The sequence below is a fragment of the Arachis stenosperma genome, chromosome 2, assembly GCF_014773155.1.
Source record: "Arachis stenosperma cultivar V10309 chromosome 2, arast.V10309.gnm1.PFL2, whole genome shotgun sequence".
In the NCBI taxonomy this organism is placed as follows: Eukaryota; Viridiplantae; Streptophyta; class Magnoliopsida; order Fabales; family Fabaceae; genus Arachis; species Arachis stenosperma.
This window is the reverse complement of record NC_080378.1, coordinates 118,199,049-118,343,227: the sequence shown is the minus strand read 5'-3', so window position 1 is coordinate 118,343,227 and position 144,179 is coordinate 118,199,049. Positions and strand designations below refer to the sequence as shown.

The 144,179-nt window shown below is 31.5% G+C and overlaps 12 protein-coding genes and 2 long non-coding RNA genes across 20 annotated transcripts; 8 read left to right on the top strand and 6 right to left on the bottom strand.

Moving 5' to 3' along the window:
* Window positions 1-10,160: 10,160 nt before the first annotated feature.
* Window positions 10,161-11,969, top strand: LOC130963596 (putative disease resistance RPP13-like protein 1; the record flags this gene model as incomplete). Its single annotated transcript, XM_057889698.1, has 1 exon — window positions 10,161-11,969. A coding segment is annotated over exon 1 (1,608 nt), but the record flags the coding sequence as incomplete, so codon positions are not given.
* Window positions 11,970-11,982: 13 nt separating this feature from the next.
* Window positions 11,983-15,550, top strand: LOC130961353 (putative disease resistance protein RGA3). The gene is made up of 2 exons (XM_057887186.1): window positions 11,983-14,007; window positions 14,867-15,550. Exon 1 carries the CDS (start codon window positions 12,029-12,031, stop codon window positions 13,988-13,990), a length of 1,962 nt encoding a protein of 653 aa, XP_057743169.1. The 5' UTR covers window positions 11,983-12,028; the 3' UTR covers window positions 13,991-14,007; window positions 14,867-15,550.
* Window positions 15,551-30,951: 15,401 nt separating this feature from the next.
* On the top strand, window positions 30,952-35,409 carry LOC130960526 (putative disease resistance RPP13-like protein 1). The gene is made up of 2 exons (XM_057885943.1): window positions 30,952-34,875; window positions 35,080-35,409. Exon 1 carries the CDS (start codon window positions 31,229-31,231, stop codon window positions 34,856-34,858), a length of 3,630 nt encoding a protein of 1,209 aa, XP_057741926.1. The 5' UTR covers window positions 30,952-31,228; the 3' UTR covers window positions 34,859-34,875; window positions 35,080-35,409.
* Window positions 35,410-38,712: 3,303 nt separating this feature from the next.
* On the top strand, window positions 38,713-40,599 carry LOC130962198 (galacturonokinase-like). Of its 4 annotated transcripts, XM_057888327.1 has the most exons (5): window positions 38,761-38,809; window positions 38,930-38,999; window positions 39,440-39,553; window positions 39,764-39,791; window positions 40,253-40,599. In XM_057888327.1, the coding sequence occupies exons 1-5, from the start codon at window positions 38,763-38,765 to the stop codon at window positions 40,282-40,284; spliced, it is 291 nt and encodes a 96-aa protein (XP_057744310.1). In that variant the 5' UTR covers window positions 38,761-38,762; the 3' UTR covers window positions 40,285-40,599. The 4 variants fall into 4 exon arrangements, 3 of the variants coding, with proteins under 3 accessions (XP_057744310.1, XP_057744311.1, XP_057744309.1); XR_009079742.1 differs by lacking the exons at window positions 38,761-38,809; window positions 39,764-39,791 and adding an exon at window positions 38,713-38,747 and having other exon boundaries at window positions 40,253-40,584; XM_057888328.1 differs by lacking the exon at window positions 39,764-39,791 and having other exon boundaries at window positions 40,253-40,582.
* Window positions 40,600-43,777: 3,178 nt separating this feature from the next.
* Window positions 43,778-45,178, bottom strand: LOC130963595 (uncharacterized). The gene has a single exon (XM_057889697.1). The coding sequence runs from the start codon at window positions 45,176-45,178 to the stop codon at window positions 43,778-43,780; it is 1,401 nt and encodes a 466-aa protein (XP_057745680.1).
* Window positions 45,179-59,524: 14,346 nt separating this feature from the next.
* LOC130960162 (uncharacterized) lies at window positions 59,525-60,882 on the top strand. Of its 2 annotated transcripts, XR_009079022.1 has the most exons (4): window positions 59,525-59,891; window positions 59,974-60,107; window positions 60,204-60,270; window positions 60,418-60,882. It is a non-coding gene; the product is annotated as an uncharacterized LOC130960162 (long non-coding RNA). The 2 variants fall into 2 exon arrangements; XR_009079021.1 differs by having other exon boundaries at window positions 60,204-60,882.
* A 2,530-nt stretch (window positions 60,883-63,412) lies between these two features.
* LOC130961149 (putative disease resistance protein At3g14460) lies at window positions 63,413-68,462 on the top strand. 2 transcript variants are annotated; one of them, XM_057886872.1, is made up of 2 exons: window positions 63,413-67,138; window positions 67,343-68,462. In XM_057886872.1, the coding sequence occupies exon 1, from the start codon at window positions 63,508-63,510 to the stop codon at window positions 67,120-67,122; it is 3,615 nt and encodes a 1,204-aa protein (XP_057742855.1). In that variant the 5' UTR covers window positions 63,413-63,507; the 3' UTR covers window positions 67,123-67,138; window positions 67,343-68,462. The 2 variants fall into 2 exon arrangements, with proteins under 2 accessions (XP_057742855.1, XP_057742853.1); XM_057886870.1 differs by having other exon boundaries at window positions 67,421-68,459.
* Window positions 68,206-80,060, bottom strand: LOC130961150 (ABC transporter G family member 22-like). Its single transcript, XM_057886873.1, has 10 exons — window positions 79,917-80,060; window positions 78,791-79,193; window positions 73,129-73,199; window positions 71,589-71,980; window positions 70,868-71,051; window positions 70,451-70,759; window positions 70,036-70,323; window positions 69,522-69,806; window positions 69,249-69,356; window positions 68,206-68,926 (listed from the first exon to the last, which is right to left on the bottom strand). Exons 2-10 carry the CDS (start codon window positions 79,185-79,187, stop codon window positions 68,705-68,707), a joined length of 2,256 nt encoding a protein of 751 aa, XP_057742856.1. The 5' UTR covers window positions 79,188-79,193; window positions 79,917-80,060; the 3' UTR covers window positions 68,206-68,704.
* Window positions 80,061-92,584: 12,524 nt separating this feature from the next.
* Window positions 92,585-97,223, bottom strand: LOC130961354 (calcium-dependent protein kinase 20-like). Of its 2 annotated transcripts, XM_057887187.1 has the most exons (8): window positions 96,901-97,223; window positions 96,230-96,783; window positions 95,120-95,263; window positions 94,857-95,009; window positions 94,553-94,668; window positions 93,967-94,134; window positions 93,290-93,514; window positions 92,585-93,153 (listed from the first exon to the last, which is right to left on the bottom strand). In XM_057887187.1, the coding sequence occupies exons 1-8, from the start codon at window positions 97,221-97,223 to the stop codon at window positions 93,073-93,075; spliced, it is 1,764 nt and encodes a 587-aa protein (XP_057743170.1). In that variant the 3' UTR covers window positions 92,585-93,072. The 2 variants fall into 2 exon arrangements, with proteins under 2 accessions (XP_057743170.1, XP_057743172.1); XM_057887189.1 differs by lacking the exon at window positions 96,901-97,223 and having other exon boundaries at window positions 94,857-94,928; window positions 96,230-96,563.
* Window positions 97,224-106,049: 8,826 nt separating this feature from the next.
* On the top strand, window positions 106,050-106,714 carry LOC130960799 (uncharacterized). Its single transcript, XR_009079243.1, has 3 exons — window positions 106,050-106,143; window positions 106,524-106,591; window positions 106,669-106,714. It is a non-coding gene; the product is annotated as an uncharacterized LOC130960799 (long non-coding RNA).
* A 28-nt stretch (window positions 106,715-106,742) lies between these two features.
* LOC130963594 (uncharacterized) lies at window positions 106,743-110,381 on the top strand. The gene is made up of 12 exons (XM_057889696.1): window positions 106,743-106,844; window positions 106,947-107,041; window positions 107,122-107,275; window positions 107,348-107,550; window positions 107,678-107,856; window positions 107,956-108,051; window positions 108,296-108,417; window positions 108,661-108,762; window positions 109,110-109,219; window positions 109,351-109,438; window positions 109,691-109,890; window positions 110,098-110,381. The coding sequence occupies exons 1-12, from the start codon at window positions 106,743-106,745 to the stop codon at window positions 110,312-110,314; spliced, it is 1,668 nt and encodes a 555-aa protein (XP_057745679.1). The 3' UTR covers window positions 110,315-110,381.
* A 1,030-nt stretch (window positions 110,382-111,411) lies between these two features.
* Window positions 111,412-115,621, bottom strand: LOC130961284 (myosin-binding protein 7-like). The gene is made up of 4 exons (XM_057887063.1): window positions 115,200-115,621; window positions 113,483-114,927; window positions 112,979-113,025; window positions 111,412-112,020 (listed from the first exon to the last, which is right to left on the bottom strand). The coding sequence occupies exons 2-4, from the start codon at window positions 114,773-114,775 to the stop codon at window positions 111,909-111,911; spliced, it is 1,452 nt and encodes a 483-aa protein (XP_057743046.1). The 5' UTR covers window positions 114,776-114,927; window positions 115,200-115,621; the 3' UTR covers window positions 111,412-111,908.
* A 9,904-nt stretch (window positions 115,622-125,525) lies between these two features.
* LOC130960179 (probable carboxylesterase 15) lies at window positions 125,526-129,352 on the bottom strand. The gene is made up of 2 exons (XM_057885499.1): window positions 128,602-129,352; window positions 125,526-126,118 (listed from the first exon to the last, which is right to left on the bottom strand). Exons 1-2 carry the CDS (start codon window positions 129,276-129,278, stop codon window positions 125,806-125,808), a joined length of 990 nt encoding a protein of 329 aa, XP_057741482.1. The 5' UTR covers window positions 129,279-129,352; the 3' UTR covers window positions 125,526-125,805.
* Window positions 129,353-137,289: 7,937 nt separating this feature from the next.
* On the bottom strand, window positions 137,290-138,471 carry LOC130963593 (uncharacterized). Its single transcript, XM_057889695.1, has one exon. It carries the CDS (start codon window positions 138,469-138,471, stop codon window positions 137,290-137,292), a length of 1,182 nt encoding a protein of 393 aa, XP_057745678.1.
* Window positions 138,472-144,179: the final 5,708 nt, after the last annotated feature.

The window sequence follows — 144,179 nt, the reverse complement described above, 5'->3', positions numbered from 1 at the left end:
GAGATAAAACAAAAATGTCTCTTAACTTGTTATGAGACAAAAGTGAAAATATCTCCTGAAGTTCCTTTAAAGGTCAGAAAGTAATTTTCAACAAAAAGGGAGACTAAGATTCAACTCCCCCTTCTCTTAGCTACTGATTACCATCAATTGGTATCAAAACTTGGTCTCAAAGAGATCAAGCTTTGCAACTTGGAAAAAAGATCCTGATGGCAGTTAACAGTGGCCCGAATCTGGTAGTCTATACTCTGACAGAAGGGCAGTGAAGTAACAGACCCCCATTCTTCAATGGGAAAAACTACAGCTACTGGAAAGAAAGAATGAAGATCTTTATTCAGTCTGTAGATTATAGGCTTTGGAAGATAATCCTGGAAGGTCCACAATTTCCAACCACCACTGGAGCTGATGGAGTGGTTGTTCCTAAGGTTGAGGCCGACTGGAATGAAGATGACAGAAAGAAAATAGAACTCAACGCTAAAGCTGTCAACTTGCTCAACTGTGCAGTCAGCTTCGAGGAATACCGACAGGTATCAAGATGCCCAACAGCAAAGAAAATCTTGGACAAACTTTAAGTCACTCATGAAGGCACAACCCAAGTCAAAAGATCCAGAATAGACATGATGAACAGAGATTACGAAATATGCTCAATGAAGGAAGGAAAAACAATGGATGAAATGTTTGAAAGATTCAACATTATCATCACTGGCTTGGATGCTATGGGAATCAGACATCCAAAATCTGTGCTTGTGAGGAGAATATTGAGATGTCCCACTAAAGAGTGGGAAACCAATGCTATAATAATAGCTGAGAGTAGTGGTATTGATGAAATGACCTATGATGATCTGAGAGAAAACTTACTTGCTTTTGAAAACACTTATATAAAGAGAAATACAAAAAAGAAAGGAGTTACTCTCAAATCAGTCATTGAATCTCTGGATGATGAATCTAGCAATAATTTATTTGACAATGACTTTATTTTGTTTGCTAAGAAATTCAGGAAAATGATGAAGTTGAAGGAACAAAACAAAGGTGGAAGTTCAAGAAAAACCAAAGAGGGATCTGAACAAGGTGATCTGCTACAACTGTAAAGAAACTGGACACTTCAAGTTTGATTGTCCAAAACTGAAGAAGGAGGACAAACCGAAAAGAGAAAAGAGGAAAGGACTCATGGTATCATGGGAAGACTTGGAGAATGATTTGGATGACCAAAGGCGCGGTGGCGCAGCTTGCAACAATGGCGGAGGCGTACCAGCTCCCCTCCTCGTGAGACTCTCCTCTCTCTGGCCATTGCGTTTCTCTCTCCTTTGCGAGCTCCTTTCTCTCTCTCTCTCTCTCTTCAAACCCCCATACCCGCAACCGTGACTGCAACGACAAAGCTCCCCGTCAAGCGGCAACGACAAGGTGCGGCAGCGACGAGATGTCGTCCCCTTCCTCTGTTCTATGTGTCGGGTCTTTCTCTTTCACATGCGGTGGCTTCTTGTGGTGGCGATGGAGTCCTCGACGATGGCAGTAGAAGCTCTGGCTGCGGCAGGGACGGTCTCCAGGGGCGACCGCGAGGACCCGGGACATCAACTCCTCTTTTGCGCTTCTTCCTTTCTCCTTCCCCCATTCCCTGTTTCGATCTCCTTCTCCCTCTCTCTTCCTGATTCGCGACAACGACGGCGACGGCGACTGTGAGCCCCGCCAGCGCCGTCCTTTCCTCCCCTCTCTTCTTCTTCCCGATCCTCAGCCTCTCTGTTTTTCCTATGTGTGTGTAGCGTGTGAGATGAGAGATGAGAGTGTTTGAGTTAATTTTGAAATTAGGGTTAGGGTTGGGAAAAGGAAATAAGGGTAGTGTAGACATTTTGATAAAATTGGAGGGTTGAATAGTAATAAAAGGAATTAAATGTAAAATGTTTCAAGAAAATTTAGGACATTACAGCATCCCTTGAAGGACACAGGCACGCAGCTCATATGGGGATCTCAACTAAATATTTGCTTATCCAAAGGCAGAACTGTAGACTAAGGCTGCTGACAAGCAAAGAAGGGAGTGATCGGATATAATGCGAAGTTCTTTATGAAGTTCAAGGTCCTTGAGAATGCAAAATGGAAACTCTCATGGAGAATAGGAGTCTCGTTGTGTCTGCTTCTAAAGAAGTGGTTAAGAAGCCTGATATTATGGTCACTGAGATATTTGATCCGAGTTTGAATTACAAATGTTCTTCACTCACTTATTGTGGTGTATAATTTGTGCTCTATCCTTTCGTTTGAGTACTTCATATGTCAGCAAGTAATGTGTGATCAAGTGTAAGATGGAAAGGGCTAACTTAGTTATACTGGACATAGTATCCAAATTTCAATAATAGATGTTTTAGGCCCCAGTCTTATTCCTTGATGGCAATGCCGAAGGGGGATAGAGGCTGGTCCTTGACCAAGGCCTTGATGGCCATGTCGGAGAGACCTTGGTTGAGGGGTGGGATGTAAAAGATGGAAAGATGTATATTTTCAACTTAAGTTGTTCTTGTAACACAGCATGAGTAAACTCTATTTATTGTGTATTTCTATCAAAATGAAGCAAGTAATGTAAATGGTTAACAAGAATGAACAATCACTTCTTATGGTGGTTTAATTACAGCATATTTGCTCATGTTCTCTGTTCTCTTTTATGCACTGGAACACTAGTAGGAAATAAGTATGTCATAGTTTGATCCACAAGGCACCACCATTAGGCTTAATTGTACATATAAGTAAATATGATGAGGCCTGCCTGATTATATAATCAAAGTCAACAAACTTGACATTTGATGCATAATTGTATTGACAACCTAATACTATATACTATATATTGTAAATCTATTATCTCACCAAATGCTTGCTTTTGCAAGGTATAATTGAAAAACAGTGATATTATTCTTTATTAAAAAAATCAGTCAATTAAACATCAGAGAGATATTAGCAATGAGTTTTATATAATTAGTTTCTTCTTTTTATCCATCAATGTAGAAGGAGCGAAGAAAGAAAGAGAAAAGACTCAATTAGTAAACCTTCCAAGTTAAATTCTATAAAGATAATCCATGTACATAAATTCTATCCAAATTTATTGTGAAAGGACCTAAACTTCTGACCAAATTATAGCTATGCTTTTGGTTTGAAACTTTGACTAAGTTAACACTCCTAACTCCACTAGATTAGTCACAAGTTTCAGTCAATTAAACATTTTCAGAGACTTGAAAAAGTTTCCAAAAAACAAAATTCTGAATACTACAAAGACATTGATGTGCCTATGATAAAATCTAGCATGCAATTTGGTGTTTTGTACGTGCTAAATTTATAATCAATATACAAGTTTGGACAGTAACCCATCAATGTAGTCCTCTTTACAAAGGGAAGCATTACCTTTGAAGCAAGCTAAAGCATCACCTTTGAAGCAAGCTAAGCATGTTTGAAACTCAAATTTGGCTGTATTTTCTTTTCCCTCTACTTGGGACCTCATACACAATGGCTTCGTCGCAAGGGATGCGGGGGAAATGAAGGGCATCAGACCACTGATTGACGCCCTCATTCACGCTGTACATGTGAACGCTAAGGACCATCCATTCCAAGAACTCACACTCCGTTGGGAACCTCGGAGATCTACGGAGAACTCGGGAAGGACAGTTGACAACCTTCTTTGGGATGACCTGAAGAACCAACATGCAGAGGACTGGGTCCACTTTTTCTTGGTTTGCAAAGCCAGGTAACATAACAAGAAACATGCCATTGCCATCAAGATCAAAAAGAATAGGCGGATTCTCATGAATGAAGGATGGAATTCTATCTAAGCAGCCTTCAAGCCTTTGAAAGATAATGCCAGGTATTTGCCAGGATCAACCAAATCTGTAACAAACCAATACCAATATGAATAACAAAACTGAAGAGTAAAAACAACATGAAGATGCTTGAAATTAGCTGATACCTGGAATATGCACCCTTGGAGGAAAGAATTGACGCTGGCCATCGTCAGACACTATGACATAGAAAGAACGCGTAAAACTGTTGTCACCCTCACAAGTTCGCCAATCATCGAGTGGGTTGTGTGTGTCATAAGAGTGGATACAAACTCTTTCATCTTCCAAACAGGGTCGGAGGTATAGCTTACCATAGAAGTCGAACCGCGAAGTGTCAACTACCTTCCCACTACAAGGTTCACTAGGAGCAGCAGGCAAGTATTCCCAAACCTTGGTCCCGGAGCGTAGAACCGAAAAATTACGACCACTAGGACTCCACATGGGAACGTAACCACCCATCAATATGAAATAATAATCACTTCCAATTCTCTGAAGAGCATGACTCATGGAATCAAGAAACCATGGAGCATCACCGATTGATTTCAACTCCTCCAACTTCTTGTCAAGGTTTAGTTCGTAGATTCTTTTGGACAGCATAAAAGGACCACGACCGTCAGGAAATTCGCTTAAATATTGCCGACCTCCAACGAGATGAATCTTGGAATCCAACTCTACAGCATGCATCCAGGCCAGTGGAAGATCCACACTGAAATCAAACGGAATCGGAGGTAGATTTTTACAATCCACATCCTTCTCCTCCTCGGGTGTTATCAGTTTCATGGGGTCGATCCCGCAGATCCTTTTATGCATTACCACCAAAAAATATCGTTGATTCTTCTCCGCCGCCATCCCTTCCTTCTCGCAATGCAATTACGTGCGCCAGAAAAGGAGACAACCCCTAGCTGTAACTCAATTAACAAGGTCCTACAGAATCAGAAAACAAGATATCAAAATGTACGTCGCAACTGGAATTACAATCTCTTTGTCAAAATAAATCAGACAAAAACTGGCAGAAAATTCCAGTCCAAAAAATCAGAAATGTAGCCCCAACAGCGGATTTGAATATTGGTAACTGATGAAAACTTTTATAATAATTATTATTATTATTATTATTTATTAGAGAAAGTATAGGGAGCCGATGAAATATTTGTACAATATAAACAATTGAGGTTTAGAGAATATTAAAGATATAACCATTAGTGTTACATTTTTTCATTAGTTGAAGCTTTTGGGATGAGTGGTATCATGACATGGTATTAGAGCTTTAGTTTCAAAAGGTCATGAGTTCGATTCTTGGTGAATCCCAAAATCAGTTTAAGTTTTTGGGATGAGTGGTCTCATACGTGGAAGTCCTTTTGATGGTTTCAGTAGCTATGTTTTTTTTGTCTCGTCCCTAGCCACGAGACTTTTTATTTTTGTCTCGTCACTTGGCACGAGATATTTTTTGTTTTAGCTCCTGTGCAGTAGAAACAGAAATGAAGTGGTAGAGAAAGAAGATTACACCTAGATATATCCTGGTTCAGCTGCTAAGTGCAACATCCAGTCTCCATCACAACTATGATGGAATTTCACTATAATCATCCTGATTACAAACTGTAAAGTGCTAACCCAACTTACAAGGGGATTCCCACAGAATCATAAAACACAACATAGATGAACAAAGGAACTCTAAGTACATCTATGGCTTTTTCTTTTAATTTTGCACTCTCTGCCTTTTTTCGCTCTATGGCTTAGCTTTTTCATACAAACCTCACTGTTTGCCTTTTTTCATGAGACTCAAGACATGACAAAATTAAACAGAAAAATACTAAACAGAATACTTTGAAGGAAAAGAAAATATGTAAGCTTAGGTAGATATGAGACTTCTGTGCCTTGTACTCTCAAACTTTCTCCTTGAATCAAACCGTGACTGTTCATATCTTTTATAGAGAAGAGAAACCTTCACAGTTGAAAAAAAAAAAAGCTTAACTTCTTTTCCTTCAAAACAGAACCGGTTCGGCCACAGAGAAAGAAGAGGTAACTCATGCAAAACCCAACATGCAAATACCTCTGGTTCTTCCTTGGTCATCACTCTTCATCAATCCGAGCGCTCCATCCTTGGCTTGCTCTCCAAAATGGATTTCTAGCCCTTGATGCTTCATGATGATGATGGCTTCATCTGCTCCAATCTCTGCCTCTTCCATCACTTCGCCACTCTAGCTACTTCCTGTGGTGGTTGAGCAGAATCAAAGACAAGCTATGCCTCCAAGGATCTACTACTTGCTGGCCGAATCTTTTTCTTTCTTTTTGAGTATGAAGAGCTCGAGATTACCTCACCAAATCTTACCATTTTTTGTGATAATCTCAGCCACAGCATACTTTTATTTTGTTATGTTTTCTTGCCATCATCATGATGGTTTTGAGACGTGATTTTCTTTCCTTTTGGTAGCTTGAAGTAGCTTCCATGGCTTCCTGGATATTGACCGAAGGAAAGAGAGAGATGAGAGAATAGAAAGTGTAGAAAGAGAAGCAATCAAGTATTTTTGAACAATTAAACTAAAGTGAATTAATTTATCTCCCTTTCTTTGCTATTGATAGCGTGCAGCACTATGGCAATCAATCAACTCAACTGCAAATTTCTCTCTCATATTTCCCATGCAATAAATAATAATTGAATGTATTTTGGAATCCATCACATGGTAAAATTATTGGATCCGTTGGAAGCAATGAAGCTTTGTTTTCTTTGCTTCAAGGTTTCGGACCAAACATGCTTGCCTTCAAGCAATTCTAGTTTGGGCTTGTAACAATGATAATCAAAACTGGCCCAAAAATATTTCAGCCATGTGATCCGATGGAAGGCATAGAGCAAATGATAACATTAGCAAATGATAACATTTGCTTTTCTGATGAATTATTTTCGGATCATGCATTGGCTCATTAGCAAAGATATGAAATTGGGCTTATGATAATCATTCAATCTGGCCCAATAAGTATCACAACAATTCAGCCACACTTATTATATTCTTGCATCAAACCAAAGCTGAATATAATTGGGCTTGCACCAGAATTTTATTTTTGGCCCAATATTAAAATCTGCAACAAAATTATTAATCAATATATGTTAGTTAAAAATTCAATTAATAATTTTGTAATTAATTATCTTAATAATGTTTAGTCATCACAAATATTAATTTAGAGTTTTCAAACTCATCACCTTTGTTGGCTAAACGGTGTGAGATGAAGGACTGGCATTTCCATAAAATCAATGGCTGATTTAAGACCTGGAAACAATTTTTTCTCTAATCTGCATATGATTTCATCTGCTACAAACTGAGGAGACTGGATGAGCTTAGCTGTAAAATCATGTAAATTTTGTTTTAGATAAATCAATGATCTTGCGTGAACTTTCCCTGGGTGGAAAATCATCATTAGAGGCTGAAAGAAATAGCTTACTTCAACCAATATAAAAGATTTAAAGCTTTTGCAATTATCACTAGTGTCATTTTCTTTTCGAGGAATCCGTCAACAATAAAACAAAAGAAAAGAGAACAAAATATTAAATTGAAATAATATATGATATTTTGCAACATATGAAGCACTGGAAGATACCTCTGAACAGCATTGTAGCTGAATATTCAAAAGGAATTTCCGAATCAAGCTTGGAAGAAGCACCCAATTTCATCATCTCCCAACTCCATGCAATGATTAAATAGTCTTGATGCATCAAAAGCAAAACTTTAACTGCAGATTTTTATCTTGTTGGCTCCATGGATAAGCTGTATGAGAATGCATAAAACGTTAGCTGTGTTGGTGAGGAATGATACAAGACATTAATAAGAATGAAGCGTACGAATATTGTAACGCAGACGAAGAACGGAAAACTAGTGAGTCACTTTATATGCAGCGTGAAGTTTTTGGATTACCAAATCCATCTGTTATCTGTTATCAACTTGTATGAGTTATATATTTGACCTTCGAATTGCATAATAGTTGTGCTGCAACTTCATACGTTGTAAGTAAACAATAAAAACAAGAAAGCTTTATCCCACTAGCCTTATTTCTATGCATGTGAGGGGTAACAGCACTATCATTAAAAAAGTAAAACTGAATAGTTTTGAATACTGGAGCTAGTTGCTGACATAAGCATGGGTGCTATTATGTATTAATGTTTGAATTATCTGTTTATATGGAGAAAACACTCTCTTAATAATGCATATAACATTTCTTTTTTAGTGTATGATTCCAAGTTATGTAATATTATTGTGTGTATGTTCTTTTTGAAATTGTAAGGCCCCATTGTAGGTAGGGACACCAAAGACACACCGGCGGTACCTAGCTCATGTTGATGGAACTTATGGACCAATGCCTCGCAAAACTCCAAAGGGATTACTGGGAATGCCATTCAATACCACAGTAAGTTTTTACTTACTTCTGAAAGTTAGTAATAGGTTCGATTCTAGAACAATCCATTATACTCGTAGAACAGAGTGATTAAAGTAAGTTGTATGTTAATTAAACCTTCAGGGCGTAAATGGTCTTTACTGTGTGGGTGATAGCTGCTTCCCTGGACAAGGTGTTATTGCAGTTGCTTTCTCAGGAGTCATGTGTGCTCATCGAGTTGCTGCAGATATTGGTAAGCTAGAACTTCCCTTTGAAATTGAATATACAATGACTCAGTGAGTTTCACATTTTCTACTATGCTTTTCGAATTACTACCAATAGAATTTATAGTTGCATCTTGGCTCATGTTAATTTTAGACTTTTAGTACACATCGTGAGAAAGAGATAACAGAATCAGGATATAATTTACTGATTTTGATATTATGTGTTTTTTTGGTGTGAAGGAAGAAAAATTAGGGAACAAAGGCTAACAGTAATATGCAGTCTACTTTTACATTGAAGTTAAACTCTTGAAATGTAAGAAAATGGGAAGACAAGATACCGTGTCTTTGTTATATATATATATATATATATATATATATATATATATATATAGGGATAATATGAAACATTTTCATATATTCTAAACAGTTTTTTTTTTAAATTTAAATTTTGTTCTTTTTTTTCTCACGAAATTTTATAAAAGCATAAAACACTAGAAATAAAAATAGAAAATGGAAATAGACATTGGAATGTGGCTTTTCTGTTGCTTGGATTTTCGTACCTTCATCTTGAATCTGTTTTTCAAGCAGGGTTGGAGAAGAAGTCACCAGTTATGGATACCATGCTGCTTAGGTTGCTTGGTTGGTTAAGAACACTTGCATGAGGCATAATATAGTTAACATCTTAGATTATCATAACTTCTGCATCAGCTCAATTTTCATTATAGGATTGCTTCACTGAAGAACAAGACAATAAAAAAGTGTATATTTGTTGTTGTATTATATTGGGGATGGAGGGATTTGCTGTGAAGTGTAAAATGTAAATGATCAATGTATGATTGATAAAGTCTTCTTCATAAAGGTTATATGAAGTGCTTTGTCAAGGTAGTTCAATGCTAAGAAGAAAAAGGAAAACATAATGTTGGAAGAGCTTGCCTCTATAGTGGATTAACCCAACTTAACTAAGATCAATCAGATTTCAGTGTAATAATCAAATTTATGCAGATAATAATAACACAAGTTGTTGAAAGAAAGAGACCACCTGATGAGACAATATGATTAACCTTTTAATGCATTAATAGGATCAAATAACATCAATTTCGACGAACAATTTAACTGTCTCAACTTAGTTTAGTATGAAGAATAAACTTCAAGCAATCAAAGTTGCATTGCACTATTTATTTATTTTTTTATTTTTTAAGTTTGAGATGAATAAATGGCCACAGTTATTGGAGGGTGAAGTTGTTAAAAAATTCCATTACTTGTTTTGAAAATTCTTGGACAGAGTGAATGAGACATAATATGTAGTCCAATTGCAGTCACATACACAACATTGATATATATGATCATGAATGTTTTTGAAGTAATATATATTTTTTCCTTTGATTTAAGGTAATGGAGGTCAATTATTGAGATACAAAATGAATAATGGAAAAGGAAGATGGGACCTAAGTGCTTTGTCCTATATATCCAAATATTCGTTTTCTTTCTTGTTCATGGATTACCAAAGGAAAAGGAAGAGATAAAGATCACAATGGAAAGGAAATTTAGTCCATTAATCATTTAATTGTTGCGTTAAACATGCTCTTATAAGCTAAGGTGTAATTGAATTACAAAAGTGTCCAACTGCCAAAAGGGACATGCAACTCCCTCCAATGACTAGACTCTTATCTGATGGCCGATGAATTGCAATTTATTTTTTTGTTTTTTGTCTTTTTTTTATAACAATCAAATAAACAAACTTCGCGGAAAGAAATAATATGTCGAAATAAGATTAGTGAGAATAAAAAATTCTCAGCTACGGATAATAATTGTCCTCTGAAATCAGTAAATTATTGAAAAGGAAACATCATTTAGTACCTACCCCATGTGATTTTCTCCGAAGACCATAAACCTCATCAAGTCAATATTGCGAACCCTTTCCTCACCCATCACCTTTCTTTTATCCCATCTGATCTGCTTCACTTGAGATTCAACCATGGCTGAAAAACTTTATGGTGGAGCTTACCTCTCTCCCTTTGTTGATACTGTTTTGGACAACATGTCTTCAATACTTGAAGAAGACGACTCTTTCCTCGAAAGCAACAACTTGCTTGGAAGGTTACAGAATTGTCTGTATGATGTTGCACCTGTTCTTGATGATGCTGAGCTGAAGCAGTTCACTGACAAGAAAGTGAAGAAGTGGCTTGTTGATCTTCAAGATGCTCTCTTTATGGCGGATGACTTACTCGACGAACTCTCCACTAAAGCCGCTATTGCTGCCACTCAAATGGATCCAGGTAACTCTTCCTCCTGGTCTCGCCTTGTTGATTCATATATTGAGGATACTGGTGACATCGAATACATAGTTCGAAGACTAGAATCTGCTGTAGCACGCAAAAATTATCTTCGTTTGAAGGAGACCGCAAAGGTGGACATGTCATGGAGAATTCCATCCACATGTCTTGTTGAACCATCGGAGATATGTGGCAGGAAAGAAGACAAGGAGGCCATACTGAAGCTGTTGTTGGATGATGATGATGATGCTCATGGTGATTTATCTGTCATTCCCATTGTGGGCATGGGCGGAATAGGAAAGACTACTTTGGCCCAATTGCTTTACAATGACGATAAAATGAAGGGGAATTTTGATTTTCGAGGTTGGGTTTGTGTGTCCGAAGAGTTTGATGTCACTAAGGTCACCAAGACTATAATTGAGGCAATAACAAAGAGTCCTTGTAACTTGAATGATTTGAATTTACTTCAACAGGAATTAAAAGAAAAATTGTCAACGCGGAAATTCTTTGTTGTCTTTGATGACGCATGGAATGAGGATTATGAAGATTGGAATAGGCTTCTAAAACCTTTTCAGAATGGGGTTAAGGGGAGTAAAATTCTCATAACCACTAGAAGTAAAAAAGTGGCTTCTGCCGCGCAAACGGTTTCACCACATGAACTAAGTTTATTGTCGGATGAAGATTGTTGGCTAGTATTTTCAAAACATGCACGCCTTTCCACTGACTCTATGGAAAATCCAATTCTGAGAAAAGTCGGCAAAGATATTGTAAAGAAGTGTGATGGATTGCCCTTGGCAGCTCAAGCCCTCGGAGGCCTATTGCGTGGAAATTCTGATGTCGAGTATTGGAAGCATATATTGAAGAGTGAGGTATGGAAATTCTCCAATGACAAGATAAAAGTTGTTCCGGCTTTAAGAATCAGTTATTATTATCTTCCTTCATGTCTGAAAGAGTGCTTTGTTTATTGCTCGTTGTATCCGAAGGATTATGAATTTGATAAAGATGAGCTCATCTTGTTATGGATGGCTCAGAATTTTTTACAACCAACTGGGAGAAACACTTTAGAAGAAGTTGGTGATGAATATTTCAATGAATTAGTTGCGCGATCATTTTTGCAACCTCATAGTACTCTGACAAATATATTTGTGATGCATGATCTCGTACATGATTTGGCACTGATGTTTGGTGGAGAATTCTATTTTAGAGCGGAAGAGCTTCAGAATGCAGTTGAGGTTGATATTAAAACTCGTCATTTGTCCCATAATGCTAAAGGCAATTATCCAATCTCAAAACTGTTGGGAGTTTGTGACAGAATAAACATACAAGAACATTTCTTGAAATCAATCTGGAATGGGGGATTCCATTCAACATGGAAAACGCACCTTTCATGTTGTTGTCACAGTTGAAGTACCTGAGAGCCTTGTCGTTCAATAGCTTTCCTCTAGAGTCTGTACCTGATTCAATAGGTGAGTTGATTCATTTGCGTTACTTGGATCTGTCCGAGACCTACATTGTTACATTGCCGGAGTCATTGGGTAACCTGTATAACTTGCAGACCTTGAAGTTGTATAGGTGTAGAAATCTGAAAATGCTACCTGTTTGCATGAAAGACCTTGTCAATTTGCGCCATCTTGATATTAGAGTGACTCAGTCATTGCATGAGATGCCGAAAGGCATGAGCCAGTTGAAAAATTTGCAGTTTTTAAGCGACTATGTTGTTGGGAAGCGTGAAGAGAACAAGATCACAGAATTGGGAGTACTTGCAGATCTACAGCAATCAATTTCCATTGCCGGTTTGGAGAATGTGGTGAACAGCAGTGAAGCTTCGATGGCAAGAATGTTTGATAAGGATGGCATTTGCTCTTTGGAGTTGAGTTGGTCGCCAGATGAAGATGAGAATGAAGTTGATTCCCAAATAGAAAGAGATATACTGAACGAGTTACAACCTCATTGTAATTTGAAAAAACTAGAAATCGAGGGTTATAGGGGTACAACCTTTCCAGATTGGTTGGGACATTCTTCCTACCACAACATCACCAGAGTAAAACTGGATGGTTGCAGGAATTGTTGTATGCTTCCTTCACTTGGACAATTGCCCTCTTTGAAGCACCTTGAAATTGGATTTTTTGAAAGTCTGGGGATTGTGGGTGCTGAGTTTTACTTTTACGAGAACGATGAATCTTGTGTGGAGACACCACCATTTCAAAAGCTTGAAACTCTTTTGTTTAAGTCAATGCCTTGCTGGAAGGAGTGGCGTTCATTGGTGTTCAATGCATTTCCTCGACTTAGGGAGCTTACCATATGGAAGTGTCCGTCGTTGAGAGGAGATTTGCCCATTCATCTATCATCTTTGCAATCACTTAAGATTGAGAAGTGCGATGAGCTGAGTTGTTGTGTTCCAAGGGCTCCTGCGATTACCACTCTTTCAATTTCAGGAAAGCATCTAGTGGGGTCCGTGGTGGAGGCCATTACCAACACGCAACTCACTTGCCTCACTTCTCTACGCATCTCAGATTGTTCCTCCCACATATGGTTTCCAGTGAGTGCTATTCCCCCATCACTACAAGAGTTGTGGATACGGGATTGCAGAAAATTAGAATTCGAAATGGATGGCCAACACCACTCACTTCAGGAACTATACATACGTAGCAGCTGTGATTCACTTGCGTCCTTCTCCTTGTTGGATTCCTTTCCGAATCTCGTGCGTATTCATATCAATTACTGTGGAAACATGGAGTCTATTGTGGTGTCACGCTCTCTTTCATGTCTCCGTTATTTATGGATCAACCATTGTGGGAGTATGAAATCCGTGTCGACGATATGGATGGCAGCACCTCAGCTAGAGCATCTCGAATTAGTGGGTTGCCCAGAGATCGATTTGTCTGCTCCAGGGGTTCCACACCGTAGCCTCAGATATCTTGGAATCAGCTACTGCGAGAAACTAGTGAGCACTGCAGTTTTCATGAATTCACAATTTCAAGGGCTTATTCATCTTTCGATTGAAGGTGAATATAAGGAGAGTGTGAAGTGCCTCCCAAAGGAAGGTTGGTTGCCTGCCTCACTTGAGTCTCTGGAACTCAAACGCATTAAAAGTGTGGAGACGTTGGAATGCAAGGGACTTGCCCACCTCACCTCCCTCCAACATTTAACTATTAATGAATGTCCCAAGTTGGAGAATATGGAGGGTGAAAAGCTGCCTGCCTCTCTAACACAACTCAACATCTGGGGAAGCCCTTTGCTGGGCAAACGGTGTGAGATGAAGGATCCACAGCTTTGGCCCAAAATCTCCCACATCCCTGCCATTCAAGTTGATGGCAGATGGATTTGGTAATCCAACAACTTCAACAGGTACATACACAACATTGTTTTCTGCACTAACATTTATACTCTGCATATAAAGTGACTCACTAGCTTTTCATTCTTCATCTGCTTTACAACGTTCTTACTCCACATTGTTCATCAAGAGTATTCATTCATTGCAGTACTCTTACATCCTTTGATACTTCTTCAGACCCTTAGGCATTGGAGTTGGGACATGATGAAATTAGGTTCTTCTTCCACCCTTGATTTAATATTCCTTTTGAATACTCAGAAAGAATGCTGTATCTTACAGTGCTTCATATGTTGCATACCATCAACTATGCCGCAAAGTATCGTATATTATTTTGATTTAATATTTGTTCTCTTTTCTTTCGTTTTATTGTTGATGGTTGATGGATTCCTCAATAAGAGAATGACGTTAGTGGTAATTGAAAAAACTTAGAATCCTATATGATTGGCTCTAAATTCTTTTATATTTCGTTGAATTGTGCTATTTTTTTGAGCCTTTTTTACCAAAAGAAAGTTCATGCAAGATAATTGATTTATCTAAACAAAATTTACCATAGTTTATGGTTGAAAAATGAATTGTGCTTTTGTTTTTCTGATATGTAGATAAAGTGTGGGTATAATCTAACTCTTCATTGCACCATTCGTTACATGAACGGTTTCTATTCTCATATAGTTTTTGTTTGGAGCTAGAGAGTACTTCTTGTGTGCCAGATGTAAGGGTGGTATTTTCAGTGGTGTTATGAACTAATAAACACCTGCATTGCATTACTTCTTTCATGTATCTTCTTTTTTTTTTTTCCCAACTTTTGCTGCTGACAACTTATACATTGAAGTTTATTACAACAATGACTGCTTTTTCTTTTGTTCTGTTGATAAGATGATGAAATCTACCGCGAGGAAAGTGTACAGTATACCCTTGAAGTATACCAGCTCATATGGGAAACAATTCAATATTCGCTTATCCAAAGGCAGAACTGAGATTGAGGCTGCTGATAAGCAAAGAAGGGAGTGCTCTGATATAGGCATCACAATTGGTGCAACAATTTGAAGTTCTTTATGAGGTTCAAGATCCTTGAGAATGCCAAACGGACACTCTCAAGGATAATAGAAGTCGCGCTGCGACTCCTTCTAAAGAAGTGGCTAGGAATCAGTAAAGAAACTTGATATCATGGTCACTGAGATCTCCATTGATCTGAGTTTGAATTACAAATATTGTTCACTCACTGTTTGTGGTGTATGCTTTCCTTTCCTTTAAGTACTTCATAGTTCTTATGTTAGTAAGTAATGTGTGATTAGTTGTAACATGGAAAGGGATAACTTAGTTGTACTTGAAGAAGAGAGTATTCAATAAATAGTAGATGTTTTTGGCCCCAGTCCTATTCCTTGATGGCAATGCCGAAGGGGGATAGAGGCTGGTCCTTAACCAGGCACTTGATGGCTATGCTGGAGAGTCTTTGGTTGGGGGGTTATTTTTCAAAAAAGAATAAAAGGTGTAAGATGGAAAGATGTTTATGGTTAACAAGAAGTCAAGAATGAAGAATTACTTCTTCCAGTGGCTTAATTGTGGTTTATTTGGCCATGTTCTTTGTTTTCTTTTATGCACTGGAAATAAGTAAGATTGCCTACTTTTCCTTAAAATTATTATACTTGATCAACTGAATGTGTGGTGAGACACCAAAAAGAGAAAAAAAACCGAATGTGTGGTGAAAACCTGCAAATCTTATTTGGGTTATGATTATAATAAATTCTCTTATTCTAACATAAAAAAACCATTTAGTTTCTAAATTTAAAAAGAATGGTTAGAAAAGATCTTGTTTACATGATGAAGTTACGGGTGCTGAAAACCACGACATAAAAACAAAAGGAAGAGTTAAGAGAATGAAGTGGGAAAATCTTATTGAAGATAAAATATTAGGAGGCTACTCAAATAAAGATGCTAAAAACGTCTTTTTTTAAAGATGTTTTTATGTTGTATTTTAATTAGTTTCTGTATAAGTTATTCGGTGTTCCTCATCACATATTATTAAATTCCTCAAAAGATTTTCTTTCCAAAAATAATAAAAAATATTTAATTTGGACTAAAACAAAAAAGGTAATAAATTAACTATTAATTTTTTTTAAAAAATTATTTACATAAAAAAATATATCACACTCATCAATATATATATATATATATATAAAACAAGTTCAAACCTCTTAAAATTTTTATAAATAAAAAAATAATTAATTTATATTCGTACAATATATAAAATAATTACTATATTATTATTATATTATAGATTAAAATTTACTAATTTAATTTTTTTTATTTTTAATATAAGCATTAGAAATAAATAAAATTTTTATAACTAAATATAGTGTAACAAACTATATATAATATTAATTAGTTCTTAAAAAATTCTAAGAAAATAATTTCTTTCATTTTAGTAAAATAACTATTTATTAAAATAGATAAATTAATTATTTTCTTCTCATATACAGTTTTTTTAAGACATAAAAATAATTAATTAGGACATTGATTAAGATAATTAAAGTCACTATTTCATTAAATTTTTAATTTAAAGAAAAATTCTAGTTAATTTTGGTATAGAAATTTCGAATTTGAAAACATTGATAAAAATTATGTTGAATTTTGATTTATTTGATTCTCATTTAAATTAATCACTACATAAGTTAAAGTTCTATTTTGAAGTTATATTCGAGCTTTAATATGATTTTTAAAGTTTCAATTTACTTAGTTTAATTTTTTAACTTAGGTATCTGTGACTCATATTAGGATTTTAAGTGTTTAGTTGAAAAAAAAATAAGATAAAAAATTTTAATTGTCACATCAAATAGTCGCTAGAATGTATAATGTAGCAGTCGTTAGTCCATCTCAGCATGTCGTTAACGATTTTTGTGAGACAATGACCAAAATAAGATTAAGAACCAATGTGAGTCATAACTATTAAGTTGGGAGACTAAATTGAGTAAATCGAAATTTTTGAAATTAGATTGAAACATAGTTGTTAGAACCGAACCAGTAATCGAACGGACCAAACTACTGGTTTATTGGTTTATTGGTTCAACCGATAAATCACTAGTTGAACCGATAAAACCGGTCACACGTAAATATAAATTATAAAATAGTTAAAAATTTAAAATTAAAATTTGAAATACATATCTTCACTAAAATTTTATGAAGAATCAAGTCTCAACTTCTAAAAATAACTAATATAATAAAACCATAAAATTTTAATACTACAATAGTATCTTATTTTGACATAATAAAAAAATAATTAATTCACAAAGCCTATCATCTAACTATAATATCAGTAAATTTTAACACTAATATCAAAACAAATAACCTTAATCACAATACTAGCAATAAAATAGATAAAGTAAATTAATAAATTTTTAGTGAAATTTATATTTATATTAATAATGGCATATAATTAAAATATAATTAATTTTAAAAATAGAAAAAATAAAAATTAAATTAAATTAGATATTTATGTATACTATATAATTAGTATTTGTCAAATATAATACTGGCCCAGTTTGGGTAACCAACTTAATTAAGCTCCTTTTGATAAGATAACTTAAACAATAAATGACTCTGTTAAAAGTAACTTATAAATAAGTTATTTTGTGTTTGGATTTTTAAATCTAAAAGTGTTTATTTTATAGAAATGTGATGAAAAGTATAAGTATTATGAGAGAAGTCATTTTTTTAACTTCTCTATAAGCTCCTAAATAGCTTCTTAGAAACTTGCAATTTGGTTTTGAAAATTGCACCAGACATTAATACTACTACTTTTCATAAGTCAAAAGTAAAAAAAAAAGTTACTTCTAAAGTTTTTCAAACGGCCCTTGGAAGTGCAATGGCTAAGTGGCAAGTAGAGGTTGCTTTTGCTCCAAGGTTCTTGGTTCGAGACCTTGTGGAGACATTTTAAAAAAAAATTCAAGTTGACCAGTTTGGTTAGACCGGTTTGCACCGATTTTACCAGTTCACACCGGTTTTATTTCTTAAACGGTCCAAGGAGTAAACCGAACCAGACTAGGGTCCAATTCTAGTCCGGTTCACTAGTTTTCCAGTCGAACTAGCCAATCCAGTTGAGTTTTTACAACTACGAATTGAAATACAAATATAATTTCAGAGACCACTAAGTATTATCTCTTTGTTGACAATTGAGTTGTTTTAATGGTAATTAAGATCTAATAATGGTTTATAATAAAAGAAGCATTCTTTTGCAACAATGAACCTATAGTATTAGTTAGGGGTGTTCATAGATTAGATCATATCCATATAAATTCACAGTATTTATCCGTATCAGATCTGTAATTTGAGGATATGATCTGATCTATAAGATGGATCGGATTGGATCGAATCGGATCCACACTCTAATCAGATAGAAGTAAATATGTTTAAAAAAGTAAACAAAAAAAGTTATTGACTTTTTTTTTATAAAAATAAAATTTTTAATATTTTTTATTTATGGATATATTTGATATCTGATCCAAACATAAAAAGTGTGAATATCGAATTTGATCTAATGAGTTTAGTGCGGATTGGATCGAAATTTCAGCCATATCCCATATGTAAACACCCCTAGCAATAATAACTAAAAAATTATAATGATTATATTTTTAACTAAGAGGAAGTGCCAAAAAAAAAGTACTAAATACAAGAACATTTAATCAAATATTAAAAAAAAATTTTACTTTAAAACAGTTGGACTTTTTTGCTCATATATATATATATAATGTAATAATAATAATATGATAATTGTTTTATATATCACACAAATATAAACGTTTCTTTTCTATGATCTTAAGAAAGGTTTTGTAAGTCCCTAATTTTGTTATCGATTTTTTTAGTGCTAGCCCTCATATTATCAATTTGATTCATATATAATTCAGATGATAAATTATTTAGTGGCATGCTTCCTTTTTTAATGTGATATACTTGTTTATTATTATTATTATTATTATTATTATTATTATTATTATTATTATTATTATTATTATTATTATTATGTACATTAAAAAATAACAGGTCAAATTATTGCCATAACATAATAGAAGTATGAAAGTTTATCATTCTTCTCTAATGGAGGAAACAAAATTCTTTTCAATAGTTTATTTAATGTTTAGTAGAATAAAAATAAATTTTATTAGAATAAATTTTAGTACGAGTTTAATATTTTTATTCATCATAAAATATTTATAGAATTACTCGTAGATAAATTTTGGAAAAAAGAAAAAAAACCATGATTTTTAATTTTATTTTTTAATAATATTAATTTTTTACCGTATATAATTATTCAATTATTTTTTAATCATATATAAATAAATTACTCTTAATAAGACTTTTTTGTGTTATTCAATTATTTTTTTTTAAATAATTAATTATTAAAATAATTAAACTTTTCACAACAAAAATAATAAAAAAATTATGAACGAAAACCATCCTGATAATTTTTTGTATTTTTATTCATATTTTAATTATAAATATAAATATAATTTAATTATATTATTTATAAAATGTGACTATAGATGTAGATAAACTTTAGTTATATTACTTATATATAGTTTCATTGTATTGTATTACTTATAAAGTTAGATTATAATTATGACAATAAAATTGTTCTTGTATTTTTATATGTGTGACTAATTGGTGGTGTTAAAACATTACTCTTAATTATAAATAAGGTTTATAATTTAAAAAATCAAAGACTCAATTAAAAAGATACGAAAAAATGATGTTAAAATATTCTAACTCTTTAAAATAAAAATATTTGAAATTTAATTAAAAATTATTTAAAATTTAAACTCAATAAAAATTTATATTCAATGTGTTTTGTATTAAATATATTTAATAACCTATTATATCATATTGGTTGAAATTAGTTTTTATAATGTTAATTTTTTAATAACACTTTATTAGAAAAAAACCATCTTTTCAGAATTTTTTAAAAACTAATTAATATTATATATATTTTGTTACATTACATCTTGTTATAAAAAATTTATTTATTTCTAATGCTTATATTAAAAATAAAAACAAAATTTAAATTAGTAAATTTTAATCTATAATATAATAATAATATAATAATTATTTTATATATTATACGAATAAAAATTGATTATTTTTTTATTTATAAAATTTTTAAGAACATGTTATATATATATATATATATATATATATATATATATATATATATATATTGATGAATGTGATATATTTTTAAATCTAATAGTTAATCTATTACTTTTTTGTTTTAGTCCAAATTAAATGTTTTTTATTGTTTTTGGAAAGAAAATCTTTTGAGGAATTTAATAATATGTGATGAGTAACACCGAATAAATTATACAGAAACTATGTCAATGGTTTTATACATTTCGATACAAGAGATTTTGTTAAGTGCTCTACAAGTATTTGAATATGTCAAAAAGGTATATCATTTTTCTTTTATGGGAAATATTTAGTAAATGATACTTTGTGCTAATTTTGACCTGATATTTTTCCCATTCACATAACTATTCTGAAGTTATGGAAGGATGATTCAGATTAACTGTGGCACCTTTGGAAATCTTATGAATACGGTTGATACATACTGTTTCAAAGAAAATTGTGATCAAAATGTAAAAAATTAAGACACTACTATGTGCTATCAAGTATAGTGGCTGATTGCATGTTTTAAACTCTGCCTCTATTGGTCTTCATTTCTTGCTGTGCTATTTGATTTTGTATTCTCTCTTGCTTAAATGCATAATGTTTATGTTAAAGCTCCTTCTTTTCTGCCAATTCGCATGGAAGGTATGGAATAGTGGGTTAGTGAGTACCACTAATAACAGAGTTGAAAACTTTTTCTTATGTGCTTCTATAATTTGTAAACCACCTAATCTTCTTTAATGGCCTCATTTTATTCTCTTGCTAATTAGGATCCTTAAAATATTAAAATATGTACTCTATCAGTGTTTCTTTTTTTTAGGGATTTGGAAGAGAAGAATGAGGCAAAGAAGCAGTTTGTAGCAGATCAAATCATTTGCAGATTAAAGAAGAAATTATACTGTTTCCAGGTATTAGATCATCCATTGATTTTATGGAGGTATGAGTTATGTCATTTCCCTCATATTGCATAACACTTATACTGTAACTTCTTCAGTCACCAAAAGAAAACAACAATAACAAAGTCTTAGCCAACTAGCCTTATTTCTATTATGCTTTTATAATTACCTCCAATCAAATTTATAGTTGCATCTTCGCTCATGTTAATTTTAGACTTTTAGTACACAATATGAGGAAGAGATAACAGAAACAGGAATAATTATGCATTTTCTCTTTTGGCAAGAAAGAAGAAAAAGGAGAAAACAAAGGCTCAGTAATATGCACTTGTGTAAATTGATATGAAATGTGTAATATAAAGATATAAAACCAGAACAATCTGCTTTTACAATGAAGTTAAACTCATGAAATGTAAGAAAATGTAAAGATAAGATATTGTCTCTCTTATAAAAAAAATAGTAAAAGATATTATGCCTTATTTTTATATATGATTAAGATAATATGAAACATTTTCACATATTCTAAACAATTTTTTTTTCTATTATTTTTCCCACGAAATTTTAGAAAATAAAAAACAGTGGAAATAAAAGTAGAAAATGGAAATACATGATTGGAATTTGGCCTTTCTTTTGCTTGGATTTTCCTACATCTTGAATGTGTTTCTCAAGCAGGGTTGGAGAAGAAGTCACAAGTTATGGATACCATGCTGCTTAGCTTGCTTGCTTGGTATAGAACACTTGCACGAGGCATAATACACAGTTAACTAAGATTAAGTTGGTCATAATACCCTATCCAATGGCTTTCTTACTTTAAGTGTAAGATGGAATGATGCTTTTGTTATACTTACTATCTTGTTGATCTTGATACACAACATGCAAGATTAAGCACTATTTATTGATTATTTCTATCAAGATTAGGAAGTTACAGTTTATGTTTAACTAGGATGAAGAATCATATATATTATACTTCACTTGATGAATATTTAGTGTAGAAAACCATGGCAGAGGATCCGAGAGACTCAAGGGCGAGAATTTGAGTCATGGTGAGAAGTACATACTTCAAGTTATATAACAGCCATGTGAAATATGCATCATGCATGAAGAAGCATAAAAGCTTCTTACTGAGTGCACCAAGAAACTTAAACATTTTCCTCTCTTGAGTCATTGTTTATTCTTTGCCAGTCTTTTTCCATATTAATAACTTGATCAACATAAAAAAGCAACAATTCTTGTACGGTGTATTACATTCCTTTTTCAATGGCATTAATAAGTTGCTATTTATCAAGCACTTCACATGAGATTGTTGTCTGGAGGTACAAATTATCTTGACTTGGAAACCAGCCAATAGACATGGATGGAAATTATGAAATTTTGACAACAACTGTGACACCAAATTATAGCTACTAGAATGAGACCCACGAAATGCGCGAATAGTAAATTAATAATAGTATATAATAAATATTAAAACTGGCTATGTTTTGTAGAATTAAATTAAATATGTGTAAACTAAAGTTAAATTTGAAAGGTACTTTGTTTAAAATAATTTGTAGTACAAAAGATTTAGATGTTGGAACTGTACAAAGTGACATTTTTATTTGGTGATTTGATTTTTGAATTTGTTTTAGTTGATTCCATTGAGTAAGTTTGAGATGTTGCGTAGTTCGGAAATAAATTTTTCGTGCTAAATTTGATGTTATTTGAAGGAATAGTGATTATAAACTTATATAAGTAGTCGAAATAATATGGAATTTAAATATTTGTAATGTAAAATTTATTATGATTATTAATATTATTATTACATTTGTAATATGAATGTTTATTATATTGAATGAGTTATTTATAGAAATTAACAAATTAATTATTGGAGTTATAAATTTATTGTGTTGTTTATAACGGTGAGATATAATAAATATAGGTGACCACTCAGATAAAGACGTCTATTTCATATTTTGCTAAAGATATTTTTATGTTGTGTTTTAATTGGTTTATGTATAATTTATTCGGTGTTTCTCATTACATATTATTAAATTCCTCAAAATATTTTCTTTCCAAAAACAATAAAAAACGTTTAATTTGGACTAAAACCAAAAAGGTAATAAATTAACTATTAGATTTTTTTTAAAATTATTTATATAAAAAAATATATTACATTCATCAATATATATATATATATATATATATATATATATATATATAAAATTTATATTCGTACAATATATAAAACAATTACTATATTATTATTATATTATAGATTAAAATTTACTAATTTAAATTTTGTTTTTATTTTTAATATAAGCATTAGAAATAAATAATTTTTTTATGACAAGATGTAGTGTAACAAAATATATATAATATTAATTAGTTTTTAAAAAATTCTGAAAAATGGTTTTTTTCTAATAAAGTGTTATTAGAAAATTAACATTATAAAAGCTAATTTCAACTAATATGATATAATAGGTTATTAAATATATTTAATACAAAATACATTGAATATAAATTTTTATTGAGTTTAAATTTTAAATAATTTTTAATTGAATTTTGAATATTTTTATTTTAAAGAGTTAGAATATTTTAAGTTTTAACATCATTTTTTCGTATCTTTTTAATTGAGTCTTTGATTTTTTAAATTATAAACCTTATTTATAATTAAGAGTAACATTTTAACACCACCAATTAGTCACACATATAAAAATACAAGAACAATTCTATTGTCATAATTATAATCTAACTGTATAAGTAATACAATACAATGAAACTATATAAGTAATATAACTAAATTTTATTTACATCTATAGTCACATTCCATAAAAAATATAATCAAATTATATTTATGTTTATAATTAAAATATGAATAAAAATACAAAAAATTATTGCTAGTATTGTGATTAAGGTTATTTGTTTTGATATTAGTGTTAAAATCTACTGATATTATAGTTAGATAATAGAATTTGTGAATTAATTTTTTTTATTGTGTCAAATTAAGATACTATTGTAGTATTAAAATTTTATGGTTTTTTTATAATGGTTATTTTTAGAAGTTGAGACTTGATTTTTCATAAAATGTTAGTGAATATATGTATTTCAAATTTTAATTTTAAGTTTCTAACTATTTTATATTTTATATTTACGTGAGACCGGTTTATCGGTTCAATAATTTATCGGTTGAACCAATAAACAAGTGAACCAGTAGCTTGACCGGTTCGATCATCGGTTCAGTTCTGACAACTATGTTTCAATCTAATTTCAAAAATTTTGATTTACTCAATTTAGTCTCCCAACTTAATAGTTATGACTCACATTGGTTCCTGATCTTATTTTTGTCACTGTCTCACAAAATCGTTAACGACATGCTGAGATGGACTAACGACTGCTACATTATACATTCTAGCGACTATTTGATGTGACAATTGAAATTTTTTTTACTTTAATTTTATTTTTCAACTAAACACTTAAAACCCTAATATGAGTCACAGATACCTAAGTTAAAAAATCAAACTAAGTAAATTGAAACTTTAAAAATCATATTAAAGCTTGAATATAACTTCAAAACAGAACTTTAACTTATGTAGTGATTAATTTAAATGAGAATCAAATAAATCAAAATTCAACATGATTTTTATCAATGTTTTCAAATTCGAAATTTCTATACCAAAATTAACTAGGATTTTTCTTTAAATTAAAAATTTAATGAAATAGTGACTTTAATTATCTTGACAAATGTCCTAATTAATTATTTTTATATCTTAAAAAAAACTGTATATGAGAAGAAAATAATTAATTTGTCTACTTTAATAAATAGTTACTTTACTAAAATGAAAGAAACTATTTTTTTAGAATTTTTTAAAAACTAATTAATATTATATATATTTTGTTACACTACATTTAGTTATAACAATTTTATTTATTTCTAATGCTTATATTAAAAAAAATTTAAATTAGTGAATCTTAATCTATAATATAATAATAATATAGTAATTATTTTATATATTGTACGAATATAAATTAATTATTTTTTTATTTATAAAAATTTTAAGAAGTTTGAGCTTGTTATATATATATATATATATATATATATATATATATATATATATATTTATTGATGAATGTGATATATTTTTTTATATAAATAATTTAAAAAAATCTAATAGTTAATCTATTACCTTTTTTGTTTTAATCTAAATTAAATATTTTTTATTGTTTTTGTAAAGAAAATCTTTTAAGGAATTTAATAATATGTGATGAGGAACACCGAATAACTAAATTATACAGAAAACCAATTAAAATACAACATAAAAACATTTTTAACAAAAGATGAAATATGCATCTTTATCTAAGTGGTCACCATAAATATATGGATATGGATTGAATGTGTTTGTAGGTTAAAATTTTTTGTATATTTTATTATTTTTTTTTTTTTTTGCTTATTTGAAAATAATAGTTGATTTGGCAAAAATTGAGTGGTTGATTCTAATATTTTGCCAAGTAAGCAATGTTACTCACATGGCATTAGTAGAAAGAAAAAGATGTTTTGAAAGTAATTATATACCTACTTTTATATATTAAGAATATATGCTTTTGGTTTGAAATTTTGACTAAGTGTAGCTACAAACAGTTTAACACCCCTCTAATTCCATCATTCAATTAAACATTTTCAGAGACTTTAAAAACAGATTCCGAAGAAAAAAGAAAAAAGAAAAGCAATCTCTGAATTCTAAAAAAGACATTGAAGTGCCTATGATAAAATTTAGCATGCATTTTGGTGTTTTGAACATGCTAAATTAGAATCAATATATACAAGTTTGGACAACACATCAACGCAATTGTCTTTATAATTTGAGCATTCATCCAATATCACTCTTCATGCAAAATCTAAGCACTTTCTTCCAATCCAGCCTGCTGCTTGCTATGCTTGGATCAATGATCTGATGCTCTGGATGGAAGCTTCGCAACGAAAGATACGCCAAGAAACGATAGCCAAAACCATGGCTATAAGAGCAGCTATATCTCTAAAGTCACTGTCAATTTGATCCCATTTTCAACAATTTGTAGGTGTGGTTGTTGAAAGACATGTACCGGATCCAAGAAATGAACATGGGAACTCTCTGCTAAAAGTTTAGGATCAAGTGTTAATTTCTTCTGCCCAAAACATGGTAGTTGAAGGACTTTCTGCTGCTGTATGCAAGGAAGTCTTTCTTGTATCTTTTGACAACTTTTGCTCCTGACCCGATGTACATTGAAGTTTAATTACTATACTGACTGTTTTTTCTCTCGTTCTGTTAATAAGATGATAAAATCTTCCCTTGAAAGATACAGCTCATATGAGAAACTCAATTCAATATTGGCTTATCCGAAGGCAGAATTGAGACTGAGTCTGCCGATAAACAAAGAAGGGAGAGCTTACAGGCGTCACAATTGGTGCAATAGTTGGAAGTTCTTTTGAGTTTCAAGCTCCTTGATAATGGCAAATTCTTCCATAGAAGTGGTTAGGTGTGTTTAAGTGTAAGATGAAAACATGATGTCATACTTGTTCTTGTAAAATATGATGACTAAACACTATATATTGCTTATTTCTATCAGAATAAAGAAGTAACGTTTTTGGTTAACTAGAATGAGCAATCACTTGATTAAGAATGCTGATTTTTTGTTACAATTATTGTACTTGATCAACTTAACCTGCCTTGGGAAAAATTGTCAACTTTTTTGGGTTATAATTATAATATATTTTGATTTGTCTAACATTAAAAAATTACTTTAAAATTTTAAAAAATGATTTGAAAACATCTTATTTTAAAATTTAAAATTTTCTTGTTGGAAACTAAAGAAGAGTTAACATAATGGAGTGTCCAGAGTATTTTGAAAATATCAAAAAGGACTTAAGTTTCATCTTTTAATTCCTTATTTTGCAAGAACAGTATGCAACATGCAAGATAGAAGAGTAACTCACTACTAATTGTCTCAATTCATCACTAACAAGCAGATATATGTCTCTAGATCAAGTTTAGTGCACAGATGAATAAAATGGGAACAACTATTGGTGGTTAACATTGATGGAAGTTTCCAACACTTATTTTCGAAATCTTTAAATTGATCCAAAAAAAAAAACTAAAGGAAATGTGAAGAAAAACTTATTGGATATGGACCATATTTTATAGGAGTAGGTGTAGTTTAGTTCTTACGTTTAATAAGATAAATAAGATATCAGCCTACCTCATATATTCTTCTTTCCAATAACAAAAATTCGTTGAACGAGCACAACTCCCTCGCTATGCTGGTGGTGCGCATAAAACCGCTGATGCAAATGCACAGAAACCTCAACCTAATGCTTCTGCTCCAGGCAACGTGGATGAGGTTGCAAAACCAGTGTCAACTGTAGTTAAGTCTGATGATGGTCAGACAAATCGAATTGGTCAGGTTGTGCCTGGGGCAAAAGGAAGTGAAGAACCAACTTCCGGGCGGTCAAGAGTTGGTACTGTAAATGCTGGTCAAGGATATACGATTACGAGGTATAAATCTGTTTTGGAAGTCACACTAATCCTTCATAATGAATTTGGATCTTTTAAATTTTGAAATTTACAAAATATGATCTATCACAATTTATTTTATAGGTGGGATCAAGAGAAAATGAGAGAGAAAACATTCAATGGTGAGAGATTTAACTTTATCCTCTAAGGTAAAAATCTAAAATTTAGAGAATCTAAATCCATTCTTAATACTAAGGATATTTTCTTGTCAATGAATTATAACTCAAATAGCATATGATACCACATATATATATATATATATATATATATATATATATATATATATATATATATATATATATATAATGTCATTTTTATTTATTATTTCAACAACCATGTCATATAAATAATATGTCCTATCGTCAATTATATTTTATTTTATATAATCAATTTGTTTATAAAAAATATTTTTTTATTTTTTTATTTGTTTACATTCTATTTATATGTTTGCATAATTGCATATATTAATGTTATTTTCCTTCTTTAGATGTTTGTGACATAAATTAATATTTTTTAATTTTTGCTTAAAATATTTTTTTAATTTCCTACCATTTTTTTACAGGAATGTATTATGCATTCATTAACTCTTGGAATTCTAATTTTCTACCTCTTGCGTTTTTTGGTAAATAATTAAAAAAATGAATGAATGAGAATGAAAAACATATAAAAATATTATATTAAATTTAAAAAATTTTTGACAATTAATATAAGAGATTAAGAAATAAAGAGTAGTAAGAGTTAATATGTATAAGTTGTAAAATTTGAATATTTGTAACTAAAATTTTTAATGTATATTTATTATATTTAATTAGTACTCGATGTTTCAATTGAATAATACTAGATAAGAGTTTTTTGTTTTAATTTTTTAAAAATATTTTACTAAATAGTAATTGGTTGATTTTAATCTTTTGCTAAATCATTAGAATTACTAGAATTGCTGATGTGACATCATTAGCAAAGAAAAGATGGCTTAAATTCATTGTGGAGAAAGCTAGTATCAACTTTTATATATTACTAGAATGAGACCCGCGCAATGTGCGGAGAGGTAGATTATTTATACTATATAGTATATTTTAATAAATGTTATATTAAAAATATTTTAGAGAACATATTATAAATAGATTTTGAATTTATTTATTTTTAAAAAAGACATAGACTATTTATATTAGAGTTATACAAAATTGTATTTTTTTTTCATTTTTCGATTTGCATTAATGGCTACATTTTGTCTTTTCTTGTGGTTTTTTTGTTTGTAAATAATGAAAAAAATAAATGAATGAGAATGAAAAAAATATAAAAATGTTATATTAAATTTAAGAAATTTTTGACAATTAGTATAAAAGATTAAGAAATAAAGAATAGTAAGAGTCTTAATATGTATAAGTCAGTAGAATTTGAATATTTGTAACTGAAATTTTTTATAATAATTATTATTATGACACTTTTAATGTATGTTTATTGCATTTAATTAGTACTGATGTTTCAATTGAATAATAATAGATAAGAGTTTTTTGTTTTAATTTTTTTAAAACATTTTACTAAATAGTGATTGGTTGATTTTCATCTAACAATTTTGGGTATTAACTCTTTCGGTCTGTCATTACCACTGCAAATCCATCTAAAACAAAGAGAATAAGACATGGTCAATGAATGATAATCCATTCCAAGTAAATTGTGGAAGCAATACTGCACATGTGGAATAACAATTTGAAAAAGAGGAACACGTAAATGTAAATTGTGGAAGAAGTACTCCACATATAAAATAACAATTTATAATTTGATGATAAAATATTACAATCGGGAGCAATAATTTTAAATGCACATTAATTTGGTTATGATTGTTGGACAGAACCGTTTACAAAAAGAGGAATACATAAACTTGTGCTGCTTGCAATGAGTTCACAATTAAAATGTTATTATTTATAACAAATAAATAGGGCTATTGAAAATGATATTGAACAATGAGAAGAGTAAATGGCAAAGTTGAAAATCTTTAGGAAGATACCTGGGACCAATTTTCTACATTGGCGGCGCCGAATAAACCACAAGAGTAATGGAGTTTGCCCTGATTTCTGCAATTTATGCAATGCGGCTCTGCCGGAGATGGACATCGCGATGTACAATTTGGTTTGAGGAAAAAATAATGGCTCATGGGACCGGAAGAGGATGAAGGAAATAGGATGGGACCGGAAGAAGATGGAGGAAATAGGATCTTGGTAGGGAGAGGTGCTAAGAGGGTGATGGTTTGAGAAAGGTAATAAGCTTTTTGGTTTTGAGAGCTTTTTGTTAGGGTAAATGTTAATTTGTATTTTTGTTGTTTTAGAAATAAGGATTGATTTGGAAAAAGTTATTTTGTTGATTTTTATTGTGTTTTTTAGTTGTTTTTTGTGTTTTTTTATGTGAAAATAAAAGTTGATTTGGCAAGATTATTTTAAAATTTTGCCAAGTAAGCATTGGTGTTGACATGGCGTTAGTAGAAAAAGAGAAATAACTTAAAAGTAATGTGGGTAAACCTATGTACCTACTTTTATATATTAAGAATAGATAGATAGATAAACAGATTGTTTTATTTTATTTTATCGAAAACAGACAAAGAATCATTAAGAAAATAAGTAGCTCTGTGAAAAATGCATCATACCCTAGATTTCATCCTCTATTTCATATTATAGTTTGCCAGTGCACCAATGCACTTGTACATTTTCCTCTTCTAAGTCACTTATTATTTATACTTTATAGTCATTCTTTTTTATTTTGTTAGGCATGAATGTCAACATTTTTGTTCATGAGACACAACATGAGTACGCACTATATTTGAATACTCTTTTTTACTTTGTCTGACATACTTAACAGTACTTGCATTGTTTCGTATCTTTTGTCCTAGCTTGACCTTCTTGTCATTGGTGTTTGTTCTCTACTATTAAAAAAAGGGTTAAATTTAATAATAAGAAGCAATTTTGAGATAAATTAGCAAGAAGTAGAACTAAAGAATATGAGAAACTAAGGAAGTTGAAAGAATGAAGATTGAAGAGTGAAAGTTTTCCTAATGATTAAAAAACCATATAAATTTTGCTGCCCATTTACTGGTATCAAATAACAAATTGCAACACACTATTAATTGTCTCAACTTGTTACTAACACAGATATATCTCTTTTATCTAACATCAAGTTTAGTATAAACTTAAGCAATTAAACTTGCATTGCACTGTTTAAATAAAGGTCCGAGATAGATAAATAGGCACACTTATTGGTGAGTAAAGTTGTTCAAAAGTTTCCACTGCTTGTTTTTCTTGGACAGAGTACTGAAAAATAAAAAGAAATGAGAAGGAAACACCCTCTCAGAATAAAATTAGATTAGATTAAGATATTGTAGTGGACTTGGAACATTGTGACTTCGGAGTAGGTGAAGTCAAGCTCTTATATTAAAAAATAATCATCGGCAACATCCTTTGTCCAACAAGAGGGAAATTTCTATGAATTATTTTATAAACACTTGCCTTGAAGACCAATGATCTTTAGGTTAATATCAGCATACCACAATATACTTCACTAACTACCTGCAAATGTTTCCTTACTCTTGTTGACATTGACCGAGTTTATTGCAAACTAAATCCGTTTCCTTTTGCCTTTCTCAGTTTTTTTTCTCATCTTATCACTTGATCTTGAGAAACATGGCTGCAGCAGTTGTTGGTGGAGCTGTTCTGTCTTCCACTTTTAGTGTTATTTTTAACAGGATGTCCTCACCTGAAATTGCCAAATGGATCAAAGGGAAGAAGCTCACCCAGAATCTGCTTGAAAGGTTGAAGACCAATCTTTATGCTGTTCAAGCCTTTCTCATTGATGCTGAGCAGAAGCAGATCAAGGAGAGAGCTGTCAAGGACTGGCTCGATAGTCTCAAAGATGCCATGTATGTTGCTGATGACTTGCTTGATGAAGTCTTCACCAAAGCTGCCACTCAGAAGGATCCAGGTACCTTCTTCTCTCGTTTTCTCAATTTGCAAGATAGGGAGATAGCAAACAGGATGGAAGAAATAATTGAGAGGATAGAGTCTATTGTGAAGCAAAAAGACACTCTTGGTCTTAGAGAGATTCCTAAGGAGAACATGCCATGGAGGATCACAACATCTCTAGTTGAAAGATCTAATATATATGGCAGGGAAGAAGACAAGGAGGCCATAGTGAAGTTGTTGTTGGATGATGATGACACTGCTGATGGTGATATATCTATTATTCCCATTGTGGGTATGGGCGGAATAGGAAAGACTACTTTGGCCCAATTAATTTACAATGACAATAAAGTGAAGGAGAATTTCGACTTTCAAGGTTGGGTTTGTGTGTCCGAAGAATTTGATGTTATTAAGGTCACCAAAACTGTAATTGAGGCAATAACTTCTAGTGCTTGTTACTTGAAAGATTTGAATTTACTTCAACATGAACTAAAGGAAAGATTGTCAAGACGAAAATTCTTTGTTGTCTTGGATGACGCATGGAATGAGGATTATGAAGATTGGAATAGGCTTCTAAAACCTTTTCAGAATGGGGTTAAAGGGAGTAAAATTCTCATAACCACTAGAAGTAAAAAAGTGGCTTCTGTGGTGCAAACTGTTTCACCTCATGAACTAAGTTTATTGTCTGATGAAGACTGTTGGTTAGTGTTTTCAAAACATGCACGCCTTTCCACTGACTCTATGAAAAATCTAACTTTGAAAAAAGTTGGCAAAGATATTGTAAAGAAGTGTGATGGATTGCCCTTGGCAGCCCAAGCCCTTGGAGGCTTATTGCGTGGAAATTCTGATGCCAAGTATTGGAATCATATATTGAAAAGTGAAGTATGGAAATTTTCCAATGACAAGATAAAAGTCATTCCGGCTTTAAGAATCAGTTATTACTATCTTCCTTCATGTTTGAAAGAGTGCTTTGTTTATTGCTCGTTGTATCCAAAAGATTATGAATTTGATAAAGATGAGCTCATCTTGTTATGGATGGCTGAGAACTTTTTACAACCAGTTGGGAAAAACACTTTAGAAGAAGTTGGTGATGAATATTTCAATGAATTGGTTGCGAGATCATTTTTGCAACCTCATAGTACTGAGAATAATAAATTTGTGATGCATGATCTCGTGCATGATTTGGCAATGATGTTTGCTGGAGATTTCTATTTTAGAGCTGAAGAGCTTGAGAATGCAGTTGAGGCTGATATTAAAACTCGTCATTTGTCCTATAATGCAAAAGGCAATTATCCAATCTCAAAACTGTTGGGAGTTTGTGACAAAATAAAACATACAAGGACATTTCTAGCAATCAATTTGTCACCATGGATCCCATTTAACATGGAAAACACACCTTGTATCTTGTTGTCACAGTTGAAGTACTTGAGAGCTTTGTCGTTGAAATGCTTTCCTCTTGAGTCAGTGCCTGATTCAATAGGTGAGCTGATTCATTTGCGTTACTTGGATCTCTCTTGGACCTACATTGTGACATTGCCAGACTCATTAGGTAACCTGTACAACTTGCAGACCTTGAAGGTGTATTTCTGTAGAAATCTGCAAATGCTACCTGTTGGCATGAAAGATCTTGTAAATTTGCGGCATCTTGATATTAGATATACTCCTTTGCATGAGATGCCGAAAGGCATGAGCAAGTTGAAAAATTTGCAGTTTTTAAGCGACTATGCTGTTGGGAGGCGTGAAGAGAACAAGATCACAGAATTGGGAGCACTTGCAAATCTACAGCAATCTATTTCCATTACCAAATTGGAGAATGTGGTGAATGGCAGTGAAGCTTCGATGGCAAGAATGTTTGATAAGGATGGCATTAGCTCTTTGATCTTGAGGTGGTCATCAGATAAAGATGAGAATACAGCTGATTCCCAAGTGGAAAGAGACATACTCGACAAGATTCAACCTCATTGTAATTTGAAAGAACTAGTAATCGTGGGTTACAGGGGTACAAGATTTCCAGATTGGGTGGGACATTCTTCCTACCACAACATCACCGAAATAACACTGGGTGATTTCTTTCTGGGTGGTTGTCGGAATTGTTGTATGCTTCCTTCACTTGGACAAATGCCCTCTTTGAAGCACCTAAGAATTATAGGCTTCGAAAGTGTTGAGATTGTGGGTGCTGAGTTATACTTTAACCAGAATGGTGAATGTTGTTTGGAGACACCACCATTCCCAATGCTTGAAACTCTTTGGTTTGGGTCAATGCCTTGCTGGAAGATGTGGCGTTCATTGGGGTACAGTGCATTTCCTCGACTTAGGGAGCTTACCATAAGTTCGTGTCCGATGTTGAGAGGAGATTTGCCCATTCATCTATCATCTTTGCAATCACTTCAGATTGAGAAGTGCGATGAGCTCAGTTCTTGTCTTCCAAGGGCTCCTGCGATTACGACGCTTTCAATTGAAGGAAAGCATCTAGTGGAGTCCGTGGTCGACGCCATAACGCACACGCAACTGACTTGCCTGACGTCTTTGCGCATCTCAGGTTGTTCCTCCCACATATGGTTTCCTGTGAATGCTATTCCCGCATCGCTACAAAAGTTGGGGATATTGGATTGCAGAGAATTAGAATTCCAAATGGATGGCCAACACCATTCACTTCAGGAACTATACATACGTAGCAGCTGTGATTCAGTATCATCCTTCTCGTTGTTGGATTCCTTTCCAAGTCTCGTGCGTGTTGAAATAAGCAGGTGCGAAAAGATGGAATCTATTGTGGCGTCACGCTCTCTTTCATGTCTCCGTTATTTATTTATCTACAATTGTGGGAGTATGAAATCCGTGTCGACAATATGGATGGCAGCACCTCAGCTAGAGCGTCTCTCATTAGTGGGTTGCCCGGAGATCGATTTGTCTGCTCCAGGGGTTCCACACCGTAGCCTCAGATATCTTGACATCGGCTACTACGAGAAACTAGTAAGCACTGCAGCATTCATGAATTCGCAATTTCACGGGCTTATTGACCTTTGGATTAAACGTGAATGTGAGTGTGTGAAGTGTTTCCCAAAAGAAGGTTGGTTGCCTGCCTCACTTGAGTCTCTCACACTGGAAGGCATGAAAAGTGTGGAGACGTTGGAATGCAAGGGACTTGCCCACCTCACCTCCCTCCAGAAACTAAGTATTTATCATTGTCCCAAGTTAGAGAATATGGAGGGTGAAAAGCTGCCTGCCTCTCTAAAACAGCTCAGCATCAGTGACAGCCCTTTGCTGGGTAAACGGTGCGAGATGAAGGATCCACAGGTTTGGCCCAAAATCTCCCATATCCCCGTCATTCAAGTTGATGGCAGATGGATTTCGTAATCCAACAACTTCCACAGGTAATTGTTTCTCTCTCTCACAACGTTATTCTGTATTTCCCGAAATACATTTGTTTTCTGCACTAACATTTGTACTCTGCATATAAAGTGACTCACTAGTTTTTTATTCTTCATCTGCTTTACAATGTTCTTACTCTACGTTCTTGTTAATGTCTTATATCATTCCTTACCGACACAGTTAACATTTTGTACATTCTCATACAGCTTATCCATGGAGCCAAGAAGATAAAGTCTACACCTAAAGTTTTGCTTTGGATGCATCAAGACCATTCACTCATTGCAGTACTCATACTTGCTTCAGACCCTTTGGCGTGGGAGTTGGAACATGATGAAATTAGGTTCTTCTTCCAAGCTTCATTCAGAAATTTCTTTTGAATATTCAGCTACAATGCTGTTCACACATGTATCTTCCGGTGCTTCATATGTTGCATACCATCAACTATGCACCAAAGTATCATATATTATTTCGATTTAATATTTTGTTGTCTTTATTTTTGTTTTATTGTTGACGGATTCTTCAATAAGAAAATGACATTAGTGGTAATTTAGAAGTCTTAGAATCTTATATGATTGTCTCTAAATTCTTTTATACTAGGCTAAAACAACAAAATTAGTATATAGTATAGATTTAAAAGTGTTATATAATTTATAAATTGATTAAATAAATATAAATTAATCTTAAACTTGAAAATATTGTACAAAATATTAATTCTGCTATTTGTATATAATTCAATATAATTATTCAAGTAGAAGGGAATATGAAGTAAAATATTATGTATTTTAAAAAAATACAGGTATTTGATACTAAAATCGTATAAAGTTACATATTCATTTATTGTTTTTATTTTGGTTTAATTACTCTGTTGGTCCCTATAATTTCGCGAAATTTTCAATTAGGTCCCTATACTTTTTTTCTTTTTAATTGGGTCCCCATACGTTATTTTTTTTTTCAATTAAATCTCTACCGTGACAAAAACGTCTAAAATAACAGAATATTCTCTTAAAAAAACGAATATTCTCTCTTTTAAAATAATAAATCACTCTTATATTTTTAAAATTCCAAAACAACCCTTCTCACTTAAACACTCACATATAACTCTCTCTGAATTCCGTTATACGCAATTTATATATAAACCCCAACAATAAGGGCGCGTGAGCTCCACCTCCTCAACGGTCTCACTCTGACACAATCTCCCTCCCTTCGCTTCCTTCTGCAACCTCTCTATGCGGTTCTTCCCTCACCACACCACTACTCTCTCCTCTTTCTTCTTCTTCTTCTTTTTTCTGTTTCTGTTTCACAGTAATAGGGTTTTAGGGTTCATCTTCTTCCCGCACATTTCAATGCCGGAGAAGTCCAGGAAGGTACCTTTCACGGTCTCCTCCGGCAACGTCTCCTCCAGCGGCGTCTCCTCCAGCAGCGACCTCCTTCTGCGACGTCTTCTCTAGTGACGGTCGGCGACGTCTCCTCCTGTGACTTCTCCTCCAGCGACGTCTCTTCCAGCGGCTTCTCTTCCAGCGACGATCTCCTCCTGCGGCATTCTCCTACGCTGGCAATCTCGTCAATCGAGCTATTGAGCTGCGAGTTTCTCTTTCGGCAGACTCACGAGTAGGTTCTTCTCTCTCTTTGCCTTTGTTCTCTTGAAAATATTTTATTCTAATCGATGGTCTTAGGCTTGCCTTAGATTAGATGAACAAATTTAATTAAAATTGGTTTAAATCTCAGTATAGTAGTCAAAATGTTTCTCGGTTTTTATTCTCAGCATGTATGTGCTCTATTTTGTTGTTCAATTTCCATAAAAGAAAAGAGAAAAACACTCTTTGTAATTATTATATTCTTGTGATTTGCTATAAAATTATATCATTACTTTGCTTTTCTGGATGAGTTATGATTTGAGTACGATAGAATACTCTTAAAATTAACTTTTTAAGAGATTATATTTAGTTTATTGAACTATAGCAATTCTCATGTTAGTATACTCATCTTTGTCAGGGCTTTGTCCTGTCTGATCCAAATAATAGGATGTTCCTTTGCAGTACTTAAGTAACTATGATTTTTGCAAGTTACTTGAGCCTGTCTTCTGTATAATTGCACAAGACCATACCACTCCTTTACTCTAGTTTGCTGAGCACAAGACACCAATTTTAATTTCTGTTCGTTACAAAATTTGGCTCAAGAGTTTGAAGATCAAATTTTTAATCATGGGAGTTGAATGTTCATGAAATGATTAAGTAGTATATTTTAGTTTTTGATTGTTACCATGGGAGTTGATTGTTCATGAAATGTGTGGTATCATCTGTAGGTTTTCTTTCCATTGTTTCTTTCCTTAAGTCACTGGAGAAAGGGGCTGCCTTTTGTCTTCTTTTTTTTTACTATCCATAATTTTCTAAATTTAGATTTAAGACTAAGCACCCAGATTGTATACTTATGTATAGATGTAAAATATTGAAGGTTACTGCTTAATGGTTCACTTTGTCTAGAGTGTTATCCCATATCTTTAGATATGTAAACTCAATGATGATGAATGCATGTCTTGGGTTTGCTAAATTATCTCTTTTCTGATGTTTGATGCAGCGGCCGCTATAAGGATTTTATTTCAATCTATGATCTCACCTTCACAGCTAGGTTGGCAAGTGAGTGGTGATGATCTGTGTGGACAATATTGGAAAGGCATAACATGCTCAAACAACCGAATAGATATAAAACTCTAGACTAACAAGTAAACTTCAACGGCAAAGGCTTTTCTTTTTTCTGGCCAGGGATGCTATTTATAATTTAACTGTGCTATTTTATATATATATTGTTGAGCTTCAATTTTGTTCATGTAATAACTAATACTATGGGAAAGTAAATATATAAAGCAGATATATTGGTTCATATCATGGCATGGAAAGAAATTGAAGGCGATTTTATTATCTTTGTGCACTGCACTAAATTACAATACATCTCCACAACAGTTTTATGTTTGCCACCTACCTGGAAAGAATGATGATTGATGACCACTCCAAACAATGTTTTTATGATGCCATTTTTCATTAGATCTTGAGGCAGAGTTCTAATGGTTTTTCATATGCTATTCTGTTTTTCAATTAAGTCCCTATATGTTTTTTCTTTTCAATTAGGTCCCTAAGGGTATAAAAGTAATTTCACAATTCACTAACATTTTTTTGACGTTTAACGTTAATAGGGACTAAATTGAAAAAAAAATAACGTATAGGGACCCAATTCAAAGGAAAAAAAGTATAGGAACCTAATTGAAAATTTCGCAAAACTATAGGGACCAATAGAGTAATTAAACCTTTTATTTTTTGTAGTTGACAGATTTATTAATCTTGTTATGTGAGGTTTGTTTTACTTTTTTGTTTTTTCTTCCTATTGAAGTTGTTTGTTTGTTCTTCCTCTCATGTTTTTATAGAGATGAATCTTTCTAAAATATTAACTTGTTTGAGTTTTGTACGATCATTTTTATTCACTTTTGTATATAAATTTTTCATTTGAAGATATTTCTTGGATTTTTTTTATATTTTTACTTTTGTAGTTTCTTGATTGATATGTGATCTTTGTCTGAAAAAATTAATATTCGTGGTAATTTTTATAAGTTTTTTTTTAAAAAATAGGAACTTCATTTAAATAAACAATATTTATTTTTTGAATAAGATTTTTTTTTATATTATCTATTTTATTTATCGAAATAGAGGGATTGAATGTGCCGGTGTTTTATTTTTTTTTTCTAAAATTTGCAAATCATATTTTTTGGCATAATTATATGAAATTTATTTTATTTTAGAAAAAATTCCTAAAAGTAGAACTTTATTTTAATACATATGAATATACTTTTCTGACTAAAAGACATTTTTCAAGAGTGTTTCCTATGGTAAGTATGCGCTTAATGAAAATTTTTCAGTTACTGAACTTACCCGCCATTCGAATTCAGAGGTTTACTTCTTCACCTCCCTTCGTCTCTCGCCGTCGCCGCCACTCACTAGATAATCATTCTCTGATTCACTCTCTATCTTCTCTTTCTTGCTCATTACCTCACTTCTTCTCTCGTTTCAGTGTCGAAGAAGGTGCGTGTGGCTATGATGATGATGATGATGAACAACAATGGCCAAACGAGGCAGAAATGGTATGTTTCGTTTTTCCTAAATTTGGTTCTGTGAATTTGGGAGGTTCTGAGATTATAGGGTTTTTAAGTTTGGGGGTTTAGCTTCTGAATGTGTATTGTTTCTGGTTGTTGGGGTTCTAGGTTCTGATTGTTAGAGAAGGTATGTTTCTGATTGTTAGGGTTCTAGGTTCTGATTGTTAGAGAAGGTATATTTAACTTCATTTTATATATAATTTAAGTGCTGGATTTGAGATTTTTGTGGTATAAATAAGTGAATGCCCTGGTTTAGATGGTCAAACTTGTAAGGAATTGTATATTTCAGTGGAGGTGGAATAATTGGGGGAAAAACATATATATAATGAGAATATAGAATGAAAAGTGAAAAGTGCCTTTTTGATTAAACATTCAGTCCGATTCAATACTCTTTCAAATGTCGTGATTCATTCTTGTGCAACCTGCAGGTAGCTGAAGTGAGACAGAGAGTTTCTAACATGGCAGGGGTTACGAACGAGGAAGTTCGAATTGTGGCATCTTCCTATCGAATTTGTCCTTTAGGGGCTCATATTGATCAGCAGGTACTTAAGTATATGTCTTTCTATTATGACAGTACAATTTTAACTCGATGATTGATCTTGAACACAAGTTTTATCAGAAACCAGAGCTGTTTACTTATTCCATTTCCTGGCAGCTTTCTCATGTAATTTCCCCTGAAATTCGAATGAGTTCTATTCCACTGTTTGATAAATGGTCCTTGGGATTTTATCTTGTATGTGTTGCTTTTTCAGGAGATTTTGAAGAGCAAGTTCGGTGCAGGTTTATCAGTGATCATAAAGTCTTGTTGTTTTCTCTTAAGTATTTTGTTGAAGTTTTCACCCCATCACTTGTAAAATTATCCTGTCAGCTGCATTCACTCGGATGTGTGCCACTTCTGTGGAAATAATTAGTCTTACAACTTGGGCCTAGTGTCAATTGTGATACTAACTAGCTCGTTGGCATTTCAACTGTCAGTTATGATCTTGTGTTATTCTCATTTTCATTGTTGTATCTTTTCTTACCTTCTCTTCCACTTTATATTAAAAACCTTGTTTGGCTAGGGATTTCTATGTATATCCTTGCTGCCTACTCCAATTATGCATTTTTTTATTAATAATATGCTGAGTTACTGGATCACCAAATCATAATTTTCTTGCATGAGTGATTGTTATTTTTTTTTTCTTTAGTCATAAACTTTGATATTTGAATTTTTATGAACTTGTTATGTATTATTTTTTCAGAAATGCCTTCCTCAATGCTTATTGGTCACTGATTGAGAAGACTAGAAGACTAGAACAAACACATTTGTGCCTGGAAGTCAAGGCACTGCAATCATTGCACCTAAACCAATTCGTGCGACTCCTGACCTTGTTACCGGATTGGAGGATTTGTCTCAGCCATGGACTCGGTCCCTCAACTGATCAAATGGCTATTTGCTCGCAAAACCTATGTTAAATTGTCTTTGTAAAGTTCTAGTCCAAACACAGTAAGGGGGGGGGGAGAGGAGAGTTAGCGAGAAGAGCTTGTTTGTAACCCGCATTTTGTATTATACATTTATTTTTATTTTATAATATTTGATTAATTTAATTAAAAATACAGAATTATATATATGAAATTAAAAAAGCGTAGCCGCAATGTCCGAGTAGACATTTTCCACTAAAGCGTCTCCAAAACAAAAAACGTAGTAACAAATCCTAATTGAATATAAAAACATGTGCATAAAAATAAAATTATTTTAAGATTTATTTATTTTCTTACTTTTTTTTACTTATTTAAACTTAACAAAATTAGTTAATAAGGGGAAGGGGAGGAGGAGAGTTAGCGAGAAGAGCTTGTTTGTAACCCGCATTCTATATTATACATTTATTTTTATTTTATAATATTTGATTAATTTAATTAAAAATACAGAATTATATATATAAAATTAAAAAAGCGTAGCCGCAATGTCTGAGTAGACATTTTCCACTAAAGCGTCTCCAAAACAAAAAACGTAGTAACAAATCCTAATTGAATATAAAAACATGTTGATGGTTTCAGTGGCTAAGAGAAGGGGGGTTGAATCTTAGCCCCCTTTTTTGAAGCTAACACTTGCTGAACTTCAGAAGAAACTTTTCTGTTTTTGCTCGTCACTGGACACGAGCAACTCAGTTTTGTCTCGTCCCTTGCCACGAGATTTTTTGTTTTGTCTCGTCACTGGACCCGAGATAATTCTGGCTTTTGCTCCTGATTAGTAGAAAACAGAAATGGAGTAGAAAGAGAAGAAGATTGCACCAAGATATATCCTGGTTCGGCTGCTAAGTGCAGTGCAGCCTACATCCAGTCTCCATCACAAAAATGATGGAATTTCACTATGATCAATCTGTTACAACTTTGTAAAGTGCTAACCCAACTTACAAGGGGATTCCCACAGAATCATGATACACAACATAGATGAACAAAGGAACTCTAAGACATCTATGGCTTTTTTCTTTTAATCTTGCACTCTCTGCCTTTTTCCGCTCTATGGCTTTTTCATTACAAACCTCACTGTTTGCCTTTTTCCATGAGACTCAAGACATGACAAAATTAAACAGAAAATTACAAAACAGAGAACATTGAAGGAGAAGAGAAAACTGTTAGCTCAGGTAGCTCTGAGAACTCTGTGCCTTGCACTCTCAAATTTTCTCCTTGCTTCAAACAGTGGTTGTTCCCCCTTTTTAAAGAAGAGGAAAGCCTCCACACTTGAAGCCAAAACCGAACCAACTTCTTCCTCCTTCAACAAACACAGAACCGGTTCGGCCACACAGAGAGAGAAGAGATAACCATGCATTAACCAACATGCAATTACCTCTAGTCCTTTCTTGATCATCAACCTTCATCAATCCGGGCTCTCCATCCTTGGCTTCCTCTCCAAGATGGATTTCTGGCCCTTGATGTCTCATGATGATGATGACCTCATCTGCTTCAAACTCTGCCTTCAACCATCACTTCGCCACTCTAGCTACTCCCTGTGGTGGTTGATCAGAATCGAAGACAGGCCATGCTACAAGAATCTCCCTCTTGGCCGAATCTTCATCTTCCATTTTTGAGCATGAGAGGCTCAAGATAGCTTCACCAATTCTAACCACATTTGGTAAGCATCTTAGCCACAGCTCATCTTTCTTTTGGTATGTTTTCTTGCCATCATTAGCTTGATGGTCTTGATGCATGCTTCTCTTTCCTTTTCTTCGTTGAAGAACACGGCATCCATTGTTTCCTGGACAAGGACCGAATTAGAGAAGAAGAAAGAGATGAGAGAGAATGAAAAGAATCTGAATAAAAGCAAAGTGGTTAAGCAAATTAATTTGAATAGCTTGCTTTTACTCCCCTAACATAGAGTGGCGTGTTTGACATAATAGCCATCAATCACTTCAGCTGAATTTTTCTCTCTCATGTTCCCCATGCATTAATTAACAATGTAATAGATTTTGAAATCCATCACTTTGTTAGAGCTTGGTTCCGTTGGAATCACTATGCTTTCATTTTCCTTTTGATTCGGACCAAACATGGAAGCTATTCTCTTTAGTATAATTTTGGGCTTGTGACAATATGATCAAAGCTGGCCCATTTGATAAGCATTTGCTTTCCTGATAAATTTGTGTAACGGATCAAGCATAGGAAGCAAATAACAAAGCATTTGGTTGGGCTTGCAACATTCATATTTACTCTGGCCCATTAATATAAAGTTTCAGCCTCATAGTATAAAGCATGCAACAAGGCTGCTTATTGGGCTTAAGTCAGAAACTTATTTCCCGGCCCAGCATAAAACCTGTAACAAAATTATTAATCAAAATATGTTAAATGAAAATCAGAATAATAATTTTGTAATTAATAATGTTTAGTCATCACAAATATTAATTTAGAGTTTTCCAAACTCATCAATCTCCCCCTTGATGACAAACATTATTAAAATTGAAATGGAAAGAAATTAAAAGATTGAGTAAGTAATACTCCCTTTGTTTTGAATTTCTCCCCCTTTCAAAATGTCACATGGCTCCCCCTTAATATATGCTATTTTACCAAGGGAAGCATAAACCTGTAACATTTAAATCAAGCTTCAAGTAACAATGTTATTTAGCAGATTTTACAATGCTAAATTGCTTGATTTATGAGCAGTTTTAATTGATAATCAAAACTCATTTGATATCATAACTGATTTACTGCTCAAACTAATTCATACAACACAGAGCTATCCAAATATTTTTCAAACAATTTCCTGTTTGGAATATCAGATCAAAACAATATGATGAAAAATATTTGAAGAAATAAAACAAGGCAGTTTTAATATGTTGCACAATTAAAGGAACTGCCAAAAATACATTTTTAAACCATCAAGTTTATCAATGAAAAGACAAACAGCCAGGCATCAAATTAAATCAATCATTATAAACCAAATGCCAAATAAACTAATCATGATAAACTACAACATGCAGTTCAAACAGCAATGATCATAGTAAAACCAATGCAGCATGCATTTCTTTGAACAAGGGTAATCATGAATTTTCAAAACTGAAAATTTCAACCCCTGTTTCGTTCCAATTTCAATTTTTTTGGAACCTAAATTTCCTCCCCCTTTTGTCATCAAAGGGGCACCTGCACAAATCATAACAAACAAAAAAAACAATATAAAATAGCAAAAGTGTTATCAAAGCATCCTAAAGATTATCCTAAAGCAGTGAGTATCAAGTCATGCTTATACAAAAAGAGATTGAGCCTAATGGAGCCAATATCAAACAGAAAAGAAATCACTAATCATCAGAGAATTGCATGTCCTCTTCTTCAGCGCCTCCTTCACTTTCTTCTCCCAAATCCTTGTTAAGATGTTCCAGCATCAAGTTGACCCTTTCTTTGCAGTTTTTCCAAGCTTTCTCATTCTCATAAGCCTGCTTCCGGGATTCTTTATGAGATCGAAACATCATGTCAGCCATGTTTGAGAATTCTCCCAAGATCTGTTGAAAGGACCTGATTGTTTTGGAAGATTCTGGCGTTCCTTCATGTTCACTGTCCGATTTTCTCCCTTTGGTTTCTTTAGTCATGCCTCCACCACGGATTGTAGACACATCGTTTTCTACTTTCTCATTCAACAAATCAACTTTAAAGTACTCAAATATTCCAGTTAAAAACATACCATAAGGCAGATTAGCCTTTCTGGTGCTTTTAACGGAATCCCACATGTGTCTAATCATAATATAACCAAAAGAGATAGGAGTAGAGGTAACCAAAGCAAACAGTATGAGACAGTCAGAAAATGTTACTCGGTTGTGTGAGCCGCTTTGGGGAGTCAGAATATGAGTGATGATGCGGTGAAGCAAGGAATTGACCGGTCCAAGAGCTTTGTGAGTTGGAGTGGTTCCATGCAATCCGGAAAGGTTTGTGCAAATGTGCTGAAGAACAGTTTTGTGAGAAATGCCGACTTGTGTGTCCCATTTCTCCACCATGTATGCTCGCGGTCCTTCATCCTTGAAGCCCAGGGCCGCTCCAATTGTCTCAGCATCAAGGGCTATTTGAACCCTTTTGACATAGGAATGAAGGGTGCCATCGATGAGCCGCATGTTAGCATAAAATTCTCGAACAAGACCTGGGTACACTGGCTTTTTGATAAGGAGCAGAGGTTTCCAGTTGAGAAGTTCAAATAGAGAGGGAATGTTGGTGTTCTTGAGATTGTCGAGACTGACAAGATATGTAGTGCACAGATGGCGTTTCTCCACAACCTCTTTGTGGAACTCATATGAGGTGCATGAGTTAAACCTGCTTGGATCAAAGTGAGAGTGAGACTTGCGAAACTTGTCTCGGAATTCCATGGATTCCAAGTTCGCAGGTTCGGTTGTGTCATTTAGTGCAAACCCTTGATCTTTCTTTGAGCCTTTTCCGGGGGTTGTCTTCTTCGGTGATGAGGGAGGAGGAGAAGGAGTAGGAGAGGTATGAGATTCTTGCTCTTCTTCTTCAACTGCAGGTTGTTTGTTCTTTCCTCGGCCTGAGCTCTTGTGAGCAATAACCTTCTTTCTCATGGTGGTGGTTCGTTTTGATGGTGGGGAGAGAGACGATGATGAGGTTGAATGAATATGGATATGAGTGTGGGTTTGAGGTGTTGATGGTTTCTGAGAAAGAAGGATTCTCTCACTCTTTCTAGGCGCGGTTTTCTTTTTCATAGTAATGGAGGAATGAGAATATGAAGGGGTGTGGTTGATAACCGAGTGGAGTGGGAGAGAAGCAAGGTGATGAAGCATTAAATGTGGCTTGGAGAGAGAGAATGATGGAAATAATGATCATTAGAGGGCGGTTAATGACCATTATGGGCGGTTATTACACAAAAAGTGATTTCCCTTTTTAACTTTTGAAATCAAAAACTAAATAGTGGTTGCCTCAAATCAAGGGATTAGATGGAGAGTAGGATTTGATTTGACACTAACTACTTCCAAGAAGATATGGTGACACAAGGAAAAAGATTTTTATTTGTATGGAGAGATAAAACTGTTATTGTGGGGTCATGGAATTTTGGCGGGGCCCATTAAATTTTGAATTCTGCGTTGCCTCCCCCTAGACCACAGCTCTTCCATTGTGCCATTTATTTTCATCTCGTCCAAACCTACGAGCAAAAACTGAACATAGTCACAAATTCACAGATTTTCGATGAAATTCAAATCAAACATTCCCAAACTTTTTCTCAAGGTACAGAATCTGTCTTCACAGAGAGGTTTTGTAAAAATATCAGCAATTTGGTCTTCAGATTTTACAAATTGAATATCAATAGTACCCTTTTGCACATGTTCCCTAATAAAATGATACTTTATCTCAATGTGCTTAGTTCTTGAGTGCAGAACAGGATTTTTTGAAATGTTTATAGCACTCATATTATCACAAAATAAGGGTATACTATTGATTTTTAATTTGTAATCTTCCAATTGTGTTTTTAACCAAATTAATTGTGAACAACAAGCAGATGCGGAAACATATTCGGCTTCAGCAGTGGATAGAGCCACTGTGGCTTGTTTCTTGCTTGACCACATGTTGAGTGAGCTTCCAAGGAAGCAACACATGCCGGAGGTGCTCCTCCTATCCACCCGATCTCCCGCATAATCTGCATCACAAAACCCTACTGCACAAAAGTCATCAGATTTAGGATACCATAATCCATAATTACAAGTTCCCTTAATGTATCTAATGATGCGTTTAACAGCCGTAAGATGGGATTCTTTTGGATGTGATTGAAACCTTGAACATACACCCACACTTTGGACTATATCCGGTCTAGAGGAGGTAAGGTACATGAGTGAACCTATCATTCCTCTATACCTTGTTTCATCCACATCTTGGCCATCATCATCCTTTTCAAGTTTAGTATTGGGATGCATAGGAGTGCCCATTGATTTGGAGTTTTCTAGACCAAACTTTTTGATAAGTTCTTTTGCATACTTTCCTTGGTGAATAAAAGTACCACTAGGAGTTTGCTTAATTTGGAGGCCAAGAAAGAAAGTAAGCTCTCCCATTAAACTCATCTCAAACTCACTAGTCATGAGTTTTCCAAACTCTTCACACAAGGAGACATTGGCCGAACCAAATACAATGTCATCAACATAAACTTGAACAAGAAGAATATCATCATTAGATGCTTTAATGAATAAGGTAGTGTCGGTGGTTCCCCTTTGAAAATGATTTTCCAACAAGAAGGCACTAAGCCTTTCATACCAAGCTCTTGGAGCTTGTCTAAGACCATAAAGAGCCTTAGTTAACTTAAAAACATGATTTGGAAATTCTTTATGTTCAAAACCGGGGGGTTGAGCCACATACACTTCCCTATCAATAAAACCATTAAGGAATGCACACTTAACATCCATTTGAAACATTTTGAAACCCTTATGGGCAGCGTAGGCAAGAAGCAACCTAATTGCTTCCATTCTAGCCACCGGAGCAAAAGACTCATCAAAATCAATACCCTCTTCTTGATCGTAACCTTGGGCCACTAATCTAGCCTTGTTACGAACAACTTGTCCATCCTCACCAAGTTTGTTCTTAAAAACCCACTTAGTACCCGTTACCTTCTTACCATCCGGTTGAGGTACTAATGTCCAAACCTTATTCTTATCAAATTGAGCAAGCTCCTCTTGCATTGCTTTGACCCATGATGGATCCTCAAGAGCTTGTTTGACATTGTTAGGCTCTATTTGTGATAAGAGAGCAAGATTGCTAGGTTCGGTTGGCCTTTTGGTGGATGATCGTGTTGTTACTCCTTGAGAGGGATCACCAATGATGAAATCATGAGGGTAACCCTTCATAGACTTCCATTCTCTAGGCTTTCGGACAGGTGTTGAGCTTTGATGAACTTCTGGTGGTCTCACTGTTTCAGTTTCTCGTCCCTGCTCAGGAGACAAATTGGAAGTTTCTCCTTCAATCTGACGAGATAAAACTGGACTGGCAGATTCTTCATTCTGGACAGATTTGGGATTTTCTTTGCTTGTTCCAGCTTCTTCTCCATCTGAATCATTATCTATCACAGTACTGGGAATTAAGTTAGAATCACAAAAAGTAACATGTATGGATTCCTCTATTGTCCTATGTTCCTTGAGATAAACTCTATAAGCCTTGCTTGTGGTGGAATATCCAACAAACATTCCTTCATAGGATTTTGGATCAAATTTTCCAAGATTTTCTTTATTATTAAGTACAAAGCATTTGCATCCAAAAACATGAAAGTACTTAAGATTTGGAGGGGTTCCTTTCCATAGCTCATAAGGAGTTTTCTTTAATCCTTTCCTAATGATTGTTCTATTCAAAATATAACATGCTGTATTCACAGCTTCAGCCCACAAAAATTTAGGAATTTCATTCTCACATAGCATGGCCCTAGTCATTTCTTGAAGGCTTCGATTCCTTCTTTCAACCACCCCATTTTGTTGGGGTGTTCTAGGGCATGAGAAATTATGAGAAATCCCTAAGTCATCACAGAATTTTTCAAAGTCTTGATTTTCAAATTCTCTTCCATGATCACTTCTCAAATGAGCAATTTTCAAATCTTTTTCATTTTGAATTTTCTTACAAAGGGTGGAAAAAGCATAAAATGCATCATTCTTATGAGCAAGGAAAAGTACCCAACCAAATCTAGAGTAATCATCAACCACAACAAGACCATAATGTTTACCTCCCAAACTTTGAGTTCTAGTGGGACCAAAAAGATCAATATGTAACATTTTCAAAGGCCTTTTTGTTGAAATTCCATCCTTTAATTTAAAGGAGGATTTTACTTGTTTGCCCAATTGGCAAGCATCACAAGTAAGGTCCTTATCAAACTTGATGTTTGGAATTCCTCTAACCAAATTCTTTTTGACTAGCTTAGAAATTTGGTACATGCTAGCATGTCCCAGCTTTCTATGCCAAAGCCATTTTTCAGATTCAAGAGAGGTGAAGCATGTTACATTTTGTTCCTTTAAATCCTCAAGAGTTAATCCATATACATTATTGCATCTTTTAGCTTCAAATAAAACATCCCCAGTTTTCTCACAAACAACCAAACAAATAAACTTCTTAAAGATAACATCAAAACCTAAATCACACAATTGACTAACACTAAGTAAGTTATGTTTCAAACCATTTACAAGAAGCACATCATTTATACAAGAAGAAAAGTTTTTACCAACTTTTTCAACAGCCACTATTTTTCCTTTTGCATCATCACCAAAGGTAACAAGTCCTCCATCATATTCATCAAGCTTTATGAAGAAGGTTGTCTTTCCGGTCATATGCCTAGAGCATCCGCTATCCCTGTACCACATATTTTCCTTTTTCTTGGATGCTAGACAGACCTACAAAATACACTCAAGTGACCTTAGGTATCCAAATTTTCTTGGATCCTTTCACGTCAAACCATCTCTTATGTCCCAAATCATTGTAATCAAAAACAACTTTGTAAACTTTGTCACCAATCATTCTTTCACCAAAGAAGCATTGAACTGGGAAATGACCACTTCGGTTGCACATTCTACAAAATCTTGGAGTTGTATTTTTGTTAAAGTGAGTTGGGTCTTGATATGTTACATCATTTGAAGATGAGGCAATATTTTCAAAATGTGATTTTTCAGATTTATAAAATCCCAACCCAGCTTTATCATAAAGAGGTTTTTGACTAGCCAAGATTTGGTTCAAATTTTCAGAACTTTGGGTGAACTTGGCTAAGTCATCTTTAAGTCTTTTAACCTCTTTGAGCAACTCTTCATTTTGCTTAAAACAGTTCACATATGCAAGAACAGAATGATCACTTTCACAGCTTCTAACTTGGGCTTTTAACAACTTGTTTTCTTCCACAAGATCACAAGCAGTTTCGGCCTCTCTTAGTTTTTCTTTGAGAAAATCATTTTCAGCTTTAAGAATGAAATTTTGCTGTTCAAGATCTTGGTTCTCAGTTAGAAAACATCTTATTTTTTCAGAAAGGTGATCTATCATGAGATGAAGGTCTTCCGTGTTAGAGTTTTGAAAAGATACCTGATCTATCTCATTTGCCATGAGACAGTGCTGTGATTTGGTCTCGGACTCTTCATCATCATCATTAGATTCATTTTCCAAATCTTCCCATGTAGCCATCAGTCCCTTCTTCTTCACCTTTTTCGGCTTCTCTTCTTTTTTCAACTTTGGACAATCAGATTTGAAATGATCCATTTCCTTGCAATTGAAACAAGTCACTTTGCTAAGGTCTTTCTTCGTCCTCCTTGAGCTGCTGCCTTTGCCTTTGAGCTTTGCCATTTTCCTGAATTTTTTTGCAAACAACACAAACTCATTTTCAGAAGAGTTATCACTGGATTCATCATCCAGAGGGTTAGTCACAGAAGAAAAATCAATTCCTTTCTTTTTTGACTCTTTTTTCAAATAGGAGTTTTCAAAAGCAAGAAGATTTCCTCTCAAATCATCAAGTGTCATGGAATCTAAATTACTACTCTCAGAAATAATTAAAGCTTTTGTTTCCCACTCTTTTGTGAGACATCTTAACACTCTTCTCACTAGCACAGATTCTGAATGTGTGATTCCAAGAGCATCTAAGCCAACAGTGATGATATTGAACCGTTCGAACAGTTCATCGATGGACTCTCCTTCCTTCATTGCAAACATTTCATATTCCCTATTTAACATGTCTGTCCGAGTCTTCTTTACAATGGTAGTTCCTTCATGAGTGATTTGTAACTTGTCCCAGATTTCCTTTGCCGTTGTGCATCGTGATACTCGTCGGTATTCCTCAAAGCTGATAGCACAGTTGAGCAGATTGGTTGCCTTGGCATTTAACTCCACCGTCTTCCTATCTTCCTCGGTCCAGCTTGCTTCTGGTTTAAGAGAGACTACACCTTGAGCATTTGTGGTAGTTGGAAATTTAGGACCCTCCAAGATGATCTTCCAAAGTCTATAATCCACGGCTTGTACAAATATCTTCATCCTCTCCTTCCAATAGGTATAATTTTTCCCATTGAAGAGGGGAGGTCTGTTGCTTGATTGACCTTCAGCCAGATTGTATGATAACACATTTGTGCCACTGTTTTCTCCCATGAGGATCTTTACTCCAAGCTGCAAAGCTTGATCTCTTTGAGACCAAGCTCTGATACCAATTGATGGTTTCAGTGGCTAAGAGAAGGGGGGTTGAATCTTAGCCCCCTTTTTTGAAGCTAACACTTGCTGAACTTCAGAAGAAACTTTTCTGTTTTTGCTCGTCACTGGACACGAGCAACTCAGTTTTGTCTCGTCCCTTGCCACGAGATTTTTTGTTTTGTCTCGTCACTGGACCCGAGATAATTCTGGCTTTTGCTCCTGATTAGTAGAAAACAGAAATGGAGTAGAAAGAGAAGAAGATTGCACCAAGATATATCCTGGTTCGGCTGCTAAGTGCAGTGCAGCCTACATCCAGTCTCCATCACAAAAATGATGGAATTTCACTATGATCAATCTGTTACAACTTTGTAAAGTGCTAACCCAACTTACAAGGGGATTCCCACAGAATCATGATACACAACATAGATGAACAAAGGAACTCTAAGACATCTATGGCTTTTTTCTTTTAATCTTACACTCTCTGCCTTTTTCCGCTCTATGGCTTTTTCATTACAAACCTCACTGTTTGCCTTTTTCCATGAGACTCAAGACATGACAAAATTAAACAGAAAATTACAAAACAGAGAACATTGAAGGAGAAGAGAAAACTGTTAGCTCAGGTAGCTCTGAGAACTCTGTGCCTTGCACTCTCAAATTTTCTCCTTGCTTCAAACAGTGGTTGTTCCCCCTTTTTAAAGAAGAGGAAAGCCTCCACACTTGAAGCCAAAACCGAACCAACTTCTTCCTCCTTCAACAAACACAGAACCGGTTCGGCCACACAGAGAGAGAAGAGATAACCATGCATTAACCAACATGCAATTACCTCTAGTCCTTTCTTGATCATCAACCTTCATCAATCCGGGCTCTCCATCCTTGGCTTCCTCTCCAAGATGGATTTCTGGCCCTTGATGTCTCATGATGATGATGACCTCATCTGCTTCAAACTCTGCCTTCAACCATCACTTCGCCACTCTAGCTACTCCCTGTGGTGGTTGATCAGAATCGAAGACAGGCCATGCTACAAGAATCTTCCTCTTGGCCAAATCTTCATCTTCCATTTTTGAGCATGAGAGGCTCAAGATAGCTTCACCAATTCTAACCACATTTGGTAAGCATCTTAGCCACAGCTCATCTTTCTTTTGGTATGTTTTCTTGCCATCATTAGCTTGATGGTCTTGATGCATACTTCTCTTTCCTTTTCTTCGTTGAAGAACACGGCATCCATTGTTTCCTGGACAAGGACCAAATTAGAGAAGAAGAAAGAGATGAGAGAGAATGAAAAGAATCTGAATAAAAGCAAAGTGGTTAAGCAAATTAATTTGAATAGCTTGCTTTTACTCCCCTAACATAGAGTGGCGTGTTTGACATAATAGCCATCAATCACTTCAGCTGAATTTTTCTCTCTCATGTTCCCCATGCATTAATTAACAATGTAATAGATTTTGAAATCCATCACTTTGTTAGAGCTTGGTTCCGTTGGAATCACTATGCTTTCATTTTCCTTTTGATTCGGACCAAACATGGAAGCTATTCTCTTTAGTATAATTTTGGGCTTGTGACAATATGATCAAAGCTGGCCCATTTGATAAGCATTTGCTTTCCTGATAAATTTGTGTAACGGATCAAGCATAGGAAGCAAATAACAAAGCATTTGGTTGGGCTTGCAACATTCATATTTACTCTGGCCCATTAATATAAAGTTTCAGCCTCATAGTATAAAGCATGCAACAAGGCTGCTTATTGGGCTTAAGTCAGAAACTTATTTCCCGGCCCAGCATAAAACCTGTAACAAAATTATTAATCAAAATATGTTAAATGAAAATCAGAATAATAATTTTGTAATTAATAATGTTTAGTCATCACAAATATTAATTTAGAGTTTTCCAAACTCATCACATGTGCATAAAAATAAAATTATTTTAAGATTTATTTATTTTCTTACTTTTTTTACTTATTTAAACTTAACAAAATTAGTTAATAATGTGATTTCTCTAATAAAATCTAGACTTTAAATTTTCATTTTACATTGAAAAATATATCTTTTAAAAAACAAATTTAAATCAATTTTTGATTAGAAGGCAGACAGTCACGGAAGAGCTTGTTTCATAATAAGATCAAGAACTAGAAAAGAACTACCAAAAAAAACAAATCCTACATTATCATTCTTTAAATTCATAGCTGTCAAGAATGGAAGGCTTCATCAGCCATTTCTCGCCTCAACTTAAGTCCCTGCCTCTGCCTGTAAGCCTTCTTTGCTTTCAACTCATATGCTTCTTCCACTCGCTTTCATCTCTTTCGGGTTCGAAAAGCTGCTGTGATTAACTTCACTTCATCAAGCTAGAAAAGAAGCTCGACATCCTATTAGAAGAATTTCTTTATTTAGTTAAAATTTTCCAAATTTACATTATACAAAAATTAAAAGATTCTAAAATAAAATTTTGAAGATGAGATCTTTCTGGATTTTATCCATAATTTAATGTAATCTAAACCACTTTAATTTAAAAAGTGAAGTTTATATTAAATGTGAAGAGAAAAAATCTTCGAACCAAATGAAATTTTGTGGAAGTTCCCTTAATTTAATTTAATCTAAACAACTCTAATCTAAAGTGAGGTTTCTATAAATGTGTTATTAGGATTAAACCAAACAAAAAATTAAACCAAGAAACTGACCAAGAAACTAAGAAGAAGAAGAACCAAGAATACCTACAAGTTTGTTTTGAGGCAATTGAGGAACCCACGGAATCATGACAGTCATGAGTTAAATGATATCTTTTGGCTCTAATGATACCTGCACTTGAGAGGTACTTCATCAAGCCATTTCTCGCCTCAACCTAAGTCCCTGCCTCCTCTGCCTGTAAGCCTTCTTTACTTTCAACTCATACGCTTCTTCCACTGGCTTTCGTCTCTGAATTTAATTTAATCTAAACAACTCTAATCTAAAGTGAGGGTTCTATAAATGTGTTATTAGGATTACACCAAACACAAAATTAAACCAAGAAACTGACCAAGAAACTAAGAAGAAGAAGAACCAAGAAGAAGAAGAACCAAGAAACTGACCTACAGAACGCAGAATGATTGCAGCAATGACTGAAGAGGAGCTAGATGCTCTTTTAATGCATTCTTGGGATGACATCCTTTCAAAGATGGATATAGAGGATAACCCAGAAAAGATGAAAGAGGAACTGGATGCCTTTTTCATGATGGATACGAAAGAGAATTGGAAGGAGACGGAAGCTACCAAGCATTCTCAGCCTCAGCCTCAGCCTCAGCTCCAGCCGCATACAACGAACATGGAAGAGCAATGTGCTATTGACGTCCATGTTAATCCAAGTCTTGCTCAGCTAGAATCTCCGCCTCAGTTTTGCTCCCAGCCTCAGCCTCTGCCTCTGCCTCTGCCTCAGCCTCAGCAAGAATCTCCGCTTCAGTCTCAGCATCAATCCAAGTCGCAGATGGATATAAGCAAGATGACAGATCAGTTTTTCAATGACACTTGGGGTTATCAACCACGGTTAGAGATGATATCCGCAGTGGGTGGTCATCAACCACTTCAATCTCAACCGCATCCTCAGGTCTGGACTTGGGAGGAGAACAAAGCCTTTGAGTCGGTTATCTCCAATTGTTTCCAGGATGCTATACACAATCGCTGGAAAACTGTGGCCGCTCGCCTCCCTGGGAAGACTCCGGCACAGCTGCAAGAACGATTCTTGAAACTGATGACCGACGTTAATGACATAAAAAACGGTTATCCTGAGAACATGATGATACCTGTGCCTGCTACCCCATTGGAACACAGCCCTCTCTCCATTCCCATCGTCAATGCAACACCACCACCTCCACCGCCTCATTGGACTCATCATCAACATCTTCACAGGTGGCTACTCTAAATATTCAATAATTGATGGCAACATCTTGAACAGAATATTCAATAATTGGTGTTTTTATCCACAGTCCTATTCCTTGATAGCAATGCCGAAGGGGAATAGAGGCTGGCCCTTGACCAAGGCCTTGATGGCTATGCCGGAGAGTCCTAGGTTGAGGGGTTACTTTGCCGGAAAAAAACATAAGATGGAAAAATGTTGTATATTTTCAACTTAAGTTGTTCTTGTATATGGTTAACAAGAATGAGCGATCACTTCTTATGGTGGTTTAATTGCAGCATATTTTGCCATGTTCTTTATTCTCTTTTATCCACAAGGCACCACCATGATGCTTCATTGTACATATAAGTGAACATGATCTGACTTGATTATTTAATGAAAGTCAACTAAATATCAGGGAGATGATATCAACGAGTTCTATATAATTTGTTTCTTGTTTTCACCCATCAAAGAAAAAGGAACGAAGAAAGAAAGAGAAGAGTGAAAGTTTTTCTGATGATAAAAAAAAATGCATATAAATTTTTTGCTGCCAATTTACTGGTATCAAATAACATAAATTGCAGCAAACCATTAACTGTCTCAACTTATTACTAACACAGATATATCTCTTTTCTCTACATCAAGTTTAGTATAAACTTCAAGCAATTAAACTTGCGTTTGCTGTTTTAAAAAATGAAAAAAAAAAAAAGTGGGAGATGAATAAATGGCATCATTATTGGTGGGTAAAAGCATGGGTGCTATTATGTATTAATGTTTGACTAATCTGTTTATATGGAGAAAACACTCTCTTAATAATGCATAAACATTTCTATTATGTAGCTTGCATCTTTTCTCAAATACTTTTAGTACACAATACTAGAGTAGATAATGGAATCAAGATATATAGCATAGCTTTTTCTAGATTATGTGTTTGAGAGAACACAAGCTGATAGTAATATAAAGTTAAACTCATGAAATATAAGAAAATGTTAACTACTCCTAAGAGATCATATAAGATACTGTCTTATTTTCAGATACAATTAGGATAATATAAATATTTTCATTCTCTTTTTATTTCTTTATTTATTTTTTGCCCAAACACATATATGGATATTCTGTTTCTCTGTTATGTAAATACATCTTGGTAATATTATCATGGTAGGATGGAGACAATGGAGGCCGCAACAGACATGGCAGTGCCAATGCAAATTACCTTACCTTTATCAGCCATGTCAGGGGCAACAAGAGAACAAAATCGACATGGCAACAGTAACATAATCCAACACCAACCTTTACCTGTGGCTTCTAGTGACAACAATAAACGGCAACAAACAGTTCATTGGACTTTACAAGAGCACAAGTATGTATTAATTATATGTTTGTCGTTTAAAAGTCAGACAGAAAGAACTTTCTTATTAAATCTGCTAATCATTCATTATATCAAACTATCTCTTTCGCAGGTTGTTTCTCCAAGGCTACGAAGAATTAGGAAAACAATGGTCAAGAATTTCAAGTGAATATGTTAAAACAAGAACTTATGCACAAGTTGTTAGTCACTCTCAAAAATTTTTTGAACGCCAGGAGAAAAGAGCTAGAGGAGAAAATCTAACAAGAAAGAGTATACATGACATAACTGATTATCGTATGTGGTTTTTTTACTATTCTAAAAATTATTTAATTGTTACTCTAAACTCTTTGAATTATTTAATCATGGTAGTTATTCTATTTTAATTAATGTTTTATGTAGGAACTATAACATAATATGTGCGTTTTATTGGACCAAAGAAAATGTACGAAAAGAGGAGGAGACTATTCAAGCAAGAAAAATATATAAATAATGGACTGAATATTTGTTTTAGTAGTATATTTAGTTTGGTTTAATTATTATCTTAGTTTTTTTTTTCTAAAGTGTGAATTTATGCCAATTTGACATGATTAGAGGGTAGCATATGGCTTAGTTTGATCAATGGTGTACGAATATAAGTATGTATAGAACAATGGTGTAAGTATTGAAATATTTGATCCCCTAGCTCTCTTGCTCTGATGGCAATGCCGAAGAAGTGGTGGGCTAGGCCTTATCTAAGGTCTCGATGGCTTTGCCGAAGGGACTTTAGGTAGGAACAATGTATCTTTTTAAATAATTATTAGTTTAAAATATATTAATTTAAGTGAGAACTCTTTGAAAGTTTTTTATAATGGAATATAGAATATTTATATATAATTTTTATCAAAATTACTATATACATACTAAAAATTAGTCACTAAAGTAATCATCATATATTATATATAAATACATATATTGTCTAATTTAATTTTGCTTCTTAAAACATATTAATTATATACTGTTAAATACTAACTAATAAAATCAGAACGATAACGTTCGTAATAGTTACAAGTTACAGGATTCGGAAATTCCTTTTGAATATTCAGCTGCAATGCTGTTCAGAGGTATCTTCGAGTGCTTCATATGTTGCATGCCATGAAATATGCAGCAAAGTATCATATATTATTTCAATTTAATATTTTGTTCTCTATTCTTTTCTTTTATGCACCGGAACACTAGTAGGAAATAAGTATGTCATAGTTTGGTCCACAAGGCACCACCATGAGGCTTAATTGTACATATAAGTAAATATGATGAGGCCTGATTATATAATCAAAGTCAACAAACTTGACATTTGATGCATAATTGTATTGACAACCTAATACGATATACTATATATTGTAAATCTATTATCTCACCAAATGCTTGCTTTTTCAAGGTATAACTGAAAAATAGTGATATTATTCTTTATTTTAAAAAAAATCAGTCAATTAAACATCAGAGAGATAATAGCAATGAGTTTTATATAATTAGTTTCTTCTTTTTATCCATCAATGTAAAAGGAGCGAAGAAAGAAAGAGAAAAGACTCAATTAGTAAACCTTCCAAGTTAAATTCTACAAAAATAATCCATCTATTCTTAATATATAAAAGTAGATACATAAGCATGCACCACATTACTTTTGAGACATTTCTTTTTTTCTACTAATGCCATGTCAATAATATTGCTTATTTGGCACAACTTTATAATCAACCACTCAATTCTTGCCAAATCAACTATTATTTCCAAATCAGCAAAAAAAATAAAATACTCAAATAAAAAACTAACAATTAGAATCCAATAACTTTATAACCTCCAAATACATTGAACTCATATTCCTATATTTATTATATCTTACCGTTATAAACAATACAATAAATTTATAACCGCAACAATCAATTTATAAATTAAAAGTTTAAAAAATAAAAATTATATTTTATTATTATAATTATGTTTATTATAATCATTTTAATTTTTGTCAATGAGTTATACCTCAAATGGCATAGTCTCCCATATTGGTCGCGAGTTCGAGTCTCTGTATTTTTGGTAAAAAAAATAATCATTTTAATTTTTAGAAGTAACACTAGGTACAAAGAACTACTATTGTAGTTTTTACTTACTATTAAAAATAAATTCTATTTTATTTTACCAATATAAATTTTGAAAAGAATATTTGAAAACTAAAAAAAAACAAATTTATTAAAAGAGTATCAAAACGAAACCAAAAAATATGATATTAGACATACATTTTCATATTAGATACAAATAAAAAACTAAAAAATAGAATCCAATAAATTTATAACCTCCAAATACATTGAATTTATATTCTTATATTTATTATAAACAATAAATTTATAACCGCAACAATTAATTTATTAATTTTTATAAATAACTCACTAAAGGTAATAAACATTCATATTACAAATGTCATAATAATAATATTATTAATCATAATAAATTTTACGTTATAAGTATTTAAATTCTATATCATTTAAACTACATATATAAGTCTCTTATCACTATTCCTTCACATAACATCAAATTTAGCACAAAAAATTTTATTTCCAAACTGCAATGAGAATCTGATGATCAGGTATGACAAAAAAAAAATCACAACATGCATCATACATTCATATTTACTCAAATACCATATACCTAATGATAACATAAATTGAATATTGGAATAGGAAAAGATCATCACAATTTTAGCAACTATGTTAAATGTAAAAAGTGTCAGAAAAAAGCATATAAAAAAAGAAACAACTACATTTGTGGCACATGTAATCAAACACAACAATATCCAACAATAAGGTAACTCTATATGCTTTTCATAATCTCATCTATCAAATTATTAGTTGCTAGCCCAATACTTATTTTAGGTTCAGAATTCAATTAAAGGTTTTACATCAAAGTGTTACAACAACTTTTGTACTATTTGATGGCGACACAAAAAACTTATTGGGCACAACTGCTTCAAATCTAATGACATTTCAGAAAAATAATGACATTGAAGCACCACCCCATCAAGAGATTAAGGAGAAAGAAAACCATACAAATTCAAGAGACATCTTCAAAAGAAGAACATACATACAAAGATGGAACCAAATAACAAAATAGAAAGTGTATTAAACTCAACAATTCATAAAGAACATGTTTTCGCAAGAACGTACGACAAAAAGAAGAAAGCACCAACTCTAACAACCAACAAAAAAAAGGAGGACGAGCGCCACATAAGATGACTAAGTCCATCAACTAAAACAAATGCAAAAATCAAGCCACTAAATAAAAATGTCACTTTGTACAACTCCAACATCCAAATCTTTTGTACTACAAATTATATAAAATAAAACACCTTTTAAATTTAGTTTCAATTTACACATATTTAATTTATTTCTACAAAATATAATAATTTTTAATATTTATTATATACAATCATTAATTTACCATCCCGCGCATCGCGCGGGTCTCATTCTAGTGTACATAAATTCTATCCAAATTTATTGTGAAAGGACCTAAACTTCTGACCAAATCATAGCTATGCTTTTGGTTTGAAACTTTGACTAAGTTAACACTCCTACCTCCACTAGATTAGTCACAAGTTTCAGTCAATTAAACATTTTCAGAGACTTGAAACAGTTTCCAAAAAACTAAATTCTTAATACTAAAAAGACATTGATGTGCCTATGATAAAATCTAGCATGCAATTTGGTGTTTTGTACATGCTAAATTTATAATCAATATACAAGTTTGGACAGTAACCCATCAATGTAGTCCTCTTTAAAAAGGGAAGCATCACCTTTGAAGCAAGCTAAGCATGTGGTCGATTTTCCCAATCCACAGCCTTCTCCTCCTCGGGTGTTATCAGTTTCATGTGGTCGATCCCGCAGATCCTTTTACGCATTACCACCAAAAAATATCGTTGATTCTTCTCCGCCGCCATCCCTTCCTTCTCACAGCACAAGTCAAGCAGTGCAATTAACAAGGTCCTACAATGAAACAACTAAACTGAGAACTCATAAGCCTGTGCAAATTCTAGGGGAGGATTGAGAATGGGCAAATCTTCTTATAGGATATATACACGTAAGACCTAAAGATTTTATGATATAGTTTTTAATATAATCAGTAAAAGAGGGCATTATAAATTGTAACCCTAATTTAACAGCTACAAGTAGATCGGAAGACAAGATATCAAAATGTACATCGCATTGTAGAGTAACTCGAATTTGTAAAGCTGATTCTAGAGCTGAAGTTATCCAGTGTCGACAAAGGGAACTTTCATAGTGGATCAAAGTAAAGGTATAAATCTAACTCCTTACTGCTGTTAGTGCTGTCAATGTGTCATATCATTCCTTACATGCATGGTTTACATTCTCATATAGTTTTCCTGTGCAGACAAAGAGAACTTCTGCAGTCAAGGAATTGCTTTTGCTGTGCGCAAGGATGTGCAATCATTGAACTAGTAAGCACCTGCATTTCATCATTTCTTTCTTGTATCTTTTTCCAAGTAACTTTTGCTGCTGACAACTTGTACACTCAAGTCTTATACAACACTGAAAGCTTTTCCTCTTGTTCTGTTGATAATATGATAAAATCTACCATTGGGAAGTGTATGGTATAGCCTTGAAGGCTACAGCTCATATGGGAAACTCAATTTAATATTGCTTATCCAAAAGCAGAACCGTAGACTGAGGCTGCCATAAGCAAAGAAGGCATTGCTCATTATTAGAATTATAGGCGTTGTAATTGGAAGTTCTTTATGAGGTTCAAGGTCCTTGAGAATGGGAGTTTGTGCTGGGACTACTTCCAAAGAAGTGGTCAAGAAGCAGGAAAGGAACCTGATATCATGATCAGTTGGTCACTGAGATCCCCATTTTTCTGAGTTTGAATTACAAATGTTCTTCACTCACTATCTGTGCTCTATGCTTTCCTTTCCTTTTAGAAGTTCATATGTCATAATGTCAGTGAGTAATGTGTGATTAAGTGTAAAATGGAAAGATGTTGTCATACTTGAGATGTTCTTGGACACAACCATCAGTAGACAATAGTTATTGCTTATTTCTCTCAAAATAAGGCAAGTAATGTTTTTTGGTTTCTAAAAGTGGTTTAGATTCTATTTATTAATTGCGGCATATTCGGTGTTGTATACAACCATGTTCTCTTTTATGCACTTGATCACTAGTAGGAAGTAGTAAAGATTGTTTTTTTTGGGGCTTAAAATGATTATACTTGATCACCTGAATGTGTGGCAAAAATTTGCCATTTTTTGGGTATAATTATATTATGTTTTAATTTTTCTGACTTTTAAACAATAATTTCTTAGTTTAATAAATGGTATGCAAATATCTTATTTATTTGGTGAAGATTAAAGTGTTGAAGTCATTCTTTCTTTTACTTTGTTAAGTGTGAAGTCAACTTTTTTGGAGAGAAAAGATAACAATAGCAATCTACGCTTGTTTACAGTTCCATAGCTTTTGTCATGGTGTTCGTTCTCTACTATTAAAAAAAAGGGTTAAATTTAATAATAAGTAACCTTTGTGATAAATTAGCAAGTAGCAACCAAATAATCAGAAGATTGACTAAATTGAAAGAATGAAGAGTGAAAGTTTTTCTAATGATAAAAAAAAATGCATATAAATCTTGCTGTCAATTTACTGGTATCAAATAACACAAATTGCAGCAAACCATTAACTGTTTCAACTTATTACTAACACAGATATATCTCTTTTCTCTAACATCAATTTTAGTATAACCTTCAAGCAATTAAACTTGCGTTCGCTGTTTTAAAAAATGAAAAAAGAAAAGAAAAAGTGGGAGATGAACAAATGGCATCATTATTGGTGGGTAAAAGTAGTTACAAGAAATTTCCACTACTAGTTAGCCATAGTTGCATACAGAAGCATGGGTGCTATTATGTATTAATGTTTGACTTATCTGTTTATATGGAGAAAACACTCTCTTAATAATGCATAAACATTTCTATTATGTAGTTTGCATCTTTTCTCAAAGACTTTTAGAGTAGATAATGGAATCCAGATATATAGTTTAGCGTTTTAGAGATTATGTGTTTGAGAGAACACAGGCTGACAGTAATATGAAGTTGTGTAAATTGATATGAATTGTTGTCATACAAAAATATAAAATGAAATATAAGAAAATGTAAACTACTCCTAAGAGATCATAGAAGACACTGTCTTATTTAAAGATACAATTAGGATAATATAAAACATTTTCCTATATTCTAAAGACTTTGTTTTTTATTTTAATCATCTATTTTTTTTCCCCAATGAATCCTAGAAACACAGAACACCGAAAATAAAAGTAGAAAATGGAAACAGCTAGAAAACAGACTATTGGAGTTTTGTTCTTGTTTTGCTTGAATTTCCTGCCTCCATCTTGAATCCGTTTTTCAAGCAGGGTTAGTTGGAGAAAAAGGTCACCAGTTATGGATACCATGCTTCTTAGGTTGCTTGGTTGGTTAAGAGTACTTGCATGAGGCATAATATAGTTAACATCTCAGATTCTGATAACTTTTGTATCAGCTCAATTTTCATTATAGGATTGCTTCACTGAAGAACAAGACAATAAAAAAGTGTATATTTGTTTTTGTATTATATTGGGGATGGAGGGATTTGCTGTGAAGGGTAAACTGTAAATGATCAATGTTATATGAAGAGATTTGTAAAGGTAGTTTAGTTCTTGTTATTTCAATTAATCCCAAAAAAGAAAAATAAAAAATAAAATGTGTTGGAAATTCTCTATAGTGGATTAAGATTAATCCAACTTAACAAAGATTAATCAGATTTCAGTATATTTTGAACATCCTTGGTTTAGGCACAGAATAAGCTAATCTAAACCAAGGCAGGCAACAACAAAATTCTGTGCAAAAGAGTGCTACGTTGTAAATAAATTGTTTGTGTTTTATCTTTATACATATAATTAACAAAATAGAAATGGAACGTCTTATTTAGAAAACAGACTTATGATGAAACTATAATTAAAAAGGGAAAATATGCATGTGACATGAATTAACACTATATTTTGTCTAGTAAAACGAGAATAGTGATTTTTTTTAAAAAAAAAAATTGTATTGTACTATTTTTTAATGGTATAAAAGATAAATATTTTTTTACTTCGTTGTTTATTATTTTTTATACCAAAAGGAAATCACACATGTAAGACAGAACATTATGTATATAACAGTTGTTTTAGGTATATAGAACTGTGAATGGTTGGTGAGAAATAAATAAATGTTGAAGTGGATATTGATATTGATGATACTTAGCATTGATAAACATAAACATTTTGCACTTAAAGAGCTGTTGTAGGGAGCATTAAAAAAAAGGGCTTAAAATTTCCTCTTAGAACACATCTAACAGCTTTTGAGGAAGAAAGCATCCCAAGGAAAACCCTCTTAAAATAGAATTGTTTCTTCGGAGTAGGTGAAGTCAAGCTCTTATATTAAAAAAATCATCAGTGACATCTTTTGTCCAACTAGTGGGAAATTTCCATGAATAATTTTAGTACCACTTGCCTTGAAGACCAATCATCTTTAAGTTAATATCAGCAGAGCATAATATACTTCACCTGCTGCATCTATTTTATTACTTTTTTTGAGATTAACTGAGTTTACTGCAAACTACATCCATTTCCTTTTCCCTTCCTCATTTTCCTCTGATATCACTTGATCTTGAGAGACATGGCTGCAGAACTTGTAGGTGGAGCTGTTCTGTCTTCCATTTTTAATGTTGTTTTTGACAGGATGTCCTCGCCTGAAGTTGCCAACTGGATTAAAGGGAAGAAGCTTACCCAGAAGCTGCTTGAAAGGTTGAAGACTACTCTTTATTCTTTTCAAGCCTTTCTCATTGATGCTGAGCAGAAGCAGATCAAGGAGAGAGCTGTCAAGGACTGGCTCGGTAGTCTCAAAGATGCTATGTATGTTGCTGATGACTTGCTGGATGAAGTCTTCACCAAAGCCGCCACTCAGAAGGATCCAGGTACCTTCTTCTCTCGTTATCTCAATTTGCAAGATAGGGAGATAGCAAACAGGATGGAAGAAATAATTGAGAGGATGGAGTCTATTGTGAAGCAAAAAGACACTCTTGGTCTTAGAGAGATTCCTAAGGAGAACATGTCATGGAGGATCACAACATCTCTAGTTGAAAGATCCAGTATATATGGCAGGGAAAAAGACAAGGAGGCCATAGTGAAGTTGTTGTTGGATGGTGATGACACTGGAGATGGTGATATATCTGTGATTCCCATTGTAGGCATGGGCGGAATAGGAAAGACTACTTTGGCCCAATTGGTTTACAATGACGAAAAGATGAAGGAGAATTTTGATTTTCGAGGTTGGGTTTGTGTGTCTGAAGAGTTTGATGTTATTAAGGTTACCAAGACTATAATTGAGGCAATAACTTCGAGTTCCTGTAACTTGAAAGATTTGAATTTACTTCAACATGATTTAAAGGAAAGATTGTCAAGACAAAAATTCTTTGTTGTCTTAGACGACGCATGGAATGAGGATTATGAAGACTGGAATAGGCTTCTAAAACCTTTTCAGAATGGGGTTAAGGGGAGTAAAATTCTCATAACCACAAGAAGCAAAAAAGTGGCTTCTGTGGTGCAAACTGTTTCACCTCGTGAACTAAGTTTATTGTCTGACGAAGATTGTTGGTTAGTGTTTTCAAAACATGCACGTCTTTCAACCGACTCAATGGAAAATTCAACTCTGAGAAAAGTCGGCAAAGATATTGTAAGGAAGTGTGATGGATTGCCCTTGGCAGCTCAAGCCCTCGGAGGCTTATTGCGTGGAAATTCTGATGTTGAGTATTGGAATCATATATTGAAGAGTGAGGTATGGAAATTCTCCAATGACAAGATAAAAGTTGTTCCGGCTTTAAGAATAAGTTATTACTTTCTTCCTTCATGTTTGAAAGAGTGCTTTGTTTATTGCTCGTTGTATCCAAAAGATTATGAATTTGATAAAGATGAGCTCATCTTGTTATGGATGGCTCAGAATTTTTTACAACCAGTTGGGAAAAACACTTTAGAAGAAGTTGGTGATGAATATTTTGATGAATTGGTTGCGAGATCATTTTTGCAACCTCATAGTACTAAGAAAAATAAATTTGTGATGCATGATCTCGTGCATGATTTGGCAATGATGTTTGCTGGAGAATTCTATTTTAGGGCGGAAGGGCTTGAGAATGCAGTTGAGGTTGATGTTAAAACTCGTCATTTGTCCCATAATGCTAAGGGCAATTATCCAATCTCAAAACTTTTGGGAGTTTGTGACAGAATAAAACATACAAGGACATTTCTTGCAATCAATTTGAACGAGTGGATCCCATTTAACATGGAAAACGCACCTTGTATCTTGTTGTCGCATTTGAAGTACTTGAGAGCCTTGTCGTTCAAAAGCTTTCCTCTAGAGTCAGTACCTGATTCAATTGGTGAGTTGATTCATTTGCGTTACTTGGATCTGTCCGAGACCGCCATTGTGACATTGCCGGAGTCATTGGGTAACCTGTACAATTTGCAGACCTTGAAGTTGTATCGGTGTAGAAATCTGAAATTGCTACCAGTTGGCATGAAAGACCTTGTAAATTTGCGCCATCTTGATATTAGATGGACTCAGTTGCATGAGATGCCAAAAGGCATGAGCAAGTTGAAAAATTTGCAGTTTTTAAGCGACTATGTTGTTGGGAAGCGTGAAGAGAACAAGATCACAGAATTGGGAGCACTAGCGGATCTACACAGATCAATTTCCATTGGCAAATTGGAGAATATGGTGAACAGCAGTGAAGCTTTGGAGGCAAGAATGTCCAATAAGGATGGCATTGATTCTATAACGTTAACTTGGTCTTCGAATGAAGAAGAGGATACAGTTGATTCCCAAATGGAAAGAGATATACTTGACAAGTTACGACCTCACACTAATTTGAAAGGGTTATATATCTTTGGTTACAGGGGTACAACATTTCCAGATTGGTTGGGACATTCTTCCTACCGCAACATCACCACAATAACACTGTTTGGTTGCAGGAATTGTTGTATGCTTCCTTCACTTGGACAATTGCCCTCTTTGAAGCACCTTGAAATTTCAAAATTTGAAAGTGTGGGGATTGTGGGTGCTGAGTTTTATTTTTACGAGAACGATAAATCTTGTGTGGAGACACCACCATTTCAAAAGCTTGAAACTCTTTTGTTTAATTCAATGCCTTGCTGGAAGGAGTGGCGTTCAATGGAGTTGAATGCATTTCCTCGACTTAGGGAGCTTATGATAAGGAAGTGTCCGTCGTTGAGAGGAGATTTGCCCATTCATCTATCATCTTTGCAATCACTTAAGATTGAGAAGTGCGATGAGCTGAGTTGTTGTGTTCCAAGGGCACTTGCGATTACCAGGCTTTCAATTTCAGGAAAGCATCTAGTGGGGTCCGTGGTGGAGGCCATTACCAACACGCAACTGATTTGCCTCACTTCTCTACGCATCTCAGATTGTTCCTCCCACATATTGTTTCCGGTGAGTGCTATTCCCCCATCACTACAACAGTTGATGATAAGGCGTTGCAGAAAACTAGAATTCCAAATGGATGGGCAACATCACCCGCTGCAGAAACTATCAATAGAGAACAGCTGTGATTCAGTTACATCCTTCTCGTTGTTGGATTCCTTTCCAAATCTCGTGAGTGTTGAAATCGAAAAATGTGAAAAGATGGAATCAATTGTGGTGTCACGCTCTCTTTCGTCTCTGCGTTTTCTAATTATCAACAATTGTGGGAGTATGAAATCCGTGTCGACGATATGGATGGCCGCACCTCAGCTAGAGCGTCTCTCATTAGTGGGCTGCCCAGAGATCGATTTGTGTGCTCCAGGGGTTCCACACCGTAGCCTCAGATCTCTTTTCATCAGCTGCTGCGAGAAACTAGTGAGCACTGCAGCATTCATGAATTCACAATTTCAAGGGCTTATTCATCTTTGGATTGACGGTGAATGTGAGTGTGTGAAGTGCCTCCCAAAGGAAGGTTGGTTGCCTGCCTCCCTCGAGTCTCTCACACTGTATGGGATTCAAAGTGTGGAGACGTTGGAATGCAAGGGACTTGCTCACCTCACCTCCCTGCAACATTTAACTATTGATGGATGTCCCAAGTTGGAGAATATGGAGGGTGAAATGCTGCCTGCCTCTCTAATAAAACTCAGCGTCTACGAAAGCCCTTTGCTGGGAAATCGATGTGAGAAGAAGGATCCACAGCTTTGGCCCAAAATCTCCCACATCCGCGCTATTAAAGTTGATAGCAGATGGATTTGGTAATCCAACAACTTCACAGGTAACTGCTTCTCTCTCACACAACATTATTCTGTTTTTCCGCAAATACATTTGTTTCTTGCACTAAGATTAATACTCTGCATATAAAGTGGCTCACTAGTTTTTCATTCTTCTTCTGCATTACAGTATTCTTACTCTTCATTCTTATTAATGTCTTATATCATTCTTTACCAACACAGTTAATGCTTTATACATTCTCATACAGCATATCCATGGAGCCAACTTCTTTCTCCTATATTTTTTCCATTTTTTTCTGCTGAATGCTGATACTACAATACTGCAGCTTTGTCTCTTGTTCTATTGATAAGATGATAAAATTTACCATGGGGAAGTGTACGATATAATGGGAAGTTCAAGGTCATTGAGAATGCCAAATGGAAACTCTCCTGGAGACTGGAGAATGGGAGTCTTACTGCAACTGCTTCCAAGGAAGTGGTTAGCATGCCATAAAGAAACCTGATTTCATGGTCACCAAGATTTCCATTTGATCTTCTGAGTTTGAATTACAAATGTTCTTCACTCACTGATTCTGGTGTATAATTTGTGCTCTAAGCTTATCAGTAAGTAATGTGTGATTAACTGTAAGATGGAAAGAGCTAACTTAGTTGTACTTGATGAACAGAATATTCAATAATAGATGTTTTTGTCCACAGTCCTATTCCTTGATGGCAATGCCGAAGGGGAATAGAGGCTGGCCCTTGACCAAGGCCTTGATGGCTATGCCGGAGAGTCCTTGGTTGAGGGGTTACTTTGCTGGAAAAAACACAAGATGGAAAAATGTTGTATATTTTCAACTTAAGTTGTTCTTGTATATGGTTAACAAGAATGAGCAATCACTTCTTATGGTGGTTTAATTGCAGCATATTTTGCCATGTTCTCTGTTCTCTTTTATGCACTGGAACACTAGTAGGAAATAACTGTGGGATAGTTTGGTCCACAAGGCACCACCATGATGCTTCATTGTACATATAAGTGAACATGATGAGACTTGATTATATCATGAAAATCAACTAAATATCAGGGAGATGATATCAATGAGTTCTATATAATTTGTTTCTTGTTTTTCACCCATCAAAGGAAAAGGAACGAAGAAAGAAAGAGAAAAGACTCAATTAGTTAACCTATCAAGTTAAATTCTACAAAAATAGTTCATGTACATAAATTCTATCCAAATTTATTGTGAAAGGACCTAAACTTATGACCAAATTATAGCTATGCTTTTGGTTTGAAACTTTGACTAAGTGTAGCAACAAACAGTTAACACTCCTCTAATTCTACTACATTAGTCACAAGTTTCAGTCTATTTAACATTTTCAGACTTAAAACAGTTTCCAAAAAAAAAAAAACCTGAATTCTACAGACATTGATGTGCCTATGATAAAATATAGCATGCATTTTTGGTGTTGTGAACATGCTAAATTAGAATCAATATATACAACTTTGGACAGTAACACATCAATGTATTCCTCTTTACAATTTGAGCATTCATCCAATATCACTCTTCATGCAAAATGGAAGCACTTTCTTCCAATCCAGGCTACTTCTTGTTATGCTTGGATCAATGATCTCATGCTCCGGATTGAAGCTTCATCCGCCGCAAGGAAAGATAAGCCAAGAACCGGTAGCCGAAAACCATGGCTATTAGAGCAGCAACCTCTGTCAAACCACTGTCAATTTTGATCCCATTTACAACTGGAGTTAGGTGTTCATATTGCACCTTTAGCAGCAGTTTGTAGGTGTGGTAATTGAAAGACATGTACCGGATCCAAGAAATGAATATGGGAACTCTCTGCCAAAATTTAGTATCAAGTGTTAGCTTCTTCTGCTAGTAGATTGCTCAATTTATACATAGAAATTAGAATTGAGTCTAAAAAAATTCAAAACGTTTGGTTTTCAACTATACCATTAGTCTGTCTTTGTTAATTACTAATGTACAGACATAAATCAAATGTTTTTATTTTAACAAAGACAAACTAACGGAAGAGACTAAAACTAAATGTTTTGATTGAAGAAAATCCGTATGACCAACTTGTTAACTTGACACCACAAAAGTGTAAGGCAATAATGAAGGTTTTGCATTCAAAGAGAAAAACAAGGATATATATGTTTACCTGCACAAAGAACCCTCCAGCCAGCATGAAAGTCATGACAGTTACTGAAGCCAAAGTTGTTGCCCTTTTCAAATCCATGAGTGTTGCTCCAATAGCAAGTCCAAGTCCCTAAATTCATAAAAAACCATATTTAGAAATGAAGGCTAATATTGGATTCTATGTTAGGCACATAAACAGAACTACTAAGAAAAGCTTTTAGGGCTAAATTGAAATCACTGTAAAAAATGTTAGTGATAAAAATAAAGTTTTTCCTTTTCCAATGCAGATACATACCTGAGCCGCCACAATGCAGAGGAAAACAGTGAGGATGGTGAGGACAAAGGGAGTAGCACTGAGTCTCAAACCAGCCATGAAGTACACAACAAGGAGAAATAGTACTGGTAATATCAAGTCTAGTGGAAGGTCACTTGTGGTTCTGGCCAAGAAATATGCACTTAGTCTGTACATATCGGCCGCTCGCTCCTTACTCAGCATTGCTCTCTCTTGAGGAAATGTGAATATTGCAGTGAATACAGGGAAGAATCCCCAGAAGACTGCTATAAAGAAGAGCAGTCCAGCCTGAAATTCGATAGCGAAAATGTCAGTTAAAGCTTGAGGAAAAAAACAATATCTAAGTATTACTTTTAGGTTTGTGGATAGGCACACATTAGTAACATAGTAACTTAACACTATGACAATTGGCATTGTTTGATCTATATAGCCAAATCCATCTAGTTCAACAAGGTTTAGTTATTGCTATAACTTTTTTTCAAAGACTAGGAATTTTGTTCTTGCAGAAAAAATTTACCTGATCTTGCAGATCTTTTATGTTCTTAGTATCTGATTGCCACCAAAGTAATCCCAAGATGATTGCAGTGGACAGAACTTGTGTGATTCTCAACCAACTGAAATAATCATGCTTCCTTTCTTTGATTCCTCTCCAGAACAATATAGAGAATTGCTCATACCAACTTGCTCCCCATTCCCTCTTAGAACTACGAACTTTGGACTTAACTTCTTCATCAAGAGGGGAAGGAGCCATTATCTTTTTCTTCTCTGTTTCCGCGACGCGAGACTCATATGCCTCCACCAAATACTGTCAAATTTTGTGCATAATCTTGTTAAGAAAACTACAGACTAACTCCAAAAATTCAGCCATTGGTCAATGATTTCAATGTATTTGTGCAAACATGCAAAATTGTCACCAAGAAAAATGTTAGTACCTCATGTACAACTGCTGGAGATGGCTTGCCACTATGTCTTTCAGATTCTACAGTTCCCATTTGAACTCTGTCCTCCAACTCTGATGGAAGAGAAACATCATTGATGTTTCCATTGGCAAGGTCTAGCAAGAACTCGGCCGGATTCATCGAAATAAGAGGCGAACACCCTATAGATTGGAAGTAATTCATTGCTTCAGATGCTTTTCCAAAGTAAAGCAAGCTGCCTTTTCCAAGAAGGATCAACTTGTCAAACTTGTGAAAGAGTCTACTTGATGGTTGGTGAATTGTTGTCACTACTGTTTTACCAGCCTGCCATATTAATCAAACATGTTCATGATCAAAGGCTATGTGATGTAAAAAAAATCTAACTGTTTTGTTGATCAATATTATTGAAGGAAGAATGAAAAAAGCAAGTACCTCTGCTATGTCTTGAAGCATCTGAACTATTCTCAATGCTGTTGTTGAATCCAAACCAGAAGTTGGTTCATCAAGAAAAAGAAGAGAAGGGTTGATTATGATCTCATTTCCAATACAAACTCTCTTCCTCTCTCCACCTGATACTCCACGAACAAAGGAACCTCCAATCATTGTGTCTTGGCACCTGTTTTAATTTCATTCATAAATGTAATATGAAAATTTTGCTTCTATAATCATACAATGACACCTATGAATTCTACTCCTAATAATTTGAAGGATAAATTATAGTAATTACCCCATTGGTCAATTGATGTTACACACATTTTACAACATCAAGAGAAGTGTTGGTATCAGCAAAAATATTTCAATGCATGGTTGGTGTAAAGTAGTTTTATGTTGACCAAAAATAACTATATTTTATGTTGACTAGTAGATGATCATCTAAACGAACGGATGTGATTAGATGATCGTGTAAAATTTATAAAAATATCATAATAATTTGAGTTTAATTTTGATACACTGACACTGTAACGTGCGATCACATCCGTTCTTTTGGATGACTATTCATCTAGTCAATATGAAAGATAGTTATTTTTACTGATGTGGCGCTACGTAATTGAATTCACGTGTAAAACTTTTTTACACTGAAAATACATCAAAATTAAATTCTAATCATTTACCCTAGTTTAAATGTTTGAATGTTAAGGATTGAAGCATTTACCTCTCCAAACCAAGCTCATAGATGACATCAAGAGCTCTCTTTTCCTTTTGCTCCTTTGTGTATGTCTTTGGAAGTCTAAGCCTGGCTGCATATGTCAATGTTTCTTTGACAGTTAAGTGAGGAAACAGAACATCATCTTGTGTCACAAATCCTATCCTGCTCTTCAAGAACTTGGAATATGATTGATCATTGTAAGTGATGGAACCAGAGATAGTGGAATGGCATATTCTAGCACCTAAGAGATTCAAAAGAGTGGTTTTTCCACTGCCTGAGGGACCCATCAAAGCCAAGACTTCACCTGGATTCACACATCCACTTATCCCATTCAATATATCCTTTTCATGACTTGTTGTCATGCCTTTCATTACTACCTTGTAGCTCACATCTTTGAACTGCACCATACATACAAACATATACATTCACATTATCAAACAAGAGTTAACAATTACATGTAATGTTTTGCAGGCTTTTAATGTATATTTTATATAAATAACTGATTTAGTGGCTGTTTTTTTGTACACGGAATATAGTATTGTTTAAATGTTTGGTATGATTATTGAATGAGTTTAAAATTGTGTAATAAATGTTAATTTCTTCATAATAATAACTTTATGATAAGTAGAATATGATCATGTTATATATTGCTGTTTTTAAATTGGAGATTAATTTTAAAACTTTGTTTCATTTTATGAAACCATAAAGTTGTGACTTAGCTTCAAGATCCCATATATAATTATATATAAGAACTTTTGTTTTTCTTCCCCACAAAACAATATATATCATAATTAGTCATTTAATATACATATTCAAATTAAATTAATCAGCTTTAATTTATTTCAACATTGGTTCAAGCTCCTCATATATACATCATGTTTAATAGAGAGAGAAACATGTGAAAAATAAATAAAATAAATAATTTATTTGTTTGTTTGACAAAGAAAATATTTAATTTGTTCAAATAGAGAAAGTCGTTAACCTTTCTAAATTAGTGAATTAATGTTGTACTCACATTGTATTGAACAAATACCATGAATTTTTTCATTTTTTATTTTTCGGTTATTGCATTGAGTACCATGCATGTAAATAATACAAAAAGTGAGATTTTTCAAAAGGATAAGGAGAATATTACAAAGAATAAACTCTTATTTTGAAATACAAAATCTCATCATAAAATCTGTGGCTAAGTGGTGGGAAGAAATTAAAGGGTAGTATTGTACATTGATGCATCACATGAAATGAAATTAAACTTTATATACAAGATTGAAGAACAAATACACAGGACCACATGCATCAACTCTATTGAAGATGAATAACTTAAAAGTATATTATTTGGTTTAAAAAAAATTGTTTCTCAGATTTTAATTAGAAGAATGTTACATTATTTTCTAACTACTGTTGTTTATTGTTTATAATTTTATAATAGAAACAAGGTAAAACTATTTCAATTAATCTTTTCTCTAAAAAAATCACTCTCTCACCTTTTTTGAGATGATGACATGCAAGTATAGATTATATTATATTATATTATATAATTAATTACCTTAAGATAGATGGGAATAGTAGGCTCAGTTTGAAACTTTATTGTCTTAGTTCCAGCTTCAATATCTTCAGCTGCAACACACATAGTTGAACTTTTCTTCATGATATGATCCAAGGTAGAAAATTCTTTTTTTTTAATAAGAAGAAAAAAAGAAAGAAGAAGAAGAAGAAGAAGCTCTTAGTGTAATAATTTGTGTACTATAGAAATAAAAATAATGCATGTTGTTGTGAGTATATGATTCTGAAAATATGTGTGTGGGTATAATAATAATAATAGGGTTGTCATGGTAGCTAGAAAGCAAAAAAGATGCAATAATATCCACAATGATTTCTGAAGAAATAAACTATGCATGGATGCTTCTTAAATCATTTGACAGCTGCATGGTATGATGAGATAAATGATAGTGTCATATTTATTATTAGTCACTAAAAGTCAAGTGGGTGAAGTGATGAAGTCATATGGTGGACCATAGTTGTCAGAATTCAGCATTGACCAAGACAAAAGCCATCAATAATTAATGAGTAGTAAGGATATTTTAAGAAAAAAATTATGTGATTTAATTATTTTATAGTGATTAATGAAATAAAAAATTTAAAAAACATTATTAATCTAAATTTAAATTATGAAATTTTCACTCAAAATTTACCTTTTGTAATTTATTACCCTTCAGTATTATAAATGAAAAATGATATACTATATAAAAAAGTAAAACAACACTGCTGGTATTTTAACAATCTTAATCTTTAATTTTAATTAATATATATTATATATATTTTTTATAATTAAAATTATTAAAATATATCTGGTACATTTGAAATTCTTCCATAACTGTATATCAAAAGAGGAAGAGAGGTTGCACAAATATTTTTGTCTAACAACTTTCTTTCAAAAATTGATGACTTAGGCAACAAAATAAGAACAATTAAGTATCTAAACATCATTCTTTAACTTATTGAATTTAATTTTTAGACATTCTTCAAGACAGTAGTACGAAATAATAAAATAAAATTGTTGATAAAAGATTCTAGGTTTGAACGAAAACAGTAGTCATGTTAAGATGCTTTGTGTCAGAGTTTGATATATATATAAATGTAAAAGGAGCATTTATAAATAATTGTAGCTAATTAATTAAGAAAAAATTATTTCAACAACTCAAAAAATATATTTTTTAATATAATTTGTCACATAATTTATATGACTGGCATAATATTTTTAGAGTGATGTTATGTGATCAATAATTATTATTATTTTTTGTCAGCATACATTTAATCAATAATAATTTACACTTATATTTATAAACATTTTACATATAGAAACATATAGTTTATATATATACCAGAATTTCGTATATAAATCAATACAACTTGTATTTATATTTTTTAAAATTTGTGCACATAAATTAATAAAATTAATTTATTAAAAATAATTTAATATTTATATTAATCAAATGATAACAAAAAATACTAAAATTTAATAAATCTGGGTACACATATTTTGTGTAAAATAATTATTAGATTCACACAAAACATGTGAGGAATTGTTTGAGAAAGTTATATATATTTTTTAGCTGTCTAAACAGTAACCTAGCTAATTAATTAATTCCAAATAGAAAAAGTCTAGTGGGAAATTTAATTTGGGGACCAAAATTGGAAGAGGCCAAAATGAAAATTGAGCTCTCCAACAAAAAGGGAAGAAGAAAGAGAGGGACAGATCCACTTGTTGTAGAGTTGTAGTTGTAAGTGTATGGCCCCATAATTTTGAGGTAGTTAGAAGCTAAATGTCTTTCAATATCATTCAACCAAGGTGTTCATGCCCCCTTAACAGTAGCAATTCTATTCCAAGTAGAACTGCCACTTGCTTATTCTTAATTAACGGAAAATTAATTAAGGAATCCAGCTCGAATTCGAAGAGAGTATTAGAAATATAATTATTTATGTTATTTTTTTATTAATTTAAATTTTTTAAAAGGGTAATTTTATGACATTGAAAAATAATTAAATAAGTTTTTTTTTTTTAAGTTTTGGAATAAAAAGACTCGAATGCTTATAATTTTAACCACAAAATATATAAACTAATTTGATATCTATTAAAAAATTAGGTTAATTCGACAAAATTATAAATATAAATATCGAATAAATTTATATTTTTTATTATTAGAATTATCTTAAATCTTTTTATTATAAAAAAGGATGATAATTTTGATGTGCGACTTTAGGTTTTTTTTTTAAATATGTGCCATTATTATATAATTATATTGATTGTTAAATATCCAAGTTTTTGTACTTAAAACTCTCGAAAGTTATTAGATGGGTAATGTATATAATAACATTTACTGTTTATATCCTATATTGTTAGTGTTTGAAAAAAAGTGATGTATAAATATTAGTATCATAATACTAAGAAGAAAAAGACGAAGTATAATTATTATGAGAAGTGAAGCAATATATGAGTGAGTCACTTTGTTGTTTTCTTGCTAAGTGGTAACCCTAGCTATGTGAACGCAACTATGATATTGACATTTTAGTATTTTACACAACACTTTGAATTGAGTTGTTTATTTAAAGAAGAGTTTAATTTTGATTTATATATTAATTATTAATAGTCTAAAAGTATATATATTGATAATGCAAAATCATTTATATTGTAACACTAATATCTTGTGCTGGCAATTTCTTGCATCCCAATTACATAAATATCTAATATTTGAGTTTTTACTATAAATAAATTGGTAGAACTAATTAAATATATTTGGGAGCAAACTGCAAAGTATAACTCCATATTTCTTTAAAAAAAATTTTAAAATTAGATAAAAACAAAGGATCTTTAAATTATAGAGTAATATCCCAAATCAAAGAATTTTCAGTCGAATAATGTAATCCTTAATAAATTTTAATCACTAAATTAGTTCTAAATTTTTTATTTTAGTAGACATATTAATTTTTAAGTCAAATTTTAGTTAAGAAAATTAAACAATTTCTTATTTAATAAACACAAAATAAACCACCTTTAATTTTTTTTTCACAATTCTCATATCAATTTAATAAAATAAAAATATGAAAACTAATTTAGTAATTAAAATTTGTCAACAATTAAAGTGTCCGATTAAAAAAAATTTAAAATTTGATTTGAGATATTACTCTAAATTATATTAAGTCATAGTTAATTAATCTGGATATATATTTATTCAAAGGAAGTTTTAGATTACATTGAATCATTAATTAAGAAGTTACTGAGTCCATAATTTTCATTGTTGGCGGTGGGCACTAGGCATCAAAATTTATGAGAGTCACGGCAACGTACCAAAGAGACACTGTATATATGTACTTGAGTGCTGCATTATATGAAAATGAAGGACCATTTAATTTGTATTTTAACCTTCTTGAGTCCCATCTATATATATATGTGTACTATATATTGTTCCAAAAGCTATTTTCTAACATCCACATGTTTGTCATTTTCATCCTACTAGATGTGGATAAGGTATGTGCTTGTTTTTTTTAGGTTAAACAATATTATTACATAATATATTTTTTAATAATTATGTCTATGCACTAAAAATCAGCTACTAGTTAATCATTGCGTATAGAAATATATATTTAATATTTTATAAAAAAAATTCTACTATTTTAAATAAATTTAATTTTCGTTTATTATAGTTTTAATTATTCTAATATATATAGATTTAGTTATTCGGATGATTGATTATTTAATTAAAAATATATATGAATATATATATAAATATATAGTAGCTAATTTAATAGTTTATTTTTAGTATATATAGAATAATATTTTTATTTTTTTAATTATTGATATGTTTTTATTAGTTTCATAGAGGAAAAAAAAAGGTTAGCGCGGCAAAAAATTATGACAGTTTCTTACAGTTTGTGTTATGGTGGAAATTCATGTGCAGTCGACTTCAAATTGATAATTGAGAGTCGTTAGATGCAAATTTAGTCAAATCATCTAACGACTCTCTGTGAAGTCGATTGCATCTGAATTTTCACCTTGTATTATAGTGCGTTTTACAAAATATAAAGAATATAACATCGAATGCTATTATTGTATATATAACCTAAATTTTAAAGAGATTAATGTTTATTTTATAAATAAAAAATACATTATGTGTACTTAATATCTTCTAGTCTTACAAGAAAGGTTAATTTAATTACCCTAAAAACATCATCAAAAATGTTAAATATATTTATTTTTTTATGAAATATGGTTTAAATTACAATAAATTTTATTTAGTACGTAGTATATAATAACTGAGTCAATGTATCAAATTGTTCTTTTTTACAAAATAAATAATTAAATACGACAAATATTTCTCAAATAATATATCTATCAAAATCTGACAGATGAAGAAGATAATAGAGCAAAGATATAATAATCATATGTATGTGTGTGGTTACCATAAAGGCACGACGATTATTGATTTTTTTTTACATCTTTTTGTTCAATATTAAATGATTTTAGAGAAAGTGTGAAAACTTTTAACTCCCAAAGGTCTATGCTTAATGAGGCAAAATCAGTTGTGTGTAATAATTATATTATTGAAAGTGTATTTCTCTTATTCCTATTAAGGAAAAAGAGGTGGGAATTAAAATATAATATATATGGATACCATAAAAGAAAATGAATTGACGATATAGTTATTATTGTTATGACCATATATATATTACTATTCAATACAAGAGAGAGACAAAATAAATAAATACAAAGTCTTGACCCTACCCATACTATGCTATATATAATGTTTTATATCATTCTCATATTCATTTTTTTATGTCTCAACTTAAAAAGTAGCATTACTTCTTTCCTTTATACCAATAATAAATATATTCGCTAATTCTCAATTGGAGATAGATATTTAATATTTACATCAAACATTTGATTGATAAGTCTAAACAATAAAGTAGAAGTTTATTTTTTCCCTCCAAATTAGAAATAATTTAATTTTTTATATTTTAAAATAATAATAAAAATTCACATGTAATTAATTTTATATAAAATTAATAATTAAATACTATTAGATAATTTAATTTGACAGATTTAATTAAATTATAATTTAATAATTTTTAATTATAATTTTATACGAAGATAATTATATGTAAATTTGATTGATAAGTCTAAACAATATAGTAAAGGTTTAATTTTTCCCTTCAAATTAGAAATGATTTCATTTAATTTTTTATATTTTAAAATAAATAATAAAAATTTACGTTCATATAAAATTAATAATTAAATACTATTAAATAATTTAATAAATTTAACTAAATTATAATTTAATCATTTTAATTTTAATTATAAATTTTATACAAAGATAATTATATTTAAATTTTTGTTTTTAATAGTATATAATTAATTTCTCATGTGAGGGTTTAGATTAAACCTTTATTTATTCTAAATATGAAAAACCCTAACGTGGCTAACATAACAAAAAGTGATGAATTCAACAAATAATTAACATGTAATGAATGGTGAAAACTCAAATGAAGTCGACTTCATGTGAAATTAATAACTGACAGGTGTTGAATGAAAATTTAGTCAAATCAATCAAATCATCTAATGAATCTCAGTTATCAACTTCACGTAAAGTTGAATGCACCTGAGTTTTCACAGTAATGAAAAATAATATTATTATTAGAAGATGGAAACTTACGAATATCATCATCACTGAAGGGTTTAGAATCAGCAATTTCATCAGGTGGCATAGTGAATCCAGTGAATGAGAATGAGAAACCTAAGCTTGCACTTGAAGCTCTACTAAGTGCAGCACCACTGCTCAAATCATCCAATTCAAACTTCATTTGGCTTATTTGAGCACTCCTTGATTTCCTTATGTGTGTGTTCTTTCCTCCGCCGCGCCCCGGGGAAGCCGCCACCATCATCCTCCGGCTCGACTTCCTTGATAGCGTACCACTGCCACCACCACCACCACTATCTGGCATTCCGGATGAGTGGTCACTTGATTGCGGCGATTTTAAAGCCGCCGCCATAGATTCTATTAATTGGTCTGATTTTGTTCTTGCTAGGGTTGTTGAATTTGGTTTCTCCATAGCACTCTAAAGCAATAATAATAATAAATTAAATTAACCAAAACTAGACCAATTATTAATAATTAACAAAATAAATGAGTTAATTAAACACCCAAAACTAATTAATTCTATACTTTATATATATATATATATATATATATATATATATATATATATATATATATATATATATATATATATATATATCAATTGGGAGAATTCATTGATAAAATATTGTATGTATACATATTAACATATAATTAAATACATAGAAAATGGGTATTGTTTTTTCTTTTTCTTTTTTTTTCTCCTTTATTTCTTTTTCCATTTTTGTTTATGTTCAAAGATGGAAAAGGGTAAGGATGGAATGAAGGAACTAACATTGAGGATTCAATATAGGAAGAAAAACAAAAAGGGTAGAAGGGATATCATTGTGAAATCAATATATTTATAGTAGTTAATAATAATTATCAGAATGTAATTCAAATTAGTTTAAGAGTAGAAGAAGTGAAGAAGAAGAAGAAGAATAGTAGTTATTGATGAAAAATTATGAAAGAGGAAATTAATAAAATTAAATTATTATAAATAAAAACTCAAGTAAAATAAGATATAAGTAAAAACATATACTATAATTATAATTAGAGTAATATAGTACAAGAAGGAAGATGATTATTGAATTGAATTAAAGATTATAGTTTTTTAGCCAAAAGTGGTATGTTGAGGGAAGAAAAAGCAAAGAAGAAATAGTACCTTTGAGAATGAATGAAGTTAAGAGGGTGTTTTCTCTGTTGAGTGAAGAGAGATGAGAAAGGAAAAGAGATGGGGATAGTAGCTAGAAAGTAGAGTAGACCACACTTCAACTCAACTCAACAACTTGCAATAAATTCAAACGCTATGCCCCATCATCATGTGGTTCAATCACCCTCTTATAAAGGGCAACTAATTTAAGACTCCTATTCCCAAACTACCCCCATGCATTTCTTTGAGAACATTTTAGGAGCTCATCATTATATTTAATTTTCCAATAATGTTTATTTGTAGGATTCATTGTTATTGTGGCTAAATTAAAAGTTATTAAAGTTAGACTACTTTTTTTATTACTTAGTATTTATTTGATTTTTATCAAGTGTCGTGGTTTGATTTGTCCTAATTAAATTTCATTTGATCTTATCAAAATTGGAAAAGATGTTGATCTAACTAGAAAATTCCTTCCTATATCTAATATCACTACCCTAACTCATGTAAGAAATATTTCATTCCTATTCAATATGTTTGAAATTACATATCTATTACTAAAGATTTGGAATACCAAATAAAATATGAAAAATTTTTAGAGATCAGTAATTTTTAATATTTTTGTTATATATTATTTAACTAATATAAATATTAAATTATCATTTTAATAGTTTATATGTATAAATTTTAAAAAATGTGGATGCAAATTATATTAATTTATAAGTGTAAATTGTATTGATTCACGCATACAAAATTTTAATAAATATAAATAAAAATTATATATTTTTATGTACAAAATATTTATAAATTTGAATATAAATTATTGCTAATTAAATACTAACTAAAAATAATAATATTTTTTGGTCATCTAGCATTATTTATAAAATATAACTACACGTGTATTTCGTTTGAATCTCATAATTATCATATGAATCAAATGATTGGAGGATAATATTTTATATCTAATCTCTTTGAACAATGAGTGATAAATTTATTAGCCGTTAATAAAATTATAGTGTGAATCTTTCTCTCAAAATATGTATATGTAGTGACTCAAATCACAATGAATCATATACTATTATTTTATTATCAAGTTTTATAATCCAATAATACATGATAATATCCAAAACGGAAAGTATAGATTCCTCAATTACTTCATAAAGTTACAAAAATATTGAACTTAAACATCCATTCTATTTTGTAAAAGATACATAAGCCAACAATATAATTAATAAAAGGAAAAATATATGAACCAACTAATAATTAGCCAAGAATGGAACAACATAACTAATTATAATTAGTTTTATTAATTTATAATTTAATTTGTTTTTTTAATTATTGTTAACCACGTTTAAAACATGAAGGAAGATACGCTAGTGTTAGGAGAGAATTACGGAACAGATGCTTTGATCATTCATTAGTTGGTTCCATATAATTAATTATGTTTTATTAATGCATAACACATGAAGCATAGAAATCATATCCAAAACCATCCAATTTACAAGAAAAAGAAATATTCGTGTGCCTATCAATAGCAACATCCGGTTAAAGTCATCGGTGCTTCTGGTTTACCAGTTGACTGATTCTTGGCTTATATAGAGTTGGTTTCTTAGCATTGTTGTTAATAAAAACTCGTCAAGAAAAATTTTAACGCAATAATCAATCTTTAATTGGTTTAAATTAAATATAAGCCAATCTAGCATCGTGTTTATATATTACTACTAGGACAAAAGTTACATATAGTCGTTATTAGTCAAGGACTCAATGCAAGGCTGACCATTATTATTTAAAACACATTTGATTATTATCTCAAAGTTATAATTCAATTCTGTTCGTTCAATTATGTCAATTGCTATATATAATTAAAACATTTTGATACAAGTTGATAAGCACAGAACAAACAACCATACATGAATGAAACATCATATATAATATCATGGTCCTTAATTAGCTTCCATGAACGCCAAGTTAAGCTACATTGTCGTACACGTGTCAAACATGTAACGATTTTGTTGTTTTTCTCATTTTTCCTTGCAATTCTATCAAATTTTGGAGGCATGTTGATGAAGAGGGTGTCTATCAACGAGTAAGCTAAGTTCGACCATGACATGAAGGAGCAATAAGCTTTTTGTATTAATGAATAGTTTTAACCTTATATATGCCTAGTGGCTTCTCATGCCTCTATTTGCCGGCTAATTAAGTAGTCCTTATAAATATGGGAGATTGGTCAACATGATGATGATAGATCAATATGATCTTTTACTAGAAAGTTTGCGAAAATTTATATGTAGTTGTCTTTGATAATTGAGAGTTATTAGATGACAATTTAGTAATTAATTGGGGTTGGTCGAGTGGTTAGTTCACTCATTCACTTAAGCAAGTATTAAGAGTTCGAATTTTGTATTATACATGCGGTAATTTATTGGCCAACAACAAACTCTTAAAAGGAGCTCCGATCCACGACGGATTAGTTTTTGATCTGTCGAATTAGGAGATACCATAAAAAAATGATAATTTAATTAAATTTATCAAATTATCTAATAATTTTTACCTATCAACTTCACATGAACATAACTGCACGTGAATTTTCACCTCGAAGGTTTCATATTTGAATTAAAAAAGGAAAAAATTGCTTTAAAATCCTTATTGTTTATTTAGTATAAATGAATTATTATTGTCTTTTATTTTATAGAATATTATTTACAAAAATTAAAATTTAGTGAAATTGAAAATATAACTATTCAAATGCTTTTTTTTTATCAATTCAAAAATATAAAAGAAATGATTTCATGATTATATATATCAATTTTTTTAAAACTTAAAAGTTTAACGATAATTTATATCTTTAATACAGATCAATAATTAATTTGAATACGTTTTTATATTATGGATCCGTTAGCGATAATTCTTCTATATTTTGTAATAAGAAGTTTTAAAGCAATGTGGCCAATAAATTATAATTCAAATGATATAAGCTCTCCATATATACTCATATAAAAGGTTGCAGGTTCGAGTCTATATATGATTGAATGAAATTCTGTTTGCTGTTTTTATTTGCTGGGTTGGAGAGAGACCTCCATACTTTGAGGCATTAAGGTATATATTGCTTTCAAAACCAAGATTACCAGCACAAGAGGGAAGTTAAGGTTTTGGAATTTTGTAAGTGCCATCAAAGATATGATGTGTAAGTTTTTGTTCTAATAAATTAAAGTATGCATAACATGCATGCACAATTTGTGATAAGGCTATTCTTTGTTAATAAGTTGTTTTATTTAATTAATTGACGAATCATTACTTGAATCTGTCAATATTATGTATAATGTATGTTAATTAATTGATACTATTGTCCTTCTCATATACCAAATCTTTTTTTTTCTCTCAACATATAAGTTCAATTCATGCAGAAATATATTTACATCGGATTAGTTGAGTAGTAGATAAATTTATCACATGAATAAAATAAAACAAAGACTCCTACTTACTCTTAAAACACCTAAGAAATTAAACTTTTGTTTATTGTTTAAATGTCTTTTTGAAAAAAAAAATGAAGTGAGTTATTGTACTGGATTAGCCAAATTTCTTTGAAGCTTCCTTGATAGTTTTCATTGTTAATTATAACTATAACTTCAGAAATCGTCCTTGCATTATTCTTGTACTCTCTTTTGGAAATCAATACCAAAAATCATATGTGTACAAGTGATTATTCCTCCATTATTTATAAAAAAATATTTTTTTTCTCGATGGTAGGAAAATTTTAGCGGCGGAACTACTTAAACATTAACATATATCCGGTCCAACTAAACTAACCTAAGTTTTCTAGTTTTTGTTAGGTTTAAAATAGAATAATCTAAGGATAGGTCATTGTATATGAGTATGTATTATTAACTTATGCCTTAAACGAGTAAGCAAATACACAGGCTATTGTATAGGGTTAGTATATATAAGAAAGAAAAACGAAACATCACTTATAATAAAGATGTGGATTTTTTTTTAGCACGTTTATTTTAATGAATGAGTATTGATAAATTTTATTATTATTTCTATTATCAATAAAAAACTGTGAGATTTAAAATATTAAAATGTTTCGGCCTGGCTTAACGAATCAGAGATCTACGGCTGGATAGTTAACCGATTTGATGGTCTATCATACTCGAATCCAGAGGTGATCCGGACGTCACCTTTTTCTTTGTGTGAACCTGGACAGCTGGAAAAGAAGCTTTCAGGAAAAAGGGTCTGCGCATGTGAGATCCACTATAGTACAAATTATATAAAGGGAGAGTCCTACCCTTCTCCCCAGGTACATCACTCACATTACCTTAATTGCCGCCTTTTGTACGAACACTGACTTGAGCATTGAAGTCCTTGCAGATGGCATTCCCCTCCTCGTCATCTCGGAAGAATCTCGCTCACCTGCCCTCCGGAGCTCGCCCAGGCCAGGCATCCAACCACCCACCAACTCTACTCGAATTTCGTGGTACTAGACTCGCTTCGGACCCGAGCAACCGAACATAAAATAAATAAAACTAACAAATAGGTGCTTTGTCTTATACAAAACTTTATATAGAAAGAGTATAATTTTGATGCACTGTTAGTGTAAAGCGTTTTATATTGTCGTACAATCACATTTGTTCTTTTAGATGACTATTACCTGGTTAATATGAAAGATAGTTATTTTTACTGATATGACGTTACGTAATTGGATAAATTGCTGATAATATCAAACGTTTTATACAATTATATTTATTTTACATAATCGTACAATTATATTTCTTTTTTTAGATGATTATTTACGCTGTCAATATAAAATATAATTATTTTTATTGATATAATATTATGTAATTAGATGCATGTATAAAATTACGTTACACTCACTATATATCAAAATAAAATTCATATATAAAATATGGATTAAACATTATTTTTCCTTGGCAATTGCATAGCATGTGGTATGGATTTGTAATTTGGGTCAAGTGAATAGGATTAAAGTGAACTTTCCTCAAGGTGGTTTGTGGCGAAATAATGCATTGAAGATTATGTAATATACATAGTTGTGGACAAAAACAAATGTGGCCCCCCATATAAGACCTTGTTTGGTTTTGTGGTTCCAAACGATTAGGAGCTATCTATGATTAGCATATGGTGGTGGACGGTTGATATGGCACTTCAAAACACATTCACCCACAACTTGCCATGTGTCACCTTCCTACAACATTACTCATACTTAATCCCACAATTATGAGCAATTCTATTTTCATATATATCCTATGAATATTTTCCCATATTTTATTATTCATGACAAAACCAATCATATTTAAATATACTCAAATTTATTCTCTTAATTATTAGTGTTCTTTTTCAACTATATATATAGTATGTCACTGTTGACATAACATTCTTGAAGGTGCTTATTATAAATTAAACTATAGATGATCAAATTCTATACCCTAGCTAGTTCCAATCACTACACAAGTAGCGATAGATAACGACGGTTTTAAAATTGGATTGTAGTAATGTTTACGGTCATTTTTTACTGCTGTAAAATAGAAAAATAAAGATTAGACAGTCAATTCAATATTAGATATTGCAAAACAGTTAATGAAAATTTTAACAAATTGTGAATAAAATGACCGCAAAATAAAAATTTACTGTAAATCTATTATTAGAAATTTTAAATCTATTTTGCAGTGGTTTAAAATTGCCGTATTATTATTTTAATTTAAAATTATTTATTTTGTAGTGATAATTTTTTATCACTACAAAATTTTAACAGACTGTAAATATTTAGCGTTTGTATTGCGACAACTTGTAACTACCATTCGTTTTATTAGATTTAAGTTTGATTTTAGTTTTTAAGGTATAAGTCAAAAAAAATTTTGTTTCTAATTTTTTTTGCATACAAAATTATTTTTAGAGTTTAAAATCAAATTTTAAAATTGTCTTTTTTATATAAATTTTAAAATTTTGGATCAAATTGCAAATAACAAAAAAATTTATAAAATAAAAAAATAAAAGAAAAAATAAGTTTCTGGTCTTGCAAATGGGAGAAAAGAAGAAGAAGAGAGAAAAAAAGAAGAATAAGAAGTTGTTCACGATTCACCTCTACCTCCACTTTCGCCGTCACCTCCATACGATTTTGTTTCCTAAGATAAGGACAATTCTAAAACTAAATTAAACCTTAGGGACGATTTTATATAAAAAAAGGTTGAAAACAAAAAAAAATTCGGCCTATACCCTAAATACCAAAATCGTAGTTAACATTTTCATTATCTTCTTTTGCAATGATTTTAAAAACTGCCACAAATATTGTTTTTTTTTTATTAGATTTTTTTTAATTCAGTAGATTTTTTTTCGTAATTAACACTTTTTTTTTATTTTGTATTATCTATATCTTAGTAAAAATTATCAAAATTTAAAGGTTCTCTAACTACTTTTACCAAACTAATTTGGTTCCTATCATCTACCATAACTAAAAATTGATTTAATATTAATTTTTTAGTGTGAAACGGTTAGTTTGAGACCTTATTTTCAAGAAACAAATGTCACATGAAATTAGATAATAGTGCTAAAAGTTTCCAATCCAATTGTTATAGTAATACTACTAGACTGTACAATAACTTTCTTTTCGGATATGAGCAATAATTCCTTTCTGATCTTAAAACGAAAATTGTTAAATTATTGAACTGTAGTAGAGGATATATAAAAAACAAGCACAATAATGATGATTCAGATATATTCTTTTTAGATATGTTGAATGTCTAATCAAATAATGTTTGATGTAGTGTTATATATTTTGATAGAGTAGTGTTAAGGAGCCAATGGCCTAAGTGTACAATGTATACAACGGGTTAAATCTTTGGTTTATGAATAAAATGAACATCATCTATACTATTTAGAATAACCATCCGGATACCAGGATAAATAAACATCTCAGTCATAAAACTACTCATCTTAAAAATTGGGTTCACCAAGGATCGAACTCCTGACCTTTTGGATCTAGAATTCTAATATCATATCATGAAACCACTCATCCCAAAAACGTAACCTAATAGGACAATGTAACACTAATGATTATATCTCGAATACTTCTTAAACCTTCATTGTACACATTATACGCTTAAGCCATTGGCTCCCTGTACTTTCCTATTTTGATATCATCCATTAATGGCAAACAAGCCAACCAACCCTTGAAATCAATATTGCATTATATATATTATCATGAAGATAAGGTATAGCAATTTCATTAGTGTGGCCTAACTAAAATTACTAATTAATTAGTAAATTTAATTTGCCTTTAAAATATTAATATAATGTCGTAGTGCTGCCTAGTATGTGGGCAAATAATATTAATTCATTTCAATGCAGTCCCATAAATTCTCATTATTTTATTTTTAATCAAAAGTTATTCTCCAAAGTGTGCAGCAGCTTGCATATACTATAATATACATTATTATTAATTAGTTTTCGCATTATAGTACTTTATTTTTTTATTGGAAACTAGCAACTTTTACATATAATTATATAATTAATAACAACAAACGCATAAATTAACTATAAGAAGCTAAGGTTATATATATAATCTCAAGGTACCATATTCAAGTTTTGGATATCCATCCAGCTAGCTAAAATCCAGAAGAGAAAATTTTGGCTGTCCTAATTAATAGTTTTGTTTTATTCAAGTGATGGTGAAATTACCTTTAATAGAGATGTATAAAAAAAACTAATAAACTATACATTGAAAATGTTTATAGATATAATTAATTATTTATGTATCTCTTTTTATTACCAACTGAAATTTTTTAAAAGAAATAATTTCGTAACATAGTATTAGTAATCTTCTATGATCAAAATATCTAGAGTTTAATATTTGTTAATTTTTAAAAGAAAAAAAGTTCAACAGAAGATAAATAAAAAAATAAAAAACTTATAGTTTTAAAAAAATTCTTACCTGAGAAGATGCATTAAAAATAAATTATTAATGTATTTTTTATTTACTTAATTTTTTGGAATAGTAAAAATAATATAATAATATAAGAGATTTAAGTGATAATAATATACATCATTAATAGAAGAATACTTTTTTCAGAAATTATGAAAAAAATTAAACTACATTAAAAAAACCTAAACATTTTTCCTCTTTAATTTTAGAGAAAATACAAGTTGTCATGCTGATGGTCACTATCATTAGTAATTCTAAATTCTAATTATGATAAATTTCTAAGTCAAAATTAGAAACAATATATAACCTAACTATTTGAATAGGAGAAAACATAGTTAGTGATAATGATCCAAGGTTTTGAAGGGTTGCAATAGAGACAAAAAAGTAGTGAAGGAGGGCGGTGCCCTAAGTGGCAGGGAAAGTCACGTGAGAAGGACGTGATAGAGACTCAAACAAAAAAGTGCCTTCGTGACTTACTATGGACTTATTAGCCTCCACTCAATCAAATATTATATTATTCAATTCAAAAACCATATTATTGTTTTTTGTTTTTCTCAAAGTTTAGATAACTTCATCAGTGTCATCAATCATCAGTAAACACATACAAGGGCATAGTTTAGATTTATTTATATTAAGAAACAGCTAATCTGGATTGTAAATTAGAGTAATTTGCGTGGGAGAAGAATGATTAACTTTTAGAGCTTGTTTTGGTGTTATTGGAAAAGATTTTTTTAATTGAAAAAATATATTTTAGTGTATTTGATAATAAATTTTAGTAGTAAAAGCAAAAATATTTAAAGAATATATTTTTTAAAAGCTATCATTTAAATTTTTTAAAAGATATTTTTTATATTATTATACGAAACATAATTGTTATATAAAAAAATATTTTTGTATAAAATATCTAAATAAAAATTATGTTTATTTCTTGAAAAAATTTAAAAAATCATTTTAAAAAATATTTTTTCATGAAAACTCACCTAAATAAATTTTTAATCAACAATGATTAAGTGATTCGGATGAGTAAGATATAAAGATTAAGATTAAATAATATATTTTAAATATATATTATATTTGTTGTTTATAGTATTTGGATAAGAAATTTTTTAAAAAGATTTATAATCTCTCAAGATTTACTGCCAATTTAACCCATATATGAATAAGAATGTCTTTTACATGGACCAACAAACCTTAAAAAAATATTATTGGGCTGATTTATCATCGTACTAGAATCTAGATCAAACAGTAACAAATTATTATTTATAAGAAGCAATTTAGATTAACGAGTAATGAATTTATCTATCTGTCTAAATAAATACTGGAATTTAAATTCTATTTTATATGCGTGTAATAATTTATGAAATAATATTGGTATCTCCCAAATTATATGCTGATTGAGGCATCATTATTCTTTTGCCACGTGTGCCGCCAAAAATTCAGTGTGATCAACGTTACTCAGTTCCACAAATGTCATGACACGTTACTATTTTGGTGCTTTCTTCAATTTGCTTCCAAGTGGATCGTAACTAAACCTTTGATTAATTATTAATATCATGTTTTTCTCGACCTTTCCTCTTGTTACCTAAACCCCTTAATTATTTATATAATCTATCTACTTAGACAATTGGATTTTTCTTTCAAATGCATGGAAAAAGTTGATATTCCCTAATTGGAGAATCAACGCATTTGATTTGACAAGTGTGCATGCATATGTTTTGGGAATTTTTGTGTAACTTATATGGTTCTTGCCCTCATCTTTTTTAAAATGAGAAATGAGAAATGCATAATCACATACAATAATTAAAGCATGAGAAGGACAGTGATAGTTTCATTCTTTTTTTACTTGCCTTATAAGCGTTTTACTCCGAATGGCAAACTGTTACGAGACCAATACTTGGGAAAAAAAAAGTCACACTCAAGAGTTAACACTTAAAAAAAAAACTTTATAAGAATTTGAATTTTTCTATACTTTATAAGAATTAGAATTTTTCTATTATATATAGGAATACTTTTGTGGTGACGATTTTTTTAAAGTCTTGTTATTTATTATATTAGTGTTTTCGTTGAGAATCGTCCAACTGAAAAAGACTATATATAAAAAATTTTGATCAGTAGAAGATTCTGATCGACAAAAGATCGAATGAAATGTTATTGGATCAAATAAATTAAAATGCTGTAAAATAGAAATTCTATCTTTTAAAAAGAGATACTATTATGAATCTGGCAGAACCAATACCTAAAAAAAAAAATTTTAGTCGAAAAGAATCAACATAAAAAAATCTTTTAAAACCTTAGGTTTTTCTATCATACTAACTAACTTTTGTGGTGACCATTTTTTCAGTCTTATAATTCATACATAAACCATCCTAATTAATTTAACTTGTGAATAATATATATATATATATATAATTTATCCTCACATTTTTTTTAAGCTCTTAGCTAATCCAAGTGGATTAAGGATATATAAAAGAGCAAACTAAATGAGTAAATATAATCATGAGCATATATATATTATATTCAATAATCAAACTAATATTTATTTTGAGAAATATTTATATCATTGTTATTATCACTCTAATGCCGAAATTATGTAATCATTGCAAAGAGGCAAAAACTAATTTTGGTGAATCTATAGTTTGGGGCTAAAGATACGTATAAGTATGGAAGACATTGACTTGACAGAAGTATAAAAGTAACAATAAAACACTTACTCGCTTTCATATGATAATGATATATATATAATCATGAGAAGTCATCAAAGCCTAATTTAAGGTTAGGGAATCGATTTCATATATACGTTTATAACAATCAATATTTAAAAAAAATAATAATAATAATAACAAAAAATTCGTTTGTCAAAATAGTATTATATTTTTAGGGTTTTTAAACATTTTTTTAAATTCCTTTTTATTTGAAATTGCCTTAAGAGATAGATGCTCATTAGGTGCAGATGCCGTTGGGGGCATTGATATCTTTTTAATTTTCTTGAAACTTTCTTAGAACTTTCTTTATTTCTCTTTCAAAGAAAAGGTTTCGAGAATGAGACATTAGGCATAAAATGATTTAAGTAAAATATAGATGGTAGAAAGGGCATGCAAGATGAGAAAAAGAGGGTGTATGGTTAGTTGAATATCATGTGGTTTAGGCTTTTAGCTATAGGGCATCCTAGATTCCTAGGTTAGTTATTGCATTATTACACTTTTGGGTGCTTCGTTTACTTTCATGTTTCTTCTTTCAACCATGCACTTACATCCAAGTAGATCGTGTTTCCTTAAATAGAAACACTTCATTGGGTTTTTTACTTTTTGCTCAAAAACCCGTATATTAACATAGTAGGGATTGGTAATTGTTGAGTCACTAAAAAGTTGTTGTAATAGCCTAATAGGTGCTACATGTGATTTTAAAGGAGATAAGAATTAAAATTATTTTATTTAATTTAATATCTAAATTTTTATATATATAATTTAAAAAATTATATATTTATTATATTTAAAAATTTATAATTATTTTGACAATAATTCATGAATATTAAATACAATAATTTTAGATTTTATTTTTTAAATATTATTATTCAAAAATATAAAATTAGTCATTGTATTTTAAGAATAATATTAGGTAGACAATAATATAAAGTTATTTTGTTTAACATAAAATCTATAATTTATATATATATTTATAATTATATATTTATTATATCTAAAATTACTCACTTATTTTAACAATAATTAACGAATATAAAATAAAAAAATTTGAAGACTTTACGCTCATTTTTTATTGTCTTCGAAATATTTTTTATATACTTTAAAGTTTAAATAGCCAATTAACATGGATACCGTGTTATAGGTGTAACTCATCTTAATATTAGCTGGTAAATTATAACGGGATTATCTACTTAGTTGAACTAATTAATTACTTAAATATTACTTTTCGAAACATATTATTAATATGTTGTTATTTTCTAATAATAAAACAATTTATTTTGTGGGGCGTTTTGAATCCCAACATTAGTTTTGATAGAAGATAATCCAAACTATACAATTTTGATTCAATGAGTTGGATACTTTTTAGCTTTAAAAACCCTAAAAAAACATAAAGAAGATTCTCTATGCAAATTTTTTTAATATTATATAAAAATAATTGTATATTAATATTATTACTCAAAATAATGATATTTAAAAGAGTGACAATTCCGTTAATAAACCTTTAACATTTTCTTAATTAATATTAGGTGTCAAGCCATTTTTAATTTATCATGTTTATACTATTTTTCTTAAAAAAAGGGATAAATACCATGGTTATATATATAGGAGAAATTAAATAAGTATCAGTCTCTTTGAAATGTTTCTTTAATTAGTTTATCTCTCATAGCATCATGTATGTGATTCTTGAGTAGATGGTACGGTTAATCTATGATCTGAGTTCATGATATTGATATACAATTTTTTCTGAATCATGGTCGCATAATCTCATGGATTCAGTGCTTTCTTTCGGTTTATTTAATGTTACAGATTACATTAGATGAGCCTGCTAGTTGAGAACTTAATTGAAGTTGATAGCTGAACAAATTGGGACAAATTAGGTGGTGGTGGGGCTGAGTGAGAGTGAACAATGAATCTTGTGTTCATGAATCATGAAGAAAGATGTTCACGGCATTGGGTCTAATCAAATTCAATGGATCTTGTCCTTAGCAAAAATAGAAAGACAAAATCAAACAAAATAGGTACACTGAATATATATGTAGCCCAATTAACGGAAAGAAGAAAAAAGAAAAAAGGTACACAAATTACTTAGCTCTATAGTCTATACATCAATACATGTGTTGATACAACATGATATTCAGCATGAGCAAATGGTTGGTTTGAAAGTGATGATGAGATCTCATTCTACCACATCTATTTTACCCCCAAGAAAAAAAGGGTAATAGATTTTAAAGGGTGTAAAGAAAACTGTGATAATCTACTACTGCTGCATACTTGATTATGTTCAACTAAGAAAATGATTTGTAAATACATAAAGGACTGGTTATAAGCAATGTGGTTCATGCTTCCTCTCCTTGAAGCTAAAGCTAGCATTGTGTAAGGGCAAGCACTTACATAATCTGGCACATGGAAGAGATCTGAAGATGATGCTAGCTATATATATCTATCTGATACTTTATCTATCAACATCTATCCCTCATTTTGGCATGACCATGAAAGAGTTCATTAATGATTTGAAGCCAGCCACAATTTTTACTCATGCTTTAGGTAGACCAATTTTGCCAAAGTCAGTTTCTTGCATCATTGCAGTAAACTCACTGTAATCAATGCGTCCATCCTGAAAAATAGTACATAATTCAAGTTTATTAAGGAGGAAAAAATGCTGTGTACTAATTCTATCTTAAATATTGAGCTGACATATAATAAGTTCCAAGTCCTTATAACAATAATAATAATATGATGCAATGTCTTACATTATCCTTGTCAACTTCGCGTATTATATCATCTATGTTACCATCTAGAATTCCATACTTTTCACAAGCTTGTTGAAGCTCTTCCTTTGTAATGTATCCACTACCATCTTGGTCAAAATAAGTGAAGGCAGCATATAGATGATCCTCCTTCTGGATTTTGTTTAGATGAAGCATTGCTGCTATAAATTCACCATAATCTATGGTACCACTGTTATCAACGTCTGCCTGGATTTTAAAGGACAAAGCTAAAAGGGTCAATCACATGAAACACCAAATATAATAGTAACAAGCTGCACACAATAGTGCAAAAATACTACAATGCCAAGTTTACTACCGATCAAAAGAATGGAAGTATATTCAGTTACAAATAAATCCATTAATGCATATTTGGAACACCATTTTGGGGACCTAGAATGATCCTCATCCCCCAGTAGTTGATCTCACCCATTTTACTCATGTTTGGTTTCTAACTACCAGAATCAATTGATTTTGGGAGAAGTAAAAAATTTTCCTTTATGTCAAAATCACTTATAGAGGACTATCAAGAATCATTTTACACCATAACCAATTCCAACTAAAATAATTGTAGAAAATTACAGAACTAAACAACACACTAATAAGTGCAAGAAACATGCCTACATAGAAATGCCAATTTGGATAGCATGCAAGGCACTTACTGCTTCCATTAACCATAGAAGCTCGGATTCTTTAAGATTAGCCCCCACTCTCTCCAAACCCTTTTTCAGTTCCTCAAGAGTGATCTGTCCACTATTATCTGTGTCTATCATCGAGAACATTTCTTTCAGTCCTGCAATTTCGTCCTCAGAGAGACTTTCAGCAATTACCTGTCAAGGGACAACATTGCAAGTCATACCAAATAACACATACAAATCTAGAACAAGGAACAAAAAGAATCTAAGTTACTAGACTAGGATATCAATTTTCCGAAATTAAACCAATATTACAGCCTAATGCTACAACAGAGCTAAAATGGTAGTATATTGTAAGTGACATTTCCTAAACAGAGAAATTTCTTCAATAGTCATACGCACCGCTCCTTTTCTTTTTAGCAAAATGTCAATGTTATCAATAATCGCAGACCAGTTTCAGTTTAAAATGACTCTGGTTTTCTATCCATTACATGAGTTTGTTTCGTTAATGTTATATGAAAATTGTATTGTTGAAAAGAGATGCTATAGTTTCTTGAGCTCAAAATTAAACGAATAGAACAAAAATCATATAACCAGTGGATCGGGCACATACTCGAATGGCAATCTTTTTTAACTTGTTCATCGCAGAGAATTGCTTGAGACGAGATAAAACAGCAGAATCCAACGGTTTATCAGGAGCAAGACCTCCTTCCTGAACCCAGGGGTGGCCTGCAAAATATCAAGCCTTAATGTGTGTTTAAGAGAAAATATTCCTCAATTTACAAATAGAACAAAAATTATGGTTAGTGTGTTGCAAAAATATATCTTGATTATGCATCCTATCAGGAAGAGAAAATTCCAAGGCTCATATCGTGATTGACAATGAATAAAAGACCACTATTTTATGTTCCACTCACAAAGAACTTCATGTGCTGTTAACCTCTTCTTAGGGTCCCTTATGAGCATTCTTCGAACAAGATCCTTTGCACCTGCAGATATGCTAGGCCATGGTTCAGAAACAAAGTCAAGCTCTCCTCTCAAAACTTGCTCAAAAATTCCTTGTTCCGTTTCTGACCAAAAACAGAAAGCCAAACATATAAAGTACATTGAGTTATACACAGATTCGACTAAAACTTTGAAGGAATTGAAACAAGAAAACCAAGTGTGGTATCATTCTCACCATCCCAAAATGGGGGAACCCCACTAAGTAAAATATATATGATCACCCCAGCACTCCATACATCACATTCTGGCCCATAGTGCTTCCGCAAAACTTCAGGGGCCACATAATATGGACTTCCAACCACATCAGTAAACATTTCACCTGAAAAGATGTAGACTTTTCTGATCTGAATGAACTAGAAAAGGTATAAATTAATATTACACAGAACAACTAGTAGTGGTGTTTGTTTTAAAAAAAAAAAAAAAAAAAGAGGATCACTAGAAGTAACCAGTAACTCTTTCCTGCTAATATATCTAAATTATGAGACACAAACAACTCAATGCACTCACCCTACAAGTACAACCCCTGCATTACAGATCAGCCAGTCATTCATTTTCTCTATTCACGGCAGAATTCATAAGCATAAGCGCAATAATATATCATCAACATGCATGATTCCTTAGCATTTTAGTGAACAACCTGTGTAATAAAATGCATATTTATGCATCTACAGAAACATAATAAAATTGTTTTGCCTTCTCAATTCTTTAAGAACTAAATGTTGAAAACATTCTTCTTCTCCTTAGATTATGATAATAATCAGCAATAGTACCTAAAATTTGGTAATTAAAACTAAAAGTCAACTAAGAAGTGATTTGCAAGAAGAATCACTGAAATTAAAATATTAGTTTTAGGAATGATGATTCAGAGATAAGGAAACAAAACTATGGAACTAAACAGTTAATAAAATTATGATTACAAATAAACACAGATATGTTACTTGAACAAAACTATTGCACATCAACTATGGTTTCAATGTGAGATATATTTTATATTCTCATACTTTTTCCCTTATAATAACTCACCTAGGTGTATATCTGTTTCACACAGAAAAATAATGTAGTACTCATTTCACTCGTGACACTCCTAATTCATTCACCATCTATCACTGAAACAATAAATTTTCCAGCATTTCTCTCTCTCACCTAACTCAAATTATGCCAACAAAAATGTCTAAAAATAACAAACTAACAACCGTACCATTTCCATAATAATCTTAAAAGACTATAAATTCTTAGGACTAATGCAAGATTCTGCAAAACAACTGATATACATATATGTATATACCTGGTTTAAAGAACATTGAGAGCCCAAAATCAATAGCCTTAAGCAATGATTCCTCCTCATGGTCAACAAACAAGAAATTCTCCGGCTTCAAGTCTCTATGCATGACACCCAAAGAATGACAAGCCTGAACAACACCAACAATGACCCTAGCAAGTTTAGCAGCTTTTCTCTCAGTATAATGCCCTCTCTGTATGATCCTATCAAAAAGCTCTCCACCAGCACAAAGCTCCATAACAAGATGAACAGCAACGGCATCTTCATAAGCACCAACAATGGAAATCACATTTGGATGACCAGCCAAGTGGTGCATGATTCTAATCTCCCTCCTAACATCTTCAATATCCTCCTCTGTTGTCAATTTCCTCTTGGAAATTGTTTTGCATGCAAATTCTTTGTTTGTACCCTTTTCCAAGCAAAGGAAAGTTGTCCCAAATTGACCTTGCCCTAGCTTCCTACCCAAGCTAAACCGGTCCTTCAAGTTCCCGGTTGTCGTACCCAACACAGAATCCACTTGAAGCCCAATGGTTGAACCTCTCTTCACATGAGTAGGTTTGTTAGCTCCTCCATCACCACCACCACCATTACCACCAGTGTTTGGAGGAGGTTCATTATTCGCCACCGGTTTAGCCGGTTGAGCTTGTTGTTGAGCTGGTTGAGCAGGTTTTTCAGTCGGTTGAGCCGGTTTTTGGGCCTGTTGGGCCGGTTTTGTTTCCGAGGCAGTTATTTTAACCGTTACAGGAGGCGTGCTCTGAACAGCAATTTGCTCGGGGACTTTGCTGCCTCCTACGGCCGCGGTGGTGGTTCTCGGAGCGGGAATTGATGGCGCCGGAGACTGTGACGGAGTCTCCCTGTTGCTAGTGGCTGCTGCTGTGGATGAGCCGTCTGGAGCCGGGAGCCTGGCCTCCGGCGGCCGCGTCCTCCAGACCGCCGCCGACATGGATTGGAGGAAGGTGTTTCCGCCGCCGGTGGCAGGTCCCACGCAGTTGTTTCCCATCGGAAATCGGAATTTCGCGCGATCCGATTTCACTAGCGCGACGATGTCGTTCTCCTACATTCCTTCCATAACGACGCCATTGATGCTGAATCTGGAGAGCTCGAAAGAAAACCCTAATCGCGTTCTCCAAGAAAAAACTCCGAGCTCGGATCACGAGAATTTCAGATTTCCGCGCGAAAACGATCCAAATTTTGATTTTCGATCCAAACGTGATTTGGAATTTGGAGGAGACAATTTGATTTGGATGTTGCTGAATTCGAAATCTGTGGGAAACTGATATAATAAAAAGTGGAATGAATGAATGAACGAACGAACGTGCGGATGAATTGTTGAAGAGAGAACAGTGAGTTGGTGACTCGGGAGAGGTGAGTCGTGACTCGTTTGTGATAAAAAGGAATGAGAGAGAAACGAAGATGAATGAATGAATGAATGAATGTGTTTAGTTTCAGAAATTTGAGGAATTTTGGATAAGACACAGATGCAACAATGAAGCTCACGTAGCTCTCATTTCCATGCATGCATTGCATGCAAGTAATTTTAATAATTAATTAGTACTAATATAATTATAAACAAATAAATAAATAAGGATATATGCCAAAGAGTAATGAGTTCAAGACAATTATTTTTACTTTGTTTTATTTTTTATAATTTTTTTTGTCTTTGTACTTTGAGACTAGGACACGAAAACACAAAATTATGTTTGACAGATGAAATATGGACAGAAATTATTATATACTGAGACATTAAATTATTATATTTTGTATCCATATCCATCCTAATAGAAAAAATAAAGACACTGACAAGGGATATAATTTATTTTTATTTTTTCTTTTATTATTCTTGTTAATTTTTTATAATTATATTTTTTATTATTATATTTTTTCTCAAATTTTTTAAGTGAAAAAAAATGAGAATAAATTGGATTTTATAATTTGTTCTAGTTTATCACAAAAAAAATATATAAGAATAAAAAATTTTGTGTCTTTATCATTTATGTCTTATTTTTGATGTCTTATCTTACCCTCTTCTTAAAAACAAACTCAGCCTAATTTACTTACTACACCAGCAAACACTTATTTGTTAGCCATAATGAAGGAAAATTTTATATAGGGTTATGTTAGGTAACCAATGACCTTTTTCAACAATCTAAATTATTCACATAAATTATAATATTAAAATAACCATTTGCACATCTAGTGAAATGAACATCTCATATATTCATTGTTCACATTATTTAGTACTAGTATTTTTTCATGTAATACTATTACGGGAATATAAATCTTTTAAAATTACGTCGGTTTTGGTATTATAGATTATGACACGAAAAATTTATAGTATTAACTACTTTTATAAAATAGTCATAAGAGACAAAAGTTCTCATTGGCTAAGAAGACCAGAGTCTTAAACAAAATTAAATAATAAGTTTTTTAGTTATTATTTTTAAATAAAGAGTTTAATTTTTTACTTAATTTTAACATTCATTATCTAAAATTTGAAAGAATTTAACATGTATATTTTTATATTTGATTAGGTATTAAATTTATTGTGCAAATAGAAATAATTAATTTTTATACTTGTTATTTAAAAATAATATTTTTTCTATATATATAAAAATATAATTAGATATTAACATAAAAAAATTATATTGATAGTTATAAAATTAACTATTTTTTTAAAACAATTAAATCTTGATTCTTACTTTTAATCACAATATTAATATTTTTTTAAATTATATGTAATAAATATTAAAAAATTTAAAATATATATTAAAAAAATAAGTAGTAAAAATTTAAAATTAAATAAAAATATGTATATAATAATATTTTTTATTTAAATTATATTGTGTTGTTAATTTTATTTTTTTTGTAGAACATAAAGGTAAAGAAAAATAGAGAATGAGAGAAAAGAGAGAAAAAGATAAAGAAGAAGAATGAGAGAGGAAGTTTGTTAATTTTAGAAGTTAAGAAAAAATTTTATTTTAATTATAATGAAAATATCTGGTGATACATTTTGATTTGCCAAATTATTAACATAAAATATGAATTATAAATTATATATAGAGTGGGAAGGATAGAGAAAAATAGAAAAAATAAGAGCAGTAGATAAGAAAATATAAAAAGGATGTTTACTAATTTTAGAGGAAAATATTTTTTCTAAATTTTAATAAGAGAGTGTCATGTAACACATTTTAGTTATTAAATTAGTTAGTAATGAATAAATATAATATATAATATAGCTATATTTCAATTTTAGTATTTTAATTTTAATTTAAATTTAATTTAAATATAATTAGAGAATGTTATTTTGATTGTCAAATTCTTAATTAGTCATTGAAAATAATATATAAGAGAGATAGAGTGAGTGAAAGAATGAGAGAGATAGAAAAAGAAAGAGAAAAGAGGCCAGAGTTCTTTAATTTTGAAAAAAAAAATTTTAATTTTAATTATAATGAGAGAGTGACATGTGACACATACATTTTAATTTTAAAATTAGTAATATAATATAATAAATAATAAATTTTTATTATCTACCTATATATAGTTAAATATGAAAAAATATTATTTTTTCTTTTTATTGTTTAATTTAATATAAAGATAAATATTAAAACCAGTTAATAAAAATTAAATAACGCCTTGCTTGCTTTCTTTTTTAGTATATTTTTATCATTAGATTATTTATGTATTTTGTTATATTTCAGATTTGAAACCATGACTTTGATGTCAATAATAAGTCAATTAGTTGTTTTTATTTTTATAAATAAAAAAGTCGGATAATTTCATTAAAGAGTTATTTTTTAAGTGGCATATTTTCACCGACATTTACTAAGTATATCCTATCGTATTTTATTCATTCATTTGACATTGATGTTAGCTAGTGGTTATCTAGAACAAAAATAATGAAAACGAAAATTTTTGAAATAAAAAATATTAAAATAATTAAAATTTGTTTTATTTAATATTTATTAATTATTATAATAATTAATAATAAAAATATTTAACAACAAAAAAATTTTTATTAAAATAGTTAAAATTTATCTTATTTAATATTTATTAATTATTTTGATAATTAATAAATGTTAAATAAAATAAATTTTAACCATTTTTTTAACATTACTGAATTAATAAATACTAAATAATAAGACAACTGCTGAACTTATTTTTTATTTTCTTAATATTATCGTTAATATTTATCAGTTTTAGCAATAATTAACGAATATTAAATAAGACAAATTTTAGTTTTTTTATTTATCTTCTTATCAATACCATATATATATACAAAGAATTATGTTATTAGGGAGTACGATGCACTCTAATTCGACTAAAATAAAAAATTATCCATCTTACTTATCTATCACAATTCTAGTTTTTCACCTTTCATCTTTTTCTCGCTTCATTCCTCTTTTTCTATCGCGCTGTCACCAATGCATCTTATTGCCGCCGCCACCACCGTTTCAAAAAGCAATGCGGCGCATCGTCACTGCACCTTCTTTTCCCATGTGTCGCGTTATTCTTGTGCTCCTTGCAACAGTTGCCGCCACTGCACCTTCTTCTTTTCTGCGTCCCAACTCCGCTCTCGATGACGCCGCTGCACCTTCTTCTCCCATGTGTCGCGTCGCTCTTGCAAGCGATGCTGCTACTGCACGCCTTCTTCTCTCTGTGACATTGCACTGTCGCCGAGTCAGGGATCCTATTCTACCGCTACTCTAATGTTGCACCTCTGCCCTTCCTTCTACGCTGTTGCCTCGTGTCTTCAACATTTCATCGTGTGTCGCTTTGTTTCGTTCACCTAAATTATATAATCCAAATTAACATTCACATCTTAGTGAAAACAAACATTCTGTATATATAGTAAAATAAACATTTGCGGAATATGTGCATACAGAATCAAGCGAATCAAGTAAAATATCAATAGTATATATCCAAATAAACATCTATTTTAAAATAAAAAAAATTATCCGCATACATAGTAAAATGAACATTCGAATTAGTTGATAAAAAATAAATAACAAAACAACAGCTGCAGGAACACTGCACCTGAATCACAATACAGCAGTGACGACAGTAACACAGAATTACGAAAGAATAATTACAACAAAAATAAAAAAATTCAAAATTATGATTAAACTTAATTAATTTAAAATTTAATTTTTAAAGTTAAAATTAATTTTTTTTAATCTATTATTTACATTGTTAAAAAAAAAAACGTGATTTCTCTATACTTTTCTTACCGAAAACAGTGCAATGATTGAATTGATCCTGTCGGTTTTCAATTTTCAAGTAAACTCTAGATAGTAACTAAGGCATAATTAAAGACTAGGTGACATATACCTACTTTCTCTATGTTTAATTACAACACTTTAATTAATTAAGAGACGACGACTATATATCCAAAGAACATTATTATTTTGATGTATGTAAATTAAAATCACTTATTAAAAAATAATTATTAGTATAGAATATATATAAAAATATAAAAATATATATTAAAAATGAATTAAATTATATATATATTTATGTATAAATATATGATAATTAATTTTAATAATTAATTTTTATGTATAAATAATATTTTTTAAATATTAAATAAAATAAATTCTAATTATTTTTAAATAATTTTTTAGTTATCAAATATTTTTTATATATAAATAATTAAAAATATCTGTGTTAAAACTTTAAATTTTAAATAAAAATATTTAATAATTATAAAAATTATATATAAGAGTTCGTTCTAATCAATTTTTAAACTTAAAGTATCATAAAATTTGATTTAATTATTATTAATAAAAAAAATTTGAAAATAAAATCTTAAACAAAGATAATAAATCATAAATAAATTATTATTTAGTTTGCAAAAATTCAAGATGTTATCGGTATAATTCAAATAAACATTCAAATTTATCATCTGTATACACAGTAAAATGAACATCTTATAGAGCATATGCATGCAAAATTAAATAAATCAAATAAAATATCAATGATAAACCCAAATAAATATCCACTTTAAAATAAAAAAAAAATCATCTGCATACATAATAAAATGAACATCTATCGAACTTAGTTAATAAAAAACAAGTAATGAGACAATAGCTGCGAGAACACCGGAGTCACGATATAATAGTGCAATGGTGGCACAAGATTGCAAGAGAGCAGTTACGGTAAAAATAAAAAAATTAATTATAATTAAATTTAATTAATTCAAAATTTAATTTTTAAAATTAAAACTAATTTTTTTTAATTTATTATTTATATTGAATAAAAAAATATTATTATTCTTCCATATTTTCTCTTCCAGAAAACAGTGGAATGGTTGAATTGATCCCGTCGGTTTCAATTTTCAAGTAAACTCTAGAGAGTAACTAAGGCATAATTAAAGATTAGGTGACATATATGGATATACCTACTTTCTCTACTGATTAATTACAACAGTTTATTATTAATTAGGAGACGACGACTATATATATATCCAATGAACATTATTTTCATGTATGTATATTCAATCAGATATTGAAATTAATTATTAGTATAAAATATATATAAAAATATATATTAAAATTAAGTTAAATTATATATATTATATATAAATATATGATAATAATTAATTTTAATAATTAATTTTGATATGTAAATAATATTTTTTTAAATGTTAAATAAAATAAATTTTAATTATTTTTAATTAATTTTTTAATTATCAAATATTTTCAAAATATAAATAATTAAAGATATTTGTGCACATTCAAAACTAAACTACACTGCCATTGACATCTTATACGAAAACAAAACATACTTATAATAATAATCACAAATTAATAGTAGTGAGATGCCAGCACGTATAGAATAGTTCATATTCCTAATCTCTGAAAAATTCATTAATAATAATAATATTCTAACAATAATCCAACTGGGATGGTGCGTGCTCTGTCAACATGAGAAAATTGTCAACTTAGGAAAATTTATTTCGACTATCATTGTCAAACTATGCTATACTTTTAGTTAAAGAATTTAATTTTACCTTATGCTTTGGTGGTAGTTTTGACAACTTAGAAGATTCCATGCCGGTATGCAAATTCCTACTTAAAAAAAGACAAAAATTCACATTTACACTTTTGTTGACAAATATTGCACTAGTTTTAACAAGTTTTGGGTTCGAATTTCGAAATTTGATATGCATGTATAGTTAATGGTGAAAACTTATGTGAAATTGATAATTAAGAGCTGTTAGATGAAAATTTAGTCACATCAATCAAATTATTTAACGACTCTCAGTTATCAATTTCACATGAAGTCGACTGCACCTAAATTTTTACCATAGTCAATATATTCTATATTATTAAAATTTAGAACAGATCGATATTTTTTCCGTCAACATAATTCGTCAAAAAAAATAAAGAACACTTAATAAGGTAAAGATTTGACTTTAAATAAAGAATAAATTGAGGGATTAATTATAATTTTAGAATAGTAAATTTTACTTATTACTTTTATCCCTGAAATTGAAATTCTTATTTTAAACTAAAACATCAAAATTCTTATTATGCATAAAAAAGATATTATATAGTTGCGTAACGTATCAATAACAATAACAATACTACTCAAAAGACAAATAACAACGTTAGTAGTATTATATTACGTAATTCATAGTTGACCAAATCAGAAAGATAGACTTGGCTACATTACTACGTTGCTAACATTAATTCGTTCTTTAATTTGACTTGGCTAAATGTCAACTATATATGAACTCATAAGACCACTATATATCTATGCCCTTAATTAAGCCCTTTCATTACTAATTAACTTCATCAATTCTCAAATTCTCTCTAAGTCCAAAATCTCTTCTTTTCCTTTTTACTTTATTTTTCAATTCGACAAATTAAGAACTAATTTGTCACGAATCTGAACGCCTTATGGTTATGGATTCTTCAAGAGGAGCAACAAGAAAGAATAATCAATTGAATGGTCCAAAGCCAGAAACCCTAACGGTTAACAAGAACTGCTCCACAAAGATGATGAAGAAGCAGAAGAATCAGCAGGATCAAATGATGATTTCTCCCGTAATAGTGCATTTGATATCTCCAAAGGTCATTCATGTAAGGCCTGAAGAGTTTATGGGTACTGTGCAGAAGCTAACCGGGAAACCTATTTCCTAATTAATTAATAGATAGTTATTATATTCATTTCAATTGCATTATATATATATATATATATATATATATATATATATATATTATAGTTATATATTTTCATATGAACTTGTATGATATATATTATTAAATTTAGTAGAAACTCATGTCCAGTTATCTTTATATGAAGTTGTTAGGTAAAAAGTCTTAGATAATTTGATATATTTGATTAAATTATTATCTTATCAACTAACAACTTCATATAAAGACAACTATACGTGAATTTTCACTCTTATAAATTACATATATGCTGTTACTAGCTAACTAGTGGTAATTAATATATAGACTATATACAGAACATTATTATTCATCATTTCCTCTTCCAATTTCTTTCCATATATCAATACTACATACACTTTCAAACTGTAGAAATTTATCTGCTATCAAACATCTTTTAATTAGGTAATTCAAAAATAGTTATCAAATTTTGAATACAATAAAAACAGCAAAAGTTAAGGAAAACTATAAAATTCACACTTTAATTATTATTTTAAATAAAGTAATCCAACAGAATTAAAGATTAGTCATTAATTTTTCGTCAAATGAATCTGAAAAGGGTAAAATCTCTCTTTTAAAGAAATATAAGCTATTGAGTAATTTGAATTGCTCAACTAATTTACTCAAACGAATATACATATTTTTAAGCTGTGTCAAATTCATTGACGTATGTATGGATATGAATGTTTGAATCACATTTTATTAGTAGGAAAAGTATAGGTGAACAATAAAAATATTAAACAATGTAAATTGGATGTTCATTTTACTAGTGTACGGATAGTTATTTTAATATTAAAATTTAGAGGGTTAATTTAAAAGTATAGTGTGTTTTTATTTGATTGGTGGTTGTTCATATTGTTCACCAAACTCATTGTCCCCCTAGCATTCCCCTTATTAGGAATCAAAAGAAAACGTCTTTTGGTGATAAGTAAGGGGAGTGGAAGTTTAGATTGATATATGCATCATTTTATTGTATTTATAGTTCTTTATTTGTAATAATAATAATAATAATAATAATAATAATAATATATAAATAAAGAGTTTAATTTTGAGACTCTATATACAGCGTTTTACACAGTCATATGTGTGTAATACTGTAATTATATTTGTTTTTTTAATAACTATTCACGTATTAATATAAAGATAATTATTGTAATTATTTTGATTAATATGACATAATTAAATACATATATAAAATTATTTTATACTGACAATATCTCAAAATAAAATTCTATAAATAAAAATAAAAAAATTTATAAATTTTTTGTGATAAATCTCAAATACAGTTAACTTATGTAAATTAAAAATTAATATATTTAATTAAATTCTAGTCTAACAATCTCTAACTATTAATTTAAGATGAAGTTAAGTGCATGTTTGCACATAAATTTTTACTTTATTGTTACAGCGGGTTCCGCCGCAACGTATAAATTCGAAATCGTAAAAAGCACTGTACTCATAATAAAGAGGAGGGAAAACTCGAACTTTCTATTCAAAAAAAAAAAAAAAAAACCCCCGAAAACGGCAGATTCTCCGAAAAAATTCAATTGTTCTTTCATTTCTCGAACCCAATTGCACATACTCGCGTTCCGATTTGTTACTTCTGTAAATTTTTCTGCATAATTATTGGAGATATATAGTGATGGTAGTTACAATTTACGGGTGATCGAAACCATGGGAAAATTGCCAGCGCCGGTGAACGGTGGTGGCGCCGTGCTTAAGAGAAAGACACCTTCGGAACTTCGGGTTAGTTTTAATTTCCAAGTGCTTTACTTCGATTTGTTATTTCACATTTGATATTCAATTCAATTATCGATGATGCTTCTGTATAAGAGCTTCGAACATCCTATAGTAACATACTCATTTGTATCGGAATTTTTTTTTTTTTAAATCAGAATAACAGTTTTCGCTACTTGTTATGCTGTATTAGTACATATATTAATTTCACTTTTCCAGTGACATAAGCTAAGTTCTTTTTTGCTTAATTCTCTCCATCTGCTTATAATGACAAGCTTGTTGAATAGTTTTTATTTGATTTTCCAATATATTTCTATTTTTCTTCCAATGTTGGACAAAATAGTATTGAATTGTTGAGGAAGAAATTCTCATTTTTACATGGTTGGCAGGGAGAGCAGTTGAAGAGGGGAAGTGCTGTCACTGATAAATCTTCACTCCCATTGAGTGATACTACAAAGTATGTTTCTTATGCTTCTCTTAAAATGTATTTGTTATTTCATGATTTCATGAGATTTTGGTTGATTATGTTTGCAGCACCAATCAGATGGATAATGTGGATAAGAGACCAGGTCTGTTGAGGAGCCCAAAATACACCAATAAGCGTGTTGATGAAGTATTTCCTGCCAGAAAGTCCAGGTTTGGAGTTGTTTCTGGAAAAGAAAATGCAAAGGTTATTTTATTTGCCAAACTCATTATTCTTATTCAGCTTGGTTGGTTTACTTCTTCATTCAATTACAGTTCTCTCATTATTTTATAGTTATCGAGGTTGAAGTTTGAACAAATTAAAATTGTTACTATCTTACTATGTTCAGGAAAATCCATCTTTGGAGAAAACTACTACTAGTAACTTGAAGAATGTTTTGGTTTTTTCTACTTCAGCTGCCAAGAGACAGCAAGGGAGTTCATGGTTTGCCTCATTGTCTATTCATCACTTGATATCATTGTCAACTTTTCACTATTTTTTATTCTATTCATAATTGTTGGCAGCATGGAGAATTCTGCTACTTCAGGTGAAGTTAACAAGGATGGTATATTGCAAGCTTGTCAAACAACTGCCGAGTGTAGCCAAGCCAATTTTCGAAGTGTTTCCGAGCTTTCATCAGCTGCTGATAAATCTTCTGGATTGACTGCAGTTGATGTGGTATGAAATCATAACTTGTGGGATTATAATTTAGATTCTGTATTTTAAGGAGGTTATCACTTAATATTATAGGGAAAAGCATTAAGAGGTCTGGCTGCACCAAAGCCATGTGCCCGAAATGGTTTAGCTGCTGACTCAACTGAAAGATGTGGGGATATGATATCAAGCTTTGCAGCCAATTCCATATCTGAGTACCATATTCCCGGCCGGAAGGCTCCTCTGGATCTTACTTTAAAGACCGGTATGCGGGTGATATCATCCTCTTCTTTGAATTGGTGAGAGGATATATATTTTTGTGCTTTGTAAAGATTTCTTGTACTTGCTAGCACACTTTGGTTCCAATATCCTTGTTGTGTCCTTTGTTTTCATTCTGCATAAACCATATTTATATCCAAGTTTCAGGGTCCATAGGTCACTTACACATCATATCAAGCCCAAATTCTCCTTCCCGCAATGTACTACAACAGGTCAAAATATGAGAGGCTCCCAGGGCTTCAAGGTTTTGCACTCATGGATGTATCCTCAATCCATCCTGCCACCATCTCTCACATCAGTGCTAAGCTCATCAACAGCAGATGCAGGTTTGTCAAGTAGCTTTCAAACTGATCCCTTTCCTTGCCTGCATATCATCTTCCTCTCCATTTTCCATAAGTTACAATATTCTCTTTTTTATGCAATAGAATTGGAGTTCTTAAGGAAACGACAAGTTGCTTGGGAAGAATCATTCCAGGACCTCTATTACATGCTTCGAAATAACACTTGTGGCATCTTTTATGGTAATTATATGTTCTTTTTACTTTGCCATTTACTTTAACCTTTTTATGTTGCTGTGCTATCCTTTTGAATTCTCATTAGTGTCAGTGTTTTGTGATATTGTTTAAATGTTTTATGCATAATGATGAACTATCATAATCAAAATGCACTTGTTTCTTCACTAGTATAGGCTAGGCTTTTTCTTCTGTGAATTTGTGTATTTATACATGATGAAATTTTGTGTTGATGTTTTACTCCCTTTTACAGTTTGCACTTCTCAGTTTGTCGTCATGTTTACTGGTGGTGACAGCTCTGGGAGTCCCAAATGCTTCTGCAATGCTTATATCTCTCGGTCAACCAGGGGTATGAGATCACTGTTAAGAGAAAACGTAAGGACTAAGAAGTAATCAAATTATGAATTATGGTGTGTCAGATATGCATTAGGATGTTTGGAGTAATTTTTAAAAACTTTGTTCATATTCTGCAAACTAATGTTCATACCCCACTCATTGCTAAAATATGAATAAATCATTATCTTCAATTCATCATCATGGGATTTTCTTCTTAATTTTGGTTTTGCTGAGATGTCTGAACTTATTTTGAGTTGCAATTTCCGATACTCTTTTTACAAGGATGTTTATTTCTCAATGCCTCTTTGCCATTCTAAAGTGGAGCAAGTTGCTACAGAGTATTTGGTTGAGCTGTCAGAGATAGAGAAACATAATCTGGGGCAGGTTTGTATTTAACCCTGCTTCTGACCTTATTGTGCTTACCCCTTTCTCATTCTATTGAAATGAGAACACAGGAATAGTAATTTTCTGCTAGCCTCCCATAACTATGAACTAAATTATGTGATGCTTGACAATTTTGTAAGTAGCAGTATTCAAAGCTTTTAATATTGTCTGTTGTTTAGCTTATTCCAACATTAGTCTAAGATAACTATCATAGAATTCCTTAACCTTTTAGTGTATATCCCTATTGGCAAAAAATGGAATATGGCTGCCTATCTGTTATGTTCAACATCATATAGAAGTTTCTACATTTTTGTTGACTGGTGATTTTTTATTTGAAAATAATGCAGACTCGACAATTAAGGTCTTACTCTGAAGTCGATAATAGCCCACAATCTTTGCTGATTTTCAGTGGCAACAAGAATGTACATGGTTTGTATGATCTCTTGCTAAATTACAGGTAACTAAGCTATGTAACAAACTTAAGAACAATTAGCTTTCTTAGTAGCTCCTTATCAATCTTATACACACTTTATTGGGTTTGGTATTTAGTGTGTTCTTTTCTTTCGTTGCTAACTACATTGTTTGCAGATCTTTCTTTACCTCGCTATCCAGTACTGATGTACCTTTGTTGTGCTCTCCTGCACCATTTCGAAATGCTGCATTTTCTTTTCCTGATGTATGTGCTCATTCCCCATCTTATCCTTTTGTGTTTTCTTTTAGTCTTTGCATTTTAAATTGATCATTGAAATGCTATACCAATTGCTTAGCTAGATAACTTGGTCAACAAGAAAACATGGATAACATGAAAACATTATTTAAAATGTATACATATTTCTGCTAGACTTGTTTAGAAGTATTGTAGTTTTTGATAAACGGAAAGGAGCTTGTTATGTAACATGACACAATTCCAAATGCTGCTCTTTTGCAGGTTAAATGCATGGAGATGAGAAAAGCTGAGCATATTGCCACCTCTTATGATCATTCTACTTTGGAAAACGGTGAATTTGCACAGGGTTCATCCGATAGCCTTTGTTGTAGCGTTGAAATAAAAGATACAATTCTTCCACCATGGATTATTTGTGGTGTATGTGCCTTGCTGGCTTCTGAAGGAAGAAACTTTGAGGCAAGGTATGGCATTTTTCATTAACACAATCATGCAGCAACTACCATTTTGTTACCATTAGTTATTTGTTTATAGTTTACCAGCGCAATGGTCTTTCCTCTTAAAACTAGCTGTCTATGATTATAACGTTTTGTTACGGCACAAACTACATTGTGGAGGTTAATGAGCACTATTTGGAACCTAAATGATAAATTTTATCTTATGTTTTGCAGTTTTGTCATGGAACCTAGCTCAGTTGGTTTGAACATTGCCTTAGAATCAACTAGCGAGAAGCCAGAATCCGAAGCTGGTCGTAGCGAAAGCTTGCAAAGCCACAGCAGTACATTTGGAATTCCAGAAGCTATCGTCGCCCCTTGCTTGAAATCGTGTTCAGTAAAAGGCTTAAAGTACTGTGATGACTCTTATACAGCTTCTCTATCACCTGTGTGATCATGACCAATGATCATCAATGAATTTTCCTCATATTGCTGAGTAGTTTATATATTTCAAGGCTCTTTCCGCTTACCCTAAAGAAAATTAATGAAGTGAAGAATTCTCTTCTTGTATTTCAAAATCAAATAGTAACTTACCCTTTTAGTTCATAGAAATACCGTCTTCAAGAGCTAATGTTTTAGAGTGCTGAATCACACATACAGTAACACTATACAACTGAAATATTAATATTTTAGTATTTCTTTGGCAATAATTTATTGAATTCCAAAATTGTTAGTGACAATGAATTGGAACTCAAAAAGATAAATGAACTTTTCCTTAGGCATAAACCACAAGACATAGAAATGAACTTTCTTTGGCACATGGATTATTTAGCACATGATTGTCCATGTGCTAATGCCTAATGTCTTGAATCTTTTATGTGGGTTCAACCAAACATGATATGAACTAACTCAATCTAATCAAAAGTTACCTAACCAAATTCACAGAGATAGTTGACACTATGAATAAAGAACGATCTGTAATTCTGTGTCTTAAAAACTAGAAGTTTGACTTTCATTGTCAATTTGAAAATTACTTATGTAAACAGTAACCACTGAATTAACCTGACTTTTATATTATGTAATTATGTTCTTCAAACTTCATTGAGACGATTAAATTGATTCGTTTTAAATTTCACGTGTTATTGAAACTACACTACACACTAACAGAAAGTTAAACAAATAATTTTCCTGGAATATTCCTTTTCTTGTTCTTTGCCTTAATTTTCTCCTCTAATAATATTCACACAACGTAACTTTCCTAAAGGGGTCACCAATCTTGTTCATTGACCTGCCAGGCTTTTGGTCAAAGATCGTGTTCTATGATATTCCTATTGAAAGAATGCAAACCCCTAATATGCATCCCCCGGTCAAAACTTCCAGAAAAGGATTATATCCAATTTAAATTGTATTTCCAAAAAAACATATAACTAAAATTAAAGCTCTATGCTGTAATTTTTAAAATTTAATATCTGAATTATTCAAAATAAAAAAATAGAAAGATGTAAGCCAACATAAGGAAATAATGAACACGTGAGAGTACTGCAAAACATGTTTAAAAAATTAAAATAAAAAAATTAAAATAATATTCAAGATCATTAATTATAAACTAAAAGTATACAAGTGGAGGTTTGGAAGTTATGGTACATTTGAATGTGAAAGACTGAGGCTCTAAGATTATGCACACAAAGCTGAACTTGGTAGAAATTTGAGGTTGAGAATAGACACTACATAAAGATTAGGGACACTTGCATGAATAGGCATAGTCATATACAAGAGAGGAATGAGGATTGTCCAAAATGGCAACCCTCAAAACTCAACTCCAAACAAACCATAACCAAGTTTTAACCAATCAAATTTTACCAAGAAATCACCTTAAATTTCATACGCAGAACAAATATAAGAACACTGCACAATACACCACTTTTCAAGCAGAAAAAAAGCTCATGTTGTTGAACAAGAAAAGAATTCTCATTGTTGTAGTAGTGTCACAAAAGATTTTCAATTTCTGCTTCCACATTTGATGATTGACATGGTGGGAATTGGAGAATTTAGTTTCCCACTTGTGTTCTTGAAATACATCTCCATGGCCTTGTGTGTGTTATACCTTTGTCCAGGAGCATCAACAAGCCTGTGCTATCAGCTGGTAGCCCAAATCCATACCTGCGTTTGCAAGCATTTTAGATAATATGATAACGATTGATATTATTTGAACATCTAAGAGTAGGTATTGATTGGACACGCAACATGATTCGACGCTAAAAAGACAAGAATTTGAATATTGAGCTACACGAAAAGCTAAGGGTGATAAAGTGAACGATGACACAATCAATAATGTTAAAGAAACATTTTCCAATCAATATATACTCTCATAAACCACCCTATAACCTATAATGAAATATAGAATAACCACAAGCAAAATGAAGAGAGATTAAAGCGAAATTGCTATTCAAATGAGGTGGCTATACTTTGAGGATCTGTGATGCAACAACCAATTCAGAAACAACCTGAAAAGTTCCATCACTAAGCACCTAGAGCTATGCTCCACATTGAAGCCTATGTTTTCCTAAATCATCTAAATACTATTACACTCGGAAGGTCATGGTGTTTTTATATTCCCCCCTATAGTTTTGCTAACTAAAGAACCAAGATAGAGATGATGAGAAAGTCCGACACAGCTAAAATAGAAACCACAAAATGAAAGATGCAGAAACAAAAGCAATGAGCAAAAGACACAAGTTATAAATTTCCAAAAACAAAAGATACTCAGACTCCTTAGTGCAAAGCATAAGGATTGTGAACTCCAGATTAAGTAAAATATATAAACCATTATACACGAAGTATTATTAATAGTTAAGACATTGATAGGATATTTCAAAGGTAAATGGTGAATGACGTAAAGGATATAGAAACTCCTAAATGTTCAATATTTGATGCAAGTTATGCCTTATGAATATATGCAACTTGAAATCAAAGAACTGCATTGTTATAAGAATTATGCCGGATTCTGCTCTCATTTCGGTAGACCATGCACTTCATAATAGGAAGAAAACTACGAACAATCTTGCTTCGCAGACAAGTGTATTTTAAACCATCAGAAAATATGTTAGGCGTCACTTACTTGCTTTGATGAGCTCTCTTTCTCCATATAACAACTGATGAGATCCACTGAAAACAAAAAGATGAAATGATATAAGTACTGCGGCCATAATCTTCATCACAATTAACAAGGATGATGTTTTCAAAAGGAATTAGTGAGATGAATATAAAAGAAGCAGCTAAAACATGAATTACAGGGTTAACTTCCAAATGCAATCACTTCAGAATCCTGGATGGCATTTTAAAAGACTTGGAAAAAGACAAGAACTTGTTTTGCTGAAAACCTCTTGGCTCTTGCCATAAATTTTTTACCGAAAGGTCAACAACGATGAGCAGAAGCTAAATGATGAATATATTAAATAGGATGAATATGTATGCCCGCCTTACTGGGTTTGGGATGAGCATTCTGCTCAGTCCAAACTTTACTTCAATACCAAAATCAAATGGATGAATCTCTCATGATTTGTTATACTTGGCAAAATCCCATGCAATATGTTGGCAGAAACCACATTTATTTTACACTTACCTTCACAATTGACGCGAGTGAAGATCTTCCACCGATAGCTGACTTCCTATTTGTCATTTTTCGTTGTGGTGACATGTCCTTGCACAGTTGTTGAGCTATTTCCTTCAGTAACACAAGTTGTGCTTTATCTGTGCGCATTGAAATGAGTGCCTGCCTCATCGATTCCCTATCAGCCTCAAGTGCCTGAAGCCTCATATAAAGCTTCTTAACGTAGGGATCCTCATATTCCTCATGGTTCCTCAATTCCCTTGGCGAGCCAGTAGAATCTTCAAAAGCAGCTCCTCCAGCTTTGGACCCTGTGAAACCATTATGAGGTGCCCGACTGTGAACCGAGTCAATGGTATATATTCTGTCAGTGGTATCATCGGCTTCTGATGCATTATCTTTCTTCAAGTTGGACTGGTCCTCGGATTGTGAGAAATAGTCTCTCCTAAAGTTACTATTGACCTTCGGAGAATCTGACAAATACCCAGAACCTGCTTCTCTAGCCACTGAGTCGGTGGAAGTTTTCCTAAAATGTGAAGTCTTCTCTAGAGTATTTCTCCCTGTAAAATCCGCATCGAGCTCTTTGTAAGTGGGTGTTCTCTCCATTTCGGAAATCCTATCTTCTATGTTCCTCAACCGGTCCCTAGGAGTTTCACCAAATGCATACTTTTCAATATCCGTGTCATCATTATCAGCATCCATGCCAGCATTCCTCGCATTGCATTTCAAAGGAGGGTATTCATAGGCTGGAAGATCATATAGTAAATTGCCATCTGCCTCGGCCTCAGTGAGCCCAAAACTCATCATCCTGTGCTTATATGCCTGAATTTCACAAGTCAGCGACTCAATCGTCTGTTCTTTCTTATACAACAAATCATCCAATGCTAAAATCTCCTCCTGATCATGTTGCATCTTCTCCTCCGCATAACGCTTGAATTGCCGGGCTTCCATCTGAATCTCTGCCTTCTCCCTTTGCAACCTCAATATCATAGACATGGTCTCATTGGCAGCGGTCGAAGAAGAGTTCCTCTCCTCCTCCAACTCAGCATTCAAGTCTTTTATGGTCTTCTGCTGACTGACAATTGCCTCACGTAATGCAGCAACCTCGTTCTCGATTTCAACTCGCACAACCGAAACATCCAAATCCAACCCAGGGACAACAAAATTGGTACCCTGCTCAAACTCATCATGCTTCCGTTTAACAGAGCGAATCCAAGTCCCTGCAGGTTCACCTTCCAAAGAGCAACTACAACCGCAGTTGCAGCATTTTATCAAATCCTTGGAAGACGAAACTACCTTCGTAGCCATAGGCCAAAATGCATTCAAGAATCTAAGCAACACAAATATATCAAACAATTAAGATTCCAAACACCCTGTCTCTCTATCAAAGCATACCACAAACCAACCATTTTCTTCCAGCTCCCATCATCCCTCTCGGATCAACCAACCAGAGGGAAAACCTACAACAGTTGAAAACAAAGACATTAGACCTAAAATAACAATTAAAATAAGGCCACCAAAGAAACGATAGAGAAAAAAGTTACAGCATCAGAGTGGTGAAATTGATTCTTTAATTTTTCATTTACAAAACCAGCTCAAAACCCTTTCAGGGAAACAAATTCTCCCAGAAACTGATAATTTGAGAGTAAATTTTTCACACCAAACAAGAAAAAAGGGCAAATGATAAAAAGAAAAATTCAGAAATAGGAACATTCAAAAAAATGGAAACCACCTTGAAGGAATCGACGTTGAAGAACCAATAGCAGCCGGCAGCGAAGATTTCAGAGCATCAGCAGAAAGTATGAGTCAAAATTTCCCGGAAATTTCAGCTCCGCCGGCCGGAAAAAGTTCCGAACAAAATTTCTCCGAGAAAAAAAACGAAAATTTGAGTCACCAGTTTCTGCAAATCGAGAAAGAGGTGAAGAACAGTGAATCACCGCTTCCTTGGGATGAAAGAATGCGGGAGCGGGAAGGGTGTTTGGTGGGAACGAAAATAAAAAAGAAAATGTGAAGGAAAATCAAAATGAGAAAGAGGGGAAATTAGAAAAACCCTAATAATAAAGATTTTTAATTTCTCTGTCTTTATTGGAATGTGTAATGTGTTCTTTGGATTTTTCTCTGTTTTTCTATCTCTTCTTCTCTGTGTTTAAGGCTTCTTTCGATTTTCGTGTTTTGCGTTTTTTTGATATTATTTTTTTTTATCTTCTTTTTGTTTTTTATTTTTTGTTTTTCAGTTGTTTTGTTTTATTTTCTCTCTGTCTTTCATCTATTTTAAGAAGGAGAAAGACAAAGATGAGATGAACGGTGGAGAATGCAAGTTACCAAAATGAGTGATCTGTGATTTTTTTTCCACTCATCTTTTTCTTCAAATTTTTCTTTTTCTGGACTAAATTTATTTATCTATCCTAATCCTTTTTTCCCCTTCTTTTAGAGTAATTCTTTGTGCTTATTTTTTATTTTTATTTTAATTGGTGTGTATTAGTTGATGTGTGTGTGATGGATAGTCTTTGATGATAATCAATCATATCTTTTTGTATAATTTATTTAAAATGACTTTTTGCTAACAATTAGTATTCTATAAACATTTGTTAAAATTATTTATGATAAAAAATTATTATGTTTTTTATACATTTATATTTAAATTTTTCCATGTTTTAATTATTTAATACTTAGTGTTTTTAGTCAAATTCTTTTGAGATTAATTTTTTTTCCCATTCTGTCTGTAAAAAAACAAGTAAAAAATAAGTGCATTTAAAATAAAATTAAATAGAAATGAAAGTTGTCCTTGTTCGTAGTTTCGTACTGTAGTGTATTGAACCTTAATAATTTTATTTTGATTATTACTTTTTTATTGTGCTCATTGTTTATTATTATGCTTGATTAATAGGAAGGATATAATTAAGTCATTGGTTAGTCACTAATCATTATTTATTATTATTATTATTATTATTATTATTATTATTTCATAAAGCTTTGTCAACTTTTTCCCTAATAAGCTGTGCATGCAACTAACTTCCCACAAAGCAACTAACTGAATAATCTTTTTATTAATCTAAATAAAGAATCATTATTCAATTCCTTCGTTGTTTTATTTTATTTTATTCTTTTGGTTTCATACAGCTACAAAATGCAAGACAACAGCGAAGGGGAAAGGGAGAAAGTGTTAATTAGTGATGCAACTAAAATTTCGAATGTATATTTCATCACATATTACAATATCTTTAACAATATTAAACATTTTAATTTGTTTGTTTTCAAGCTAATCTTCTCCTCCTTCTTCTGCTTATTTTTAGTATTTTATGTCACAATATCTTTTATCTTTTCATAAATATTTTTTTTAGTTCTTGATATTTTTTTTGAGACATAACATATTTTAACTATCTTTAAATTTCGATAAAATCTTCCACTCAAAAAAAAAAAAAGACAAATCAACTTCTGTTAACAGTTTGATATATCAATTTAGATATCAACTCCAAATAATTATAGAAATTAAAAATTCACTCCTTGCAACTCAAACATTATCGCGGCTAATGAGTAATAGCTCAAATAGCATAATTTTTCCATACTCAATTAAGAGGTTACGAGTAGCGGTGGCAAGCGGGGAAGCCCGCCCCGCCCCGCCCCGCCCCGTCAGAAGCCCGCCCTTTGGCGGGCTGGCCCGCCCCGCCCCGCCTACTGAGGCGGTCTTAGAATCCTAGCCCGCCCCGCCTAACTGCGGGCTGGCGGGCTGGCGGGCTAAGCCCGCCAAAGCTCCTTTTTTTTTTTTACTATTAACTACTAAGTAATATATAATTTCACAACCATATTAATAAATTTATAATTTCTAATGGCATAAAAAATTATATTTTTTATATTCACAAACATTAAAATCTTTGTAATTATAAATATAATTATAAACCAAATTTTCATTCAAAATATAAGTATAAATATTCTCTCCAAAGCAAAATAAATATAATCCAAAACATAATTATAAATATTGTCTCCAAAATAACATAAACATAATTCAAAACACTCAATTTTTATCTTCATACTCTTGTAAGTTAGGTTGGGGAAAGTTAGGTATTGGCAAAAAAATTGTAAAAATACCCCCTCACTAATAAAAACCTTAGCCCGGCGGGGAAGTCCGCCCCGCCAAAGCCCGCCAAAGCCCGCCAAAACCCGCGGTTTAAGCGGTGCGGGTTAGGCGGGCTTTTGCTATTTGGCGGTCCCGATTTTCCAGCCCAACCCGTCTTTTTTGGCGGGTTACGCGGGCCGGCCCAGCAGGTTTAGGCTCATTTGCCACCCCTAATTACGAGTTCGAATCTCCTATCTTTAGTAAAAAAAAAAAAAAAAACCTCAAACATCATCGCGTCACGGTGCAAACACCCAAACCTTGTCTAAATTCACTATCTTTTTTTTTTCAACACTTCCCATCATTATAGTTTACAAAATCTAACCCCTCTCTAATTAACAAGATTTTCAACCTTTTCACATTCACTCATTTACTATCTTCTTCATTGTTCTTTCTTTCATTCCCACATTCACTCATACTGTCATACACAGAGAGCTCAAAAGAAAATACCACCATCATCAAAAATTTATTAATGTTATTTTCTAAATGCAACTTTTTCATATTAGATATATTTATTTCAATAAATCTAAAAAATTTATAAGAGAACTATTCATTTTTTAGGTAATAATATATAGTAAAACTAAAACCTCCTACGAAGAAAAATACTTTATCATAATTCCCAAAGACAAATAAACTCGAACTACTTAAATAATCATGAACAGATATAAAATTCAAAAACTCATTATTCACTTGGTCTTTTAAAATAGATAATTATATGTGTAAAAAAAAATTATAGCATTGAGCCATTGATTGTTTTGCTTTTAGGTTGGGACGTAGTTTTCTTTTGTTTTTCGCTTTAGGATAAACATGGGGCTTAAAGTTAACACATAAACGTCAATGATGATCCAAATTATATGATTTATGAATCATAGACTATGGAAAAAGGAAAATAGACACGCCCTATTGTTTAGGCCCACCTTAATATTTATCTAACATTTCTTTTTTGACAAGCTAATGATGGTGCCAATAGTTAATCACTTTAATTGCATGCATATATTATACACATGGTTGTAGTCTTCTTCGATCTTCATTATCTCCTTAAACTTTTTCTTAGCAGTTTAGTTCATGTTTTTAATTTAAGAACAAGGGTATCATAATTAGGGTTGTACACGGATCGAATTGGATCGGATATAACATATAATTCTATTCGATCCGTACTATATTTATTGGATCGGATCAAATACGATATTTGCATTTTTTTTAGTTAGATCCAATGCGGATTGAATCAGATCTTATATGAGTATATCCGCATAATTCAAAAAATATTGTTGATCTTTTTGGTTCTAGAAAATCTATTTTTCCACCTATTTAAGCCTATTTACTCCTAAAATATTATCAATAAAAGTTTTCTTGAATAACAAAAGAAAAATAATAACACAAGATCTAAGTTTAATTATTCTAAGTTAAAGTACAACATAAAAAATTAAAAATAAAATATCATAAAATTCATAAAACAACACACTAAAATTCATATCACATTAGAGTTTACTTTCTTAAACTCTGCTATATATATGAGATGTGCGGATATGCGAATCTGCAGACTAAATTCGCGAATATCACTGCCAAATCCGCAATCCAATTTTACCATAGTGTGGATCGTATTCGATCTGAGCTGATGACTCTGCAAATTGGATAATATCCATAAAATTTGAATCGGATATGAATAATTACCGTGGATATGCGGATATTATCCGATCCATATGCCGTCCTAATCACAATTCAGCCGAAATAATATATCAATAAATATTTTCTTATATAACATAAAATTCATAAGTAATTTGATGCTAAAAATAATACATAGATAAAGTCAACTAAAACAATAAATTTTTTAAATAAAAATTTTATTTACATATATATAATTTAAATACAATTTATTTTAATATCATATTACTTATCTCATTTATACGGTGAGATACAGAATTTAAATGCATAAAACAGATGCAAAAAATATTTATTTAAAAAATCCCTAAATCTGAGTCTTCAATTGTGGAAAGTTAACGGGGGTGGGGGAGGATAAAAGAACTTAATTTTTTATTTTGGTATTAAAAAACTCTATTAAAATAATAACCTAAAATATCTACTAAAGTGGGCTTATTGGCCCACTCAAAAGTTAGGTAGACGGGGTCTTTTATGTTTTCTTATTACTTATATTCTATTTTCTTTGTCCCTCTCTCTCCTAAATAGGGGGAACATTCCTTATTTCTTAATTCTTACGAAAATCAATATAAATTAAATATTTATTAAATAAATAATAATAATTTAGTTTTCCTGTATCATTAATTTTAAATATTTTATAAAATTCCAATCATAAAAATTTTACAAACATAAATAAGAATGCCTAAAAAATTGTTAAGTTTCTTTTATTGTAAATTATTATTAAAAAATGTGATAACATTTAATTATTTATATCGGGAAAGAGAAACAAAATTAACTTTATAACATTCTAAATGAAGAAAGCCTAAAATTATACATATATAATATTGTAATATTGTATTAAGTATTAACTAAATTGTATGTATCTATTGATGGAAATTAAATTCTCTAAAACGACGACGGATCAAGTGAGAGGTGTTTAGAACTCAAACGGCTACTCTCAACTTTATAAAGATATTGGACAATGGAATTATTCTATATTCTATAATTAAGAAAAAGGAAAAATAATGTTTACAATTTATTCCTCACTTTTTATTCTTCTTTTATTTTTAGTCTCTATAACTGTAATATTCTCTCATTTTTAAGCTAGATATATGCAAAGAATATCCAACCAATAACGTCCTAGTTTTTCTTTTTTCTTTTTTTTTTTTTTCCGTTATCTCTTGTTGTCCTTTTTTTTTATATTTTCTGATTCTAGAAAATAAACAGGAAAAATATTTGGTTTCATTCAAAATTGTGGGGTAGGTATATTTATGTATTTATTTATTTTTTGTTACACGAAGTACATAAGTATTTATTATCTTATTTATTTCTAGAGAGATTTCATGAAGAAGAGGGAACCTGACATTTAAAAACATATATAGAAATGCATATTTTATTTTGCCGGGTGAAACAAACATTTATTTTGAATTTGAACAAAATTTCATAACTCGTGCTCTAAATTCCTTTAAAACAATTCAATATAATATTTTTAATATTGATATTTTTAGTTTAATTATTTGTTTCCATTATATATACATACAGAAATTTTCCTATTAAATATTTATAGATATTTATACATATTATTTTTTATATTTTTATTTTATATTTTATATTGTAATGTATATTTTATAAAAAAAAAAACTGAGATTTAGTAGTTAATTGTTATGTGCATATAACGGTTGATTGTTTACCTAAGGTGGCGACATTAGATATCTGCTTTCTCATGCTCATAACTGCATTCATGCATTTTTCATTTTTTTTTTGCATTCTAAAAAATAAATATGCAACTACCATCTGTATAATATTATTTTTGTTGCTGCTGCTGTTGATGTTGTTTAAAATTTGCTTTTGATATATTCAAAGTGATAATAATAGAATTTAGAGATTAGGATTTAGTAATTAAAAAGCAATTCTCATTATTATCGAAAAATTAATAAATATATAGTTATACTAAACAAATTTCTTACTTAATTAACCGATATTATATTTAAATTTGACTCTCTTCAGTCTTCACTGATTTGAGTCACTTTTTAACTTAAGAAATAATAAAAAAATAATAATTTCACACTTAATTATACAATTATAGACAATTTAATACATGAAATTTTTACTTCACACTCAAAGTGGTTCATGTTACTTCCAACTACTTAAGTCAGCTTTTGTAAAGAATAAGCAAAATCACTTTTTGGTCATAAATATGTGTCTCATGTTATTGCACTTTCCCTTAGCTTTCTTCAACTATAAGTCCATGGCAGAATCCATAGTAAACTACAAAAGCACTTGTGTTCAAATCATATCTAAGAATTCATAACGACAAATAGGACAATTTAAAAAGATTTAAAGGATAAAATAAAGTAAGTAAATATTATAGGTTATATATATAGTCATGCAATCTTTGAATCTACATTATTCTATTGGAAATAAAGCCTGCTATTGGCTATATATGTTTATAGTGCATAGCTTGCTTCAGCTTTTCTTTTTTATTTGGAAAGGTGAGTTTCAAATGGATTGCAAGCCAATCAAGGGTAGTTGATAGTATTCAAGTCATCATGTATATTGCATAACCGTTGTGAGATAATATGATCATATTGAAATGAATGTTTACTTTCAATGATGTTGGTACTCAAGCCTATGTCTAAATAAAATACTAATTGTTTTTTGGTTTAAAAAAAAAATACTAATTAATAGCATAATATGTAGCTATATATGCAGCTAAACTCATTAGAGACAAAAAAACAAGAGTTTTTTTAGGGCCATGGTCTAAGCCCAGCAAGAAAAAATTATAATATTTTGGAGGTTTTGTTTTTCGTCCACTAATACCTTATATTTCATATTTCATTAATTGGGCTATGAACAAATCTTAAGGTTGGCCCAAACCAAGTTTTATGGGCTACATTTGGGTCCATTAAGTTCAACCCATGATTTTTTTGTTGAATAACATTTTTTGTCAAAGTGAAATAATTTTTGGGCAAAAAGCATTAGATGCAATATACTAATTAACTTAGGCAAATCTAATGGTTAATTTGTTAGTCTGTTTAAGTAAATGTGAAGTGTTCGAATATTGGCTTGGGCATGAAGTAATTCATTGGCCAATGACAAATCTTCAACCGAGCTCCGATCTGCGACTCCGTTTTTATTGGCAAGAAACATTAGTACCGAAAGTGTCTCTTTATTAGAGTTTTGCAAGACCCAAAAAAAAAAAAAAAAAGACACAATATATGACTAGAAGTCTAAAATAAAAGGCTCTATCGAAACTTGTATGATGAAAAATACAAGTAATTTGTATAAGGTCTTATTAAGTCTAAAACCTCGTTGTGTTGTTATTGAAGTAAAGGTTTTTCAACTTTTGTTTCCTCTTATGTTACCAAATCGTTTACAAAACTACTGAAAGTCTGAAACATGATCAGTAAACAACAATCACCAAATGTCCAAATCAACTTTTTAATTAGATTATTAATGCAAACCTCAAATTGAAGGAAGTCCTAAAAAAATTATTAATTATTATTATTATTTAAAAAACAAAACATCACTTGACTTTTTCATGAACATCTTATAAAATTCCTAACTATCAAACTCACATTCATGTCACAATTTGTAGTTAAATTTTCAACTATTGGATAAGAAGTAATAATAGCTAAAAAGGACGTCTAGTAGAAAGGGACTTTACAAAATTGGATGAAATTTCAAATAAACCATACCGATCATACAATTAGCACCATCAAGTCCTAGATAAAGATAAGATAGAGTATGGTGTTCATCATATGAGATAAACGAACTCATGAATGATCGCATCATATGATAAGCACCTAATTTTTAAAAACATAAACTTGTAGTAAGCAAGAAAGCAGAAAAGTTGAGTCATTCAACTGAAAAAACTTCACCTTCCTAATAATAAAAAGACACATGGCTACAGAGAGAAGAATAATAATCAGAGAATAAGAAAAAAAACCTTTATAAAAATTCTACTTGAGATAATATAATCTACTGAAAAAAAAAACATGTATTTAATGACTATCTTTTAAAAAAATCAATTTTAATATATAGGACTTGTAAAAAATAAAAACTTTACTAAACTAAATCGTAATATATTACTTATTAATAATAGTTTAAATTTATTTTTTTCATTACAATAAATTTGGACTGAGATCATCTTTTAAAAGTGTTGTCTAAACAAATGAAAAGTGTTGCCTTTGATCCATTTGGTATGAGATGTCACATTAATCAGCTTCCACTACCACATAGATTGCTACTTGCTGGCTATATACTCATTTAATTTGTTGATTGATCAGTCATATCATGATTGTCATCGAATGAAAATTGCTAGTTTGCTACTAATTGTTGACAATCGAAAAACAAATGCAATTTGTATTTTTGTACAATAATCATCATTATTGTGGAAAGCATGGCTAAGAAGACACCTCCTTAGCTTAATTGGTCCAATCCTAAATCATTCTCTTCTCACTATATATAGTTGATATGAAACTACTTTGATTTCCATTAAAGATGTAAATAATAACAAGGTTTAATATAAATTAAACCATCGACTTTTTTTTCCATTAAAGTACTTTGTTCAATGGTTTAATAATAATAATAATAATAATAATAATAATAATAATAATAATAATAATAATAATCAAAATTTATTTTATTTAATATTTAATAATAATTAATAAATGTTAAATAAAAAAAATTTTAACTTCCTTTGTTAATTCTCTCTTGGTACAAACATTTCGGAAACAAATAAAGGTATTGTTGATTAAAATATTTGATTCCGAAAAAATACTATAGTCGAAGTATGAGGAATTTCTATCTCCAGAAATGGAGTTTGCATCGAGAAGGATTTTTTGGAAATTGGAAGACAGAAGCTAGTTGATATACTTAGTCGAAGAATAAAAATTATTTAAAGTTATTTTTTGGCAGTTACGTATTCATGTTGTACAAAAAGAGCGGAATAGCTGCTTGAAAATTAGTACATGCAGAAGTTACTATTGAATTTGATTGGCCAATGACTTCAATAAATAAACGAAAGATCGATGAAGAAAGAGTTGGAATTTTGCTTCAGAAAAACACTCAAATACATTCATATCCCAACGATTCTCTGAGTTTACGTTCGAATCATTTTTCTGTAAAATTCCTTCCATATCTTTCCTTTTCATTTACATTTCCTGTAATCTTTATTTTTCTTGTAATTTTTTTTTTTCAAGCGCATTTATCTTTTTTTATTTTCCTTTTAAAGTTCAGTATTTTATTTCTTCGATTTCAAAATCTTTCGATCCTGTTGAAATAATTTATTTAGAGTTTTATTTTAAATTTAGTCAATTTATTTTTAAAATTTATTTTATTTATTTTTTAGATTTTCTTTATTTTGCTCAATATAAAGATTCTTTAAATGCATTTCATAAAAACGGGTATTCATAGAAAAATAAATTTTATTCCCAAACTAATAGATATCAAATCACTCTCGGTTTACAAAAAATCGATAAAATAGATATATAGCTGTATTCAATTTATACGGCAGAAACTTTTGCATTTGGATTTTGGACCCACCATGCAAATCCCTTCAAAAAGGGATTTTTTATGTCGAAAATTGAAATAATGCATATCCTTTAAGGTGGAAATTAAAGATTATCAAAATGACTTGCATACTAAATTTATTGATTATGAATATTAGTCTTTGATTTATGTAGCATGAATGGGGATTATGTCTGGCATTTTAATTTTAAGTAATGCATCCATTTCAGTTTGTAAATTTAAGCTAAGTTTATTTTTTCATTAGCCTTTGCTTTTCTATATATATTGTGTTATGTGTTTTGACAAATCGGCTGTTGATAGTTAAAGATATATATTATACATATTTTTAGAAACAATTTTAGGGATGGAATTAATTCACACTTATAAAGATTATACATATTGATAGTTAAATATACGATTATTTTTTATCACGAGCTCAGTGTTAATTAAGTAAACTCATCTATTATATTGGCGACCCTGTTATTGAAGAAATTAATAATAAGCATCTATATAGATTATAATCCAAATAAAAGTGATTGCAAACCGTCACAAATAATTTCTTCTATTTAGCGACAGTTATGCTAACCGTTGCAATTAAAAACTATTGTAAAAGCGCATCTCAAATCACGCGTGTTAACAACCCACCGTAAAATGTGATTTTGCGATAATTCTAAACCGTCGATATTACAAAAATAAATTGTTGCTATCCGACACACTTACTATACTGTATCTTTGTCAATAAAGTTGCTATATATATATATATATATATATATATATATATATATTCCATTATGCCACGCATTTGTTACAAAAGATTATTGGATTCATACTAAGTTTGAAAGATAACAAGTAACAACCCAAAACTACCATAAAGTATTTTCCACAAGAAAGCAACGTATATCTAATTAAATATGTTGCTTTACACTTCAATCTCCATCACAATCTTTACCACAAAAAAAAAAAAGTCCCATAATAAAATAATACTTACTAAACCAAAATAATCAAAAAGGAAAATAGAAAAAATAAAAAAGTAATGTATCATAGCTAACATCATATCATTATATAATATATATTAAGTGTTCTAATTGGAATTTTGGAGCATGAATTGCCTAATTAATTGCATGACCTCTTCTTCAACTTCTGAGTGTGGATCATTATTATGAGTGAAGAAGCCATGTTCCTTCCCCTCAAATTCAATGTACTCAATGTTCTTCCCTAATTCCTTTAACCTTGTTGCATAATCCTGTGCCCTATCCTTCAATAATTCATTGCCACCTACTATCACCAGAATAGGGTCAAGTTCTACATCTTCAAGGTTTGGACTTCTAGGTCCAAATGGATTTGCTAATGGGTGGTCTCTCGTCTCTCCAACAGGGATTGACAGCCTCCAAAATCTGATTGGAATGAAAGAAAATAGTCACAAAATATTCTATATATTTTTGCATAGCATGAAAAAGAATATATGCTTGTTGTATATCATGTGAATTCTCCTGTTGGTTCAAATTTTTGAAATAATTAAGTAATTTTATATTAAGTAGGATATTTAAATTTCTATGATTAAAAAAATTTAGATTTTAATTATTTTTTATCATAAAAAAAATATACAATTCACGTTCTGAAATTTAAAAGAGGTTTTTAGTATTTAAGAAGAAGACATATTAAAATATAATCATTTATACTTGTTGACTTAATTTTTATAATAGTATATATATACATATTACTAATTATGATTCAACATCATTTCAAATATATTAATATAATCCAAAAAACTAAAGTTGTGTCAAATTATATATAAAAGCAACTAATTTGGAATATATTAAAAATATAACCATATTTTATACCTTGTAGAAAGGTAGAACAATAATTCACATGATAAAATAAATTCTCTAAATGATTTTTTTTTCTTTGATGAGAACAAATTTAATTTCGTCATGATATCATTTTTCTTCAATTATTAAATTGATAAAAAAAGATATGTGAATGATTATATATTTAGATATATTCCGTTAAACAAAAACTTTTCTTTTGAATTTACTTAAATATTTTAATTTGTATAGATTTTTTTTAGGAGTTTTATATTGAATTTGTATTTTTTATATAAAAAAAATTAAATTATAAATTTTTTAGTCATAAAAATTAATATCATATCATAATATTATTTTTTTTAAAAAAAATGAAGTTGATAGCACGATAAGAAAAGACATCAATGACATATATATCTAAAAATTTTACTGTGGACTTTGGGAAGTTTAATTTGAATTATATTACTTTTTTTTTGGTGACTTAATTATATTACTTTTAATGTTTCTCTGTGAAGATTTAAACATTATATTATGGAATTAGGTAGGTATTTGTCTCTGAAAGGTGGATTAATTAACTTGATATATAACTTTAATTTCAAATAAGGTGGTTCTTTGAGGATTGAACTGACGGAAATTTAATTTAGTGCGTTGATAACAGCTAGAATATTTTTAATTTTATTGCTTTGCATGCGAGTCCAACAAGTGTTGTTTACTTTTAATTTTTAATCTTTAGCTTATTTTATTTAAATTAAAGATCCATTTTATATATAATAATTCTCACCCTTTTTTTTAACTATCAAAGACATTAAATAGTCATTAAATCACATTTTTTTTATGTAACGAAGTTTTATTGTAAGAAATAATAAATTAAGGAAAAATATAGGGTACCAACATATCATCTGTCAACTTCTGCCAATTCTTATTTATATTTGTGTTTCATGAAAGTGTGTTCATAGATGTGTCTAATAATTAATATATTTTAAATACATATATAAAGAGACACATCCAAAAAATATATCTATAAAGACATTTCTATTAAACACAATTATAAAAAATATATTTTTATTAGACACATTCATGAACACACTTTCATGAAACACAATTATAAATAAAAGTTGGCAGAAGTTGGCAGATATGCTGTTGGTAACGTAGCAGAGCCGATAAATTAAAAACCCATTAAACACTCGTGTTGTTTGACCCATTGAATTTGAAAAGTAATTACCAAAGCAATTGGGTTGTTGAAGACTTTGAATGCAATGAAAAGACAAAATTGAAAAAATGGTTAAAAAATGAAAAAGTTTATGACAACTACGTTTCTCTTCTCCATATGTATAACACGATAAATGTGACATAACAAAGTGGAAGGGGACTACATAGCTAAGTGTTACTTTCAGCTAGGATTAGAATGTTTGAAATTTGGCCTTTATTTTATCATTGTTATTTTGATTTGGTCACGCCAAAATTATACGATCAAATAATCAATTTTAGTTTGTTTAAGTCTTTAAAATACAGGTACGTATATTGAAAGAAGCATATACACTTATAATTATTATTGAAAATACCAAAATGATACATTTATTAAAAGTAGAGATAAAAGATTAAAAACCCAAATTCTTTATATATAAATAATAAGCTAAATAATAAGTAAATAAATATACATAAAAATATTTTTCATACATATATACTATTTCAATAAAGCAAGACTACTATAGTCAACTTAGAACAATATATGAAAATAATGTTTGTATTATATTTTGTAAATATTTTTTCACTGCTTATCAATTATGTTAAATACAAAAATAAAAAACATAAAAAAAAAGTGTACACAAACATTGGACATATATCATTCTTCATATTATATATATGTATATAAATTATAATTTTGTCAAGAAAATTCTTTTATATCCTTATAAAATTCCAGAATACTAATAATACCCATTAATTAAAATGATTAGTTTTTTAACTTTATAAAACTTGTAACCGAATCAAAACAATCATCAATTATAAAAAGAGAATTATACTTTCATATTTAAGAGTATCATATAATAATAAATTTCAACTCTAATTTTATTTACCTGTCTAGCATATCCAGATTCAGCAATTGCTCCGGCGGACCCTCCTCGGACTTGGTCCGAACCTCCCCACCGAAAAACGGCGCCAGCAACACATAACCTCGTACCTGAACCGGTTCCATTTCTCTCGAACCTAAACCAAACCGGACCGCAAGCTGGTGCGCTATGTTACCTCCACTAGAGTCCCCCATGATGAAGACCCGGTCAAAGTCAATGTAATCTCCGATCCACGTGTCACCACTTCCATGTAATCCCTTTCTTTGCATCCATCTTACCGCCTCTACTGCATCCTCGACTGCAGCCGGAAGCCGGTGCTCAGGCGCCAACCGGTAGTCTGGCGTGGCCACGTAGACATGTAGAGAGGCGGCGAGATGGGTGCAGAAGGCATGGGTGTGAGGCCAGGTTCGCGAGCCGAAACAAAAGCCTCCACCATGAAGGAAGAAGATGATTGGCAAGTTGGTGGAAGTAGTGGTGGGTTTGTAGAGACGAAGATGGAGGTTGTGTTTCTTGTGGAAAAGGTGATCTTCGAAAAGTACGAGGTTGTTGTCGTGGTTGTTTTGATTGATGGGTTTGAATTGGATGTTGGAACGGAAGACGGTTCCGTCACTATAGAGTTTGAGGACTCCCATGCAGTCCTCAACTACGTGATGAGCATTATCATCATGATTGAGAGAAGACATTATTCTTCTTCTTCTATGTGTTCTTTTGATGAGTGTGTGATACGATATATATGTATTGATTGTTATGGGTCAAATTTATTATAAAAAATAAATTAAATAAAAGGTAAACACCAAATTATATACATTATAAAATTCATATACAGAGCAATAGAGATATGAATACACTTAACCAATTCAAGTTGGTTACTCATCCTTATTATATTATTTTACAATAAATAGTATTCTGTATTAAATATGTTAAATTAATGTGTTCTAATAATACTAATATATATTTTTTTAGTCTCAACTTATTTAAAAAAATATATATATTTTATAATTTAGTTTTAATTTCAAGAATAAATACGATACTAACAAATAAAACTGTTTTAGATAAATTTTAACAAAGATAAAAGTTCATAAGTATTGCTATTAACAATAAGAAATTAATCACAATCAAGACAAGATTTTCTATGATTTTTTTAACTTGACAGATCAAAGACTAATCCACCACATATTGATGCTCTATTTATTAAGAGTCTGTCACTAACTAATAAATTGTTATATACACAAGACGAAATTTGAAGAATTCTGAATACTTACTTAAATAGACAAATGAGATGATCATTCAACTAATTCAAATTAATTAAGACAAATACTAATTATTTTTAATATTTTTAAGTTATAAAATATTTATAATAATAATTATTATATATATATTTATTTAATTTTTTAATTAAAATTTTTTATAATTTTATGTATTATTCCGCATAAAACACAGAAACATACACTAATTTATATAAAAATTAGTATTTAATACATAATTATATATCAATTATCAATCATTAATACTTTTAATCATTTTAATTATATTAATATTCAATCATTCTAATTATCAGTCACTTAGCTTAATATAATTTTTAGTCAAATATAATTAGTCATAAATATGATATTCACAATAATAGCTTTGTTAATATTTTTATTATACACGTGTGCATCATATTAATATCAAATTGATATTAAAAGTTATATATAATGTTTCTTTTGTGATTTATAAATTTAAATTATTTAAGAGTTAAAATATTTTGTTTAATTTTTTATTTTGTCTAAAATTATTTTTTTTATTGACTCTCAATATAATTAAGAGAAAAATAAGATAGTTAAGTTAAAAATTTTGCTAATAATAAATAATATTTTTAGATTATTACTCAAACAAAAATTAACTCCTATATAATATTATTAGTTGGACTAAAAAATTGTATTGACGTTCTATAAAATAGATAATAGTTGGGTTAAGATTTATTAACAACGGTAAAGTTAAAAAATTTAGTTGTTCATTGCAATATATTTAATTAGGCTAAAATTTTATTAATATATGATTAATAGGTTCATTGGGATAAAATTTAGTTGATTTAAATTTTTTAAATTTTGAATTTTACTTTAAAAGATAAAGTGTGATTTTTTATCATTTATTTTATAGGTAGGACTAATACTTTGTTTAGAACAACAGATTTTGGAAGGGAGAAAATGAAAGGAGGGAGAAAATGGATGAAAAAGTCCATTTTTCTTTGTTTGGTTTATGCTATGTTTGTTTGAGAGGAAAATGGAGAGAAAGAAAAGGGAGGAAAGAAAATGAGAAGGAAAATGATTATTTTCTATTGTTTGGTTGAGAAAGAAAATTAGAGAGGAAAGAAAATAGATGGAAAAAAATTGGTGGGCCTACCAATTTTCTTTCTCTCCAACATTAGAAAGAAAATTGAGAGAAAACTAATGTTTCTCTCTCTACTTCCAATACTACTCTTTCACTTTTTCAATATATTTAAATTATTTTTTTATTGAAAAAATAATTTAAATACATTAATAAATTATAATTTATATATAATATATGTAAGGATAATAAAGTATTTTTATTCTATTATAATTTTTTTCTCTTCTTTTCTTTCCATTCATTTTCTCTACATTCAAATAACAAACAAAAAATCTACTTTTCCTTTTATTTTCTTTTTTTTTATTTTCTTTTCTCCTGTTTTTTTCTTCTCATTTTCTATCAAACACTTAAACAAAGTGTAAGAAAAAATATGAGAGAGAAATCATACTTTACCTTCTAAAATTAAAATTTAAAATTTGGAGGATTCAAATTATATATATAATTAATTTAGCATTAATTAATTGGTATAATGAATGGGTATATCAAATTGATTTAGCATTAATTACTGCAATTAATATATATCAAATTAATTTAACATTAATTAAAATATTTTTTTCTATTTTAAAATAGATCAATTCTATCATTATTAATGTTAAATAAATGTATAATTATAATTGATAATACTTTACATTATCATAATATTCTTTATAGAATTAATCTCTACATACAAGTTATTTAATCAAATAAGTCCAAGAAGTCATTTACATTTAGGCACACACATTCTTCTTCACCTCCTGCTACACGTTCTTCTTCTTCTCCTCCATCTTCTTTTTCTTTGTAACCCCTAATACTTCATCTTCTTCTTCTCCTTCTTTTTCGTTTTTTTTTTTATCTTTTGTTATCGTTATTATCAATACTTTTTTCTCCTTCTCTTTTTTTTTCTCATTGGATTTTCTTCTTTTTCTTTCTTTTCCTCTTTCTCCCCCATCATCTTCGTCATCATGATCATCATAAAATTTTTGTATATTTGTAGCAAATTCTGGTGTAAAAATAAGATATTTATGTGTATTGTTAAACAATTTCGTTGTATTTGTACTAATAAATTTTACATAATTCAAAACCCTTTTTCTTCTTTCTCCTCATCTTTTGCTGCTTCTTTTTCTTCTTTTTCATCATTATTATTATTTTTCTTTTTTTTTTTACCTTTTCAAATTTTTTTTATTTTATTCTTTTAATAAGAATAAAAATAAAAAAATTAAACAAAAAGAGAAGAAAAAATGTATAATGCTACAAACTTATTTAAAAGAAAATGAATTTACATTGGTTTAACTAAAAAAAATAAAAAAAATACAGCATTAAATTTTTTTATGTATTTATAACAAATTTCAATATAAAATTAAGATATATAACAAATAATAAGACATATATGAGATCGATACTTCAGTGAGTCTTCTACGCAACACCTGCCATTAATCTATTCGGCTAATCGTTGTCCAACTAATTAAGCAAGTTACCTTAATTATAATTCAGCATGATCTTTTCTCTTATGGTTTTAAATGTGTATTTCGCCTTATAGATATATTTTAATGAAGAAGTTATTTTAACGAGTGTCTTTATTTTTCATGGTTTAATTTAAAACTTAGATTATCTTTTTAATAGTCCATACTCATCTTCACTTATTGAAGCACATAGCTCTTATTTTTAAACTTACTTTTGCATGCGTAACTGATTTTCATTTCCACTAGTTTCACCGTTTTATTTTAGTTGATATTTACTTTCAAAGTTTACTTTTGCACTCTACGCTCTTTTAATAATTTACAAAATATGTTTTTAATATTATTTAAAATCCTAAATTTTAAGTAATTACCGATAATGTTAGAACAGTTTGAATAAGATAAATTTTGACTGTTTTTTAGTTTTTTTTTTATTATCATGCATTTCCAATTTAAATATATATTCAAAATGTTCTTTCGTTAAAACTTAAAAAATAGTTTATTTTAACTCCCAGTTAATTTTCTAATTTGACTTCTCTTGTGAGCATATTTAAGGTGAGATCAACAAAAATATTCAATTCATAGTTGATTTGGCTCTTATAATTATTAAATAAGATGACTAACACAGAATCTAAAAGTAAAGCAAATGTATACAGAGAAACATCTGATGAGTTGTCTCCAAATTAAAAAAGAATCTAATTAAAAATCATTGTTATCAAAGATATATATAGTTTCTTTTTCCTATAATAATAATAAATAAACCTCATCAGCAAATTAAATTTGTGGTTAAATTATAATAAGTTAAAACTAATAATAATGGTTCTAGTCTACAATTATTTAATGAATAATGTTAAGTAATTAATAATTTGTTTTTTTAACAATATAAACAACATAACAGGTCTTAAAATAGACTCAATTTAAATAAAATATATTACACTTTAAATTTTTATTTAAATTTTAATATTAAAATATCCGCACATAAATATCTAATATATCTATTATTCATATTATTTAACCTATATTTTTTCATATTTAATTTCGTGATAGATTCTGTGAAACAAGCTATATTTTTAAGACAATGATTTTACTATTATTGCATTTAGCTTAGCTTATCCATTAACTATTGATATGATGTCATGCTATTTTATATCTATTTGTGCAATTTTTATATCATCTTCATTTTCCCACCCTTGAATATTTGAGATTTGGTAAACCAAATATTTGCATACATCATATGCATGTGAAAGAAGCATTATCTATCCACGATGATATTAATTAATGGCATGGATAAGTATATAGAATTAATTTTTAATTAATTAATATTAGTTTATTTTTTATTAAAAAATTCGTTTTTAAATATTATTTTTTAAAAGATTTACAGTGTAAATGTAACACCCTACCACACAGGGCCTTACGCTTAAGTCGTAAAGCAGAGGTGGCATGGTATTACGACTTCTAAAAGAAAATGATATGTACATAGATATAGTTGAATGAAGTCATATCTAGGAGCCTTGAAGAACAAGCTAAAGAAAATCGATAAACAGAAAATCGTGACACACTCGCATGGATATTCGTAAAATGGACAGGTAAAATCGAATGATAACTGAACACATATATATACATATCAGAGTTTCAAAACTCAGGTAGCAAGCTCCAGACTCGACCTGCGAAGCTAAGGCCGACCAGAGTATATAATTATGTTTATATACAACCCAAAATAAAAGTCAAACCACAAAATAAACCCCTGTATCTCCAAGTCGACCTCTATGAGGGACAAAACACAAAATATACATGCGGAGATTCTATAAACATATATACATAGCCTAAAACAAAATATGACAGTCCAAAAGACAGTTCTTCGCTCGTAAGGAGGATACCCAAATGCTCAACGAGGTGTCTCTCGACCTGCGTCTGAAAAACAACAACATAGTATGGGATGAGAACCGGAGGTTCTCAGTATGGTAAAGGTGCCCGCATAGTTAATATAAAAGGTCTCGGGAAAGCCAGAGGCATTCCTAAAACTTCGACACTCAGAATCATTCTTAAGGAAAATAAACTAAACCAAAAGTTAGGTAAGCTATCTAAGGTATTCTAATTCTGAATCTAACTTTAACCTAATAATTCACGTTCTGTCTCCTCTAATCCTCCGAATCATTGGTGGAACAATCCTCTCTCCTCACACCTTTGCCAAGAGGAATTTCCCAAAAAAACATACACATACAATTCAAGCAAAGAAAACACAGATAGAGAAGCATTTACAGCAAGTAGAACAAGTAGCAGATAAGTAGAATTTAATAGTTAAACAAACTAAAGCAATGCACACCCAAACAAAGCAAACAAATGCATATGATGTATGCCTGTCCTATGGCTGATGAGTCTCATCTGTCGGTTATACAGCCAACCCGACAAGTCCTGGTAGTTAACCATTGGACAGTCCCTCTGTGCGCGCATCCCCAAGCTCAATAATATTCCATGGAGTCAAACTCCAAGCTCAAATATAATATTCCATGGAGTCACACTCCAAGCTCAATAATATTCCATGGAGTTACACTCCAAGCTCAATAATATAGTATTCCATGGAGTTAAACTCCAAGCTCAATAATATTCAATATTCATATTTATATGCATGCACATGGGGGAATCCGGGGAGTTAAAGTGCCCGGTCACATCTTGCGACAGAGGGTCAACAAATAGTCTCGAATACACAAGCCACATAATAATCTCTTTCTTTTTAAAATACCACCTCAAATCAAACTCCAATTCTTAAAGAAATTTTGGCATTATCTCCTCTAAGACTCAAATTTCTGCCACCCTTCAAGGGTCCCAACTATCAAACCAAAGACCTCTCAGTCACTCAAATCATGTCCAGTAACAAATTATTTCATAATCAAACAAATACTAATATTAAATCTTTTTCCAAACCGACCAACTTCAACAACAAATTATTGACAACAGCTAAACCTCACATTTTATACCATATACACAAACCATCAATTATTCACTCAGTTCATCCCTATCTTAAGGTCTTCTAGCCTAAGTTTTCACGTGACATTAAACATTAACTACGAGAAACCAAAACCATACCTTCGTACGGAATCAAAATATTCAAAGCTTCGGAGAAGCTTTTTGACTGAGCTATCGAAGAAGAAAATGTCCAGAATCGTCTATGCCTCCTAAAATTCCCGTTGGCCAAACCCAAAGAAAAGATGAGCTATGTCACTGTCAACTTCCACTAATCAAAAATGGTGCCAATGTGTAGAAGAAGAAGTTACGAATACTCTTACCGGATTAGATTTTTGATTGGAGTTACGGATTGCAAGAAATCAAAGCCGGAAGTTCGAAGGAATTTACGTTCTTTCCTTTTTTTTTTCTTCGTTATGCTATTCTCTCTCTCTCCTTTTTTTTTCCTTACGGTATTCATATATATATATATATATATATATATATATATATGATTTAAGAAAGCAAGCCGCCTTAGGCTTTCTTTATTATATATACATAAGGATAATGATAAACCTTAGTAAATATATATATAATGATTGAAGTACATTATGTGCATAGTCTTTAGTGGATAGTAATAATTATATATATATATAAATGAAAGCATAGACTAGATAATCAATAGTAGGCAAATCAAATAGTTATAATATTACTAACGTAATAATAATAATAATAATAATAATAATAATAATAATAATAATAATAATAATAATAATAATAATAATAATAATAATAAATAATAATGATAATGCCAATATAATTATAATAATAATTTTATATATATAGAGTTAATAATATATGAGTTACTAATCTAAATGACATTAATAATTTAAAGGTGAAAGATATTTGATGAAGTATTAGCAAAACTAAGCACAACAAAAATACCGATATTTACTTATATTGGCAGATATCGAACTTGATAATAATATTATTAACTAAACTCTATTTCTAAATTAAAATATCAATTACTCAAATTAAGATATACATATAAGTTTCATTTCTTATAAATGACTAGAATTATAATTTTAATTATGTAAAATATTTTATCATAAAATATATATAATATGAATTTGATTGAATTCAAATAGTTATAAAATTAGTTCAATTACTGATAATAAAATAATTTCTAATGGTAAAAAAAAAACTCCAATTTATGAAATAAATTATAACTTATTTATATTTATATTTTTAAAATTGAGGGTCTCTACATTCTACCCACCTTATAAAAATTTTTGCCCTCGAAAATTGATATAAAATGGAAAAGATTCATTCTAGCGTAACTTCCCTTCTTAAACATGTCAAAGAAAAACAGAAAGGTTTGACATGCTTAGTTTATAAATCCAGGATATTCTTATGGCTTAAAGTCTACGCAAAGCGGAAGATACAAGATAGACTCGATGCAGAAAGGTTATAAGGCAGGTTGGTATTAGAACGACGGGTTTATCGCTTCTAATACTCGCTTCATCTAGCTCTTAAGTTCTGCCAATTCTATTGGTGTCACCTTACGTAATACAATCGAAACTGGTTCAGCCTCTGACACTGAATTTATCACAACTTACTCTTTCTCTTGACACCTAACAGATTATCAATTATGGGTTCAATCTATGTCATGTCTCTTCCTCATAACTTACCATCTCTGGGTTTCAGGTAATTGTCCCGCACAGCTCTCAACATTTCCGGTCCCATATGTACAACTTAAGTTGTATATTCATAATAGTTTGACGCACTACTGCTGCGCCACTCTTATTATTATCCTCCAAGAATTTAGTCACTTTTCTAGGCTGACCACTATCGTTTTGTCTCACCATTCGGAGGTCTTTAGTCGATCGCTCAGTTGAAAATCACAAGGCTCACAACTCGGTAATGTACTACAATGAATGCTACGTGTTATTTACTATGCAAGGCGGTCGGAAATTTCGATTATCGGTTCGTGATTACCTCTAATCGAAGTATCTGCGCTTCCAGCACCATCCGCTGTCATAGTGAACATGCGTCCCTGATGTTGTGCCTTTCCAGCTTCTTGATTCTTCTTCTTTTCTGGACAATTCCAAGACAAATGCCCAGCTTCACCACAGTAAAAGCATACACCTAAACCAGCCCTGCACGGAGTATTCGGGTGGTACTTTCCATACCTTCTACAAGTTAAATCATTCGGTGGGGTCTGAGCTTGCTTTCCTTTGCCTCTTCCCTGGCTGGTATTATTACTGAATCTCTGAAAGTTATTCTGACCCAAATGTGGTTGTGGGGTATAACCGCCTCGCTTAAAATCTTGTCCTCTAGGGGCGAAGTTCCTTCCCTGATCTCTCCTAACAAAAATTCGCTGATCACTCTTATCTGATGTCGCCTTTCTCAGACAATCCTCAGCAACTCTACTTTTGTTTACCAGTTCTGAAAACACTCTGATCTCCATTGGTGCAACGAAGCTCAGAATATCACTTCGAAGACCTCCCTCATACTTAATACATTTCCACTCAGCAAAATCATCAGGCGCACCTTGACAAATACGAGAAAAGCGACATAACTCCTCAAACCTGCTAGTATACTCAGCAACAGTCATCTGTCCCTGCTTTAACTGCATCAATTCAAGTTCTTTGGCATTTCTGGCTGAATTAGGAAAGTATTTTTTATAGAACTCTGTTCGGAAAACCTCCCAAGGAATCACAGCGCCATTTGGCTGCAGGATACGTCGTGTCCCCTGCCACCAATGCTGAGCCTCACCTTGCAGCTGATAAGTTCCAAACTCAATCCATTGCTCCTCAGGAACCTGCTGAGCCTGCAGTGCCCGTTCCATAGCTTGAATCCAATTATCTGCATCCGTGGGATTTGAGGTTCCCCTAAAGGTCGGAGGGTGAACTTTTAGAAATGGAGCAAGTGTCATGGGACCGTCCTCATCATTATTGTTTCCGTGATTACCCTGGTTTATCTGATTACCCAGTGCCTCGGCTGTCGCCTGCATAGCCGCAGCCATATTTCCCAGGGCAGCCATGAAGTCTACTGGATCATTCCCTGCCAGGCCAGGAGTAACAGTGCCTATCCTACCTCTACCTCGGCCGCGACCGCGTCCGTGAGTCGACATCTGGTCCCTTCACACACCAAACAAGTGATATTAAGTTGATCAGTCTCAATATCGCAAGTCTAATGCTTCAAGTTCCAAATACATGCTCATGAACGTTTATGCCACATATATCAATCAGATATCCTAATAGCACATGCACACACCCAGAGTATGCCCAGAAGCATAATCAGTCCATCCCTCAGGCTCTACAGGAACGAACTGCTCTGATACCATAATGTAACACCCTACCACACAGGGCCTTACGCTTAAGTCGTAAAGCAGAGGTGGCATGGTATTACGACTTCTAAAAGAAAATGATATGTACATAGATATAGTTGAATGAAGTCATATGTAGGAGCCTTGAAGAACAAGCTAAAGAAAATCGATAAACAGAAAATCGTGACACACTCGCATGGATATTCGTAAAATGAACAGGTAAAATCGAATGATAACTGAACACATATATATACATATCAGAGTTTCAAAACTCAGGTAGCAAGCTCCAGACTCGACCTGCGAAGCTAAGGCCGACCAGAGTATATAATTATGTTTATATACAACCCAAAATAAAAGTCAAACCACAAAATAAACCCCTGTATCTCCAAGTCGACCTCTATGAGGGACAAAACACAAAATATACATGCGGAGATTCTATAAACATATATACATAGCCTAAAACAAAATATGACAGTCCAAAAGACAGTTCTTCGCTCGTAAGGAGGATACCCAAATGCTCAACGAGGTGTCTCTCGACCTGCGTCTGAAAAACAACAACATAGTATGGGATGAGAACCGGAGGTTCTCAGTATGGTAAAGGTGCCCGCATAGTTAATATAAAAGGTCTCGGGAAAGCTAGAGGCATTCCTAAAACTTCGACACTCAGAATCATTCTTAAGGAAAATAAACTAAACCAAAAGTTAGGTAAGCTATCTAAGGTATTCTAATTCTGAATCTAACTTTAACCTAATAATTCACGTTCTGTCTCCTCTAATCCTCCGAATCATTGGTGGAACAATCCTCTCTCCTCACACCTTCGCCAAGAGGAATTTCCCAAAAAAAAACATACACATACAATTCAAGCAAAGAAAACACAGATAGAGAAGCATTTACAGCAAGTAGAACAAGTAGCAGATAAGTAGAATTTAACAGTTAAACAAACTAAAGCAATGCACACCCAAACAAAGCAAACAAATGCATATGATGTATGCCTGTCCTATGGCTGATGAGTCTCATCTGTCGGTTATACAGCCAACCCGACAAGTCCTGGTAGTTAACCATTGGACAGTCCCTCTGTGCGCGCATCCCCAAGCTCAATAATATTCCATGGAGTCAAACTCCAAGCTCAAATATAATATTCCATGGAGTCACACTCCAAGCTCAATAATATTCCATGGAGTTACACTCCAAGCTCAATAATATAGTATTCCATGGAGTTAAACTCCAAGCTCAATAATATTCAATATTCATATTTATATGCATGCACATGGGGGAATCCGGGGAGTTAAAGTGCCCGGTCACATCTTGCGACAGAGGGTCAACAAATAGTCTCGAATACACAAGCCACATAATAATCTCTTTCTTTTTAAAATACCACCTCAAATCAAACTCCAATTCTTAAAGAAATTTTGGCATTATCTCCTCTAAGACTCAAATTTCTGCCACCCTTCAAGGGTCCCAACTATCAAACCAAAGACCTCTCAGTCACTCAAATCATGTCCAGTAACAAATTATTTCATAATCAAACAAATACTAATATTAAATCTTTTTCCAAACCGACCAACTTCAACAACAAATTATTGACAACAGCTAAACCTCACATTTTATACCATATACACAAACCATCAATTATTCACTCAGTTCATCCCTATCTTAAGGTCTTCTAGCCTAAGTTTTCACGTGACATTAAACATTAACTACGAGAAACCAAAACCATACCTTCGTACGGAATCAAAATATTCAAAGCTTCGGAGAAGCTTTTTGACTGAGCTATCGAAGAAGAAAATGTCCAGAATCGTCTATGCCTCCTAAAATTCCTGTTGGCCAAACCCAAAGAAAAGATGAGCTATGTTACTGTCAACTTCCACTAATCAAAAATGGTGCCAATGTGTAGAAGAAGAGGTTACGAATACTCTTACCGGATTAGATTTTTTATTGGAGTTACGGATTGCAAGAAATCGAAGCCGGAAGTTCGAAGGAATTTACGTTCTTTCCTTTTTTTTTTCTTGGTTATGCTATTCTCTCTCTCTCCTTTTTTTTTTCCTTACGGTATTCATATATATATATATATATATATATATATATATATGATTCAAGAAAGCAAGCCGCCTTAGGCTTTCTTTATTATATATACATAAGGATAATGATAAACCTTAGTAAATATATATATAATGATTGAAGTACATTATGTGCATAGTCTTTAGTGGATAGTAATATTATATATATATAATGAAAGCATAGACTAGATAATCAATAGTAGGCAAATCAAATAGTTATAATATTACTAACGTAATAATAATAATAATAATAATAATAATAATAATAATAATAATAATAATAATAATAATAATAATAATAATAATAATAATAATAATAATAATGATGATAATGCCAATATAATTATAATAATAATTTTATATATATAGAGTTAATAATATATGAGTTACTAATCTAAATGACATTAATAATTTAAAGGTGAAAGATATTTGATGAAGTATTAGCAAAACTAAGCACAACAAAAATACCGATATTTACTTATATTGGCAGATATCGAACTTGATAATAATATTATTAACTAAACTCTATTTCTAAATTAAAATATCAATTACTCAAATTAAGATATACATATAAGTTTCATTTCTTATAAATGACTAGAATTATAATTTTAATTATGTAAAATATTTTATCATAAAATATATATAATATGAATTTGATTGAATTCAAATAGTTATAAAATTAGTTCAATTACTGATAATAAAATAATTTCTAATGGTAAAAAAAAAACTCCAATTTATGAAATAAATTATAACTTATTTATATTTATATTTTTAAAATTGAGGGTCTCTACAGTAAAATTTACAATTTAAAATAAAAATTTATTTTAAAAATTTAATTGATATTAACCGAAAAATTAGCTTCCGAATTAAACTCTAATAGTATATGTTCATACCCTGACCCAATAATAAAGGCCCAGGTCCAAAAGAAAGGCTTAGTCCAGAAGATTGAGCCTTATTACGCACCGACTTGGTGTCAAGAAGTCGGTATTGACTACGATTTGTCTTAAAGAAGTCGGGCACGAGATTAGCTGGCAGGTAAACACTCATTCAAATGAGTAACCGCCCCTAAAATCTCTCTAACCACTTCTTCGAACCATATCTTAACCTCCCTAAGATAAAGGGACGGTTAGCATCTTAAAAATATGGCACTACTCCAACGGTGGTTATTGGCTCACCACTATAAATACACTGACACCCCTCAGGTATCTCTAAACCCAATACTCTCTAGACCTGCTCACACCCTTGCTAACGTAGGCATCGGAGTGTCTTTGCAGGTACCACCCCCCATTCATCCACGAGTACAAGTCGGAAGGAGGCTCCAACGTGCAGACTAGCTCAGAAGCCACCCTCCGCGGACGATTGGGCCATCCAATTCCATCCAGTCCATCAATCTCCGGTTACCCACCGTAACATTGGCGCCATTGCTGGGGACATGAGAGATCATCCAACGATGGCAGATAGATCCCACGAAGAAGGCCATGTGGAGACAGACTCTGAACAAGAGAATCTGGACACAGGCAACAACGATGTGGACCTCACCTTCCACCAAGAAATCGAAAATCAACACAGGGAAGGCACTTCCGGAATAAAGAATCCGAAGGTAAACTCCTCAGAAGGGCGCGAGTCAGAAAAAGAAGGACCACCCCATGTAACTGAACTCATGGGATTAGTCCATAGCCGCCTGGAACAATTAGAGCAGGAGTGAGAACGACAAAAGGAAACTGAAAAGAGCTTAAAAGAGGAGATGGAACGACGAAAAGAGTTAGAAAGAAAACTCTTAAAGTTGGAATCCTCCCTCAAAAGTCGCAACTCCCGCAACGAACAAGAAGAACCACCCTTAGGTGGGGAGGATCCCTTCAGTGAGGACATAATGAGGGCTAAAGTCCCGAGAAACTTCAAAAGCCCTGATATGGACCTCTATGACGGAACCACGGATCCTAAGCATCATCTAAGCAACTTCAAAAGTCGGATGTATCTAGCTGATGCTTCTGACGCTACACGATGCAAAGCTTTCCCGACCACTCTATCGAAAGCAGCGATGAAGTGGTTCGATAGCCTCCCCCCGAGGTCGGTTACTAGTTTTGAAGACCTCTCGAGGAAGTTTTTGATGAGGTTTTCAATCCAGAAAGACAAAGTGAAACATGCACCGAGCCTCCTGGGAATAAAACAGGAGGTCGGAGAATCTTTACGAACCTATATAGAAAGGTTCAACAAAGCATGTTTGGAGATTCAAGACCTGCCCACCGAAGCAGTAATAATGGGGTTAGTCAATGGACTTAGAGAAGGTCCTTTCTCGCAGTCCATATCCAAAAGACACCCCACCTCCTTGAGTGATGTACAGGAAAGAGCTGAAAAGTACATCAACATGGAGGAAAACGCCAAATTAAGAGATCTGAGTTGGCGACCGGGGCCCCCTCCCTCAACAAAAGAGAGGGAAAGGGAAGCCAAGAAAAAGGAAGAACTCGGTCTCGAAAGGCCAAGAAAATATCACTCTTATACTCCTCTGAAAGTTTCTATAGTGGACGTATATAGAGAGATTTGTAACACAGAGAGATTGCCACCCCCTAGACCCATTAAAAATAAAAAAGGGGGAAGCAGCAACGACTATTGCGAGTACCATAAAATATATGGTCACTCCACAAACGATTGTTACGACCTTAAAAATGTGATAGAAAAGCTGGCTAGAGAAGGTCGGCTTGATAGATATCTCATAGAAAGGTCGGACGGTCACGGAAAGAGAAAGCGAGACGACATGGATAGAAGAGACCCACCACCGCAAACTCCAGAAAGACATATCCATATGATCTCAGGAGGGTTCGCGGGAGGGGGACTTACCAAATCCTCTCGCAAAAGACATCTCAAAAGAGTTTATCAGGTCGGAGAAGAGTCATCCGACCTTCCTACCATTTCATTCACAAAAGAAGATGGGCAAGGAATAATCCGTGGACATGATGATCCAGTAGTGATAACCATGATCCTAGCAAATGCCCATCTCCACAGAACCCTAGTAGATCAAAGAAGCTCGGCGGACATCCTTTTTAAGCCCGCTTTCGACAAGCTAGGGTTAGATGAGAAAGAATTAAGAGCCTACCCCGACACCCTATATGGATTAGGGGACACGCCAATAAAACCACTAGGCTTTTTGCCCCTTCACACTACTTTTGGAAAAGGGGAAAAATCAAAGACTCTGAGTATAGACTTCATAGTCATCGATGTGGGGTCAGCATATAATGCTTTAATCGGCAGAGCTACCCTCAATCGACTCGGAGCAGTGGTATCCACTCTTCACCTCTGCATGAAATTCCCGACCTCAGCGGGAATAGCAACGGTAAGGGGAGACCAAAAATTGGCGAGGAAATGCTACAATGAAAGCCTAAATCTGAGAGAAAAAGGCAGAGAAGTTCACACGATAGAACTCGGGGGCGCAAGGGCCAAAGAAGAGCTGCGACCACAACC

Coding starts and splice junctions, on each gene's coding strand:
- LOC130963595 (XM_057889697.1), bottom strand. CDS start 45,178: ATGAAAAAGAAAACCGCGCCTAGAAAGAGTGAGAGAATCCTTCTTTCT.
- LOC130961149 (XM_057886872.1), top strand. CDS start 63,508: ATGGCTGCAGAACTTGTAGGTGGAGCTGTTCTGTCTTCCATTTTTAAT.
- LOC130963594 (XM_057889696.1), top strand. CDS start 106,743: ATGAAGTATTTCCTGCCAGAAAGTCCAGGTTTGGAGTTGTTTCTGGAA. Junction 108,763..109,109: donor AGAAACATAATCTGGGGCAG/GTTTGTATTTAA, acceptor AAAATAATGCAG/ACTCGACAATTAAGGTCTTA. Junction 109,220..109,350: donor GATCTCTTGCTAAATTACAG/GTAACTAAGCTA, acceptor CATTGTTTGCAG/ATCTTTCTTTACCTCGCTAT.
- LOC130961150 (XM_057886873.1), bottom strand. CDS start 79,187: ATGGAGAAACCAAATTCAACAACCCTAGCAAGAACAAAATCAGACCAA. Junction 73,200..78,790: donor CTTCAGTGATGATGATATTC/GTAAGTTTCCAT, acceptor TGTGTGTTGCAG/CTGAAGATATTGAAGCTGGA. Junction 69,807..70,035: donor TAAAAGATCTGCAAGATCAG/GTAAATTTTTTC, acceptor ATCGAATTTCAG/GCTGGACTGCTCTTCTTTAT.
- LOC130960526 (XM_057885943.1), top strand. CDS start 31,229: ATGGCTGCAGCAGTTGTTGGTGGAGCTGTTCTGTCTTCCACTTTTAGT.
- LOC130963593 (XM_057889695.1), bottom strand. CDS start 138,471: ATGTCGACTCACGGACGCGGTCGCGGCCGAGGTAGAGGTAGGATAGGC.
- LOC130961354 (XM_057887187.1), bottom strand. CDS start 97,223: ATGGGAAACAACTGCGTGGGACCTGCCACCGGCGGCGGAAACACCTTC. Junction 96,784..96,900: donor GCCCAAAAACCGGCTCAACC/GACTGAAAAACC, acceptor TGGAGGAGCTAA/CAAACCTACTCATGTGAAGA. Junction 94,669..94,856: donor AACAGCACATGAAGTTCTTT/GTGAGTGGAACA, acceptor GATATTTTGCAG/GCCACCCCTGGGTTCAGGAA.
- LOC130960179 (XM_057885499.1), bottom strand. CDS start 129,278: ATGTCTTCTCTCAATCATGATGATAATGCTCATCACGTAGTTGAGGAC. Junction 126,119..128,601: donor AATCTGGATATGCTAGACAG/GTAAATAAAATT, acceptor CATTCCAATCAG/ATTTTGGAGGCTGTCAATCC.
- LOC130962198 (XM_057888326.1), top strand. CDS start 38,763: ATGAAAATTTTTCAGTTACTGAACTTACCCGCCATTCGAATTCAGAG. Junction 39,000..39,439: donor GGCCAAACGAGGCAGAAATG/GTATGTTTCGTT, acceptor TGCAACCTGCAG/GTAGCTGAAGTGAGACAGAG. Junction 39,554..39,763: donor GGGCTCATATTGATCAGCAG/GTACTTAAGTAT, acceptor TTGCTTTTTCAG/GAGATTTTGAAGAGCAAGTT.
- LOC130961353 (XM_057887186.1), top strand. CDS start 12,029: ATGGAAAACGCACCTTTCATGTTGTTGTCACAGTTGAAGTACCTGAGA.
- LOC130961284 (XM_057887063.1), bottom strand. CDS start 114,775: ATGGCTACGAAGGTAGTTTCGTCTTCCAAGGATTTGATAAAATGCTGC. Junction 113,026..113,482: donor CACTCGCGTCAATTGTGAAG/GTAAGTGTAAAA, acceptor TTTTGTTTTCAG/TGGATCTCATCAGTTGTTAT. Junction 112,021..112,978: donor AAGAGAGCTCATCAAAGCAA/GTAAGTGACGCC, acceptor TTGCAAACGCAG/GTATGGATTTGGGCTACCAG.